Below are 144179 nucleotides of genomic sequence, written 5' to 3' on the forward strand. Positions count from 1 at the left end.
AGATGTGTTCATGAAGAAGTCACTCATGTTTATGCCTAAGAGATTTTTGCCTATGTTTTTATCTGAGAGTTTTATGGTTTCATGACTTACATTCAGGTCTTTGATCCATTTCAAATTTACTTTTGTGTATGGGGTTAGACAGTGATCCAGTTTCATTCTCTTACATGTAGCTGTCCAGTTTTGCCAGCACCATCTGTTGAAGAGACTGTCATTTCCCCATTGTATGTTCATGGCCCCTTTTATCGAATATTAGTTGACCATATATATTTGGGTTAATGTTTGGAGTCTCTACTCTTTTCCATTGGTCTGTGGCTCTGTTCTTGTGCCAGTACCAAATTGTCTTGATTACTGTGGCTTTGTAGTAGAGCTTGAAGTTGGAAAGCAAGATCTCCCCCACTTTATTCTTCTTTCTCAGGATTGCTTTGGCTATTCGGGGTCTTTGGTGTTTCCATATGAATTTTTGAACTATTTGTTCCAGTTCATTGAAGAATGCTGTTGGTAATTTGATAGGGATTGCATCAAATCTGTATATGGCTTTGGTTAGGATGGCCATTTTGATAATATTAATTTTTCCTAGCCAGGAGCATGGGATGAGTTTCCATTTGTTAGTGTCCTCTTTAATTTCTCTTGAGTGTCTTATAGTTTTCAGGGTATACCATGTTGTTTTGTTACTTGCTCTTTTTCAGCTACCACTATATCATGAAAGTTTTTTATGTCAATAAGTACATTTCAATGACATTGTCCAATTTTCATTGAAGAGTTGTATTATTTAATAAATCTTCTACTATTAGATATTAATATTGTTTACAATTGTTTTTTGCTATACTATAGTGACTATTCTTAATTATTTCCCTAAGATATGTTCCAAAGAATGTAATTGCTAGGTCAAAGCTTAATGGACATTTTTAAGGATTTTGATTCTACATCAATTAGGACAGGCTAAATGTTGTAACAAGCACCCCCAAATCTCAGGTCCTAACACAATAAAGATTTATTTTTCTCTAATGTTAATAGTTCAATGTAGATTACCTGGTTGGGGGTGGAAGGAACTCTGCACAGTCATCTGGAACCAGGATTTGTTCATATGATTACTTCCCATTGGCCAGAACACTGGAGTTTTCCACTGAATCCTCTGATTTCAGATGATAAGCAAAGGGAGAAAGAGAAAGAGAAAAGAGAAAGAGGGAATGGAGAATTGCACCACTGGCTTTAGGGCCAGGCTTGGAAGTGACCCACATCACCTCTGCCTACCTTCCAATTGTCCAGAGCTCAGTCACATGACCACTTCTAACTGCAAGGGAGTCTGAGAAATGTAGTCATCTTGTGTGTCCAGAAAGAAAACAGTTTGGTGAACACAGAGCATTGTCTGTGCCTCAAACATACATTACTAAGTTGTCAACCGACAAAGTTTTTCCAGTTTATTTCCTATCAACAGGGTATGAGAATTCCTTTTTCCCAACACACTCAATAATTAAGAAGATGACATTTTTTGTGTTTTCTGTTGATCTGCATGTGGTGTTGTTGCTTCTCTGCATGACTAGACTCAGAATACCTGTTTCTCTCTTGGAGTTAATCTCCCTGAGATAGGGACCATACCTCTGTGGAGCCAGGATTCTGCATTCCTGGCTGTTTCAGAACAGCAGTCCTCGCTGCTGTCTCCTAGGCTGGCCTGAGTTTCTGGGCTTTCCTCTGCCTGTTCTTCCTGCTCTCCTTCCCTTCCCTGCTGCAGAAGAAGATGTGATATGCAGGAGTCCGCGACACAGGTGACCCTTGCAGGGACTCTGCCCCAAGCCCCCAGCCCCGGCACACCTCTGAATGCATGGCTCCTTCAGAGACAAAGGAAAAGATTGAAGCTCTGCATTTTCTGTGCTGTCTCAGGTGTGTTCCAGCTTACATTTTCACAGAAGAAAGGGCAGAAAATGAAATTGGGAGTCAAAAATAGCAACTCAATGCTGACTTGATCTCGATCAAATCATCTGGTGCCTTGTCCTTAGTGCTCAGCGTTCCACCAGCATAATCTTCCCCCAATGCAATCAGGATAAATAAACTGCTTAGAAATCATAAACGGGAGGTGATAGGATTGTGCAAAGCCTATTCTTGTCTGTCTTTGTGTGAACCCAGGTTGCTGAACACAGCTCATGCCTGAGCTGTGGTTTCCTGCTTGTTTTGAAATTTAGTTTCTATAAGATAATGCTTTTGAATGGCTTCTTGTTCATATCTTCCTCAAGGGAGGCCAACTGTTGCTTGACGATTGTCTGGCAAGCCTGGCCCCTGGAAAAGTAAGGTTTCCAGTGAGGTATTTGCAGAAAGTCTTCAAAAAGTGTCCTTGTTCATTCCCTCTGGGGAACTGAGGGCCTGGGCATCAGCACAGCAGAGGAATGCAAACTGAGCAAGTCACAGACTTTCCAGGCCAAACTTCTGGTCCTAGGCATGCAGCCTTCCCAAAGCTAGGATGGTTCTTGCGTTTTCTGAAGAATGAATCGATGCCTTATCCTTTCAGGTTGCACCCTCTCATCCGTCCTGAGAGGCAGCCATGGTCTCTGAGGGGAGATTAATAGCTGGGCCTCTTGGTGAGTGAATCACACCAACTGTAATCCTGGTTTAGGATCTAGAAATAGAAAGAGGAAGTGGCTTAGAAATAAATACAAAGAGCACAGCCAAGAAAGGGCTGTAGTAGAATTCTCCTCAAACGACACAGGATACAATGGGCAGAGGTGAAGCTTGACATCTTTTTTTCTCTCTGTTACCACGATGCCCTCTGGGAGGGCTGGCCATCTGAATAGGGAGTGGGATGTCTTCCTGGGTATGGCATCTGGGGGTGCTGGAGGGGGGACCACTGTGCATCAGTAGGTTCTCTCCAGAGTGAACCCACCTGCGGGATGCCAAAGCCCCTTTCCACTTCATCTTTGTAAGTCAGTTTGGGTTCTTGGAAATGAGTTTTGCCAGTTGTTATAAATGTAAACTCTCAAGAGGTGCTTTCCACAAGGAAAACAGATTTCTGGTGGCTTTTGGTGGTTTCTAGAAGGTTCCCTGAGCCCGTGGGGGAAGGACTTCCTCGCACCAATTCTAAGATACAGAAGTTCACTGCCATCCTGAGATTCTCAGCGTGGGGTGCTGGATGGGGTGGCTTCCCTGCAGTGGGCATGGCCAGGGGGTTCTGGCTACAGGGGGCAGCTGCTGTGGGTGGACAGGAGCTTGGAGGGCTGGCCCCTGATGCATGAAGGCCACCTCCCAGGGCTTCCCCAGGCTCCTCTTGGCTCTCCTAGAGCCGCGGGGCTGCCAGTGCAGGGCCAGATGGAGGCTCAGACCTGGGCCATTCCCACTTCTCTTGGAGGTGGCCGGGTCCTCAACAGCATCTCAGCCGCTCCTCGAGAGCCTTGGGACTACCTCCCCAGGCTCCGCCCCAGCCCTCACCCACAGAAATGGGATGCTCTTTAGTGTTTCATGGGCCCATAACTCCCAGGACAATGCTGGGCCCACAGATCTCAGTGGGTGACTCTTGACAACCTAGCAGGGCCGGGCCTGGTCTCTGAGGAGGGTCCTACTTGGGGGTCAGTCCACCTTCTAAAAAATGCCTCCTGAGGACCCTCTGCAGCCCAGTTTCTCAAGGTGTAGTCCCAGGCTGCCAGCAGCAGAATGATGGGGTGAGAATAGGGCTGTCATAGAGGCTGGTTCTTGGCCTCCTCTGTCTAGCTCCAGAATCTAAATTTCTCTGAGAAGGTCCTAGAAATTTGGGTTTCTGCAAGTACCCCCTTCCCCAGTTGGCCAGTACAGTCAATTTTACAGCCTTCCTCTATACCAATCCTGGTCAAGTTTATTATCCCTTTCATGAAAATAATTTGTTTCCTTTTCAACCTTTTGAAAATGAAATCGGAAGCACAGGGATCCACTTACATAAGAAATGTCACTGGGGCTTTAATCAACAAGTTTGGGCTGCTGATTCTATCAGGGGATTTGAAGGAAGCCAATCTTTGGTTATCAGGTGACCACTATCTGCTTTACTGTTGACTTGTCGCCATTAAAGGAGCCTCCCCAGCTTTCCCTTCTCTCCTCTTTCTGCAAGGATATGGGCCCCCTGCTCCTGGAAGTGGTGCTCTCTGAGTGCTTTAGCAGAGTAGTACGTGAAAATAAACTTCTTCACATACCCCGGTGAGGCAGGAGTGAGATCCACAGGTGTTTCCACAGAGACAACACTGACCCCAAGGAAAGGTACAAGGCACAGTGACAGATGACATGACAGAGATGTGCAGGAAAGCCCCAAGCACCCTTAGCTCTGCTCAGCCTGTGGTTCTCACTCTCCTCATTGCAGAGAGCAATGCAGTTTGTGCTGGTAAATCAGCTCTCCGTGGAAAAAAAAGAAAAAGAAAAAAACCCTCATTTGTAGTATTTGCCAGTTTCCACAGTATAAATACTCCCACCAGTGCAGATTTCAAATTACCAGTGGTTTAACAACTGATTCACAAAATTCTTGAATATTTAATGATTGGTTGTTGCAAATCAGAAGGCGACAGCTCTAGCACCTGATCTTCTCTTGGCCGTGCCTCCAAAAGTCCCCGAAGCCTACCAAGGGGAACATCATTTTCAGCTTCTCAGTCAGAAGAAGTGGTTGAAATTTTCCCAGATGGTTATGACTAAATATCATAATGGTGAATGTGGAAGGACAGGGGGCAGGGGGGAGATTTTTTTTTTTTTTGTCTGCTAAATTGGAGAAGAGTCTTCCTTTCTCTTGGGCTCCTCTCTCCTGGGGCTGGGGGGCACTTCCCATCAGAGTCTGGCACCGCTTCACCTCCAAGGCCTCTTAGCACCCTCCCGGGGCTCCAGCAGCTCACTCTCTCCTTTAAAACCCTGTGATCCCATCCATGCCAGAGAACAGAATGCTCCTCCTTTAATCGGACAAGTTTAAAATGGAGGGTTTGGGAGCTACTCTGAATGGATTCTGGGTCCTGCCCTGTGGCTGGGGTGGTGCTAAAATAGATTCTTTCTTAAAAAGCTGGCCTCAAGAAGATTCTCTATCCAAGACCTAAAGGCTGAACAGCCCAGACTGACCTTTTCTAGATTTTTAGGGAGTCTTGAAAATGACAGGGGTGGGCAGGTAGTTGTCATAAAGCTGAGCATGACTGAATTTACCCACAAGCCTGTGACGCCAGCAATCACACAGCTTTTCCTTCCCCTTTAGGGATGACGTTGCACAGGGGAAAACGGTGACCTACTTTTCTTCCCCAAACATTGGGCAGCCGGTTGCATTTTCAGATTTAAAACTCACCCACACAGCTGTGGTTTCTGTTCTCCAGCACTCCTGGGTGTGCTTCTGGCTAGAGCTGGTCTTGTAAAGTGGAGTTTGTCTGGGAGTCCTCCTGAGAGACGCCGGCCTGACAGCCCCAGCCCACGTGCCTCCCGTACATCAGCATGGGTGCGGGGCTGCCCAGATCCCTGCAGGTGTGGGCACAGGAGAATCCAATTTTGTCCCAGGCTCGGCCAGGGAAGCACCTTAAAGAAAAGTCTCACTGGAAAGAGCCTTGAATCTGGGGCCTCTCTAGTACTCTAATCACTCCAAGTCAGTTAACAAATTTTTACTGAGGATCTACAGAGGGGTTCAGAACATACCATCCAAAAATATCCCACTTTTATTATTTTGAGCTGACGTCACATGAGAAACAGCAGATGCAGGAAAGTCTCTGACTTGCCCCTTTCTACCTAAAAGCAGGTCATAAAATTGCCCCTGAGAAAGGTGCCCTTCTACACGCCAGGAAGAACAGGGCATTCTCCTCACCAGAGACGGAGAGAAGATGCCCAAACGGGCCAAACCTACTAAAATAACACTTGGCTCCCATCAGTTTCCCCCATGTATTTCCTAGTCATGGGCCCACATTTACTTACCCTAGGCTGAGCCCCTGTGTCTTGTCACATCCCCCACAGTGTATTGTCCTTTGTTTAAAAGTCATATGAACTTTTGGGCCTAATGATTTCATTTTTGAAGACTCTTGTGTACACTTAAAAATATGAAATAAAACTTGTATGCTTTTCTCCTGAATCTGTCTTGTGTCAGTTTAATTCTTAGGTTCAGCTAGAGAGCCTAAAAGGGTAAGAGGAAGGTTTTCCTCCCCTGTATCAACTACGGAGATAATGGTGAGCAAGGCAGAGTCCCTCCTTCATGAAGCACACAGTCTCCTTTACAGGGCAGGCAGGCCTTGTACAAATAATTGAATAATGACTAGGGTACAAAGTGTTTGACAGAGAAGCATAAGACACCAGGGGAGCATAAGATAGGGAGGCTAATTCAGGCTGAGGGACCCAGAACGGTTCCTGGAGGAACTGAGATAGAAGCTGAGACCTGAGGGATGGTTCAAATCCAGTGGAGTATGAGATCCTCCAGACACAAAAAATTTATGCTTCAGAAACATTGTCTTCGCAAGATTGAGCTTGCAAATTTAGATAGTAACTGTCTTTCGTTCACATGCAATGTGGTGGTGGAGACCACTGCTTGCCTTCCAACATTCATTCTTCTGTTCTTAATAACAAATCCCCTGTTTTTGCTAGGTACACAGCTACCCAGAGAAAAGATTACTTGGCCATCTTACTAAGTGCTGGCCACTGAAATGTAGGCAGAAGTAATGTGTTGGGGGGGTCTCAGAGAAGCCTCTTTTCTGCTACCTGGTACCTGGATATGATGGCTGGAGGCTAAGCAGTTATTAGGGGCCATGAGGAGACATGCTAAGCTTAGGGGAGCAGTATATGAAGTTCCCTGGAAATCACACAACTGCCCTACCAGCCCTAGATTGCCTATCCTCAGATTTCTTTTATGTGAGAGAAAAATAAAGATCAGCCTTTACAAAGCCTCTATTATTTTGGGATTTTCTATTATGCAAAGCCAAATATAATCCCAGCCATTACACAGAACTTCCTTTCAGCCTAATGACAAGATCATTTATCTCTACTACCCACAAATTCCCTATTTTGTATTCCCTATTCTGTAATAATAATAATAATAATAGTATCTCTTCTCCCAGCCCTTTCATTCCTTCCCTGGCCTCCTTGCCCTCCCCTTCCCCCTGCACCTCCCCTCTTTCCTTACTCCCACATCCAGGCTAGGCCTGACCCGTGTTTCTGCCTCTATGGATGACAGGCCCCAGCCCAAAGGTTCTTGAGCTCCCACTACCTTCCCTGCAGAGCTGCCTGGTCAGAGCCCTGATGCAGAGAATGACACAAAGTCTGGGGGGACAGCCAGCCTTTCACACTCCTCCTTGCCCTTCCCAAGGAGGTATGAAAAGTTTGAATAATCAGACAAAGTTGAGAATCTGCTCTAATTTAGATAGACCACAAAAATGATGGGAGCTGTTTAATGGAACCTCCCCAAATTGGGCTTTTTAAGCTGTATAGGCATGAGTTTGTCTGTTTCCCCAGCCCCTGACTGAGTTCAGGAGGTCAAGACTGAAAACAAGAAGGTCAGTGTGTTTGGTTATGAAACTCAGACCTCAGCACACTGGGCCAGATGAGATGAGGCCTGGTGTGAACTGAATTGTGCACCATCCCCCACAACAACAAAAATACAGTGAAGCCCTAGTCCTCAGTGCTCAGAAGGTGACCTCATGGGAAGACAGGGCTTCTATAGAGGTAATCGAGTTAAAACAAGGTCCTTAGGGTGGGCCCTTATCCAATGTATCTGTGACCTTATAAAAAGGGGAAATTTGGATACATGAAGGTAGAGAGGGGCTGATGTTCCTACAAAGTGAGGTATGCTGAAGATTGTCCGTAAAGTCCCAGAAGCTGGGGAGAGGCTTGGGGAAGGTTCTCCCTCACAGCCACCGAGGAACCCAGTCCTGGGGATGCCTTTATCTCACACTTCTAGCTTCCAGAATTGCAAGACAAGAAATTTCTGTTGCTTAAGCCACAGTTTGTGGACCTTCATTAGGGCAGCCCTAGCAAACTAATATGAGGTCGCGGTAGTGCCAGCTGGCAGGAGTTTGCAGACAGCCGCTGCTCTCGCATGGTTTCCCTGCTGCTTCACTTCGGGATATGAAGACGCTGAGAACAGCTGGAGTCTCTCTTGGACATTCCACTTAACCGAGGGCCCCAGGGAGTCCTCTCTCCACCTGGAGGCAAACAACCAGTGGCATACCGAGTGGGGTCAAGTCCTGCAGAAGGGGTCCTGTCTGTGCACCTCCTGGGACTCATGTTAAACAAGGACACTTCCCAAGAGCAAAGGGCTGATGCTAACTGGCAAGGTCTGCCTGTGAATCTGTCTATATCTATTTATCTATCTATCTATCTATCTATCTATCTATCTATCTATCTATCTATCTATCATCTATCTAACTCATTATCTTTCAATCTATTTTTTCTCCTTTTCTTGGCAGAAAATCAGTGTCTAGATGGGTGCTAAAAGTGGTGCACAGTCTTTCCAGACCGCAACTAAGCCTTTATTGAACAATTATAGTGTATGCACGAACACACACACGAAAAAACCATATGCAGTCTCTTCTGCCCCTGTCCCCACCACTTGTTTCCACCTGGGGGCTTGGAAAGCAGAAGGGATGGGGGAAGAGGGACAAAGGACATCCAAAGGCTCATCTGCTCATTCTCCTGTCTCATCATACAGTCTAGGCTGAGGCTGCTTTGAGCTCCTGGGGCATTTGTGAGGCAGAGTGAGGACTTGCTGCTACTAAGCATCTATGTCCCTTCTTGTTCTGCTGGTAGTTCTTCACTTGTACTATTTATCCCTCTTCATAACTAGACATTAACCCTATTTTAAAAAGCCAAATCTGAGACCCGGAAATGTATCCTGGGGTCTAGTGATTTCTGGTAGGCACTTGGGATTGCTGTCTGGGCTGGAGATAGAGATTGGAGAGGCATGAGCAGAGGGGGCAGAGCGGGTCAGTAATTTTTGGAAACTCTTCTGTGAACAAGGTTGTGAGGAATGGAATACAGCACATTTAAAGAGAGAAAGCAATACTGGATGGACAGAAAGAAGAAAAGGGAAGAAAACGAAGACCTTCCAGCTGCATCACTCTGCTGCCTTGGGTTGGAGGAAATCCCTAAAGCACAGATCTGCATTTTCTCTCTCCCTTGGAGAAGTCACCCAAGAACTGGCCGTGCCCTGCTTTTTCTATGGAATCTCTCTTTGCCTGGAATGGTCTTCCCAGATCTTTAATATTCCAAAAGAGTAAATGCGGAAGTTCCCAGGGTGAGGCTCTTGTGAAGGTAGCAGCGTGGGCACAGTTTCATTTAATCCCCCTTGAGAGCGGTCGTTGTCTCGGGAGGAGCACAGCTGCACCCGTTGTTCCTAGGGGCAGAAACGACTGCTGGCTCCGACTTCTTCATTTTCTTCCTGGACGTCCTAGTCTCCTTTCAGGGGCCAAAGAACAGTGGGAGAGACGAGGCCAGGGGCTCGGATACAGTAGGTCGAGGAAGCACCTCCGGCCCTCCCCCTGCTCTCCCAAAGGCCTCGTTTTGCACAGGAGGGCAGCGCGGTGCTGTGGAGCGAGCACCAGGCCGCGCTCACCCTCTGTCACTGACCTGAGACTGCCAGGGGGACCCCCACCCCTCCGGTTCACCTCTCTCTAGGCTAGTCAACGGAAATCGCTTCTGAAAGGAAGGCAACAGCTACATTCTTGATGGATCTGTAAAATAAGTTAAGAAGTTTCCCAGAGGCTCTCAATCTACACTTCAAGGGCAAAAAAAAAAGCATTAACCTAGTTTCGTTATATTTTAGGAAACAAATGCTGGGCACCACAAAGCACCTATTATGCTATAAGTTTTCTGGAGAGAAAACAAGACAGAGCTCATTTTCAGCATGTAGGATAGAGCCTGTTGTCTGAGGACCCAGTAGTTTTGACCCTCCAATGAGTAAGTCTGTCAGAAAAAGCAGTTGTGACCATAATCTATCAAGTGTGTGCATTAGTAGGAAGCTTTTTGCTTGGGCCCCTTTCAGAGAGCTTGTTCTCTGGAGGTGTGTATATGGCAGCCAGGGCTGGGCTGGTCCACTGCGGGAGTGACTAGGGGTGCGGAGGACATACTGAGTGTGGCTCTGCCTTTGTGGAGGCTTCTGAAAACATCACATGGAAACTCCATCCCAACTGGGGTGTCAGAATCGCAGGAAATTACCTTTAGCTTGAGAGCACACCCTTAAATTACAGAATAGCCATCAATGAGGAACTCTCTTTCTAAACCTTTGTAAGGGCTACACATTATGCATCTATGTGGTTGGCTGGTACCTTCTAGCAGCCCACCAACTGGAATTCTTTCGTTTAGACAAGGAAAGACCCTTAGTCCTGTGCTAATGAGGCTGTTGCCCCAGGCCTCCAGGGAAGCTTCCTTTTTTTCTAATCTGCCACAGTCTCCTCTCCTAAAGTGGCATAGGACAAGGCCTCATTGACTGGAGCCCTGGAATTTGCCTTCATCTCTCTACCTCTTTTTTTTCCCTCCAAGTAAAACCCGTGTTTTTAATCTACTCCTGTGTAACAAATTACTCTTAAACTTAATAGCTTAAAACAAAAAACATTTTTCATCTCACAGGTTCTGTGAGTCAGTAACCTGGGTGTGGCTCAGATGGCAATTCTGACTCACAGTCCCTCCCGAGGTTGCAGTTAAGCTCTTTGCCAGGGCTGCAGTCATCTGAAGGCTCAGCGGGGCGGGCTCTGCTTGCAAGCTCAGTCATGTGGTTTCAGCAGGCTTTACTGTTGGCCGAGTCCCTTACAGCATGACCCTCTCACAGCCTGTATGAGTGCCTCAGGATGTGGTAGCTGGTTTTCTCCAGAGCAACTAATCCAAGAGAACAAGAGAGCAAGTAAGATCCAGAGGCAGAAGCCACGGTCTTTTATAACCTGATCTCAGGAGTGTCGTACCACCACACCTCCTGTGTTCTGTCAGTCACATAGACCAACTTGATACAATGGGAGAGAGGACTATGCAAGGGTATGGATGCCAGGAGACAGGCATCTTAGGAGCCACCTGGGAGGCTGGTTACCACTGGGAGAGGGAAGTGGGGAAGAGGGTCATGCACTGAAAAGGTTAGTGGTTTGAACTGGCTAATGAGCAACTCTTTGATTAAGTGGTTGAGTGTCCTTCAAAAGTCAGCATCTCTGCTTCTTATCTCTGGGCCTTTCCTGTAAAGTCAGGTGTTCAAATTAGCATGAACTTTAGATCCCCTAAAGTCTGTAATTCTAGGAAATTGAGGTTGGTGAGGAGAGGAGTGAAGAAGGAAAGGAGTAGGGAGAGAAAGGAACTTGGGTCTCCTGAGGTAGCCCCAGCACCGGAGCCCTGAGCCGGCCCCAAGCCCAGGCCCCAGGCCCGGGGTGTCCTGCAGTTCCAGGATCAGCAGACACCCAAGTCTTAGCATTTGCCAAGTGAGGAAATAAGAAGAGGAGCTCTCATTTAACAGCTTATGCCCTGTTTCCCTGAGGTCTTTAGACCTATTTCTGTGCAAGAGCAAAACAGAGATAACCAAGGTTACACCAAGCCTAGGGAAAGGGGTCCCCTGGTTTCCAGAGCTGGTGCGGGTTTGTGTGTAAATCAGCAAGAGTTCCTCACTAACTTTTTCTGAGTGGAGTACAGCCACCCCAGCACCTGCCTCCAGAGGAGTGCCTGCTGGGACCATCATCGCTTCCCATTTGACGTCCTGCCCAGCGATTCCAGGCCGCTCCTCTCACGGGTGATGGATCCGCTAGACTTCGGGGAGCACGCTGCTCAGGGGGCACCTGGGAGCCTTGGTGTGCGAGCATCCTGGGATGTCTTTCTGGGGCTGGTCTGCTCGGGGGAGCTGCCGCCTGAGAGCGCAGGACCCAGCTCCCCTCGGTCTACTTGCCTGAGGGAGCAGCTCTCAGAACCACGGAGACATGGACTTCTGTAACTTTCGAGTGGAGAGACTTATTCTCAGAGATGAGTTATCTGCTTCGGCACCTGTCTTGCGCCGCTCCCCGGAAGCTCCCAGGCTTTATGACTCCCCGCGTCATCCTTTGGCACAGTGGGCGACGCCTGAGTCATCCCAGGAAACATCCTGGCCAGTTTATTCCCAAACGCTGAGATTTACTGCTCAGGTTTTGAGCTGTTCCTTTGGGAAAGCTTCCAGTTTTGCGGTTCTCATAATAAAACCAGAAACTTAAAGTGCCTCAGGAAGCCCCGAGGGCTGAGGGGGATGTGCCCAAGACTGCCAGCCCCTCAAGCAGGTCTGTACTCTTGCAGGGCTGGTGCAGCACAACCAGGGGAGGAGCAGTTGGGCTCTGGTTGACCCAAAGAGACTAAATGCTAAATTCACAGCAAGGTTTCCTTCTGAGAAAAATTAAAGTAGACCAATTGGAAAGAAAGAGCCTTATCTAAACAACCAGGTGATATCAGTTACACTACACTGAGCACTTCCTAACATTTCAGACATAAGGTCTGAGGCTGTCTGCTGACATTTGAATTGACTTTAGATAAAATGTAAGTCGTGCTTCCATATCATGAGTCATAGGGCTCTGTCACTTGGACCAGAGCTACTGCTGTGAAGAACCATTTCCCGGACCTGAGTATATTCTGGAGACTTAGCTCTCCCAGACTGGACTGGGACTTCTGGCCAAGCTCCAGCCAGGATTTAATACTCACCTTTTCTTTCTCTTTATTCTCTCCTCTTCTCTTCCCTTCTCTTGCCTTCTTTGGTCTCAAAAGGACATCAAGTGATTCTAGGTTTGGGAATTCAAAACATCCTTACAACCAGAATCTAAGAGATAGATAGGGTCTTAGAGGTTATGTAGTTCAATCTTTCCCCTAATTCAGAAATATTCAAGGTCTGGCCTCTGAAAGATACTTTATGATAGGGACAACACTATGGTACAAAGTAATTCATCCTCTGAGGATGACTGTATTATTGCAGAATCCATTCTCATACTGACTTTCTTACACTGAAATCTGCCTCTCTGAAACTTACCCGCATTGACTCTTATGTTGTCTTCTGGGGCACCCTAGACGGCAGCTGTTCTCCACAGAAGCCCTTCAGATGTCTGAAGAAAATTGCTGTGGGGCAGGGTGGTGTCATAACCAAAGCATACAATTTGCATCTGGGTTGAGTCCCAGATCTTCCACTGTTGGCTGTGCGTGATCATGAGGAAGTCCCGTATCTCTTCAGTATCTGACTGGAGATTATCCCCACCGCATACGGTGGTGTGCTGGGGCCAGCTATGGACTGCATCTCCTCTCACCTTGGCATGCAGTGATCTCATGTTGGTCACTTCAGATGAGCCACAGTAGGAGTAGTCACACCATGGAAAGTGGCAAATGTTATAAATTCAGGCTTTTTGTTTGTTAATTTTTGTTATATCCTTGACCATATCTCAACTTAGTTGTAAGGATTGAATAAGACAGTGCAAGCAAATGTCCTCTGTGAACTGGACTATAGAAAAATAGATATTAGTGATCTTGAAAGACTGCTGCAAAATAGTTCCTAATGAATCACACTCCTAAATTCACTTCTGTGTGGTCCCTTTCCACATTATGTCTGGGCTGGTCTTATGACTTGCTTGGCCCAGTAGAATGTGACAAAAATTCTAGTCCTGGGCATGAAGAGCCTTGCAGCATCCACTTTCACTGTCCTGCTGTCCTGGGAGGCCATGATGCCAGCGCTAGCCTCCTGGAGGATGAGGGGCCATGTGGAGAAGGAGATGGAAGCACTAGCAGAGAGGTGCATACAGTCTACAGCCATTCCCAGCCTCCCAGCTGAGGTGATGGACACGCAGGCAAAGCCCTGTGTCACGGACGTTGTGGGCATCCAGCTCCTCCAGCCCCAGGCGGACTGCCAGCTGGCAGCGCACGTACCAGTGAGCCCAGCCCACAGCACTCCACCACACAGGGCAGAGAAAATCTCCCCAGCCCAGATTGCAGAATGGTGAGCCAATGAATGATTATTGTTGGTTTGAGACAGTTTTAGGTGTGGTTTGTACACAGTGATAGATGAATTACTATGGTTGTTATTGTATCAGGCCTCTCCATGTCTTCTCTTGTCCAAGTTAAACTTTCCCAGATTCCAGGACAGCAGCCTGGTGTTCCCCTGGCTGGGCTCCATTCACCAGCCCTGGGATGGACTCGGTGGTCACTCCTAGTGCTCTGACCATGCAGAGGCTGAGGGACGTTTACTCTGTGTGTTCTGGATCCTAGATAATCATCACAGTCAAAGGATGAGCCAGAGATTTTGGAACTCCTGGCTCCCTCTGTGAGCTCATTCTAAGCCTTTGCAGTCAACGCAAAACCCTAGGCTGTGAAACTAAGCTCCCCCATCCTGACACCTTTTAAAAAAATCTAACTACAAGGGTTTATAGTCATCATTATTGAACTTCTCTTTCTACTTTCAACTTATTATTTCAGCCTTTCAAAATCTGGACTCCAATTTGATTTTAAGTTTTGCTACAACTATAGCATTTCCTTACATGCAAACATTGCCCCTATACCCAAACGCACATTTATCTAGATTTGTGTACATCCAAATAAACATAAACGCACAGGCATATAACAAAGACAGAAACTCATTTCAGTGTTCTCAGCAACTACGGCGTCTTCCCAGTGGTCATGGCCCTGCACAGTCAGCCCTCTGCCCTCCTTTGGCTCATCTCGTCCTTGCTTCCTGTTTTTGTAGCAGAAACCACAGCTCTAACTGTAACTTAACCAAGTAGGGTTTATCTTCTCAGGCAACAAGAAGTTCAGAGGTAGGGCGCTCAGACCAGAGCAGAGTCCCATGATGCCATTGGAGATCAGGCTTCTTCGGTGCTTCTGTTCTGCCATCCTTATCAACATCCTCATGGATTCAAGATGGCTGCTCCACCCCTGAGTGGGATATGGGACCCTGGCAGGAATGAGACTGAGAGGGAGAATGGAAAAAGGCAAAAAGCCAGTGCCACACATCCTGCTTCTTCTTATCAGGAAAGCAACAGCTCTCTGGGAGGCCCCACCTGGGAGACTTTCCGTTTCCTTCATTGGCCAGAATTGGGTCACGTTGTCACCTCAACTATTAGGGAATCTGAGAAGGCGATATTTCTAACTGGGCATACTGCCACTCTCAAAAAAAGAACTGAAGTTCTGTAAATAAGACAGACATGGAGAATGAATAATGAGCAGGGAATCAGCTGGGTTTGCCACATTCCCCCACACGTACTATAAGTTGTCATCTTTGTATACCAGACACATGCCAAGTTTTTTGAAAGAAGGTTATAGAAAATGAGGAGCTGTGATAGATGGCAGAAAGTGCCAAAAATTCCTCCCATTCCTGTATAAATAACTCTTTTCGATGTGACTCTGACATTTCTCCCATCATAAGTCTACTTCTCCACCCCTTGAATTTGAATCTGAGCTGGTCCTGTGACTTGCTTTGAACCAGTAGAGTGTAACAAGAGTGCTGTTATGTGGCTCCCAAGCTCACTTCTCAAGAACTATTAAGCATCTCTTCATGCCCTCTGAGAACTCAGCACAACATGCGAGGAGGCTCAGCATAGCTCTCCCAGATGAGAGGCCACAGAGAAGGCCCGCCGGCAGCCAGCACTGACTACCACACGTGTGTGTGCTTGCATCTGGGGCCATCCAGCCCCACTCAAGCCTCTAGACAACGGCAGCTGCATAGGTACCCCAGGAAGGTCCCACAGAGCTCAGCCCGAGTGGCTGACCCACAGGATCAAGAGCAAATAAAATGGTTTCTGTTTTGAGACACTATGTATAAAACACACATAATTCATTTGTGGAATGCAAGCAGAGTGGGTATCTGTGGTGTCGCTGGACTCCTGTATTGACTCAGATCTGGTTTTCAAACTTTGCTCCTAGGAGCCCTGTGTGGAGGGCAACAGAGAGGCCAAGCTCACTGCTCCCCAAGCTCCTACCCTCACTTTAGCCAGTGCAGCTTGCCTTTATTTATTTTGCAGATTTTATTCTACATGAGATTTCATTTTGTAGAAAAAGTTATATAACCACTCACCTGGTTGATCTCTAAGTTACCTTTAACTCTAAATGTGATGATGGTAACCAGTCATAGAATTTTACCTAGTTTGAAGTTGCATCCCCCACCCCCTTCCTGTTCCTTCTCATATCATCTCATGTCCTGCCCTTAAGTTTCATTGTGAGAACACTTGATTTCCCTTCAGTCACTTGCACCAAGTCCCCCCAGTCTGCCTCCCCCCTACTCAGCATACAACCCTCTCTCTGCCTTTGCAAGCCTCCTTGACAGGGAGTGGGGCTTGTGGTTTATCCTGACAAACCAAGGCTAAATTAAAAGAGGTGGCTGTGTAATCCTCAGAGCAACACATTAGAGATGGTCGAAAGTGAGAGCAGGCGGTTCTGAATGACATTTGCCAGACAGGCAGAGTGAAAATCAGCACTTTAGTGGCTACAGTCTTTCATGTGCCATGAGCCATGTCAGAGGTTACTTATCTCACCAAATGCTAACAGCCCTGGAAGATAGGCTTTATCCCCTGACTTTCACAGCTGAAGAAACATATTCAGAAAGGTTAGGTAACTTTAGGGGTCTCTGAACTACAAAGTAGAGTTAAAAAGGGTCAGAGTGTACAAACAGTGATTCTGAGATTTTTCTTTTAAGCCTTTTTTTTGTGTTATTGACATTGAGCTATTTGTTTTTCTTATATTATTTAGTTAACTATATATGTAATTTTTTCCCTTAAGAGACCCTGAGCCACATTACCTTTCCCAGAGACGACTTCAGATCTCAGACACCTTTAGGGAATAGGAAGACAGATGGATGCTATAGCCATGGTGACCCAAGATGCTCATGAGGTGGTCACATGTTGCCAATGTGTGCCTGGGTTTCTTTCTCTGGCAACCACTCTTCCCCAGCAGATGTGGGACAGGTGGAGCTATCAGTCATGTACCCACCTCCCACACCTACCAGGCGTGAGCCACCAGCAGTCTGCCATCCACCCTGACAAGAGGGACTGGCCCAGTGGGTGGCACCTGCTGGCCCTCCATGCTGCCTCTGCAGGTCATGCTCTGTGTAAGTCCAGGGCTTGCTCCCCTCGAGTTACGTGGTGCAAACCTGCACAACCATGGCAGGAGGGCACAGCCATAGCCTGGGGTATAGAAATGGATTCTGGGGCCAGACCACCTGGGTTCAAATTCCAGATCCACCGGTTAATAGTTATGTGGCCTTGGGAAGGTCACTCAACTTATCTGTGCCTCAGTTTCTTCATTTGCAATAGCAGTAATAATGGGACCAAACTCATAGGTTTTTTTTAGAAATAAGGATTAAATAAGTTAATATTTGTGACCTGCTTAGCCCAGTGACCAGCTACTTAAGCGTTGGATTTAAAAAGAAACCATCCAGCAGCTCTAAGTCACATGACCCAAGTGAGGCCAGTGTCCTTCCCTGGGATTGATTTTCAGAAGTGGAGAAAGGAAGCTTTTTTTTTCTGCCACAATTTCTAAACTGGGACTTCTAGTGGCCATGCTCCTCACCATGTGGCAAAGGCATTGCTGATGAAAGAGAAGGAGCACAATGTGCAAAGATGCGCAGAGACAAGCAGAACAGAGAGCTGCAGGGTCCTGGCAAGGCTGCATGGCCACTGTGATTCCTGAAATCCTTCCTGGGCTTCTGTAGCTACCCAGGTGTTCTCTCCCTCTTATTTTTGTTTCAATTAGGTGAGTTTATTTTCTGTCCCTGACAACTGAAACTATCTTTGCTAATCTGGGTACCTAGGATCCGGGGCTGCAAGTTCAAATGGCAATGGGAGCCAGGAGGTTGAGTGTGGGGGAATCGCTTTTGGTGGCAAAGGGCATATTGAGAAATGTCTCCCCAAGGAAGCAGCAGTTCAAGGGCAAGATCAATAGCCCTCGGCTGCCTGCCTTTACTCGGTCTGAACGGCAGTCCATTTTGCCTTGAAAGTGCAGTTCAGCAGTATCTTCTGATTTTTTTTTTCTCCTAAAGAAGCCATAAATATGTGACTCTCTCATTCTATAAATACTGGATCAAAGTTGTTTACATTATGCAACACATCTGCAGACAAATGTGTCTCCAGGGCCAGTTATCACAGCAGCCCATTCAGTTCCAGGGTTTCCCTGTGGGTGGACTAACGTGGGAGTCGACATAGAACCAGAGTCCTGGGATTCCAAGTCTGGAGTTCAACCTCTGACAAGAGGCGTCTGGATTCCCCTGCTTTACCCCCACATCAAAGCTGGCCTCATGTGAAGGGACTCCCCATTGTCTAGTGGACCAGTCCCCTCCTCGCCAGTGTCCTAAGCCTCTCTTTGGCTCTTCCCAGGCTGATATTTCTCTGCATTCAAGTGGGGGAGGAGGGGAGTGCTGACAGAGGAGGCCCACCAGCCACAAGTGACCCCACAGCAGTCGGATACTCCAGTTTTCTTTGTGTTTTTTATAGTTTGGGTAGCAGGAACCCGAGTGCCCAGGGTCTGCAGCTGGAACATAAATGGTCAGCCAGGCAAGTAACAGAGAGAGAAGCTCTTCTGCAAGTCTCTGAGGACAGACCCATGGCGGCAGCCAGCCAACCCCCATGCTTCTGTCTAGCTGAGTCTTCAGCCCTGCTATACCGAAGCATCACTGCTGAGATGATGCTGATGTCTCCCCTTAGGAGCATCAGGGGGAAACAGCCATTTTAATGTGGGAGCAGCAAGTAGAGATTTAGGGCTCTCCTTGGAAGGCTCTTTTCTGGCACTCTTCATCTGGAAATTAGGGGGAGAAGCCCCTTGTGATGCTCTAGCTCTTGTTGGTGCATACAGAACCAGCCCAGAGGTAGTTCTCTGAGAAATATGCCAAGGGCTTTGGAGGCAGGTGTGGTTTCTCTGTTAGAATGAAAAGAGATCCTCAGACTCCTTTCAGAATAAAATGAAATGAGATGAAGTAAAGGGGATCGGCAGTAAATGTCCCCCTCCCAGTTGGGAGAACATGTAGAGGGAATCCAGAGGGGGTCTCTTGGAGGCAGCCTCCAGAGTGTTCCCGTGAGGACCCAGGGGAGCCCTGTCCAAGGCATGCACATTTGGACTTCATTCACCTGGTGACTCTGGGGGGAGTGGCCCAGTCCCTGAGACAGGCCAAATATTTTTGCATGGCCTCACCCTGACTATCTTCCTGTTGCTCATTGAACTAAAGAGTTTCTGGAGTCTAGAGGAGATTTGCAAATGCTGAGCCCAGGAAAGAGAGCTTAAGACTGCATCTGGAAACCCCTAAGGTTCTGCCCTAATTTTGAATCAGCAAGGATATTAGCACCTGGGCAGCAGGCTGTTTCTTTGCTCCCATCCCTCATCTCGATCTGTCTCAATCCCTCACACCGAGCCTGACACCAGTAAGTGTTCCAAGAATACTGCTGAACTGTATTGGATTAAGACACGCAGGAAATGAATCCACTCATTCATCTGCTTGTTCAGCAGTGCTTATGGCACTTGGCACCGTGCTGTTGGAGTCGTTTCAGGGCTCCCAGTGGATTTGCTGTGTGAAAGGCTCCCCTGGAGTTATGCCCCTCAGGATTTGTGGCCCTGCTTAACCAGAGCAAGAATGCTGAGCTCTGGGCAAACTAGAAAATTGAAGATGGGCCCAAGGGATACAAAATCTTGTTGCTGCTGAGGACGCAGCTTCATGTGAGATGCAGGCATGAATCAGGGAAGTTAAAGCCATCTTTTGCCATGATTTTGGGGCATTTCAGAGTCTAGGTGGTTGAGCCTGCCAGCAATCTAGACTCTTAATTCCTTGGCACCAATAATTGTGGCAATATTCCCTTGCTCTGTGTCATGGTCAGCCCTTCCCAGGTCTCAGCCTGCTTCCTCCTGGAGCTTTACCATTGCACTGCCTTCCACCCTGGCGGCTTTCTCTGCTTTTTTAGACTAAACCAATCACCATTCCTGGCCCTTCTGTTTCTGCCCCATAATTCTTCCCCACATGCTATCATTGCTCCCAATTTGAGTGTAGGACAATTGGATCCTTGGAACTGTGCTCTCCAGCACACTCAACTTTGCACACATATTGTACCCCCACAGAGACTGAGGAAAGCTCACAAGCGGACTCCTCGTTTCCAAGTTCAGCTGAGCCCTCAGATCCTTTAACATGACTGCTGACACTTGGCAGGTGGCACCTAAGATGAGGATTGGCAGGAGGAGAGGTGAAATGGTGGGAGTGAATGAGGGTGAAAGGGGTACATGGTAAGCAATATCAGATGCTACAGAAGGGCCAGGCATGAGAACTGAGGGAGGGCTGCGGGGATTAACAGTTGGGCCACTGGTGCCTTTGGGGGAGCTACTTCTCCAGAGGGTGAGTGAAGAAAGAAAACGCAGTGGGCTGAGGGGTGAGTGAGGGATGAGGAAGAAGACACCTGAGAAGAGACTTCCTGAAGGGAATTTGGCTGCGAAAGGGAGCAGAGGGCTTAACAGCCTGAATGCAAGTGAAGTTCAAAGCATTAGAGGCACATGGGCCTGGAGTGAGTCCTAGGTTCACCACTTAGCAACTGCGTGGGCTGAGAACATCACTGAATGCCTCAAAGCCTCAGTCTTCTCATCCATACACAGAGAGGACATGACCTGCTTCACTGGGTTACTGTGGGATTGACCACGGCAAGGCAGGTAAATCGCTGTGCACCTGGCACACAGTAAGTACCCAAGACACCATCTTCCTCATCTAGGCAGGCTCTTGGGAGGGAGCCAGTGGGAAGGAAAAATGAAGGATTCTGGAGGGGTGGTAATTGGTGGGTTACAACCTAAAGCAGATGGGGGAGCATGAGGTCAGTCTCCAGAAGGGGGAGGCACTAGGGCCTCTTGAGATGGGAGGCAGTGAAAGGGTAGCGGAAGATGCCGGGCTGGAAGGGGCTGGAAGCTAGAAGTCACTCGGAAGGTCTGCACAAGGCTCCAGGAATGAGGAAGTCCTTCTTGGCCTTCACCCACCAGGCTCCCTTTTCCATCCAACCAACCAAATATTTGAAGAAAATTGTCAGGTTCATAAACTGTTTTTATAGACTGGACGTCAGTGATTTCTCCTGTGGTGTGGTTTCTAAACTAATACCATCCTCCTAAGGTATCCTTCCAGTATGTTAAAGTGCCTCTTCAATGTGGACCCAGAATGCAGCCTAAACATTTTGGATCTGGCCTACCCTGTGACAAGCTCAGGGGGCTCCCCTACCCCTCTCTGGACACTCATGACTGCCAACACAGTCACACGTCGTTCAGGGTTGCAGCTGCCAGATTGGCCCTTGGTTCATACTGAGCTTGCAGTCTTCTAAAATCCGTAAGTCAGTTTCACATACATCACCGTCTAGACGGGGGTTTCTTCTTCTTTCATCGTTTTTCTTTCTTTTAAGCACTAGATATGAAACTCTACTTTTATTCCTTTAAATTTTATCTCCATTTGACCCATCCTTCTACTCTTTCAGATTCAGTTTCCCGGGGCCCAGAAGAGGAAGTTACATTTCAAACCTGTCAGGTGACTCAGCCCCATCAACATAGAGAGCCTTTGTTAGTTACAGCCAGAGCCTCTGATTTCCCTGGGACAACTCAGGACTGTGAAAAATTCTTCTGGTTTTAAATACCCACGAGGATGCACCAGGAGATGGGTGATCACTGGAGCCAAGCCCGTGTGGGCGAGAAGCAGGCTCTGCCCTGACAACAAGAGGCATAGCTTTCAGAAAAGATCTGGAGTAACATCTACTTTCAAGTTCAACACCACTCTTGGGAAATGAAACTAATTGTGCAGAAAGGTTGATGCAAATACTTACCCTTCCTTGTAGCAAATGGAAGCAAGATTTCCAGATGGCAGCTACTAGTGCTCAATCAATGTTGAATGACTATAGAATGAATAAAGCAGTCTCCTCATCGAGTGGAAGAAACATAAATGTGGGTGACTGTGAAGCCCCGTTGATCTAGGCCATAGCAAACATGCTGTGTGGCAGGGAGGAGAGCGACCCTGGAGTGGGGACAGTGGCTGCCCACAGCGCAGACCTGCAGGATGCAGGTGCTCTGAGATCAAAGAGCTGCTCTCTGTCTTGTGGCAGAGGAGGGCCCTGGAAATCTTTGATCTTCCCCCAGGTAATCTGGTATCTCATTTAACTCTCCCTTGGGCATTTTATCCTGCGTTCTGTCCCCTCTTCCATCCTTCTCCCTGGGAGGAGCTCGTTTGAAGACTAATTCAAAACAAAACAGCCATTTTGGAAAGCCAGCTATTTCACTCCTGCATTGCCAAGAAAGATCTGACTTAAAACCAGTTTTCAGGAAGCTCCATATGTTTCATAGACATCATTGCTTCCATCAACACAGTGTACAACATAGAAGGGAGCTGGGAAGAAACAAATACAGTCGCTCTCACCTTGGAGAGGGGTAAACTAAGGCAAAGGCTCAGCTGGAGAGTGAGACGGGGCAGGATCAAGGTGCCACCAGTCCTGTTTCCAAGGACAGTGCTCCCGGAGCCCTGGCCCATGTGACCTGCACCAGCTCTTCCAGGATCCAGACATGGGGATTTAGAAACCAGCCTCTTCAAAGGCACCTACCATTATAAATGCCAGAAGCAGCCCCCAGCTTCTCCCCTCATTTTTTGTTTTGTTTTGGTAATTGATATGAAATAAACAGTTTTTTGAAACTATTCCTCTTAGAATTGTAAACTCCTTGAGGGTAAGGATGGTGTTTTTTCCATCTCTGTGACCCTTTACTGTGCTTAGAGTGCAAACATACATAGGTCCTTCATACATAATGGATGTGTAATAAATATTTCATAAAATAATGATAATGACAGAAGGTGCTTTTCTCTCCCAGAACACTAAGACCCATGTTCCACTAATATTAACTAAGGCCCTACCAAGTGACAACCAATATTTTAAGCACTTCGCAAATGTTAAGGAGTGAGTGGGGAAGTCCTTTCCCAAGGATAGTTTGTGAATGGCCTACTGATGGGACTCCAATTCTCCTGAGCTGCAGAAGGAGTTCTGGAATCAAACAACTTTGTGTAGAATTCCACAGTTCACTTCTTCACAAACAGATCCTCAATATCAAATGGTAACGAAATATATTGAGAAACACACCCTACTTTATTTTTCCACTGAGAAAGCTGCTACTGTCTAATCTCAGCTGAGACAGGGTCAGGTCGGGACATGGCCCATTTGCCTGCTCTCTGGATGCCTGGAAGTTTCCAAAGACTTCCTGCAGCTCTAAAGCCATTGTAAATCCAGCTATCCTTGAGGAACTGAGATGGAGTTTGAGGCCTTACTCCCTAAGGGCACTGATCCCTGAAAGAAAAGGACAGATAAAGATGGGGAAGGTTTTCCCAGGTGGCCCCAGTCATTCTCTTAATGTTTGTAATAGGAGGGGGTCTGCATTTGATGTGTCTGGAGTTGAATACGGTTCTCCCCAGTGGCCCTCCCTGGCATCCCCAGCAGCAGAGCTGGTCCCAAGAGGAGTTTTGCTGTGGCTGCTTCTGGGGTAGCCTACATGGCTCATAGGGTCTCCCCAAATCCATTTTTTCTTCCTTGGTAATGGACCCCCCAATATTTAGCTGGCACACAGAGTAAATGGTGTCTTTCCAGCCTCCCATACCAGTAGTGTCTCTGCCCAATGATGGAAGTGAGAGCAGCAGGTTGGGTGAGAGGTGCTAGTGGGATGTAGATGCCAACGGCTGAGTGAGGATGGTGAGAAGACAACATGAAGAGATACTGGCTTCTCGACAACTTCAAGAAGCCCAAGTCTAGACTTCATTTACAGAAGAAGTAAATAGATTTCTATCTTGTTTAAACCATTTGGGGGTGGAGGGTGGGGCCGTTAAAAACCTAATTTAATCCTCCCTGGCACATGAATAGGGCATGAGGCTGCTTGTCCCACTGAAGGTTTGAAGATGTCTGGAACTGGAGTACTTATATCAAGAGCTATTTTCCAAGTGTGGGTGGGGAATCCAGATCACCATTCCCCAGGGCCAGTGCCACTCAGCTCAGGGATTCTGAACAGTCTCTGGAGGGATTCTCAGGGAAAGGATCCTCAGCGGGGGAAACCTCACTGTGGTCTAAAGATTCTGCATGACTAGGACACCTTTTCAGGGGCATGTGGCTGAAAGCGCAGTAGAGGCAGATTACATGGTAATGAGGGAGGAAGGGGAATAGTGTTAACAAACAACAAGAAAATAGAGAGCAGCATTTTATAGGCTCAAGCCTCTTCCTCAGGTTTCTCTGTGGTTGCTCCCCCTGCCTTTTTTTTCTCTTCTTTCCCTGAAGAAATACTTGGTCTTGATTGCTAGAAATCAGTTTACACCTTGGACAGCTAGCAGTCAGGTCTCTTTAAATTGGAAGTGATATAAATTCCAGTTTAAATGGACTTAAGCAAAAAAATATGTTAACAGCTCAAATAACTGGGAAGTCCAGGGGCCTCATACCCTGCTGGATTTAGGAGCTTAAACAGTGTCCTCAGGACTGTCTCTCAGCTTCACTTTCCTCTGTCTGGCTCACCTTCCTAAGTGGTAGCAAGATGGCCACCAGGAACCTTAGGGTCACATTGCTCCGGCTTAGCAAGTCCTGTGCAAAACCAGGGCCACTTTTCCAAATGGTCCAGCAAAAACCCTGGGATTGACCCTTCCTTGCCTGACTTTTACCTGGGCCTCTCTCTGAATGCACTGCTGACTAGTCAGGTATGGCCTGTCTATGTTGACTGGCCAGGTCTGTGTCTTGTCAGTCCTGAGCCCAGGTGGGGTGGGGGTCCCCTCACCAGAACCACATGCACAGTGGGAAGGGGAGGGGCAATGCTCCAATTAAAATCAGGGCAACGCTGAGCAGCCAAAACAAAGTTTTTAAATCTGTTGCATCCAGGGGAACCTGGACTTCCTAAATCCTGCCCAAGAAGCAAACCTGGTTTATTAATTTCAGTGGTCATCACTAGAGACACACACATGGGAGAGACATAGGAAAAGAGACTAGAAGGGAGAGAAGGAGATGGAGCCTATAAGGTTAGGAATTCATTTTTTTCCAAGCTGAAAGCTAGACGGGTCCAAGTTAGGTAGGGGAGATGCTAAGGATGTGGCCACTTGCTGTACAATGGGGCAGGGCCTTGGAACTAACCATACAGGCGCTATCTCCTGGAGCCAATTATTTGGGATCATGTCCAGATCTCCCCAGACACAGGAGCTGGATGTACACAGCAGTTAGGCTGTGGATGAGGGGCCCATGCTGGGTTTGCCCATGGGGAACCCCAGGTCCTGCAGATCCAGCCCAACAAGGCGTGCAGGCAGGTCTCACTGCAGTCCACTGGGCGGGGAGCATAGCAGTCTGCACCTGCCTCTCCCCTGCCCCCAGGGACTGGGGGCCTCAGGCAAAACCTGGAGGTGCCCTCTTTAGGAAAATCTGGGCCTCACAGCCAGGAGTGCCCTGTTTCTGTCTGGAAGTTGCCCCTGCCCAAATGCATAGATTTGAGGATCTGAAAGTAATCTCTGCCCGCTACCCCAAATCATCCTCAAACCATCCCCAAAGTTACCACTAGTGTGCACAGTGGCCCCCTCCCCCCACCATGTCCCCTGTGGTGTACTGTAGAAGAGGAAGTTGAGACTTAGGCCTGCAGCTTAGGGGACTTGTAAAAGGTGCTGGGACCTTCTGCTACGGTGACAACCTTGCCCCAAATAAAAGTGACCTAACCTGCCAATATCGCAGCAGTGCTGGTGTGGGTCCCTGCCGGTGAGTGTCAGGATGGCCCGGGCGGAGGCACCATGTAGGGCCTCTGCACCGCCCTGCCTCCCCGGCCCACAGGCACCTTCCCTGTGCACATGCTCGCTGGGCGAGGGATGCTGGCCTCACCCGCCCACATAGGGCGGGGTCAAGCCTGAGGTGCCGCCCTAGGTAAGGCGCCACCTTTTCCCTCCTCTCTTGTCATCTTGGGTGCTTAGACCCCTGAGGTTGGAAACCAGATTCGAAATTTAATTTTTTCTACAGTTTGGTGCTAAGAACTGAGGATCAGAACTTTGGGGTTACAGCACAGCCTTTTCTTCCACCATTTACTAAACTCAGTTAAGATTACAGCCATCTCCCAGAAAAATCAGAACTGTGGACCCTCTCAGGTCCAACTGGGAAGAGAAAAGATGTGTTCTCATGGAGTAAACCAAAATATACTCCTTACTTTTAAAATTCAAAACCAGAAGTCTCTCACCATTTAAGCTTTACAGACTAATAGAATTTGAGCCTCAGGGTTAGACATATTGCACAGTAACAAATGCTAAAGATATTATAAAGGAATAGTATCAGAAGCAGCCCCAGAAATTTGCTGAGGCCACCATTTAATTAATCCAAGTTGCACATATGGCTTTGCTTACATGTGGTTCCAGGCCAGAGGCATGAAAGCCAGCATTCCTGGGAAAGCAGGAAGAAAGCTGCTGGAGCAGGCCACGTGGTGGGGGTGTGCCCTTCCCCACCCCACTTTGACACCCTATTTGCAGAGCCCTGACCCTGGGTGCATGCAGCACCCATCCTCCCTCTTCACTCCTGCACTGACCCCACTCTTAAGACTGTGATTTTCTTCAAAGCATGAATGTTGCCTTACTCATTTCAGAATTCATGGTGTGCTTGAGGAGAGAATGAGTGAATGACCAGACATACATGAATGGAGGAAAGGAGGAGAGAAGGGAAGTTCTTGCCATTGAAGCTTGCTTTTTCCTAGAAAATCATTGATGATCCTGGACAGAAACTGGCTGAACAAAAGGCAATAAAGACCCTTGTATTATTATGTAACATATTATTGGAAAAGGTGAGAAGGTGAGTCAAACTGTTTTGATTGGAAGGAGCAGAGACCCACTAAGTTGCCTCCAGCACTGTGGTTTGATTTTAAGGCCACACACAGATAATAAAGTAAGGGCCCCAATAAATGATGGGTTTAATGGCAACCCAGGAGAAGCCACATGGCTCAACCTGTTGGGAGGAATTAAAAGCAGTGGAACCAAGAGTACTTCAAGATCAATCACAGCTCTGAAAAAGAGACATTCCATCTCCTGGTCAGCTCAACAGCAGGCTTCATCCATCCTTGCCTTAATGCTCTGCCACTGGGACAACTTGGGTATTCCATTTCTGCCTCTGCTCTTCCTGCTGCTTGTTTAAGTGCCTGCTGCTTCAGGACCTGAAATGCCTGCCTTGTCTCTGTCTCCTTTTCTACCAGCTGTCCCTTCTACATCTCCTTGTCAAGGCGACCAACCAGTGAGTGGGCTGCTACTTGGACCAGGTGCATGGCCTAGGGGTGGGGTTGTAGGTATGACTGTGTGTGGACAAAGGTTCTGAGGAGGGCCTGAGGGTACAGCTGGTGGCCTGAAGGCCCAGGCCCCCAGCCCCTGCTCATAGACATGGCATGATTGAAAGATAAGAGGGGAGGGGAATAGGTTACACTTTTGACAGTTCTAGTCTGTGTCTAACCATCTTAGAGACTGCTTTTATTCTGCACAGTTAGGGAGCACATATCCCTAGGTCCTCCTGATGGCATGTATGTGCTCCACTTGGGTCAGAGAATCAGCAGTTGGAGGCTAGTGTGCATTTCAGCTGGTAGTGGATTGGTGGGGACGATAGAGGAAGACAAGAGATGGTGAGTATGTGCCAATGATTTATTAATTCATTAATGAGAGAAGCTGTAGGGTGACAAAGTGGTTTAAAAGAAGATAAAAGAACAAAGGTTTTGTGCACTGGGAATAAAAAGTAACACTGAGGAAAGACCACAAAGTCAGACACAAAACTGGTTAATGTCCTACAGGGCAACAAGACTATGACCTTTGAGGTTATTCTTTCCAACAGATAGAAATCATTTGCATCACTACTGAACAGAAAAGTCATTTACATTTTAAGTCTCTATATAGTATCATCTAATTTTAAAGAGTTATGCGTGTCTGGACTCTAACAGTAACTAATAAGTCAAAGTTACCTTCCCATAGGGAACCAGTTAATCCCCAGACAGGCTTGTTAGACATAGCTTTAATTGAATATTGAAAGGCCTTTTTGCTTTTCTTCCCCCAAGTTTTAATATTCTTCTTAACACAGAAAAAAATCAACAACGTTTTGCATCAGTGGGTATTATAGAAGGGAAAACAACAGTGAATGTGAGCAGCATAGTACCCAAGGAGTTGGGGTACTGGGATTCTTGCCTGGCTTGGCAGCTCACCAATAGTGTGACTTTAAATATGATCTCACTGGACCTCGGTTGCCTCCTCTGTCAGTTAGGGCCTTGGACTGCATGCTTGACAAGACTTTGCCCTAAAGGTCATTTTCAAAATTAAAAAATGCACCACTCCCTTTATCCACACTAATCCTGAGAGAAAAAGAGTAAGGGGTTAACACAAACTGCGCGGAAGAAATTTATGTGTAACTTTCTGGGCTGGGAGAGGATCATTTTGACTGCTCCAGAAAACACCCTCCAGTCTTGCATGTTAACAGGCCAGCCAGGACAACAGAAATGGGGCTGGGCCTGCAAGGAGCAAGTTTACAGGCTCTGACTCTTCAGCTGTGTGGGATAGGAGGCTGATGGTGATCACATTTCTCTATCGAAAGTCAAACTACTCACTTCTTCCACCCGCGCTGCAGCGGCGGCGCTGCAGCGGCGGCTGGTGGCGGATAGCGGGCGGCTGGGCGGCCCCTCCCGCGGCGGGAATCGCCCGCGCTCCTCCCTGTGGGGGTGGCGGCCCGGAACCCCAGCCGGCCCTGCAGAAGTCTCCGCCGCCCCACGGACGACCTGCTGCCACGGGGCCCAGGCCAGAGTCGCTTGGGGTGACTGTATCAACGAGCCACCTTGTTTTGTTAAACACACACTCTGCAGTTTCAGGCAACACCTGCCGGTTGCCGTGGCGTTTCTGTGTTGACAGAAACAGAGACACACCGAACCCTTTGATTTGAGTTGCAGATTGTGGATGTGGGTGCCTCACTGCTTTATCCCGGAAGGAAGGGTGGAGGGCTGCCCCCGCCATACTCACTTTCCTTCTCAGGTCGCCTGACTTTGGCTAAACAACAGTGTCTGTGTAAGCCTGAGCCACGCGGCGTCCTTTCCCCCTGCCAGGTGACGTGCAAGCATTTTCAGGAGGGTGAGCAGCTTCTTTATGCCCCAGGGACCACTTGGGCACACCCTTCTCTCTCTCCAGAGCAGCTGGAACCATGGAGCGCTGCCCTCTGGTTGCTCGTGTCAGCTCCAAATCGTGCCAGACGCACGGACGACCGAGAGTGAACTCTCCCCAGGAGCGCCATGCAGGCGTCCCAGCAAGAGGAAGAAAGGAACCAGGGGACCGAGAAGACAGCAACCAGGTGTTTGAACCTGACAAGAGGGTTTTAGAACGATGCTGAGCATTTGTGCAACCACTGCTTCTCCATGGGACATTTGGGGTAGGACGATTCTTAGGGCTCACTGAGGACCTGTTACGTTGCCGGGAGTTTAGCATCCCCAGCCGCCGCCGCCCCCCCCCACCTTTGGTACCAGGAGCACTTCCCCGTCTTTGTGACAACCAGAAATGCTCCCACCTATATCCAAATGCTCTTTGAGGATTGAGGTGCTTCCTTAGGTTGAAAACCACTGTTAGATCATTTCCTAAAATATATTTCAAAAGCATAAATAAATTCCTTGTTATGTAAGTCGTTATGATATGAAAAGGATTCCATGGTCAGTATCATCCTGGGTTTGGGAAACTGTAGGTTTAAAAAAGGAAACAGTGTCTTTCTGACAGGACTTTTCAGAATGTTTAACATATAAATATGTGTTTTGAATCATCAGGATTCCCCGATCTAATTGACAATGGTATTCTTTCTCTTCAGGACTCCAGTTGGGTGGGCCCACCCTGAATAACTCTCATCCATACTGCATCCCCAGAGCAGCCCCTGGGGATTTGGAATCCTCCAGCACCTGAAGCACAAGGGAGAGAGCTCAGAAGGCCCTTCTATTTTTCCTGAACTGAAGAACTTTCAGAACTCTGCAAACCGGATTGTGTGAAGCTACCAGGAAGGAGGTCCGAGTACCCAGAAACCACCACGGAGATGACCTCACAAAGAAACCAGTGTGGTGGGGCTCCTGGAGTGCTCACGGGGGCGTTCTCCCTAGAGGGGCAGGTCAACAGGCGCCTTGGCTTGCTTGGTTGAGGTGAACTAAAATAGCCTGGGTGGTTAGAAAAGAAGTGTGTGTGGATGAAAGTATTCAAATGCTGACAGATGGACTGGCGGGCTCCCCTCCTGCTGGCCTGGCAGCTTCTTTATTGAAAGCCTTGCCTGGGCGATGGATCTCAGCAGCTCTGTATGATTCTGGGAATATAAACCCAGGCAGATGTAATGGCAGCGAGTCACAGTAAACTGACAGCCGTCAGGAGCTCTGGAGGGAAATTGGAAGCCAGACTGTCCACTGCACTGAGTAAGCAGCAGGGCCATCCTGTTGTACAAAACACAAAGAGCGGAGTGTTCATGGCAAATCACCAGGTTTCTCAAAATGGAAGCATGAGCTGTGCCCACTGAGCCTCAGGCTTTGCTACAAGGTCAGGGGACAAAAACCTGACTCTTCGCCTCCAAGGGGGTGCGGCAGCAACACACCCATTCCTCCCAGGGCCTGAGCAGGGGGCCAGGGTTCTGGAGATCTGCCGCTTCCCAGTGGGGTGAGCAGCCCAGTGCTGTCCAGGTCCCACACCCTCCCTGGCTTGTAAATTGGGCTCTGCTTTGCTCTGTGAAAATTTTCTCTGAGCAGTTAGAAACAGTTGGCTCCTAAATTTTTCCAGTTTAACTGGCTGGGCCAGTGCCTAAGGCCATGTTCCAGATCACAGCTTCAAAGAAAGAAAAGAAAAGGTCAGCAGTCCCCACCTCTCCAGGGCTAGTGGCTCTGAGGATCCAGCCTCACCATGCTGGACAGCCCAGAGTGGTGTTTCTGTTTTTGCTCTTGCTCACAGGTCATAGTCAAGCTTATTAAACTGGGATGACAGTAAACCAAAGACTAACTGATAATTAAAGCCACAAGTCAGGAGGCGTGGGCAAGTCCCTCCTCTGGAATCTCTAGTGGCCTGATCAGTAGGCGAATGCCCCTTGTTCTCCCCACAGCACAAAAGCTTTTGTGAATATAAAACCCTCTGCATGACTCAACCGCCTCGTGAGGTCACTTCTCCACTTGTCCATTTCTTCATCTCCCCACCCCACTGTCCTCATCCATTACAAGGACGGAGAAAATCTAACCACATTCCCCTGACTGCTGCCTCAACAGGAACATGACAGAAGGTTTCCAACTAAAACCAAAGTTACTCAGCAGAGCTTCCTGCCAGGCTGACAGGCTGGAGTGCATAGCATGCTACCCTTGGCTCTTTCTGGTCTATGAAATTTCTCTGTTTCAGTCACTTGAGAGCCTCCCCACTTCCTGAGGAGAGCGGACAAGAACTTCAGAGCAGACAAGGCTGAGCTGAGAGGAATTCTGTTACTTCAAAGACTGGTTCTCCTGCCAGTCTGAGGTTCTTGGTGAATGTCTGTCTCCCATTTCCGACACAGGGTGAAGAGCTACTGAAGTTGACAGTGTCCCCAAAGGTATTTCTGTATTTCTGCCTCTAACCTAGGGCCTGTGGCCTCCACAGCAATACACCTAACCTCTCTTCAGCAGGATGCTTTCTGTGGTTTTCACCTCTTGGTGCCTCTGCCGGCTCTCCAGCCCACGCTCTGGCCCCTGCTTGCTCCCTCCTGTCCATCACCACGTCCTCCGTCCTCTCTCCATCCTCCATCCCTGGGTCCTCTCTCCATCCTCCATCCCTGGTCTTAAGCAGCAGCCCCCTTTGCACTGAAGAGACTACGGTGAGGAGGGGCTGCAATTGGGGGTGGGGTAGATTATATGATTTTTGCACACTATTCCAGAATAGGTTTGTGGTTATTTTAATTAAAAAAAGAAAAACTGTTCCCTCCAAATCTTTGAGGGCCTCTGATTCCAAAAAGGTGTGGACGATATTTAGCCCATGGCTCCATGCTGCTTACCCACCTTGACAGGCTGTTACTTACCCCTGAACATAAGGACCTTAACACGAGAAGCAACAGTATTTTGGGTTTCTACTTTTAGCAAGAATCTCTTTCCACTATACTGTAGAACTCTAGAGGGCGGGGACTTTTTGACACTGACTTCCATGGTCTTTGCCAGAATGCCTGGAACATAGTAAATGTTCTCAGGCGATATGTGTTTGTTGGATTACTGTTACTCTTTCAAAATAAAAACTAAAAAGTCACTCTCTGTTCTCAGGATGCTGTATACGCAAGTATTTAGGCTTGTTAAAAAGAAACAGGTCCATAATGGTGTCACTTATGTTAAGCCCCACTAAGATTTAAATACCTAAACCAACTGTAATTTCAGTCTCTCACAGAAGTGAAATTTTAAACCAATCACTCTGACATTTTCTGATCAGCACTAGTGAGTAACTGGCCTAAGACCCCCTTCCCTTCCCCCTAAGGTGACTTTGTATGACACCATCTTTTCTTCCACTAATAACTTCCTTGTCCCACCCATTTTCTGCTTATAAAAGCTCAGATGTTGCCTAATTCATGAATCATTGAATAAATGATTAGATCTTTAAATATACCTGGTGAAATTTTTGTTCTTTCACAGGTTAAATACATCTTGAGAAATTGCACACATCTCATATAATCAGGAATGAATGTTACCAAACCTCTTGTCTCATCTACCACCTTATCATCTGTGATTAGCAGACTAAGACATAGCAAACCAGGAGATCTGGAGACCAATGAAGACGTTTGAGACAAAGAAATCCAATGGAGTTCTAAACAAAGATGAGAAGTAGAAAGATGGTCATCCTGTGAAGTGGCCCCCAACCTCAGACCTGCCCTAGGTGTTACCACCCGCCTCTGGCCTTGTGGCAGGGTGTTGAAGATGCTCGGGCATATCCGCTCTGGACGTCCTGGCCAGGGAGGAAGAGGAAGCAGTCACTGGGGGTGAGCTCAGCGAGGCAGGCAGAAGCAGTGGTGACAGTGAGCACAGTGCACACCAGGGGCGACTGCAGGGAGGTGGCTTAGGACAGAGGAAGCCGCAGAGTGGACTACCTCTGCTGTGGCAGTGGCTTTCTTCTCCCTGCTGTCCCCCAAACACATTCCAATTAGAAAATAGTAATAATTGTGCATAGCTCTGAAGGCAAGTCTAGCATTCCTGTGTGTATGTCCATAACTGTATGTAAGTCCCACCAGATTTTTGTTCCTGGGGAGAAATATAAGCCACAAACATAATGTTGCCTTTCAGTGTTGAATCACTACTACTTAAGAAGTTAAAGAAAAAAGTGTCATCAAACCCTCTATTACCAGCTACATTTAAGTGAGACCAGTGCAAGGTCCTGCCAGCAGCTGATGACCATTTTCCAGAAGGGAATGCTGGGCGAGAGAGGCCAGTATTGGGATGAGGATGAGAACCACCACTTTGGTGAAGGGTCTTGTTTGTTTACTTGGTTTGTTTGTCTATTCATTTATTTTAAAATATTTGAAAGCCTCTGGTTTATACACAGATCACCTACTTGAAATACTACCAAATGGTAGCATTATGGTGAGAGAGAATTCAGCCACTTCCTGGCCAGTAATGAGGGTTTCATTTTATTCTACTTTTCCAGAGTTTAGAAGTCACTTTGAAGTGAACTCTAAAGAAATCTTCCCTGGTATCCCTTGGGTTTGCTGATCCTAAGACGGGGACCATGGGCAGATCCCCTAACACACACTCTGGGGGTTAAGTCCCTGTCCCCCAGGGCACGTGCTGCCAAGGAACCAGGGCCCTCAGCCAGGAGGACTATGTGTTGGTCATGATGAGCCATCTGGCTGCCTGGGGAAAAGAGCCCTTCGGAACTGGTGTCTGAGACATTGCTGCCATCATCCCTGACCTTTGCCAAGGAGCAGGTTTGATTTTATCCAGAATGGCCAGTCTGGCGGTAAGAAAGGTAAATGTTCCTTAGAACATTTTCAGGGATTAGGCTTAAAACCCTCAGTCTCCAAACTGAACATTTTCTTGAGCTGTAGGACCTACACTTCACCTGGATTGTTCTGGGACCTCATCCTGCTCACCTGCCTCCCCATCCAGAAGGAGGGGGTCTCTACCCATCTCACTGTCCTTGCTTGTGTCTTGACCAATCATAAAGGCTTGGCTTTTGGTCTTAAATAAATGTACAATTTAAGTAAAAAGATAATTTAATATACCTTGTAGGAGAAGTCCTTCAGCAAGTCCTTGCTTCGAAATAAAATGTCACCCACAAGGTTTTTCTACATAGAAATTCTGGAGCCACTGTTCATCTACTATGACATGTGTTATGAATAAATTATTCCTGATAGAGTACCAAAGTATATAAGTGATTTACCTTTAAAAAATAAATGATAGCACAGGGTTGTTCATGTCATAACGTGCCCCTCTGCAACTTGGGTTGAGTGTTTTCTGGCATGGAAGAGGAGGTGGTGGCATGGTGTGTGTCCTGGGGTGTCACACCTCAGGGCTGCTGTCTGTCTGGGGGGCAGATGGAGGGAGAGGGAATGGAGGGAACTGCAGGGCCATGGCGCTGCAGCGGGGGTTACACAGCAGCAAAGAAAGGGGATTTCTAGGGCTCAAGAAAGCCAGAGCCTTCCTTTCCCTCCAACAAAGGAAAACACCATGTAGAGGTGCATTTAGCCCTGGAGACTTAAGAACCTCCCTTGCAGATTCTGCTTATTTGGGAGCAGACTCTGAGAGCACTCCCAGGCCAGGCCCTGAGGCCAGGCTCTCTGTGACCCCAAGGTGTGATTTGCTTGGTCTGATGAATTTTCTAATTAAATGTGTCAGCATTTTACTATTGGGCAAATTCGGGTAAATTCAGATTTCTGACTTCTTTCAAGAATCAGAAGTGTTGGCAACACTCAGTGGTGTGTGGCGACAATGGGCAAGGGCAAGTAGTGGCCGGCCCCATAAGCCAGCACACAGGCACGCAGCCGCCCCCCAGTTGGGGCCCTGTAGGCGGGAGGGGCCACGAGGAAGCTCCCCCATGGAGCCCCGCTCCCCTGTTCTCTCTGCCACTCCGAGGGAGTCTAGACACACACTTCCTGGATCAAAGTCAACCCTAGGAGCCATGATTTATTCCTAGTTTGACTCCCACCTAAACACAAAAGTCTCCTGCCCATGTACTAAGGCCAAAGAATGTCAGGATTAACCCCTAATGGAAACTGTTGAAAAAGCTAAAGGCAGCTTTAGCCTCAGCACTCCGTAGTTCCTCATTCAAACAGGGACTTCTTTAAGACTGAAGGAAGGGAGACACATGACTGAATTCAAAAGCTCACATGAAGGATGCCAGCCTCAAGGGTGCAAAGGCAGGCTTGTGGGACTCCTGTGCTTTCCAGACTCAGGGCAGGTGTATTGGGTGTCCTGACTGCAGCACAGTGGAGAGGAGGCCCAGGTGGCAGAGCGCACAGTGGATGGCCACAGGCAGCGCCAGGGCCCCACTGGCCCCACACAAGTTCAGTTCGCTGGCTCCAGAGCCAAGCTGGCCAGAGCAGGCAGGACCCAGAGCTGGAGCTCACGTGCATGGCACCAACCAATGTGTGGCTGTGCTGGCTGCTCCCTGGATTACACACCAACTTCTGCATGGGTGTTCAGTGTGAGGGCTGCCCTCTCCTTGGGGCTGGACTGTGTGGAATTGTGTGGGATGTGCTGAAAGGTGCCTTGGAGCTCCAAGGAACTGGGATTCCACAGACAGCATCTGTCCAGGGTTCCCAACAGTCACTACTCTTCAGAATCACTTAGAACACTTTCAAAATACTGATTCCCAGGCTCCAGCTCTCCTCCCCAACAACCCCCCTTCCCTCAGCTCCCAACAGACACATGCAGTGATTCTCACAAGGAATCAGATTTGGGAAACACTGATGTCATCCAAAGCCTTCACTCCCACTCGGAGGTATAGTCCCAGGTTAAGTAACTTTTCCAAGGCTGCACAGCTGGTTTGGCAAGACTTGGGTAACAGTACATGTCTTTTGAGTATAATTCTGAGTTTTTTCTGCAACATGTGTCCCAGAGGTACCCACAAATGGCCCACCAGACTACCCCAGGGATTTTGGATGTGGAAGAGGCTACGAAGCATGGTCTTTGCGCACGTAAAGTAACCCAGATAATTTCCCCAGTATTGGCTTCTATGGTGGTTTATGACCCAGATGCCTCAGTCTCAGGTCATCTAGGCAGGAGCTTCTGCTTCCAGCTTTATAATTATCACAGTTTCATTTGTCCTTTGAGAGGTGAGGAAAGAACTGCGTGTGCGTCTATAGGTTTCTCTGTGCCTCTGTTTACCTCTATTTAAAAGGGGAGAAGAGCTGGCACCCTTATGCCTGCTTCTTTGGAGCTCTGTCGGCTGTTTGGATGGCCACGCAAAGGCACCCAGTGGTAATTCCTCCCCAGGCAGAGAAAAAGGCTCTCCGGACTCACACAGAGCTATTCTTAAAGTCAAGGCTGCTCTTGCCACATTTGGAATAATTCTGGTGTCACAGTGCTGTGGTGGTGGTTCCTCTGGCTACACTGCATGCCCCCCAGGAAAGGCTGCCTGGCTCTCCTGGTTTCAGGAGGGCTGGTGAAATATTTCCTGTGGGGGATCTTGGGAAGATCCTCAGTTTTGAAGGACTGAACAAGATTTAAAAATTAATAAATAGTTAGCTTTGAATTCTTATTAAGTGCCAGGCATCCTGCCGAACACTTTACATGCATTATTGAATTTAATCCTTGCTACTGCCCTGTAACTGTAGTGTTATGACTATTCCCATTTTACATATGTAGGAAATGAGGCTCGGAAAAGTTAAAGAATGTCCCCAAGATCACATGCTGCTAAATGACAGAGCCAGGATTCAAATCCACGTATTTCAGTCTCTAGGGGCAAAGTGGGTGGATGACAGGCCACTGTCGTCATGAGCTGGACCTTTCATGTAGCAGCCGTGCATTTTTTAGTGGGTGCTATACTGTGATGCAGCTTCTGCCAAGGACAGCTAGGGTCACACAGCTGTGACTGCCTGCTGAGAGGTAACAGCCGCATCAGTTCAGGGACTGCCTGACCCAGCCTAACCAAATTGGAGCAAGTAATGGGTGTGACATAATTTGACATGTACATTGTTAATTGAACCCCGTGGGAGATGACTTTAAATAGACAAATACCATGCTGTGAATGATTTGGGTTATAAAACTCTTATTCTCTGACTGTTGCAGGAAAAAGAATTGCATCATGAGACATTGAACCCCATCCCCACCCCAGCCACCCCCAAAGAAGCTGTTGCAGGTTGAGGAGAGCAGCCAGCTAGCTGGACTGCAAAAGATTCTTCCTGAGACTTTCAGGCATTTCACTCTTACTTCCTAGAATTTTATCCCCCAAACACTCCTAAAGCCCAAATAAAAAACCACTAACTCTACCCATCCTCTCCCCAGAGACTTTCTAACCAGAGAGTCAGAACCCCAAAGCCAGCCCTGGTCAGCCTGCAGAACAGGCATCACATGAAGCCCCCATATGCACTCCCTACCCCACTCTGCCTTCCTCAGGTTCATGGAACTGAAAACCTGCCAGGGCCTCACACAGATGCAGTTTCCCGGGCCCATCTGCTGGTCCCATTCCCTTATCACTAGCAAGACTTACCTGCCCTATTTCCCATGTCCTTGTGCTTGGTTCCTGACCTTCCTAAAGAGGATGTGTGCCCCCAAGTGCTAGTACCACTGAGCCTAGTATGTGTTTCATATGTGCCCATCCTCTCAGGCAAGACCTGCTGATCTTACAACACACAACCAGCACCCAAGAAATGTTTAGTGTTGAATTAAGAAATGAAAATAAGACTAACAAAAGTTCTCTGGAAACCTCATGCCTTAACCCAAACTAATATTGGCTTTCAGGCAAAAAAAAATTCATTTAAGAGCAAGAGACCTTTGCCTTTTACAAAACTGAAGTGCTTTAAATAATGCAGGCTGATGAAGATGGCCAGGAGAGATAGAACATAGGGTGGCCTCCCCACAGGCCTTCTCTTTTTCCCCATTCCTAGCAGGATCCCAGCCATGCAGTTGAGAGGGATTGACCCCATTGCAACTCTCTGGGTGGACCTTGGTGGGCTTAAGCCAGTGGGCTCCATTGTCCTAGCACCCTAACCAGCGATTGACTTGGGGATGGCCAGCTGATTCAAACGCAAGAAGACTTTGCCAAGGGCTTCCGGGATCTTGTGATCATCAGATGAGACCATCTAAGAATAAAGCCAGTACCATGGGAGACTAAGAAGAGACCAAAAGATCTGTCGTTGTCATCGTTGATTTGTCCCGCTAATTTATTGGACCTTATCTGAAGCCCACCTGACCTCTGGACTTTTTAATCACATGAGAGAACAAAGCCTTTTTTTATTTAAGCCAAATAAATACAAAACACAATAATATGTAACTCCTTGATTCCTTTTTATTACTGAGCTCAGAGACTATATTTTGTCATTTTAAGTCACCTTTATCTTACAGCTTATTTAACTTAAATAAACATACCAAAAAACAAATAAAATCCCTAATTTTTCACTCTTCAAAGCCTTCCCAAGATCCCTACTCTTGTGACGTCCCATATGAATGAGGAAATAACAATGGCTCCAGCAAGACAGACGCTTGTTTCTTTCTCATGTGAGTAGAGTCTGGTCAGTATAGGAGCTACATATCACCAAGGTTCCAGGTTTGCTCTGTTTTTGTTCAGCCCTTCTTAGCATATGACTTCCATCCCCAAACCCACTTCCTGGTCCGAGGTGGCAGCCATCACATTGATTTTCTTGCTCCAGGAGGCACAGAAGGAAGGGAGAAGGGGAAAACATCAACACATCCGTAGTCTAACCCCTCTTAAGGAGTCTTCACAGAAGACCCACCCAACAACCCTGCTTATACCTCAGTGGTCATGCCAGCTGCTAATGTGGCTGATAAATGTAGTCTTCCAGCTGGGCACATTGCAACCCAGATTAAAATGTAGGTTGTGTTACTAAAGAAAAAGGGGAGAATAGATCCTGAGTAGGCAGCTTGCAGTTTCTGCCCCACCCTGCTTATCCAACAAGCCTGGCTTCTGTGTTCAGTTCTGCTGCTTGGTGCCTGCTCCTCCAAGGAGACCTCCTGGTTCAAGCTACAGTTTCTCTCTCCACAGACCCTTAACATCCCAAGCTGGTTCCCCACCTATCCCCACCTGGGATCCTCTAATCAGCATTTTCTGACTTACCCAGTTAAGAAGCATTCATTGAGTATCTACTGTCTTTTTTTTTATTATTAAGGTATCATTGATATACACTCTTATGAAGGTTTCCCATGAAAAACAATGTGGTTATTACATTCACCCTTATTATCAAGTCACACACCCCCCATATCGCATTGCAGTCACTGTCCATCAGTGTTGTAAGATGAGCATCTACTCTCTTTTATTAGACTGCATTAGTCTTTCATTAGAATCTTGGCTTCAGTTTAACTCAGAGTATCCTTGAGCTCCTTCTCTGTCATGCTCCAGTCAGACCCATTCATACCTACCCTTCTTCATTCACCAGTCTTTCTCTAGAACTATGTTCTTTCCAGCACAGGTCTGCTGTGCGACAGTTTCTAACCTCTTTGTGGCATTAGCATTCTCAGTCCCATGGAAAAGGCCCTTGTGGGCTTAGGGTCGCAATGACTGTGGTCAGCAACCACAGGTAAATCCGAGTTGGTTTTCTCCAAATCCTCATGGATGACAGAATATGAGTTTACCTGGGGACAGGTGACTGAGTGAGGCTCGGGCAATGTTTTTCAGTTCTCCCAAGATCTCTGGCCCGTTATTGCACATTTCTGACCCCCAAGACAGCATAGCAAGCCTCCGTTAGCAATGAACAGCACAAATAAGGCCAAGTCAAACAACAGTAATGAAGTGAATTATTGTGTCACTAGAGACAAAACAGTGGCTCTTCCCTACCTCACCTGTGCAAAAGCAGAAAAGAGAAAAAAAATTAATGTCTGATAATGCTAACAAAATGAATAACCTTGAGTCTTCATAGAAAGAATATCTTTCAGAAATATCTAGTTCTTTCACTTAAATTTTCTCTCACTTTGATTTTATAGACTAAAAGCTAATGTAACTCAAAATTTTACGTTCTATTGTCTCTTCAAATAAAAACATCATTAGGCAGATGTGAACAATTATTCCCAGCTGGGTTTTTTTTTTTAAGTTCAAGTCTTCAAAGAAGCAGCTAACTTGTACTTTAAATCATTGGTTTGGAATTAAACCTCTGAACTGATCCCAGCTGACAGCAGGAGGGGAGGGAGGTGGCTCCCAGCAAAGAGGAGGGACCAGGATGGAGATAAGGGTGCATTTGCTGGTGCCCAGAGCCCTGGTTCCCCAATGCCATCTGCCCGTGGCAGGGCCACTCCAGGGTATCCCCGGAAATGAGACTGACTTGAGGTTGGAGTATATTGAAAAGCTCCTGACCACTTTCTTTCATTACCAAAACCCCAGCCCATGAGCCCACCTCAGTGAACCATCACATCTCTCTCAGCTGTAAAAGACCCTTTCAAGTTAATTTTGACCACATATTTGCCTGCGCTTTATGGAGGATGAAAATGAAACCATCAAACTGAATCAACATTGCTGCTGATACAGGAGTCTTAGAGGGAGAAAATTCAAAATTTGAACATTTGTGAGTGTGTGAACAACAACTCACAACTAATAGAACAACAAAGGTTTTGTTTGTCTGTTGAAGATGTTCAGAACCCTGTGGAAATTCTGTGCAGTCTTCAGACTCAAAGCCTTTGTTTCACTCCTGGGGAAAGCCCAGTGACCGTTACATGGTGGTTGATTTCCTTACCAACCTGGTTCTGAGTGCCCAGGTGTCCCTGGCAGAGAAGGGCCAGGAGAGTTAGGCCTGCAGCTGGACTGAGGCTGTGGGCTTGGAGCGTGGTACGGGCTGCAGTCTGCGGATGAATGATGGAACTCAAAGCTGCCCACATCTCTTACTGTGGCCCTGGCAAGGGCTCCAGGGGGCACTCCCCAGGTGTTAGGCAGAGGGAAGCCAGGAAGTGCCAGACCTGTAAAACTGGCTCATGCTTGGAGTGCCAGAAGAGGACTCACTCTGGGGAGAACAGAAAATACGCCTGTTACTATATACCATGTCACTAAGGTCCAGGAGTTAATGGAGGAGGAAGAGATAGATGAGGAGACCAAGAGGAAGGTGACTGAGAAGGTTGTGAGCTGCCTCCTCGTAGATGACAATGAAGTTCAGGTAATGAATGAAGAGGATTTTTAGGAAATTGGACTGCAGACATGATCAGTGGAGGTGATTCCCTTTTCAGAAAATACTGGTGATGGAAAGTCTCAGACTCTCAACCACACTTTTTTTTATGGGTGTGAAATCTTCAAAACCTCCCTTGTCCAGAGTCCTGCACAGTGTATACATGCCCACAAAGCAGTGGTGAGAGACATGGGGGGCTTTGGGGGCTATGGCGCATGTAAGCCAGGGAACACTCCTGCTTAAGGTCCTGACCATCTCAGACCTCGTCATCTATCAAACTCATGCAGAACGGCTGCACAGTGACCCCTTCAAGTTCCTTGGGAATGCCTCAGAACTTACCTGAAGCACTTTACCAACCAGCTCAAGGCCACCACTGCCTGATGCAGCCTGGATGTTCCCTTGTCCACCCTGGGTCCTACTGTTATCATTTTCCATGAGACTGGGCACCCTTTACTGCTGGGCTCTGATCACCCCTCAGAGGTACCAAAGCAACTCCCCCAGGACCATTCTAGAAGCTGGGCTGCTCCCCTGAAGCCTTCAGTTCTATTCTCTACAAGGGAACAAGGACTTACAACCCTCCCAGACTTCTCTGGGCATGTGACCAATACCCTGACTGCAGCATGGCCCACTGTAGCCAGCAGGGCCGGTTTGAGAACAAGATGCTGTGGATATAGTGGTGTATAGTGGTGTGAACAGAGAGTGTGCGTGTGTGGCTTGGAAATGTTGGATTTGTGAAGGAGAAATGTTGCCCAGCACCTCTTGGGTGGGATGAACTTCACGGCTCAGTTGTGTCTGAGCTTAGCCTGGGGTGCATCAGGCCTGTGGGGTCCTGGGCAACAGCCCAGACCATCCCTGACTACTGGGGTCCCCGCTCCCAGATCCCGACCTGCAGCATAGGTACCATGCCCAAGTGGGGCTGGGGCCCTGTGCCTGTGCGGGAAGCCACGAATGTCTGGGTGGATGTTTCGAGGTACAGGCAGACAATGAAGGCAGGATGCTGATTGCTCGGAAAGTGCGCTAGGCCGGCAGAACTTTAGGAGCTCTGGCAACAGCTGTGGACATCCCCTGCGCCTGGGAAAGACTGGAGCTGGAGGTGTCCTGGGAGCCCACCCACAAGACCCTGCACTGGCACAGCTGCCCAGAGTTCAGCATCGGCCCTCGCAAGCACCACTGCTGGGCCTGCGGACAGGGCTTCTGGGATGAGGCTTCCCTGATCGTGGGGCTGTCCCAGTGACCTTTAACTCCAGCTCCTGCCCCCAGACCTTTACAATTCCTTAGGTTCTCAGGGTTAGAAACAGAAGTCTCTGAGGTAGGCCTCTGCCAGGTCCCCTATGATGCTGTGTCCTCTCTGCACTTCTGGGGTCACTTTCCCATGCCAGTGAGTGGGGCAGGTGGGATGGGGTGAGCCTGGCTGCAGGCCCAAAGGCGTGAACCCATCAGGGCAGCTGACAGCAAAGGGAGTGAAACTGAGTTTGTTACAATGAGTTCAGGTAGAAATAACAAATATCTGTATGTACATATGAAAGGAACATGGAATCTGTTCAGGCTGCTACTGGCTGCTAAGACCCATCACCGTCTGTCCCCAGCCCAGGGATTAGGGGGCTGAGGAAGCTGGCTTCCCCACAAGGCCAAGCCAGTTCCAAAGCCACTGTGCTTCACCTTCCGCCTTCAAAGCTGGTCCTTTCCTTGCCTTTTCCCTCCATGCCTCTCAGCTCCTGCGCTTCCCAGGTACTTCTTGTTAGGAATAGGCTGAGGGGATCTACCTGGGTCCTCTGGAGTTGGGTCCCAATTCTTGGCCTGAACCCGTTTCAGTTAGACCACCCAACATAGCAAGCAGGTCACCTGAAAGGGTGACCGGGTGACTGGTAGGGTCCTCAGCCCTGAGGGGTCAAAGTGCAGGAGATGTGACATTCCTTGCTCCGGGAGAGAGCGCAGGAGACAGTCGAGTGTCTCCTGCTAGCGGATGCTTCCATCTGTGGGCCACTTGGGTTTCCCAAAGGCTGCACCCCTTCCCTGAATAGAGCCCCTGCTCCCCTTCCCCTCCAGCCCCTGGAGCCCACCATCTGCTTCCGAGTGTTGCACTAGATTTTTATTGCTCACTTTGAAGTGCATTACTTCTCTGTTCCCTGACACATGACTCCTGTAGCTATGGGAAGGGTGATCGTGAGAAATCTTCCAGAGAAACAAAGCATACAGAATGGACTATTGCTGTTTGTTTGTTTGTTTTAAGTAAACATAAATATTTCAACAGATCAATTAGAGAAAGTTCTCTCTCTCTGGTCCTTGTAAGAGAAGTCAGACAAATGTTTCTCATCAGAGTTGGGACATCCATATCTATCGTGACTGAAAAGGGACTGTTGCACTGCCCTGTCTTATGGTGCATTTTATCATTAATGACTGAAAATGGGTGTGGATAAATGAAAGTTCCTGGGGCCAGGATTCTCGCCTGGCCCTGGTTGGCCAGCTCACTACACACCTATGGGCAATACATTGCTATTGACTCTACATAAGGAGCTCCGCCCAGTGCTCTGGGCCACACAGTGGCAGGGCTGCAAGGCTGCAGGAGAGCAGAGCAGAGGCTGAAGTGGTGGCAGTGCCGAGGACAGAGGCCCAGAGGATGGCTGTGTGAACAGAAAGGCCCAGAGGACAGCTGTATGGGCAGAGGGGCCCAGAAGCAGAGACTGGCTTGCTGCATGCAGACTCACTCTGAACGAACGGGATTTTAGTGATTGACCTGCCACCATGGAAATAAAGTTGGGTACAAACTGGGTGCAACCCTTTCACCCCAAGAACGTTTTACTGTCATTTTCTTTGGTCACATTGAATCCATAGTGAACTTGCCCAGGTCTGAAACCCACTGGCAAGACAATTGGCAAAGTTGGCAGGGTTCATTGTTGACCAAGGAAAAAGACAGGCTGCCTTTATGGGTGGGGTGCTTCAGCAGGCTGCCCCTATGAATGGGAAGACAGTGGTTTGTCCCCAGATGGGTACGTGGTCTGAGGTTGCTTGCCTCCTAGAGGACTGGGCCCCACCCAGGAATGGAGGCAAGTGGAGGTGATACCTGAGGCAGTAGGGGTGGCCCTTGGTATAATAAGTAGGTCTTTTGAGAGACAGAGTGCCCGTGAGGCAGTGGGGACTGTGGGTTGGCTGCTTCTCACAGTATTAAAAAAGTCTACAGAAGAGAAGGACATGCTTCTGAAAAATACTCAAGAAATGGTGGCACAAGAAAGTGAGCTGCAAACTTCTGTGTATTCCCTGAAGAAGGAAATGGCACTGATGCAAGAGGAGGCAGCATGAGAACACCGGCAGCAAGGTGAAGAAGTAAAAGATTCCTTACAGAATGAGACAGCAGTGCTGCCAGGTGCTCTGAAGGAGGAAAAGGCCATCAAGGAAAAAAACAAACTCCTGAGGGAAGCACAGATGGAGGTGGCATGAGAACATCAGCTGCAAAGCATTGAGGTGAAGGTAAAAGAGCTGAAGACTGAGCGAGCATTGCTGCGAGGCACAGTAGAAAAGGTAAAGGTTGTAGCAGAGGAAGCACTTGGGGAAGGGGAGAGAAAGGTGCCATCAGCCCCGGAAATGGAGGAGCTGGGGAAGGATGAAGGGATGATGCCCGAGGCACTGACCCCTCCTGTGTTGAAAGCACACCCAGTGGTTGTAAAGAAAATAAAGACCCAGCAGCTCTGAAAGTTCCCCAAGGAGAGGTGCAGCCCCCTCCACAGGTCATGGAGCACTCTATGGTCCACCCCTATACTCAGGCTGAGCTGGTGGATTTGCACTCCCGGTTTAGGCAGAAGCCCCCGGAGTCAATATCAGCTTGGCTCCTGCGTCTGTGGGACTTAGGGGTGGATGGAATTGTTCTGTTTGGATCAGAGATGGGAAAGATGGCTTCCCTGATGGTTCAGCCTGCCTTGAGGCAGCAGTTACAAAATGCACATCAGACCCCAGGGAATCACTCCCTCCTCAATTGGCTTATGGCTGCACTTCATGCTGTGTGGCCCAATCTGGGTGAGTGGCCATCCTCTCCTGTTAGATGGCAGACATATGCTGAGGTCCAACAGGTGTTATGAGAGCTAGGCATAAAAAATGCCATCTATAGTCCAGAGAATTATGGCCCAGATGAAGAGATTTTCACTAATGGGATGAGAAATATTGTGCTTCAAATGGCTCCCACATCCCTCTTTGGGTCTCTGGTGGCTATTCTTTCCCCTCACTTAGGGCATCCCATAAGTGAGGTGACACGTACAGTAGCAGACTTAGGAGAGGCTGAAGCAATGAGAACACAGAAAGAAATAAGGTCTGCTACTCACAAGAGGAATTTAAAGGGCTCCATGAAGGTTATGAGGACCCAGATATGGGTTGATTTAATATGGGCAGGAGAAGATGGAAGGAAATTAGATGGGAAGTCAAATAGGATCTTACTAGAGCTGTGGCAACAACTGAAACCAGAGCAGCAGCTCCAGCCATTAAGACCAAAGAGGCAGAGATCAAAGACAGAGTCACAACTCTGGCCTGTGTGCCTGCAAGACTTTTTGCTGGAGAGACTGGAGAAAGAAGGTATTGTAAGGCCCACCCATGGTTCTTTTGGTTAATTCATTTGAATAGAACTGGTTTGAATACAGCCGGGATGACCGCTTAGTGGCAATGGATCTGCTCAGGCTTGAGGGTTATTATAATTTATAGTTTCTGCTGTTTGTATATTGTATTATGTTGTTGTGGAGTTTGATTACAATGTTCCAGCTTTCTTGCCCAGGGACCACTGCAGAGGACTGAGGGCACACAGATTGAGAGGAGAGAATCCTGGAGGGGTGGAGTGTGGATAAAACGAAAGTTCCTGTGACCAGGATTCTCACCTGGCCCTGGTTGGCTAGCTCACTATGCACGTGTGGGCAATGCATTGCTATTGACTCTATGTAAGGAGCTCCGCCCAGTGCTCTGGGTGACACGGTGGCAGAGCTGCAAGGCTGCAGGAGAGGAGAGGTTGGAGTGGTGGCAGCACCTAGGACAGAGGCCCAGAGGATGGCTGTGTGGGATGACTGTGCAGGCAGAGAGGCCCCAGAGGACAGCTGTGTGGGCAGAGAGGCCCAGAGGCAGAGACTGGCTTGCCCCATACAGACTCGGTCTGAGTGAACAGGATTTTAGTGATTGACCTGCCACTGTGGAAATAAAATTGGGTATAACCCTTTCACTCCAAGAACGTTTTGCTGTCATTTTCTTTGGTCACATTGAATCCACAGAGAACTTGCCCAGGGCTGAAACCCATTGGGAAGACAATGGGATAGTTCTTGGCTGAACTGGTGGGTGGGCCAAGCCTCAGGAAGATATGTGGTGGTCAGTACTGGTGTGAGTGTAGGTGTGACATGAGGCTGGGTGTATGCTGCTCCTTTTCAGATGGCTTCATGTGGCTCAGTGGCTGAGATTCCACTCCAGGACTGTGTATTATCAAATTCACCATTCTAAAGGATGCCTCATGCTGAAAAATGGACACACTAATCCACTAAATTAACCTCTGAGACCTGATATTTTAGGTTTAAACAAGAGGGCTTGATTTTGGATTTAGAAAGCTTGTTAACTGATCTAGTCATCTCTTTTATTAGAGCTACCTGTGTATTCTCAAAGCAGATGATTGTAATAATGTGTATTTTAGGCTAGAGATGACCATCATCTTAACAACCAAATGATAAATGTTGAAAGGTTTTGAGAGCTAAGAGGCTCTCTTACCATACTGACAGGGCAGGTGAAGAAATTCCAAAGAAAGGTGTTGGCATATGTCCTCTGTGTTTTTTAATTTCCAACAAGAGACAGTGACATCACAATTCTAAACATTTCCCATTTTTGTCTGGATTATACAGAGCTTTATTCTCTGGGGAAAACAGGCATCATATACTAAGAAGAGGTGCATTTTTCTGACAAGCTGAGTGTGCTCAGGCGCCGTGTCTCCGCACTGCTGGCATGCGAGCCTCCTGTGGGAAAGGAGTAGTGCACGTGACTCCACTCCCCATGGAACACAGCTCCCAGTATCCAAGGACATCAGGGGAACTGGCTGGATATCAGAGGAGCCAGAGAGGATAAACTGAGGAGGGCAGACTCTGAAACTGACAGGGCTTATCTCAGGAAGGTCATTTGAAGGAGAATTTACCGAGGAATGACATTCTCCTCTGTCTTTGAGTAGAAGACCAGCCAGGTGCTGGCAGCCTTACAGCCTGGGCTTCCTTCCAGGTCTGCAGCACCCTACGGGCAGTTGAGCAACGTGACCCTGAAAGCAAGAAACCCTGGACAGGCCTCTGAGGCTGGGGAACTTGACCAACACCTCACCAATGAGAGATTGCGCTATCCTTGGAGATACTGCCTTTGCCTTGACCTTCAGAGCCTCCCTTTTTTTGTCCCCTCCAGCACACTGCAGCTCTATCTCCTCTGCCCTTCCTACCATAGCATTTTACTCAGAGTACCCAGAGCCACTAAGCAAGTGGGGACATGTCTATTATTTTACTCAAGAGGCATAGGTCCTAGCTCTGTGGTATTGGGTGAGTCACTCAACTTCTCCGTGTCTAATTTCCCACAAGTGTAAAATGGGGATTATAATCACATTCACCTGATAGGCCAGTTAACGAGCATTCAATGAAATCCTCCTGTAAAGCACTGAAGAACAGTGTCTTGCTCATACTCAGGCTCCATAAAGGCAGCAATAGCTGCAAGTAATGGGTGAGCAATTTCTTCTGTTACACTTTCTCCCTAAATTTCCACCTCACCACAACACATGGTGGCCTCTCCAAACACAGGACAAAGATAGAAGAAAGTGAAATGTCGCACCTGCTCTTGGGATTCTTTAGTTCTGTCTGTAGTTCTCAACATATTAAAAGACGTGTGTGTGTACAAGTGTAGATTCTTTTAATTATACAATGTCTATTCTGACTTGGTTAAGTTTTAATGCAATGGTGAAAGGGTAGAGCATATTTGTTCAACAGTTAGTGGTCAGGCTTCAGGAACACGTGGATAAAAGGTAACTCATGTTATCTTGGTTCAAATTCCTCTTTTGGGACCGACTGTTGTCTCAATGGACTTTTGCAAGGGTTTTTGTTTGTTTTCTTCTTAGTTACAGCAAAGAGTAAAATAAGTGCATCCAGATCGTCCCACATGGAGAGAGAGTGATGGCAGATTACATCTGTGGAGGCCTCATTTTGGCTTCTCTGGTCACCAGGCAGAACATATTTTCATGCATGTTGAAGACAGTCCATTAGTTCTTGGCAAGGAGAATTCAGTTTTCAAAGCTGCTTTCCCCAACAAGCTTCCCCTTGCTCATACACAAAACCCCACTGAAGGGGAAAGGCTCTCCAGGTTTATGGAGAAGAGGAGTGGACTCCATCTGTGATTCACCTTGCTCCAGCCCTGATAATCATTATCTTCACCATCCCCCAGGACTCTGGTTTGGATCAATCATTAAGTTCCCAGTGCACTGCCCAGATTAAAATCTCTCCTTCTCTTTTGGGAGAGAAGCATTTTTATTTCAAAATCATAGAGTAAGGGCTTTGAAAAGTAGTTTGCAAATTTCTTTGCCTCTGGGCAAGGCATGCCCATTCACATCCAGAATTTTCCCTCCATGCCCCATGTATCACCTTGACTGAGCTTCTGAACTCTCCCAGTGCAGCTGAAATGGGAACAAACAAAGGTTTACCCCTCTCTTTTTCAGTGGAAATGTAAGCCAGGGTTGGGCCAGGATTTTCAGTGGGATCCTTAGATTGGTTCCTGGGAAAGTTCAGTAGATGTCCTTTGTAGTACCTAACCACCACTGGGTGTGGACTCCTTGACCTAAATGTGCTCTGAGCAAAGCCTCCTTCATGTTAGGCAGGTAAGTACACTGGTGAAAGCTGCCAAGATGCTTACAGATCAATATTCACTGGCAATCAGCATTTTGGAGCAGGGTTTCCATGGTAACATTTCCAGTCTCAAATGACTGTCATGAGGTGAAAAAATCCTCTTAAAATAAATGAAAGCAGCAAAGGTATATTTATAAACCTCTTACCAAACACCTATCTGTTCACAAAGTAGAACATGTTCTTTATGCTATAGACACTGAGATTGGGGGAAATTTCATGCCATAAATGTTTTCTCAGAAGACTTTTTAATTCTCATGCCCCAAAAATGGTCTGTAAAAATAACGAATACAGATTTTATAAATGGGGAGAGTTCTGAGGAATTACTGGCTTTTTACACTGAGATATTATGCAGTTGTGACATTAAAATTCTATACTAAACTACCAATAGCTCATCTGAAATTTGTAAAATGGTACTTGACTGGGAGTTTTCTTATGTCTAAGTTGTACAAATTATTTCTTGCAGGATCAGTAAGTTAAGTGTCATAACATTTGTTATGCAATGGAGAAAAGGCTTTGGTCATATAGATAAAAACACTTCGGCACAGTTTTGCCTTGTTCTTGCAAAGCCTCATCCCTTGCTTGCCTTTCCTTACTAACAGAACCACAGTTTTATTTACAGCAGCAATGTACCCCGCTAAAAATACTCAATTTCATAGCCTCCCTTGGAGTTAGAGGTGGCCGTATGATGTAGTTCTGGCCAGTAATATATAAGCAGAAGGCCCTGAGGAGGATATTGTTAGAAGACAATTCTCCATGGTCCCTTTCATTTCTGTATATCTTACAAGCAGAGACATTGACTATCTTTTGTTTCCAAGTATCTTCCCAAGGATGTGTGAATGGCATACAACCTTGGAAGATTGAGGTACTGTCTCTCCAGAGCAATGGGGAGGCTTGCCTAGAGCCTTGGAAGACAGAAAAACAATGTTTCACTCTAGAGCAAAGGGCAGGCCTTCCTACTGCCCATTATAGAAGATTTCGGGCACCTAAGCTCAGGTTCCTCTCCTGTAAGACAACCCACCAAGTGGGCAAGCATTCCTGGGGGCCAATCTGTATTGCCTCAGTGGGACTGAAAGGCAATGAGAACTACCACAAATTTGCTGATGCTTATACTGCTTGCTATGTTGTAACAAGTCTGTTGTCTCTGATCCAGGAGCCTTGTGTGTTCTGCCAGCATCCATGAAGCCATGGCAGGCTAATTTGTTAGCTTGTAAGTAAGTTGAAATCTCAGACCCTTTCTAGTTCTTGACAGGATATTCCTTTTGGAGGAAAAAAAGGAAGGTAGGAGAAAGCTCTTGCCCCTTTGCCCTTCTTTCTTCCTGCCCTGAGGTGAAGCAATCATTTTGGGACCATGAGGTAAGAGCATGAGATGCTCATGAGATACATTTAAGGATGGCACAGCAGAAAGACAAAGAACCCGGGTCCCTGATAGTTACTGCTCTAGCCATGCATTACATATTTTCAGGCTTCTTGTTATGTGAGTTAAATGAACCTCTTCTTAATTAAGTCAGTGTTACTTGTTTTTCTCTAAGCAAACACATCCCTAAAGTTTGTGCCAAAAAGAGTAACATAGTAATTACACGACAGTAATTGTATCAAACATATGCAAGTCAGGGCTCTAGCACGTTGCTAGCTCCCTTCCTGATTTGGACTCTACCTTTTTGCATGTTAACATTACGGTGTGTACCTCTCATAAGCTAATCCTTTTGGGAAAGAATTTTGGGAAAGGCGTGTAAAAATCAATTCAGTAAGTACAATTTGGTCCTAGGTCAAATTTAACCCTGAACTTTTATAAGTTATCCCGTAAGATGTGATCTGTTCAGTCACCAATGTGTACTCCGCATCCAGCACAAAGGCAGGCTAATAGCGGCCCTCAAGTATTTATTGACCAAGTGTTAATGTAAGGTTTCTCTTTATCAATGTGTTGGTTACAGCCAAAGAAAAAATTAAGATTTAATCTGAATACATTAGATCTGTCATTTGGCTACAGTAATTATTTTAAGAAATGACCGCAGCTCAACCTCAAAGAAACAACTTTATGTTTGTTCCTAATGATTACAAAATGCTGCATAGCTTAACAATGGAATCAAAACCATCTACTGGACCTCAAAGGCTGGTTCAGTGGGTACCAGAATAACAACTGTCATCAAATATTAAACCACTTTTAAATGTCATGGACAAAAATTGTTTTTAGAACATTGGATAAAATTTGAACCTTGTATCAAGAAGAAAACTTAATTGATACACAAGATGAGAATACAGGAAATAAATTTAGAAATTTACACCAAAAATATGAATAACAAAAAAATACTGTGCACAATGAATTACAAACATTCTTAGTATTATTTTCAGCACGTTATGATTCCTAGTCTCTGTTTAAAGCCTACATTTTGTGAAATTACCTATACATCCTCAGTACGATTTTCATTTAAAAATCTATCAAAACCACAATGAAATACCAATTCACACCTTTAGGATGGCTATTAATTAAAAAAACATAGCAAGTGTGGTGAGGATGTAGAGGAACTGGAACTCTCACCCGTGGCTGATGGGACAGTGAAACAGTGCAGTCAGTATGGAAAACAGTTCTTGTTTCCTCAGAAATTAAACATAGAATTATCATAGGATTCAGCAATTTCACTCCAGGGTATCTACTCAAAGAATTGAAAATAGGGACTGAACCAGATACTTACATACCAATGTTCACAGCAGCGTTACTTACACTGGCCAAAGGTGGAAACAACCCACTGTCTGTCAGTAAATGTAGTCATACATGTGATGGAATTATTATGCAGCCATACAGAGGAATGTAGCTCTGATACATGCCACAACTTGAATGCACCTTGAAAATGTTATGCTAAGTGAACTAGGACAAATACCGTATTATTCCATTTATATAAAGCACCTAGAATAGGAAATTCATAGAGACATAAAGTAGAATGATGGTTACCAGAGACTGGGGACATGGGAAATTATTGCTTATTAGGTATAGAGTTTCTGTTTGGGATGATGAAAAAGTTCTGGAAATAGATAGTGGTGACAGTTGCACAACATTGTGAAGGCACTTAATGCCAATCATGGTTAAAATGGTAATTTTAATATTGTGTATAGTTTACCAAATGAAAAAAATCTGTGAAACAAATTAAACCAAAAAAGTGCATTTTGTTTCTTTGTTTTAGGAAGAGCAAATAAAACAGATTTTAAAGTTTTGTTTGTGGGTTTTGTTTACCTTTGCTTTCCTGAAGCCCTGCCTGTGCTATAAAGCAGAGTGACTCAGATGCCCCCACGGCATTGTGGCAGCTTTCAGCCTGTCAGGCTGAGTGGTCCTGTGTCCTTTGGAAAGATTTCTGGTTTGGCAGTTTTATTCCAATTCTTCACCTCTCAGGAGTGTGTTATCATTGGAGCACCCCAAACCCCAAGGGGTATGTTGGGCCAGAATTTGTGAAAATATTATTTTAGGACTCCTTCCACTGCTATCATCTGTGTATTTTCCTTCCTGCATATTTCAAAATGCAGCACAGAGATTTCTGATTCAGCAGTTAAAATAGTCTGCGCATTAGTTATCACTTCCTTGTGACCCACTTTATACACAATTACTCATTCTGGAATTGAAAGATTAGGTTTCAAAAAAAATTCCTGGGACTAAAGTACACATCTGTGGGGGAAAAAAGAAAAAAGGAAAGACATCACCTTAATATCTATTGGTAGCACTCAAAGGACCTCAAGAGTGGGCATCTCAAGTCAGCCTGAGATTTCCCACTTCCTGCAAAAGCCCTCAAGCCACCCTGTCTTCCACACCCATTATCTTTCTTTTCCTACCTTCCCCGCTCTCACTTCCTTCCTAAGAAATACATTTCTGCATTGAACTCACCAAACACCTATGTCTGCTGTACATCACTGTGCCAGGTGTCCCGGGGCTAACAGAGGGCGATTCCACAGGATCCCTGCTCTGAAGAGGTATACATGTCAGTGCAGTTTCTCTCTCACTTGGCTGTGTGGTTACCAGCACCAGTAATGCTTGTGAGACACAGATTCCTAGGCCCCACCACTGGAAACTCTGATTCAGTTGGTCTGTACCTTCTAACAGCTCCCTAGACATTTCTGATTGGGATGCTGAGAACACATTTTGAGAAGCACTGGCAGGCAGTGGAGTATTTCTGGGCTCTCCTGAGGTAGCTCCAGCACCTTGAGAGAACAGAGGATGGGGAGTCAGAACAGGTCTGAGAGGATGAGGGAAGACTTCAGGTCAAAAGAGCTTTCAAAGAAGAGCTGAACTAGGTAGGTAGGAGTCACAGCCGGCACTGGACCTTGCTGCCCGCCACCCACCCCAGACCCCTGAGTGAGGATAACCACTCCTTCCTCCCAGGGCCTTTGGAGCATTTGGGGGGACAGGAGACTGGGACAAGGGGGAACACTCCTTTCTCTGTTAACTACTCTGCAGGCTTGGTCTAAGAATTAAATGAACCAATGTCTGTGAAACTCTTGATACACAATTAAAATTCGATAATTGATAGCTAATGTTAGTCTTACTAATTCTAGATTTTTCTTTAGGATAAATTCCTAGAAGTAGGAATACTGGAACAATGTGTATAAGTATTACTAAATGGTACACATAGAAACTGTAGGCAACTTTTAAGTTTTATAAAAGTGTCTCGGGGGCGGAGCCAAGATGGCGGCGTGAGTAGAGCAGTGGAAATCTCCTCCCCAAAACATAAAGAGCTATGAAAATATAACAAAGAAAAATCTTCCTAAAATAGAGACCACAGGACACAGGACAACATCCAGACCACATCCACACCTGCAAGAACCCAGCACCTTGCGAAGGGGGTAAGATACAAGCCCCGGCCCGGCGGGACCTGAGCGCCCCACCCCCGGGCTCCCGGTGGGTGGAAAGAAACCGGAGCGTTTTTTTTTTTTTTTTTTGGCGAGTACTTTTTGGAAGCCTTAAAGGGACAGGGACCCCATTGCTAGGGAGGCAGGGTGGCGGGACCGGTGAACGGGTGCCTGGGACCGGCACTTGAGGACAGAGGAAATTGTGCATTTTTCCCCTTTTTTTTTTCTCTTTTTGGCAAGTGCTTTTTGGAAGCCTTAAAGGGACAGGAACCCTGGTGCTAGGGAGGCAAGGCGGCGGGACTGGTGAGCAGGTGCCTGGGACCGGCGCCTGAGGAGAAAGAATATCCCGCGTTTTTCCCTGTGGGACCGGTGGGCGGGTGCCTGAGATTGGCACCTGAGGACGGAGGAAATCGCGCGTTTCCCCCCCTTTTTTTTTCTCTTTTTGGCGAGTGCTTTTTGGAAGCCTTAAAGGGACAGGGACCCTGGTGCTAGGGAGGCAGGGCGGTGGGACTGGTGAGCGGGTACCTGGGACCGGCACCTGAGGACAAAGAATATCGCGCGTTTTTCTGTGCAGGACCAGTGGGTGGGTGCTTTTTGGAAGCCTTGAAGGGACAGGGACCCTGGTGCTAGGGAGGCAGGGCGGCGGGACTGGTGAGCGGGTGCCTGGGACCAGCACCTGAGGACAAAGAATATCGCGCGTTTTTCTGTGCGGGACCAGTGGGTGGGTGCTTTTTGGAAGCCTTGAAGGGACAGGGACCCTGGTGCTAGGGAGGCAGGGCAGCAGGACCAGTGAGCAGGTGCCTGGGACCGGCGCCTGAGGACAAAAAAAAAATCAAGTGTTTTTTCCTTTTTTTTTTTTTTTTTTTCTGTTCCCTCTCTCATTGCTGCTGTTGTTGTTTTGGTTTGGAGAGTGCTTTTTGGAAGTCTTAAAGGGGCAGGACAGGTCACTTAGACCAGAGGCAGGGAATCTGGGGATCTCTGGGCACTCTAACCCCCTGGGCAGCAGGGAGCACAGAGGCCCCATACGGAGATAAATAGCCTCCCGGCAGCTCCCCCTCCAACGGGGCTCCACCATTTTGGAGGAGCAGCCCCAGCCAGGCCACGCCCACAGCAACAGCGGAGATAAACCCCATAGCAACCGGGCAGGAAGCAGAAGCCCTGTCTGCACACAGCTGCCCAGCACAAGCCACTAGAGGTCGCTATTCTCCCAGGAGAGGAAGACCACAAACCAACAAGAAGGGAAGCTCTTCCAGCGGTCACTTGTACCAGCTCTGCACACTATCTCTATCACCATGAAACGACAAAACTACAGGCAGACAAAGATCACAGAGACAACACCTGAGAAGGAGACAGACCTAACCAGTCCTCCTTAAAAAGAATTCAAAATAAAAATCATGAACATGCTGACAGAGATGCAGAGAAAAATGCAAGAGCAATGGGATGAGATGCAGAGAAAAATGCAAGAGCAGTGGAATGAAGTCCGGAGGGAGATCACAGATGTCAGGAAGGAGATCACAGAAGTGAAACAATCCCTGGAAGGATTTATAAGCAGAATGGATAAGATGCAAGAGGCCATTGAAGGAATAGAAGCCAGAGAACAGGAACGTGTAGAAGCTGACATAGAGAGAGATAAAAGGATCTCCAGGAATGAAACAACACTAAGAGAACTATGTGACCAAGCCAAAAGGAATAATATTCGTATTATAGGGATACCAGAAGAAGAAGAAACAGGAAAAGGGATAGAAAGTCTCTTTGAAGAAATAATTGCTGAAAACTTCACCAAACTGGCGGAGGAAATAATCGAACAGACCATGGAATTACACAGAACCCCCAACAGAAAGGATCCAAGGAGAACAACACCAAGACACATAGTAATTAAAATGGCAAAGATCAAGGACAAGGAAAGAGTTTTAAAGGCAGCTAGAGAGAAAAAGGTCACCTATAAAGGAAAACCCATCAGGCTAACATCAGACTTCTCGACAGAAACCCTACAGGCCAGAAGAGAATGGCATGATATACTTAATGCAATGAAACAGAAGGGCCTTGAACCAAGGATACTGTATCCAGCACAACTATCATTTAAATATGATGGCTGGATTAAACAATTCCCAGACAAGCAAAAGCTGAGGGAAATTGCTTCCCACAAACCATCTCTACAGGGCATCCCACAGGGACTGCTCTAAATGGGAGCACCCCTAAAAAGAGCACAGAACAAAACACACAACATATGAAGAATGGAGGAGGAGGAATAAGAAGGGAGAGAAGAAAAGAATCTCCAGACAGTGTATATAACAGCTCAATAAGTGAGCTAAGTTAGGCAGTAAGATACTAAAGAACCTAACCTTGAACCTTTGGTAACCACAAATCTAAAGCCTGCAATGGCAATAAGTACATATCTCTCAATAGTCACCCTAAATGTAAATGGACTTAATGCACCAATCAAAAGACACAGAGAAATAGAATGGATAAAAAAGCAAGACCCATCTATATGCTGCTTACAAGAAACTCACCTCAAACCCAAAGATAAGCATAAACTAAAAGTCAAGGGATGGAAAAACATATTTCAGGCAAACAACAGTGAGAAGAAAGCAGGGGTTGCAGTACTAATATCAGACAAAATAGACTTCAAAACAAAGAAAGTAACAAGAGATAAAGAAGGACACTACATAATGATAAAGGGCTCAGTCCAACAAGAGGATATAACCATTCTAAATATATATGCACCCAATACAGGAGCACCAGCATATGTGAAGCAAATACTAACAGAACTAAAGAGGGAAATAGACTGCAATGCATTCATTTTAGGAGACTTCAACACACCACTCACCCCGAAGGATAGATCCACCAGGCAGAAAATAAGTAAGGACACAGAGGCACTGAACAACACCCTAGAACAGATGGACCTAATAGACATCTATAGAACTCTACATCCAAAAGCAACAGGATATACATTCTTCTCAAGTGCACATGGAACATTCTCCAGAATAGACCACATACTAGCTCACAAAAAGAGCCTCAGTAAACTCCAAAATATTGAAACTCTACCAACCAATTTTTCAGACCACAAAGGTATAAAAGTAGAAATAAATTCTACAAAGAAAACAAGAAGGCTCACAAACACATGGAGGCTTAACAACATGCTACTAAATAATCAATGGATCAATGAACAAATCAAAATAGAGATCAAGGAATATATAGAAACAAATGACAACAACAACACTAAGCCCCAACTTCTGTGGGATGCAGCGAAAGCAGTCTTAAGAGGAAAGTATATAGCAATCCAGGCACACTTGAAGAAGGCAGAACAATCCCAAATGAATAGTCTAACATCACAATTATCAAAACTGGAAAAAGAAGAACAAATGAGGCCTAAAGTCAGCAGAAGGAGGGACATAATAAAGATCAGAGAAGAAATAAACAAAATTGAGAAGAATAAAACAATAGCAAAAATCAATGAAACCAAACGCTGGTTCTTTGAGAAAATAAACAAAATAGATAAGCCTCTAGCCCAACTTATTAAGAGAAAAAGAGAATCAACACAAATCAACATAATCAGAAATAAGAATGGAAAAATCACAACAGACTCCACAGAAATACAAAGAATTATTAAAGACTACTATGAAAACCTATATGCCAACAAGCTGGAAAACCTAGAAGAAATAGACAACTTCCTAGAAAAATACAACCTCCCAAGACTGACCAAGGAAGACACACAAAAGTTAAACAAACCAATTACGAGCAAAGAAATTGAAACGGTAATCAAAAACCTACCCAAGAACAAAACCCCGGGGCCAGACGGATTTACCTCTGAATTTTATCAGACACACAGAGAAGACATAATACCCATTCTCCTTAAAGTGTTCCACAAAATAGAAGAAGAGGGAATACTCCCAAACTCATTCTATAAAGCCAACATCACCCTAATACCAAAACCAGGCAAAGACCCCACCAAAAAAGAAAATTACAGACCAATATCCCCAATGAATGTAGATGCAAAAATACTCAATAAAATATTAGCAAACAGAATTCAACAGTATATCAAAAGGATCATACACCATGACCAAGTGGGGTTCATCCCAGGGATGCAAGGATGGTACAACATTCGAAAATCCATCAACATCATCCACCACATCAACAAAAAGAAAGACAAAAACCACATGATCATCTCCATAGATGCTGAAAAAGCATTTGACAAAATTCAACATCCATTCATGATAAAAACTCTCAGCAAAATGGGAATACAGGGCAAGTACCTCAACATAATAAAGGCCATATATGATAAACCCACAGCCAGCATTATACTGAACAGCGAGAAGCTGAAAGCATTTCCTCTGAGATCGGGAACCAGACAGGGATGCCCACTCTCCCCACTGTTATTTAACATAGTACTGGAGGTCCTAGCCACGGCAATCAGACAAAACAAAGAAATACAAGGAATCCAGATTGGTAAAGAAGAAGTTAAACTGTCACTATTTGCAGATGATATGATACTGTACATAAAAAACCCTAAAGACTCCACTCCAAAACTACTAGAACTGATATCGGAATACAGCAAAGCTGCAGGATACAAAATTAACACACAGAAATCTGTAGCTTTCCTATACACTAACAATGAATCAATAGAAAGAGAAATCAGGAAAACAATTCCCTTCACCATTGCATCAAAAAGAATAAAATACCTAGGAATAAACCTAACCAAAGAAGTGAAAGACTTATACTCTGAAAACTACAAGTCACTCTTAAGAGAAATTAAAGGGGACACTAATAAATGGAAACTCATCCCATGCTCATGGCTAGGAAGAATTAATATCGTCAAAATGGCCATCCTGCCCAAAGCAATATACATATTTGATGCAATCCCTATCAAAATACCAGCAACATTCTTCAATGAATTGGAACAAATAATTCAAAAATTCATATGGAAACACTAAAGACCCCGAATAGCCAAAGCAATCCTGAAAAATAAGAATAAAGTAGGGGGGATCTCACTCCCCAACTTCAAGCTCTACTACAAAGCCATAGTAATCAAGACAATTTGGTACTGGCACAAGAACAGAGCCACAGACCAGTGGAACAGATTAGAGACTCCAGAAATTAACCCAAACATATATGGTCAATTAATATTTGATAAAGGAGCCATGGACAAACAATGGCAAAAAGACAGTCTCTTCAACAGATGGTGCTGGCAAAACTGGACAGCTACATGTAGGAGAATGAAACTGGACCATTGTCTAACCCCATATACAAAGGTAAACTCAAAATGGATCAAAGACCTGAATGTAAGTCATGAAACCATTAAACTCTTGGAAAAAAACATAGGCAAAAACCTCTTAGACATAAACATGAGTGACCTCTTCTTGAACATATCTCCCCGGGCAAGGAAAACAACAGCAAAAATGAGCAAGTGGGACTACATTAAGCTGAAAAGCTTCTGTACAGCGAAAGACACCATCAATAGAACAAAAAGGAACCCTATAGTATGGGAGAATATATTTGAAAATGACACATTCGATAAAGGCTTGACATCCAGAATATATAAAGAGCTCACACGCCTCAACAAACAAAAAACAAATAACCCAATTAAAAAATGGGCAGAGGAACTGAACAGACAGTTCTCTAAAAAAGAAATACAGATGGCCAACAGACACATGAAAAGATGCTCCACATCGCTAATTATCAGAGAAATGCAAATTAAAACTACAATGAGGTATCACCTCACACCAGTAAGGATAGCTGCCATCCAAAAGACAAACAACAACAAATGTTGGCGAGGCTGTGGAGAAAGGGGAACCCTCCTACACTGCTGGTGGGAATGTAAATTAGTTCAACCATTGTGGAAAGCAGTATGGAGGTTCATCAAAATGCTCAAAACAGACCTACCATTTGACCCAGGAATTCCACTCCTAGGAATTTACCCTAAGAACGCAGCAATGAAGTTTGAGAAAGACAGATGCACCCCTATGTTTATCGCAGCACTATTTACAATAGCCAAAAATTGGAAGCAACCTAAATGTCCATCGGCAGATGAATGGATAAAGAAGATGTGGTACATATACACAATGGAATACTACTCAGCCATAAGAAGTGGAAAAATCCAACCATTTGCAGCAACATGGATGGAGCTGGAGAGTATTATGCTCAGTGAAATAAGTCAAGCGGAGAAAGAGAAATACCAAATGATTTCACTCATCTGAGGAGTATAGGAACAAAGGAAAAACTGAAGGAACAAAACAGCAGCGGAATTACAGAACCCAAAAATGGACTAACAGGTACCAAAGGGAAAGGAACTGGGGAGGATGGGTGGGCAGGGAGGGATAAGGGGGGAGAAGAAGAAGGGGGTATTAAGATTAGCATGCATGGGGGGGAGGGAGAAAGGGGAGGGTGGGCTGCACAACATAGAGAGGACAAGTAGTGACTCTACAACATTTTGCTAAGCTGATGGACAGTAACCGTAATGTGGTTGTTAGGGGGGACCTGATATAGGGGAGAGCATAGTAAACATAGTATTCTTCATGTAAGTGTAGATTAAAAATTAAAAAAAAAAAAGAACGAAAGAAAGAAAGAAAAGGGGGATTACTCCTTGATAGGATAAAACTGTTGGTAAATCAAAGATCAACGCATGCTTTAAATATCCTTAATGTTGATCACTTAAAGGGTGTCAGATGATCAGCTATGGAGGTACTCTTTTCTGATAATATTCCTTTCTCTTAATAAAAAAAAAAAAAAAAAAAGCAGTTACTGTGTGCCGACCTCCAGTGAGTTCTGCACAGTGGCATAGAGGGCATGTCAAAGTGTGGGCAAAGGGTCTGTTTATTTCTATGCAGAAGATCAAGGCCTAGCTTGGATACCCAGGAAATGAACTAAGATACGATATGAGGAGGAGCTTCCGGCATCAGCACTCTCTGGAGGACTTGTGCCAGGGGATGATCATCAAAAAGCCTCCACAGGGATCCGGGCGATGCTGCGGTTGTGGCTGCGTCCACCCCACCGTCTCCTGGACTTGCCATAGGAATGAGGAGGGAGATGTCTAGGCTGGCATGTGCATACAGTGAGACAATGAATTTGACCGGATCTGTACTGTTGGAACTCAACCAGGAGTTGGGAGGGGTGCAAGGTGTAGCACTCCAAAATCTTATGACTATAGACTATCTACGGTTAAAAGAACATATGGGATGTGAACAGATCCCAGAAATGGGCTGCTTTAATTTGTCTGATTTCTCTCAGACTGTTCAAGTACAGTTGGACAATATCCATCATATCATAGACAAATTTTCACAAATGCCTAGAGTGCCTAAATGGTTTTCTTGGCTTCACTGGAGATGGATGGTAATTATAGATTTGCTTTGTTTATGTCACCGTATTCCTATTATGTTAATATGTGTGTGCAAATTAGTTAGTAGTTTAAAACCTATACATACTTAAGGTACTCTACAAGAAGATATGTCAAAGAAATAATCAATCCTCCCATGTTTCCTTCCATATGCTACATCTATAGCTTTTCTTCTTCCTTCCTAATTACAACCCTTAAATAGAATTCGTGCCTCATATCGAATTTACCGAGTATCATAATTCCTCCAGGTGGTAAAGATACCTCGAGACAAGTGCTGGGCATAGAAGCCACAGGGCATAAATCTGCAAAGAAGTAAAAAGCTAACCTTTTCAAACAATATGGCTTCTCTCTCACTTACCAACTTTACATTTCCCTGTATGGCCCCGGAAGATGACTGGTTAGCCAGAGACGGGTAAGATTCCTCAAGGGAGGAACAACCTAAGACAGGCACAGTCGCAGGGGGGTCATCAGGTGAGAATTTAGGGATCAACAGAGGTGAGGCTCAGAACCTCACCCCCCCTGCTTTGAGAGAAATCTTCTGCATCCGTGGATGTTTTGCTACCCTTGTCTAGCCTGGATTAATACTTAGTCCATAGGCACACACCTGATCATCTGATCATCTACATTTGCCCTCTTACAGCACTAAACTATGTTTTCTACCTTTATCTTGCATCTACCTACCACTTCAGCATTTTATTAAAAATAAAAATAATAATAATAATAGAGGGAGAAATGTGGGATCAACATATAAATCAAGTACAAAAATCAAACGAATATTCATATTTGACCTCATTGTTTATAGGTCATAATGTGTGATCAAAACCGAAAGTTTCTGTGATGAATGCCCTTGTACTGTTCACCATGTAAGAATTCGTTCACCATGTAAGAACTTGTTCGTTATGCTTCAGAAGATTGGAGACTGATGAGAATTAGGCTTGAGATGGATTAATGATTGTACATTGAGCACTGACCCCCATATACTGAATTTTATTGTTAACAACCATTTGATTAATAAATGAGAGATGCCCTCTCAAAGAAAAAAAAAAGTGTCTCTATTTGATTACTAGAGATAAAGGTGGTCGTTCATATCCATGACACTAGGTGCTTGGAGGACACATACCAAGATATTACCAGTGTTATTTCTGGAAGGGAGGGACAAAGGGTGTTTTCTATGTTCCTCTTGAAAATGGCTGCCACTATCCTCCTCTTCCTCCTTGTCCTCCTCTTCTTTTTCTCTCTCTCACTCCAGTAACTTACATAGACACCAGTTTGTTCAAATGACTGGAAATCCTTTTAAATTAACACCAGACCCACAATCCCATGTAATCTAAGTGAAAAGTATCACATTCAACTCCTGGACCTCACTAGCGCACCCCCCTTTTAGGTTATTGATCCAATCAGCTCGCTGTTAACAGCTGGGGCAGGGCTGCAGTCCCAGAAGGGCAAGCCCAAAATGAGAGTGGAAGCAGCAGGGCTCTCAAGAGCTAGAAGGCACAGGAAAACTATCAGATGCTCACAATAAGAACACCAAATCCAAAGCAGTGGTCTGGTTTCCAGAGGGGTCCTTGAAAGGGAATGGTTGTCCTGCTTGTATCCAAAGTCTGGAGGCAGAGGAACAAACTGATGGGCCTTTTGATATTTCCTTCACAGTTCCAGGGAAGTTTGCTGGTTGGGTGAAAAGGAAGATTACGAGAATGGAAATTGCTTATTTGCAAATATGCATTCTTCCTGGCATATGTTATATACCAGAAGGTTACAGTTTATACAAATTGAATTCCCAAGTGCTGGTAAGTAAATGACTCTGAAAGCAATTCTAAGATCTCAGAGTAGATGCCACAACAGTTTGGTATGATTCATTAGCATGTTTTCAATATGAAAACTTCCCTTTCTTGAATATCTAATTATGTAGCTATATTACCTTTGACTATAGGGCTGGTTTAAAGGAAACCAAAACCCTCTAATGCATTGTCTTACCATGTCTGAAAGCTCCTTTTTGGAGAAGCGCAATTCTGAATTGCAACTTTGTTGTTTTGGCTTTTCCCAAATCCTCTCAATTCCAATTTGGGACAGAAACACATTTTCTCTAGAACTTAGAGCAGTTCCCTATCCAACTCAGAATCTAAACTTTACAACAGAATACAGGTTTTAAGAAATAAAGAGATTTCCAGGGTCTGGATAGGAGAGGATACCCAGGTTGTCAACAGGGACAAACAAAAGCTGACGCCATTTGCATTTATTGTAACAAAAATTGAAGGGAGGTAGGAGGCTGAAGGGAAGGGCTGGCCAGGCTATAATTCCCACTATATATACTTCCTCTAACCTCCATCAACCAAAACTGCTCTGACCAGCTTCTGTGTGTCTTGTTATTGCCAATGAACTCATCTTAAAGGAAATAATCTTATATTCCTTCATCAGAAGAGGAAAGGTTCAGGGGAAAATAATACCCAGCAGATGTCAACTACCCAGGCCTGTGAGGTTTCCACAGAACCCAGTGTTTACAAATACAAATCAAAGGTGCCATGGCAGTGCAGTATGAACACCTAAAGGTTTGTCTGGGGAAGACATGGCACCTGCATAATCCACTCAGTCTCTTTAATTTTTTCTTTTTTGGTATCATTAATCTACCATTACATGAGGAACATTATGTTTACTAGATGCCCCCCATCACCAAGTCCCCCCTCCACATACCCCACCACAGTCACTGTCCATCAGCATTGCAAGATGTGTAGAATCACTACTTGTCTTTTCTGTGTTGTACAGCCCTCCCCATATCCCCCCGCCACCTTATACATGCTAATCATAATGCCCCCTTTCCTTTTTGCCCCTCCTTATTCCTCCCTTCTCACCCATCCTTCCCAGTCCTCTTCCCTTTGGTAACTGTCAGTCCATTCTTGGGTTCTGTGATTCTGCTGCTGTTTTGTTCCTTCAGTTTTTTTCTTTGTTCTTACACTCCACAGATGAGTGAAGTCATTTGATACTTGTCTTTTTCCACCTGGCTTATTTCACTGAGCATAATACCCTCTAGCTCCATCCATGTTGTTGCAAATGGTAGGATTTGTTTTCCTCTTATGGCTGAATAATATTCCATTGTGTATATGTACCACATCTTCTTTATCCATTCATCTGCTGATGGATACTTAGGTTGCTTCCATTTCTTGGCTATAGTAAATAGTGCTGCAATAAACATACGTGTGCATATGTCTTTTTCAAACTGGGCTGCTGCATTCTTAGGGTAAATTCCTAGAAGTGGAATTCCTGGGTCAAATGGTATCTCTATTTTGAGTTTTTTGAGGAACTTAAATACTGCTTTCTATAATGGTTGAACTTATTTACATTCCCACCAGCAGTGCAGGAGGGTTCCCCTTTCTCCACAACCTTGTCAACATTTGTTGTTGTTTGTCTTTTGCATGGTGGCGATCCTTACTGGTGTGAGGTGATATCTCGTGGTTTTAATTTGCATTTCTCTGATTACTAATGATGTGGAGCATCTTTTCATGTGTCTGTTGGCCATCTGAATTTCTTCTTTGGAGAGCTGTCTGTTCAGCTCCTCTGCCCATTTTTTAATTGGATTGTTTGCTTTTTGTTTGTTGAGGTGCATGAGCTCTTTATATATTTTGGATGTCAACTCTTTATTGGATCTGTCATTTATGAATATATTCTCCCATACTGTATGCCTTTTTGTTCTATTGGTGGTGTCCTTTGCTGTACAAAAGCTTTTCAGATTGATATAGTCCCACTTGTTCATTTATGCTTTTGTTTCCCTTGCCCGGGGAAATATGTTCATGAAGAAGTCACTCATGTTTATGTCCATGAGATTTTTGCCTATGTTTTTTTCTAAGAGTTTTATGGTTTCATGACTTACATTCAGACCTTTGATCCATTTTGAATTTACTTTTGTGTATGGGGTTAGACAATGATCCAGTTTCATTCTCTTACATGTAGCTGTCCAGTTTTGCCAACACCAGCTGTTGAAGAGGCTGTCAATTCCCCTTTGTATGTCCATGGCTCCTTTATCATATATTAATTGACCATACATGTTTGGGTTAATATCTGGACTCTCTATTCTGTTCCACTGGTCTCTGGGTCTGTTCTTGTGCCAGTACCAAATTGTCTTAATTACTGTAGCTTTGTAGTAGAGGGGAAGTAAGATCCCCCCCAACTTTATTCTTCCTTCTTAGGATTGCTTTGGCTATTCGAGGTCTTTTGTAGTTCCATATGAATTTTAAAACTATTTTTTTCCAGTTTGTTGAAGAATGCTGTTGGTATTTTGATAGGGATTGCATTGAATCTGTAGATTGCTTTGCGCAGGATGACCATTTTGACAATATTAACTCTTCCTAGCCAAGAGCATGGGATGAATTTCCATTTGTTAGTATCTCTTTAATTTCTCTTAAGAGTGTCTTGTAGTTTTCAGGGTATAGGTCTTTCACTTCCTTGGTTAGGTTTATTCCTAGGTATTTTATTCTTTCTGATGCAATTGTGAATGGAATTGTTTTCCTGATTTCTCTTTCTGCTAGTTCATCATTAGTGTATAGAAAATCAACAGATTTCTGTGTATTAATTTTGTATCCTTGAACTTTGCTGAATTCAGATATTGTTCTAGTAGTTTTGGAGTGGAGTTTTTAGGGTTTTTTATGTACAATATCATGTCATCTGCAAATAGTGACAGTTTGACTTCTTCTTTACCAATCTGGATGCCTTGTATGTCTTTGTTTTGTCTGATTGCCATGGCTAGGACCTCCAGTACTATGTTGAATAACAGTGGGGAGAGGGGGCATCCCTGTCTTGTTCCCGATCTTAGGTGAAAAGCTTTCAGCTTCTCACTGTTAAGTATGATATTGGCTGTGGGTTTGTCATATACAGCCTTTATTATGTTGAGGTACTTGCCCTCTATACCCATTTTTTTTAGAGTTTTTATCATGGATGGATGTTGAATTTTGTTGGATGTTGAATTTTGTTGAATACTTTTTCAGCGTCTATGGAGATGATCATGTGGTTTTTGTCCTTTTTGTTGATGTGGTGGATGATGTTGATGGATTTTTTAATGTTGTACCATCCTTGCATCCCTGAGATGAATCCCACTTGATCATGGTGTGTGATCCTCTTGACGTATTTTTGGATTCAGTTTGCTAATATTTTGTTGAGTATTTTTGCATCTATGTTCATCAGGGATATTGGTGTGTAATTTTCTTTTTTGGTGGGGTCTTTGCCTGGCTTTGGTATTAGAGTGATGCTGGCTTCATAGAATGAGTTTGGAAGTATTCCTTTCTCTTCTATTTTTTTGGAAAACTTTAAGGAGAATGGGTATTATGTCTTCTCTATATGTCTGATAAAATTCAGCAGTGAATCCATCTGGCCTGGGGGTTTTGTTCTTGGGTAGTTTTTTGATTACCGATTCAATTTCCTTGCTTGGTCTGTTTAGATTTTCTGTTTCTTCCTTGGTCAGTCTTAGAAGGTTGTATTTTTCTAGGAAGTTGTTCATTTCTTCTGTTTTACAGCTTGTTGACATATAGATTCTCATAGTATTCTCTAATAATTATTTGTATTTCTGTGAGTCTCTTTAATTTTTATTCTTTTGGGTTCCCAACCTTATTCCAATGTGTGTGTGTGTGTGTGTGTGTGTGTGGTTGTGGGGGGAGCGTGGTTCCCACACATGACACCAAGCAGTGCTCAAACACAGCAGAGTGTCCAAGAATTCAACTGAATTCTGATACTGTCTGCCCAGAGACAGCACTAGATTCCCCAGGTGACAGGCTCCATCCTTCAAGACCACCTCCACCCCCACACTCCATGCCTGTGCAAGCACCAGGCTGTTACCTGTGCTTCTGGCCTCCAACCTTCCCCTTAGGTTTGATTAATTTGCTAGAGCAGCTCACGGAACTCTAAATTTACTTTTACCAGTCTAATAAAGGATACTGTAAAGGATACAAGTTAACAGCCAGATGAAGAGACACATAGGGCAAAGTCTCCAATAAAGGAGCTTCTACCCTCTCAGAGCTTGGGGCCTAGCTGGGTGGCTTGTGTAGGCATCTGGGTCCTCACATGTGGAAGCTCCATCGTGAGAAACAGAATGCATAAGTGGGAGAGCTGGATCCTCCTTTCTTGGGTTTTTGTGAGGGCTTCATTACAGTCATGATTGACTAAATCATTGGCCATTGGCTGATTCAACCTTCCTCAGCCAACTTCCCACCCAAGGGTTGGGGGCTGGAGGCTGAGAGTTCCCACCCTCTGATCACACTGTTGGTTCCCATGGCAACCAGCTCCTACTCTTGGGTGGGGTCCAAAAGACTCTCAACGTAACAAGACACCCATTTGATCTTTACAGCTCTGGAGCTTTCTTAGGAACTGTAGATGAAGACCAAAAATATCTGGGAGATATACTTTCATCTTCTGATTGACCAAATATATATTTCTTATAACTCATTATGTCACAGAGGGGTGTTATCTTTGTGACTTGATGGGTAAGAGTTGACTGGGTAGAAGACAAAGTGCTCAAAACCATAACATATTCTTCAGATGTTTGCTGATTTGTGCTATGGGATGGCTGGGAACTCCTCCTCTGGTCTCTTGGCTTTGCCAGGACTTACCATCCTCCCAGGTAGACTCAGCCTGCTCAGCTTCCCCTGCCACTCTGACACTACAGGTTCTCTGCCAGGCTCCCCCCAGCCCGTGACCTGAGAGGCCTATCTGGCCTTTGCAGTAGGCTCCCCCATGACCTTCACCACTGTGGATTCCAGAGTAGCCACTCTGACTCGCCACTCACCCATCTCCCATGACATAAGGGGGCCTCTGAGTCCAGTCACATGGAAACTGAAGGGGATTCAAAGCCAAACTCCAGCCCTTCCTCTGCCTAATCACACTACTCTGTCTGTTTTACTCTGATGGGTTAGGGAAGTCTGAGTAGCATTCTCCTTTCAGATCCCAACTATGTAGCATAGCACACCCCCAGGTCTGGCGTTTACACTGACCTACCTAACAAGCAGACCAGGTTGTCTTTCATCTGCAACCTTTACCTCTGTGGTCGGTACTCTCCAAAGATGACCCTGTTAATTCATCTCTCCCTTTATGTGCATAATGCTCCTCCCATCAAGAAGTAGAAGCTACTTCCTCTCCCTGATGCAGGGCAGGCCTGTCACTTGCTTTAATCAACAGAGTTCAGTGGAAGTGATGGTCTGGTACTTCTGAGCCCAGGCCTTAAATGCGCGGGCAGCTTCGTCTTCCACCCTACTGGAAGCCATATACCTTGTAAGAAGTCAACTGCCCTATGAGGAAGTCCTAGCTATGCACACAGAGAGGAGAGACCGAGAGAATGAGAGAGAGAGGGAGAGACACACAGAGAGAGAAAGAAATGCCCAGCCAGCCTCTGTGATTCCATTTATCCCAGCTGAGGCACTAAACATTTATCATTTTGCAAGAGTTAAGTTCTCTTGAAAGTTCCAACCCCAACAGATATTTTATGAACAGAAAAACTGCCTAGTTGAATTCAGCTCAGACTGAAGAATTATGAAAAAAGATATAGCTTTAAGCCACTAAGCTTTGAGGGTGGCTTCTTATGTAGCAAGGGCTAAATGAAAAACCTCTCCTGCTGCAATTCTATGCTTCAACAACTCACACCAGCTTGTGGCTCTCCACATATGGTGCACAGTGTCTCACTCTGATACCTTTTTCAAGCTATAACCTCTTTTTGCACCTCTCTTCTCTGCATGGCTAACTACTGTTCCATTTTTGTCTCATTTTCTTTATTTTCCTAGGAATCCTTGATGCCCTAGGCAAATTACTATCATTGCACTAATGACATTATATTGCAATTGTTTCTTTATGTATCCACCTCCAAAACTAGGCTAGAACTCTTTAAGGGTGGGTACTACCTCTTATTCAGCTTTGAAGCATTACTTTAGATGAAAATGCAAGAAGCCCCTCATGCTCCATTAGCTGTTTCCCTGTGTCTGTTGGGGAGTGCATTCTGTTGCCAGTAACAGAAACCCAGCCTCACTGTGTTAATAGTTTCCTTTTTAATTTTTTACATAACTAGTCTGAAAGTAAGCTGTCCAGGGCAGGAACAGTGGCTTTGCAATGTCAGAATATCGCAGTTTCCTTCTATCTTCCTGCTCCACTCAAAACCTCGAATTGTCCTATATGGATTCAGAATATGGTTCTTCTTGGGGTTGCACCAAGGTCAAAACTTGGCTATGCCACCACCAACCTCCTATCCAGATTCCAGGCAGGGAGAAGGAAGGACAAGAAGGAAGGGACAACATCCACATCAGGAAAGCAACACTTTCCCAGAAATCCCAAGAAGACTTCTAGCTGCAGGCAAGAAATGATGAAATGCTTGCAAAATGATAAATGTCTGCAGCAATCACTCAGAGGGCCTAAACTTTGAACTAGAAGTAGTAATTGCTTGGGGCTCTCTTCACGGAACAAGGAGAGAATGGATGTAGGATAGCAACTGGTAGTGTCTGCCTCATTCCCCATGCCTGTAAAACAGGATTGGGACTTACCTTGTAAAGCTGATGACATTAAGAGAGAATATAGGCGAAATATTGTTCTTAATATCAAGGACATAGTAAGCACTCAGTAAGAGCAATTATCTTCTGCATTTCCAGATATGGCACTTCATTCAAACACCCAAAAGTTTTCCCTGAAGGGACAGAAAATTAGTTGGCTCAAGGCAATTGTCCCACAGTCTACAATTCTTCTGCAGAGAATTTGATTCTGATGATGAACAGGTCTTTTCTCATTAGTCTCTCTCTTCAACTACTAATAAATCCCAACAGCATTGTTGTTACGACTCCTCACTTACAATGTGTAACCCAGAAAAAACAAACTCGGAGAGACACAGAAGGCAAATGAGCCTTTTTCATTGCTTTGTGACAACATGACTGCATATTGCATTTCTGATTCATGGAAAAGTATCCTGCACTCAGGAGTCAACTAGATTGGTGAGAAGCCTCAGACCAGCGAGTTAAAGCATACAGTCCCAGTGTCTTAGTCACCAGGGCCTAAGAAGCTGATCTGGAAAATGTTAGCCACAGGGAGATTTCCTTTTGCTAGGAACCTCCTCTATGAATCTGCAACCTTCTTACCCCCACAGTTTGTTTGCTTGTTTGTTTAAGCAGGTTATTTAAAAGTTCTGTACTGGTTAGGACTTTTTTTGTTTGCAAGGGAAAAGCAAATAATGGATTATTCAAAAGTGGGAGTAAGGGGCTAAAAAATCCAACAGTAGAGTTCCTGGCACAACTGGATCCAGGTGCTCAGGAATCTTGCCATCTCTCAGGTTCTCCCTGTGTGGTAACAGAGCAGGCCCTTCCTGCTCCTCAACAACAACCCACCAGCTTAACAACCCAGCAGAAAGTGGATGCTTTTTCCCCAGTGGTTCCAAATAAAGCCCCAGGACTGGGCCAGCTGGGTCACATGGTTCCCCCAGAACCAATCACCGTGCTACAGGGACTTGGTGCTCTTATTAGTTAGTCTGGGTCACAGCCTCGGCCTACAGCCAGGGGCAGGGCCAGCCCCATTTGAGCCACTTAGGCTGAGTGGCAGGAAGGTGTCCTCAAAAGAATAGTGTGGGCGCTGCCCCTGCCAGCCGCACACCAGGCTGAGGCGGGACCTCTCAGAAACCCCAGGTATATTGTATGGATTCAGATTCATTTAGATATTACTGAACATTAATACCATAGTAATTTGGTTAAAAAGATAACATTCTTTTCCGTCTGTCAAAATCCTACTCATTTTTCAGGCTCATTTCAAATGTCACCACAAACAAATCTCCCTAACGAGAATAAGTTTCCATCAGCACTTTGTTATTTTTCTCTCATGGTTTGTATCATACCTTGCCATGGATTATGGTGAGTTACACATCCATTAGTCGCTGCTCTGGTTTGGAAAAAACTTAAGCAGGGCATGCCTCCCATTCATCAACAAGGGCCTGAGGATGAGGGCTTCTGTCCTGATGTGACCAGCCCTTGGAATGAAAAGAATGCAGGATGGTGAGGACGGGAGAAATCACATGGCTCCCTCCGGAAGGAAAATGCATCTATGGTCCAAAATTGAATTTCAGGCTGGCTTCTCTGTTTTAAGTCATCCTAGAACTGTCTTTCTTTAATATGTGTGATGACACCTGTAGTGAAGCTGAAAACACAAACTCTAAGATGGCAACAGTCTTGGAAATCCCGTGTCCTGAATGAATGAGAGAGAGAGTTGTGAGACGCCTCCAACAAACAAAAATGCAAATACCCCAGATGCCTCTTACACTCTCCCCAGGGCTCACAGCGTATAAATACGTTCAGAATGTTTCCACCCTGCTCCTGTTTTTTACAAGTCGTCTGTTTCCTCTCTGGCTGTGTGTGGCTTCACTCCAGGGACGCTCCTCCTGGGGGAGAGGGAGCCAACATACCAAGACCCTCCTGGTGCCACCCTTGCTTGCAGGCACCTGCACATTTCCCTTGAATGTTTCCTGTCCAACTCGAATGGTTTTAATTATCTGAACTAATATTTGCTCACTATTAAACCATGTTTACCCTCATAAAAGGAAAACTCCAAAGGACTGAGATTAGGTGAGCCCAGAAAAATCTCAACATTTAGGCAAACATGCACGTGTTTCCCGCCACCTAGCATTTCCTTACTGCTCTACCATTCTGGGTATTTTGCTTTGTGGACATCTACCTCCTGGTTTTCTTATTTAAAGCAAAAGTCCACAAGTTCTCTCTTTTCAATTTCCACCTACCCCTGGTGGAAGCAGGACCAAGTCCCTCACCTACAGACACCTCATCTTTCTGTGCTGAAATACCCGGTGCTGGCTCCTCAGTTAAGACTGCCTGTTCATGTCCCGAATGGAGCTGCAACAGTAATTCCCTTTCTGTAGCCTCTGGGTCATATTTCTAACCAAAAATTGAGACATTCTCAGAAAATCTGAGATGTATTGTTTCTCAATTCTTGTCAAGCATATTGCATAGTTCGTTTCCCTGCCAAGTTTCTCCCTCATAATTCTGACATGTTTGTCCCCAAACACACTCATTTCCCACAACCAAAAGAGCCTGGGGCTGTGAGTGTTGGTGGGGGTGGGGAGTAGCTTTACAACTCAAGAGAGAAAAATGGAAGCTAGTTACATGAGGCTTCATTTATTATAATAGCAAACACAAGAGTTCCTAATGTTCTGTTTTTGTTGGTTGTTAGAGTCCAGTGTCTTTATTTTGAGCTTAGAGACAATGAAAATTCTCTCCCTCCCCTCAAACACACACACCAGGATGCTCACACAGGGGGCATCTTGGGAAAGGAAGCAAGAATCATTTCACACATCTATCAACCATTCGGAAGTGAGCCATTTTCTCCACAGAGTAGGCTGAGGAAGAGCAAGTAAGCACCCTTTTGTTGGCAGTAGAGCCAGGGTACAGATTACCAGAAATCTGAACCACACCAGAAGCTCTTAGTGTGGTAGATGATTAACAAGGCAAAATGCACACCCATCCTCTTCTCTAAACTACTTCCGTGACTGTGGTGGAATGAAAGTCACAGGCTTTCAATACACATCACAGTGATATAAATAACTGCTGCTCGTGGCCTCAGGCTTAACTTCCTCAAAGCTCAGGTCTTCACTTCCCCCAAAATGTGGTCATTACACCTGTTCCTCAAAAAAAAAATGGCATGTTGAATTCTCCTAAGTAAATTATCCTCAGATATTTTGAGGCAAGGTCTTTTAGCTAGTGAATCAATTGCACTTACACGTAAGATTCTCCATCACATTTCTCCCAAGACAGGAACTTACAAATCCACACATGCTATTCTTGAAATCAAAGAAAATCTGCCATATACTATGTTCTTTAATTACTGCCTCCCCATAGGTATAAAGAGTTCAGCTGTAAAATATGCCTGTGCAGACAAGCCCGTGTGCACTGCACACACACACACACATGCACACACACACACTCAATGGCATGTGTGCACAAACAGTAGAAAATCCCATGCTTTCAGGACAGGCACCAGCCAAATCCTTAAATTGTGAAACTAAGAATGCAAGCAGCAAAACTTGTGATTTCAGGCCACTGTGGATTACATTTCTGGAGCTTGGCCAGCACAGCAATTTCCAAGCAAATCAGCCCAGACAGTTCACAGTTGCACGTGCAGCTCACCAGTCTAAAACCATGCTCTTTGTCATTCTAAAAGGGTTGTGTCTTCCCTCCACCCTAGCTCAGGCTCCAGTCCCATAACACATTAACTAAATCGCAAGTAATCTGGCCTTCCCAAAAATGTGTAAAGCAAAAGGAAAGAGGAGGGGTGAGCAGAACAAAACTGCTTCATGCTGTGAGCGACTGGAGAGTCTGCATACAAGTATTCCTCAGTGAGCACTGATGCTTAACAGGCACAAAAAGCCGGCTCCATTTCAGACAAAGGGGAAGAACAGACTGAGTTCAGACATACTTCTGCCATATGTGACCCTACGTTGATCACCAGCCTGCCAAGAAAATAGTTTTCCTTAAGTGGGCAGTTTTGCCTGAGGAAATCATGTCTATAACCAAAAACTGGCCCTGGGGATTTGCTATGAAGTTCGAACTGGACTTTTGTCTAATTGAGGATAGACTTAGTATATAATCCATTTGGGGACATCAACTCAGATTGGGAGGAGCTGGGGCCTTAAGAGCAAGCAGCTGTGATTTTCCTGACTGGAGAGCTCAGATGCATGGTGCAGTCAAGCTCCCTCAAGGATTCCAGAATAGGCTCTTTTTCCTCATTAGACACATGAGTCCATGAGAACTGCACATTAAGTTCCATAAATACATAGTAAATGACTAAATAACCATTGACCATTTATATGCATGGCCTTTTGGGTGGCAAGCACTGATATAGAAAACTTACCCCATTTAGAATCTAACTCAGGTTTAACTTAGAGGAGACCATTCTGAAGTTTAAATAAAAATAATAAAATTTTGACAGTTTCTTAGCTCATTGATGTTATCACCTGTATTGAGATTTTAAAAAATAAGCGTTAAAAAAATCAAGGCAGCAAATGCTATAATTTTATTCATCCCCTAAGTGCTAATGAATTAGCCTCTGTCTCTCACCCTCACACAATAAATTCCAGACTGATTAAAAAGCCTAAAGTGAAAATAAAAATAAAATGAATATTAAAGGAAACACAAGAGAATATTTACAAAATTGAGATAGGGAAGGACTTTCTAAGCAAGACATCAAACCCAGAAATGGAATAAACCAAATAAAGAAAAAGATTTACAGATTTTACTGCCCCCAAATTTTAAACTTTGTGAAATAAAAGGTAATATAAATAAAGACTAGTCAAAATATTTCCAAAAGATATAATACAGAATTAACATCAAGAATAAATAGAACACACACTAATCAATAATAAAACACAAACCACCCAATAATTAATGTGCAAGGAATTTTCATAGGAAATTCACAAATATAGTGGGCCTGGATGAAGAACATTGCTCATGACTTCAAAATTTCATTCCTAGACATATGCCCAACAGAAATGTATGCACATGTACTCTAAAAGACATGCACAAGAATGTTCATAGCATCATTATTTGCTAATGGCTAAATGTTGGAAATAATCCAAATGTCCATTATTAAATAAAGTGTGGTATATTCACAAAATGAAACATAATCAGCAATGTAAATGAATATGTTACAACTACAGACAAGTACATGAATGACTCATAAACTTAATGTTGAATGAAAGAAACCAGATGCAAAAGAGCTCATGTTGTATGATTTCATTTGTATGAAGTTCAAAAACAGGCATGACTAATTCATAGGAACTAGATGTCAGGATAGTGATAACTTTTGGGGAGGTGGGGAAAGGTCGGACAGCATTCTATTTCTTGACCTGGGTGGTGGTTACGAGAAGTGTTCGCCTTGTATTCATTCAGCAGTACTCTTAAGGTTTGTGTACCTTTTCTGTATTTTTATACTTCAAGGAAAAAGTTCAGAAAAATCCAAAGGGCCAATAGGCATATGAAAAGATATACATCTCAACTGGTAAATCAGAGAAATGCAATTGTAAATGATACAGCTTTTTCTGCACATGATGCTAGCAATTTTTTAAAAAATCGATAATGTCCAGTGTTGATGGGTATGATGGGGGATAGATAAATTATATTTTTTAAGAGATCTGTGGTATTTACCAAAAACTTAAATGTGCATGCCATTTGGTCCAGAAATCCCACTTCCAGGAGTACATCCTTCAGAAATATTTATATTATAAGCACACAAATTTGTGTACAGGAATATTTGCTGTAGTATTGTTTGTAATGGTGAAAAATGGCAAACCACCAATGAGTCCTTCGTTAGAACAGTAGATAAAAACCTATTAATACAGTCATACAGTCTGGAAGGAATGTAACTGTTAAAGAAAATGGATGGAACCGTCAAAGACCCCGAATAGCCAAAGCAGTTCTGAGAAGGAAGAATACAGTTGGAGGGATCTCGCTCTCCAACTTCAAGCTCTACTACAAAGCAACAGTAATCAAGACAATTTGGTACTGGCACAAGAACAGAGCCACAGACCAGTGGAACAAAATAGAGACTCCAGACATTAACCCAAACATATATGGCCGATTAATATACGATAAAGGAGTCATGGACATACAATGGGGAAATGACAGTCTCTTCAACAGATGGTGCTGGCCAAACTGGACAGCTACATGTAAGAGAATGAAACTGGATCACTGTCTAACCCCATACACAAAAGTAAATTTGAAATGGATCAAAGACCTGAATGTAAGTCATGAAACCATAAAACTCTTAGAAAAAAACATAGGCAAAAATCTCATGGACATAAACATGAGTGACTTCTTCATGAACATATCTCCCCAGGCAAGGGAAACAAAGGCAAAAATGAACAAGTGGGACTATATCAAGCTAAAGCTTCTGTACAGCAAAGAACACCATCAATAGAACAAAAAGGTATCCTACGGTATGGGAGAATATATTCATAAATGACAGATCCGATAAAGGATTGACATCCAAAATATATAAAGAGCTCACACGCCTCAACAAACAAAAAGCAAATAACCCAATTAAAAAATGGGCAGAGGAGCTGAATAGACAGTTCTCTAAAGAAGAAATCCAGATGGCCAACAGGCACATGAAAAGATGCTCCACATCGCTAATCATCAGAGAAATGCAAATTAACCACAATGAGATATCACCTCACACCAGTAAGGATCGCCACCATCCAAAAGACAAACAACAACAAATGTTGGCGAGGTTGTGGAGAAAGGGGAACCCTCCTACACTGCTGGTGGGAACGTAAATTAGTTCAACCATTGTGGAAAGCAGTATGGAGGTTCCTCAGAATGCTCAAAATAGAAATACCATTTGACCCAGGAATTCCACTTCTAGGAATTTACCCTAAAAATGCAGCACTCCAGTTTGAAAAAGACAGATGCACCCCTATCTTTATCGCTGCACTATTTACAATAGCCAAGATATGGAAGCGCCTAAATGTCCATCAGTAGATGAATGGATAAAGAAGATGTGGTACATATACACAATGGAATGTTACTCAGCCATAAGAAAAAAACAGATCCTACCATTTGCAACAACATGGATGGAGCTAGAGGGTATTATGCTCAGTGAAATAAGCCAGGCAGAGAAAGACAAGTACCAAATTATTTCACTCATATGTGGAGTATAAGAACAAAAGAAAACTGAAGGAACAAAACAGCAGCAGAATCACAGAACTCAAGAATGGACTAATAGTTACCAAAGGGAAAGGGACTGGGGAGGATGGGAGGGAAGGGAGGGATAAGGGTGGGGAAAAAGAAAGAGGGCATTACGATTAGCATGTATAGTGCATGGGGGGTACGGGGAGGGCTGTGCAACACAGAGAAGACAAGTAGTGATTTTCAGCATCTTACTACACAGATGGACAGTGACTGTGGGGGGGACTTGGTGAAGGGGAGAGCCTAATAAACATGATGTTCTTCATGTAATTGTAGATTAATGATACCAAAATTTAAAAAATAAAAAAAAGATAATGGGGGAAGCCTCCGTGTACTAACACAGAAGGAGCTCCAAGGATCATTGTTAAATTAAAAAAATGTAAGTCACAGAAGAGAACATGTGATATGATCTTGTTTATGTATAATGAACTGAATGTAAAGCTTAAAAATCACCAAAAAAATTAAGGGAAGAAAACAAAATTAAAATCTGGTTGGTTCATTTATCTAAATGTCTTACAAATCCTATCACAAAATACACTTAACTTCTGTCTTGAGATAGAATGCCGTGTGTAAGAACTCTCTGGAGCTGTCTCTCTGCATCCTAGACGCACCCTGAAGGACCTCACCACAGCAGGAGAGAACCGTCCTGGGTCCGCAGGCTCGGAGACTGGCCTCCGCGAGCTCGGCAGCAGGCCTGCGCAGCAGCGCGTGGAGGCTCTCCAGACCTTTGTGCTTCCCAAGCACTTTTCGATAATGAACTAATCCGCCTAACAGGGCGGGGCAGGCGGGGCTCCCACAGACTGGGCACTCCCTTCTGCCAGCTGCCCTCCTCTGGAATGCAGTGGCATCCCCTAGAAATGGCTGTTGCTCAGCCCTTAGCCTACCGGAGCCCTGAACTCAGGCAGGTGAGAAAGGCCTTTGAGGCACCACCCAGGACAAGACAACTTCTTCACGCTCCTATGGTTCCTTCCTCAAGGATCCTATGAACAACAGAAAAAATGTATAGATCCTTTCAGTGTCTTACTCTATAAATAAAATAAATAGCAGGAGCAATTTCTGTTAATATATTTTCAAATAGTTGGCATCTGGAGCAAAGGTTCCCAGACTTGGGAATTTAATGAGCCATTAAAATTTCACAAAAATTTTGGGAGACCAACATAGGATTGCTCGTTTTTATTTTGCCAAGGATGGACATTTAAAAAACAACCTGATGGTGAAGTGATTGTCACCATGACTTCATAGATGGTGGGCACCTTAACCAAAACAATGTGGTCAGGACATTCTCAGATTTGAAAAAAAGCACCTTAAATTTAATACACTTACATCTACAAAAAATATGCATGTATTTCACTGATGAACATTTCCTCACAGACTGGCACCAGTCCCCTTGGAAAGAACTGGCAGACATTAAATCGTAAGTTTCCAAACCTGGTTATGCCTGAGAAATACAGGAAGACTTTTTCAAAAAATACAGATTTGAGATTTCCAGCCCGTATTTACTGCATCAACCTCTTAACTTAAGAGTAGGGAACTCATATGTCTATTTAAAAAAATATTCTTTTTTTTACTGTGGTAAAATAGACATAATATGAATTTACCATTTTAACCATTTTTAAGTGTACAACTCAGTAGCATTAAATACATTCACAATATTGCACCATCATCGCCACTATCCATTTCCAGAACTTTTCATCATCCCGAACAGAAATTCTGCACCTGTTTAACAATAACTCCCCAGATCCTCTCTCCCCATCTCTTGTAACCTCTATACTGCTAAGTACTTCATAAAAATGGAATTACACAATATTTGTCCTTTTGTGTTTGACTTATTTCACAATGTTTTCAAGATTCGTCCATGTCATAACACATACTAGAGTTTCATTCCTTTTTATAGCTAAGTAATACTCCACTGTATGTATACATTTTATTCATTCATCTGTTGGTGAACAGTTGGGTTGTTCCTACCTTTTGGCTATTGTGAATAATGCTGCTATGAACACTGGTGTACAGTGTTCACTTTCTGCTTTCAATTCTTTTGGGTAGAATTGCTGGATTGTATGGTAATTTTAAATAGCAAACTGTTTTCCTCAACAGTTGCGCCATTTTACATTCCCACCAGCAAGGCACAAGACTTCCAATTTCTCTGCATCTTCACCAACATTTGTTTTCTGGTTTTGTTTTGATTTGTTTTGTTGTTTTTGTTGTAATAGCCATTCTAAGGAGTATGAACCAGTGATTTCATTCCGGTTTTGATTTGCTTTTCCCAAGTGACTAATGATGTTTCATGTGCTTATAGGCCATATGTACATCTTCTTTAGAGAAATGTTTATTTTTATCTTTTATCATTTTTTAATTGGGCTGTTTTTTTAAATTATTGAGTTATAGGTGTTTTTAATATATTCTGGCTATTAATCCCTTACTAGATATATGATTTGCAAGTATTTTCTCCCATTATGTGGCTTGTCTTTTTACTCTCTTGATAGTGTCTTTCAATGCACTAAAGCTTTTAATTTTGCAGAAGTCTGATTAGTCTGTTCTTTTTCTTTTCTTGTTTGTGCTTTTGGTGTCATATCCAAAAATTATTGCCAAATCCAATATGCTGAAGATTTTGTCCTGCTTTCTTCTAAGAGTTTTATAATGTCACTCTTAAATTTAGGTCTTTGATCCATTTTGAGTTAATTTTTACATATGGTAAAAGGGAAGAGTCCGATTTCATTCTTTTGCATGTGGACATCCAGTTTTCCCAGCATCACTTGTTGAAGAGATTGTCCTTTTCCCCTTGAATGGTCTTGTCAACCTTGTCAAAAATCTTTTCATCATATATGTGAGGGCTTCTTTCTGGGCTCTCCATTCTATTTTATTGGTCTATATTCCTGTCCTTATGCCAGTACCATGCTGCTTTGATTACTATACTAAGTTTTGAAATTGGAAGGTATGAGACCTCCAATTTTGTTCTTTTGCCAAGATTATTTTGGCTATTCAGGGTTCTTTGAAATTTCATATGAATTTTATAATATTTTTCTATTCTAAAAAAATACTGTTGGGATTTTGATAGAAATATGTAGAGCAATTTGGGTATTATTTTCATCTTAATAATATTAAGTCTCCCAATACATGAACACAGGATATCTTCCCATTTATTTATGTCTTCTTTAGTTTATTTCAGCAATGTTTTGTAATTTTCAATGTATAAGTCTTTAGCCTCCTTGGTTAAAAATCTATTTTTAAGCATTTTATTCTTTTTGATACCACAGTAAATGAAATTATTTTCTTGAATTTCCATTTCAGATTTTTCATTGCTTGTGCATAGGAATGCAACTGATTTTGTGTATTATTTTGTATCCTGCAACCACTGGCTTTGTTTAACAGCTCTAGTTGTTTGTGTGTCTTTGTGTGTGTGTGTGTAGTCCTTAGTATTTCCTACATATAAGATAATGTTATTTGTGAACAGAGATATTTTTATTTCTTCCTCTCCAATTAGGATGTGTTTGATTTCTTCCTATGGCCTAATCACGCTGGCTAGAATTCCCAATATTACGATGAATAGAAATGGGCATCCTTGTTTTGTTACTGACCTTAGGTGAAAAGCTTTCACTCTTTTACCACTGAATGCAATGTTAGCTATAGTTTTTTTATATGTGGTCATTATGTTGAGGAAGTTTCCTTCTTTTCCTTGTTTCTTGAGTGTTAAATTTTGTCAAATGTTTTTTCTGCATCAATTAAGATGATCATGTATTTCTCATTTTATTAATGTGGTATATATTACATTGTTTGATTTTCATATGTTGAGCTATCCTTGCATTCTGGGACTAAATCCCATTTGCTTATAGTATATAATCCTTATAATTTGTTGCTAAATCTGATTTACTAATATTCTGTTGAGGATTTTAAAACTATATTCATAATGGCCTTTGTTCTATAATTTTCATATAGTATCTCTTTATGGCTTTGGTATCAGAGTCATGCTGACCTAAAGAATGAATTAGGAAGTGTTCCCTCATCTTCAGTTGTTGGGGAGAATTTTAGAAGGATTGGTGTTAATTATTCTTTAAATTTTTGGTAGAATGCACCAGTAAAGCCATCAGTGTTGGAATGAATATTTCTAAGTATTTCTAAGTATTTCTAACTTCTCTGCCTCCCTCCCATGATTCTGATATAGACTTGGGTTTAGGACTAACTGCCCAAAATATCTGATTTGAACACCCTTGAGTATAACTCTTGATAAACAAATGACATTAAGTTTTTTAAAAGAGAGAGAAAGCTTTCAGTAAAAAAATATATCCAAGCCACCCGGCCCCAGAAGTGCCTTCAAGAAGGAAACTGAAGGACATGGGGGTGAGCCAGCAGCCTCTGAGGTTGTGAACATTGATAGCCTCAGGAGGAACCAGGGTGCCCTGGTGTGCAAGCCTTCACCTGACTACAGCTGTTTCCATTCAGCTAGCTTTTCCCTACAGTCAAATGAGGTCTGTAGACACTATAGTTCTAGGCAGGCTCTGAAAGAGGGTGAAGGGAGGAGGTGTTATGTGCAAAATGTGACTTGTGAGTCTGATGGTCAGGGATCAGGTCCCTCTCTGAGGTCTAAAGGGCCATGTAGATGGTGCTGCAACAGGAAGGAGGAAAATTCTGAGCACAAATTGATTAATATGAGGCTATTCTCACTAAAATATGTTCTTAATCTATTTATGCACAAAGATCACGGACTATGGAAAAGTGTTATAAAACTTACAATTAAAGAGAAAAGCAATTTTCCTTTGCCTTTTAAACTTAGTCTCTCTTCTCCCCACCCCCATTTTCCTGCAGGCTCTAGTCTATGTTTCCAGTAAAAACTTGCTTGGCCACTTGTGCAAAGAGGAATTAATTTAATATTTGAATACTCAACTGACTGGTTCTCCTTGGGAGCAAGTGGCCAAGTAAATATCCAAAAGAGAACAAGGGAAGGAGAAAATGGCACCAAGCCCAAATGAGAAGTTCCTCAATCATCCTGCAACACCCTGGACACACATTTAGAATGATATCCTCTCTTCTGGTGAGTCACAGCCTCCCACACCTGGCAGAGTGTAGAAACATTTGACTGAAACCCAAATAAAATAGTAAGAGCAAGTCAAGCAGGTAAAACATTCCCCTGCTGTCAATTGATAAAATGCCCAACCCTACTTCAAGATGGAAGGAAGACAGACAGTAAGAGGGTTTTCAGCAACATAAGGTTTTATATAATCCCACAGAAACTAGGGATTTGCAGTAAGGCTTGAAGCTTCTTAGTCCCACAGGTAATTCCATCTATTAACTCAAAAATGCATAGAAGCTCTGTACATGAGGTTTGTTTGTTTTGCATTAAGGGGCAAAACATTTCAGTAGAGCTCTAGACCTTGAATAGATGGTAAAAGACATTTTGGAAGTTCTGAGTTTCTTCTTCAAAATCCAAGATATAAGTGAATAAACACTTACACTGTTTCTATTTCTACTTTACCTCCACTTCCATATTACACCTCTGAAATGGAACAGAGAAATGATAATAGTATCCTGGCAAACCAGACACTAAGACTGTAACATTAGCAAGAATGGACATGATTAAAAATCCAAAACTTAAGACACAAAGCTCAAATAGTCTAAGCGATTGTTTCATCAAAAATATTATTTCTCAAGAGAAAGACAAGTGAAACACCTTATGGGCCTGCAGAGGTGTAAACTTACCTACAGGACTGTTGTAGCTCCAGCTCGGAACTTGATGAACATAGAGGTTCTTCTGCCTCTTTATATAAATAGAAAATGTCCCAGATAAACTTGCACTAGGTCATTTCATCATTATCATGATGTTTATTATCAATAAATACTCATTAGGCATCTGCTTGCCCAGCACCAACCTAACTAGACCTATTCTAACTTCTCTGAACCATCACTTGGATTGGCGAACATACCTGAGAATATTGCTTCATCACTGTTCTGGAATTATACTCTTTGAAATTTCTATACAGGTATGTACTGCTTTTGACAAAAGCTTTCTTTGTAAGTAAGCACTAAAACAGAGGCTCATAATTAGCTCTCAGAGGAGGCAAGTATGTGGTAGAGCAGAGCCCAGCAGGAGAAAAGGTGAGGCAGATATTGGAGAAACACTGCATAGAAGATGTGTAACTCAAAGTATTTGGAAGTGTGGGCAATACCACTGAAGTAGGGGAGGGAAGGGAAGTCCTTTCACTTCAGACTTTCCTAGTTAATAATTTCCATACATACTAGCATGTGGTTCTGAAAGTATCCTTGAAATTTATCTAACACCATTCAGTCTTGGAAACCTGTAATGGGCTGGAATGGAAGACACATGATCCTGGACAGATCATAATTTGCCCTCCGTGAAGGCAGCATTATCTCTAATCATGTCTGTGTCTCCAGCCACAGGGCCAGCACCTGGCACCATAATAGGCTCTCAGTTCGTGTTTCTTGAGTCACATCCTTCCAGACCTCCCCATTTGTTACTTTATTAACCATCTGGCATCTAACTCTAAGGCTAGACATCAACTTTAAGCCCTTGTCTCCAAATTTCAAGCTCTCTGTCATTGTACATGGAGCTAGCCTGGATGCGAAAGGGCTGGAAAGGGTGCCCGTTAACTTCTGCTGTGCCCTCGCCTGCATCTAGCTTGCGTCAGATGAAGTCCTGGCAGCCTTATTGTCAAAATGCTCCTGTCTTCCCTGAGAACTCAGGGAGGTAATACACAGCACCAGGACTTCAGAAATGGGACCTGCCACCCACTGCAATGTTTTTTCTCACTTTGTACCGACTCTTCTTGCTGCTCTCCTTTACATTTCTGGAGACTGTTCCTGCCAGTTTATTCTAACTCAGATGACCTACTAAACTATTTTCTCTGCTTGGATTATTAAAATAGAAGTTACAATGGATTTGAGTCTTGGTTAGTTTTAAGGTTTTTGCCACCCCATTACTACCTACAGTGGTCCAGGTGATGAATATGGATGTGGCACCAGAGTAGCTAACAGCGGCACTGAGAAAATAACATACTCTCCAGGAGTATTTCTTCCTCCACAATATATGAGGTCGTGTTTACCTCAGGGATAGAGCAGGATTTTCAGGGCACAGATCTGATGGGAAGGGTGATGTTCAGCAAAACTGTCTTTAGAGCAAACTAACAATTCTGTCCAATGTTCCTCATACCTCAGTTCTTCATAGACAAACCACAGGAAATTTTTAGTAGCTGCAGAGTCTTGATGGTTACACAATGCTTCATACTGCGTCATAAGACTTCCAAGCTAGGCTTAGTTGCAGCACTTTATTCCCTGCAGATCCCAGGAGCATAGGGAGTATCCATAAGATGCCCAAATTTCAGTCAGGTGACAGGGTGCCTGGCCATGTTCTTCAAGGCTCTTTTTAAAAATTAGTAAATAAACTAATAAAAATAGAATGCTCAAAAATAAAATTCAAGAGACATTAAAACCTGCATAGCGGATTTTAACATACAGACCAAAAAATCAAAGTGGCTTGTGTATTTTTCAGTCTAGCCCAAGAGTGGACTGGCAGGAGAGATGTAGGCCAAAGAAACTGCTGCATTCATCATTGACCCCACTTCCATAAAAAGCCACATGTCTAGTAGTTCAGTGGCAGGAGAGAAAATACTCACCCCCTCCTGTCATTCCCAGAAGTAGTGCTGGAGAAAACATAACCAACTAGACGCGGCATCTGCACCGAGCTGGGTACTCCCACAACCCAGCGAAGAGGATCTCACAGCAGGGCGTAGGAGGTGATGCGCAGAGCTCAGGACTTGTAGGGAAGCACACATTACAGAACTGCTGTACTTCAGAAACCTACCATACTGTAACCAAAGAGCTGATAATTATGTCAATGAACACTCTACCTTCTCTTTACTACGTTGAGCTGTTCACTTACAAAACTGCTAGGATTTCTTCCCAAAGGCCATATATTTCCCCTCCCCCAAAAAAAGCATTAAGAAGAAAACACAAGGTTGAATTACACATTAGAACAATATTATTTTATTAATATGTCTCCATTCATCATTTATATGATTTAGATTATTCAGTTAATTATTTTTATAAAATTAAAATGCAGCATGTAAAAGAAAAATTTCAATAAAGAAAGCAAAACTACTAGTTGTGGTAAAAGAAGGTGATGATGGCAAGTTTTAACACCATAGAAAAGCCTTTTCTGGTTCCCTTTCAGTCAACCTTTATCAAGCACCCTTATGTACAAGATACCATGCTAGATGCTTTGGGAATACAAGAATACAGTGTAATAAATGGTCTACATCTAATGCATTTTTAGTTTAATTGGAAAGAGCAGTGATAAGTAGATATAGATATAAAAATCAACAATCCTGGTACATGAGTAGTATAATGGTCAAGAGGACAGACCTGAAGGCATTTTGCCTCAGTTTGAATCCCAACCCTACCACTCAAAACCAGGGTTAGAGTAAGGCACTCACCTTGAGCACAAAATTTAAGAGGATACCAAAAAAACCTAGTAATCAAGGTAAATTTTTAAATACAATACCTTTTAAAAAAATCAAAATGAATGCAAAAATTCGTCATGCACAAAATAGCAAAAGTTTAAATACATACAGGTTTCAAAAACACTGTGCCAAAACATACTGGAGCCCAAGGCAAAAGAAAAAAAATGTGCCCCTATATACATGTTTCAGTGTTTTTTTTTTTTTTTAATATTTCTTAAGTCTTTATTATATGGCCAGTACTCTTCCAGGAGGCAGGGGTACAGCAGTAAACAAAACAGACTCAATCCATGCCCTTTACAGAGCTTAATTCTGGTTTAGAATTTAAGCACCCCTCTCCCCAAGGCAGGAGTCATCACACGAGCCCTGAGGTCACATGTCTCTGGGGCAGCAGTTATCACAGGGCCTTAGAGGGGGCCAGAGTCTGGGCCTTCCAGTCTCCCCAGTGGTGAACCTCATGCCAAGCACCAGAGGCAGCCCCTGATTTCTTTATAAAAGAAATCGGTGGCCGTAAATCAGGAGGAAGGGCCTGGGCTAGGGGTCATTTATTAACTGCACTTGCATAACACGTATGCCGTTCTTACTCAGTTTTTTTGTTTTTTTGAGAGGGCATCTCTCATATTTATTGATCAAATGGTTGTTAACAACAATAAAATTCAGTATAGGGGGGTCAATGCTCAATGTACAATCATTAATCCATCTCAAGCCTAATTCTCATCAGTCTCCAATCTTCTGAAGCATAACGAACAAGTTCTTACATGGTGAACGAATTCTTACATAGTGAATAAGTTCTTACATGGTGAACAGTACAAGGGCATTCATCACAGAAACTTTCGGTTTTGATCATGCATTATGACCTATAAACAATCAGGTCAAATATGAATATTTGTTTGATTTTTGTACTTGATTTGTATGTTGATCCCACATTTCTCCCTCTATTATTATTATTATTTTTATTTTTAATAAAATGCTGAAGTGGTAGGTAGATGCAAGATAAAGGTAGAAAACATAGTTTAGTGCTGTAAGAGGGCAAATGTAGATGATCAGATGATCAGGTGTGTGCCTATGGACTAAGTATTAATCCAGGCTAGACAAGGGTAGCAAAACATTCACGGATGCAGAAGATTTCTCTCAAAGCAGAGGGGGTGAGGTTCTGAGCCTCACCTCTGTTGATCCCCAAATTCTCACCTGATGGCCCCCCTGTGACTGTGCCTGTCTTAGGTTGTTCCTCCCTTGAGGAATCTTACCCGTCTCTGGCTAACCAGTCATCTTCCGGGGCCATACAGGGAGATGTAAAGTTGGTAAGTGAGAGAGAAGCCATATTGTTTGCAAAGGTTAGCTTTTTACTTCTTTGCAGATTTATGCCCTGTGGCTTCTATGCCCAGCACTTGTCTCGAGGTATCTTTACCACCTGGAGGAATTATGATACTCGGTAAATTCGATATGAGGCACGAATTCTATTTAAGGGTTGTAATTAGGAAGGAAGAAGAAAAGCTATAGATGTAGCATATGGAAGGAAACATGGGAGGATTGATTATTTCTTTGACATATCTTCTTGTAGAGTACCTTAAGTATGTATAGGTTTTAAACTACTAACTAATTTGCACACACATATTAACATAATAGGAATACGGTGACATAAACAAAGCAAATCTATAATTACCATCCATCTCCAGTGAAGCCAAGAAAACCATTTAGGCACCCTAGGCATTTGTGAAAATTTGTCTATGATATGATGGATATTGTCCAACTGTACTTGAACAGTCTGAGAGAAATCAGACAAATTAAAGCAGCCCATTTCTGGGATCTGTTCACATCCCATATGTTCTTTTAACCATAGATAGTCTATAGTCATGAGATTTTGGAGTGCTACAACTTGCACCCCTCCCAACTCCTGGTTGAGTTCCTACAGTACAGATCCGGTCAAATTCGTTGTCTCACTGTATGCACATGCCAGCCTAGACATCTCCCTCCTCATTCCTATGGCAAGTCCAGGAGATGGTGGGGTGGATGCAGCCACAACCGCAGCATCGTCCGGATCCCTGTGGAGGCTTGTTGATGATCATACCCCGGCACAAGTCCTCCAGAGAGTGCTGATGCCGGAAGCTCCTCCTCATATCGTATCTTAGTTTATTTTCTGGGTATCCAAGCTAGGCCTTGATCTTCTGCATAGAAACGAACAGACCCTTTGCCCACACTTTGACATGCCCTCTATACCACTGTGCAGAACTCATTGGAGGTCAGCACACAGTAACTGCTTTTTTTTTTTTATTAAGAGAAAGGAATATTATCAGAAAAGAGTACCTCCATAGCTGATCATCTGACACCCTTTAAGTGATCAACATTAAGGATATTTAAAGCATGCGTTGATCTTTGATTTACCAACAGTTTTATCCTATCAAGGAGTAATCCCCCTTTTCTTTCTTTCTTTCTTTCTTTCTTTTTTTTTTTTTAATTTTTAATCTACACTTACATGAAGAATACTATGTTTACTATGCTCTCCCCTATATCAGGTCCCCCCTAACAACCACATTACGGTTACTGTCCATCAGCTTAGCAAAATGTTGTAGAGTCACTACTTGTCCTCTCTGTGTTGTGCAGCCCACCCTCCCCTTTCTCCCTCCCCCCCATGCATGCTAATCTTAATACCCCCCTTCTCCTTCCCCCCCCCTTATCCCTCCCTGCCCACCCATCCTCCCCAGTTCCTTTCCCTTTGGTACCTGTTAGTCCATTTTTGGGTTCTGTAATTCTGCTGCTGTTTTGTTCCTTCAGTTTTTCCTTTGTTCCTATACTCCTCAGATGAGTGAAATCATTTGGTATTTCTCTTTCTCCACTTGGCTTATTTCACTGAGCATAATACTCTCCAGCTCCATCCATGTTGCTGCAAATGGTTGGATTTTTCCACTTCTTATGGCTGAGTAGTATTCCATTGTGTATATGTACCACATCTTCTTTATCCATTCATCTGCCGATGGACATTTAGGTTGCTTCCAATTTTTGGCTATTGTAAATAGTGCTGCGATAAACATAGGGGTGCATCTGTCTTTCTCAAACTTCATTGCTGCGTTCTTAGGGTAAATTCCTAGGAGTGGAATTCCTGGGTCAAATGGTAGGTCTGTTTTGAGCATTTTGATGAACCTCCATACTGCTTTCCACAATGGTTGAACTAATTTACATTCCCACCAGCAGTGTAGGAGGGTTCCCCTTTCTCCACAGCCTCGCCAACATTTGTTGTTGTTTGTCTTTTGGATGGCAGCTATCCTTACTGGTGTGAGGTGATACCTCATTGTAGTTTTAATTTGCATTTCTCTGATAATTAGCGATGTGGAGCATCTTTTCATGTGTCTGTTGGCCATCTGTATTTCTTTTTTAGAGAACTGTCTGTTCAGTTCCTCTGCCCATTTTTTAATTGGGTTATTTGTTTTTTGTTTGTTGAGGCGTGTGAGCTCTTTATTTATTCTGGATGTCAAGCCTTTATCGGATGTGTCATTTTCAAATATATTCTCCCATACTATAGGGTTCCTTTTTGTTCTATTGATGGTGTCTTTCGCTGTACAGAAGCTTTTCAGCTTAATGTAGTCCCACTTGCTCATTTTTGCTGTTGTTTTCCTTGCCCGGGGAGATATGTTCAAGAAGAGGTCACTCATGTTTATGTCTAAGAGGTTTTTGCCTATGTTTTTTTCCAAGAGTTTAATGGTTTCATGACTTACATTCAGGTCTTTGATCCATTTTGAGTTTACCTTTGTATATGGGGTTAGACAATGGTCCAGTTTCATTCTCCTACATGTAGCTGTCCAGTTTTGCCAGCACCATCTGTTGAAGAGACTGTCTTTTTGCCATTGTTTGTCCATGGCTCCTTTATCAAATATTAATTGACCATATATGTTTGGGTTAATGTCTGGAGTCTCTAATCTGTTCCACTGGTCTGTGGCTCTGTTCTTGTGCCAGTACCAAATTGTCTTGATTACTATGGCTTTGTAGTAGAGCTTGAAGTTGGGGAGTGAGATCCCCCCTACTTTATTCTTCTTTTTCAGGATTGCTTTGGCTATTCGGGGTCTTTGGTGTTTCCATATGAATTTTTGAATTATTTGTTCCAATTCATTGAAGAATGTTGCTGGTAATTTGAGAGGGACTGCATCAAATCTGTATATTGCTTTGGGCAGGATGGCCATTTTGACGATATTAATTCTTCCTAGCCATGAGTATGGGATGAGTTTCCATTTATTAGTGTCCCCTTTAATTTCTCTTAAGAGTGACTTGTAGTTTTCAGAGTATAGGTCTTTCACTTCTTTGGTTAGGTTTATTCCTAGGTATTTTATTCTTTTTGATGCAATGGTGAAGGGAATTGTTTTCCTGATTTCTCTTTCTATTGATTCATTGTTAGTGTATAGGAAAGCTACAGATTTCTGTGTGTTAATTTTGTATCCTGCAACTTTGCTGTATTCCGATATCAGTTCTAGTAGTTTTGGAGTGGAGTCTTTAGGGTTTTTTATGTACAGTATCATATCATCTGCAAATAGTGACAGTTTAACTTCTTCTTTACCAATCTGGATTCCTTGTATTTCTTTGTTTTGTCTGATTGCCATGGCTAGGACCTCCAGTACTATGTTAAATAACAGTGGGGAGAGTGGGCATCCCTGTCTGGTTCCCGATCTCAGAGGAAATGCTTTCAGCTTCTCGCTGTTCAGTATAATGCTGGCTGTGGGTTTATCATATATGGCCTTTATTATGTTGAGGTACTTGCCCTCTATTCCCATTTTGCTGAGAGTTTTTATCATGAATGGATGTTGAATTTTGTCAAATGCTTTTTCAGCATCTATGGAGATGATCATGTGGTTTTTGTCTTTCTTTTTGTTGATGTGGTGGATGATGTTGATGGATTTTCGAATGTTGTACCATCCTTGCATCCCTGGGATGAACCCCACTTGGTCATGGTGTATGATCCTTTTGATATACTGTTGAATTCTGTTTGCTAATATTTTATTGAGTATTTTTGCATCTACATTCATCAGGGATATTGGTCTGTAATTTTCTTTTTTGGTGGGGTCTTTGCCTGGTTTTGGTATTAGGGTGATGTTGGCTTCATAGAATGAGTTTGGGAGTATTCCCTCTTCTTCTATTTTGTGGAACACTTTAAGGAGAATGGGTATTATGTCTTCTCTGTGTGTCTGATAAAATTCCAAGGTAAATCCATCCGGCCCCGGGGTTTTGTTCTTGGGTAGTTTTTTGATTACTGTTTCAATTTCTTTGCTCGTAATTGGTTTGTTTAACTTTTGTGTTTCTTCCTTGGTCAGTCTTGGGAGGTTGTATTTTTCTAGGAAGTTGTCCATTTCTTCTAGGTTTTCCAGCTTGTTGGCATATAGGTTTTCATAGTAGTCTTTAATAATTCTTTGTATTTCTGTGGAGTCTGTTGTGATTTTTCCATTCTCATTTCTGATTATGTTGATTTGTGTTGATTCTCTTTTTCTCTTAATAAGTTGGGCTAGAGGCTTATCTATTTTGTTTATTTTCTCAAAGAATCAGCTCTTGGTTTCGTTGATTTTTGCTATTGTTTTATTCTTCTCAATTTTGTTTATTTCTTCTCTGATCTTTATTATGTCCCTCCTTCTGCTGACTTTAGGCCTCATTTGTTCTTCTTTTTCCAGTTTTGATAATTGTGATGTTAGACTATTCATTTGGGATTGTTCTTCCTTCTTCAAGTGTGCCTGGATTGCTATATACTTTCCTCTTAAGACTGCTTTCGCTGCATCCCACAGAAGTTGGGGCTTAGTGTTGTTGCTGTCATTTGTTTCTATATATTCCTTGATCTCTATTTTGATTTGTTCATTGATCCATTGATTATTTAGTAGCATGTTGTTAAGCCTCCATGTGTTTGTGAGCCTTTTTGTTTTCTTTGTAGAATTTATTTCTAGTTTTATGTCTTTGTGGTCTGAAAAATTGGTTGGTAGAATTTCAATATTTTGGAATTTACTGAGGCTCTTTTTGTGAGCTAGTATGTGGTCTATTCTGGAGAATGTTCCCTGTGCACTTGAGAAGAATGTATATCCTGTTGCTTTTGGATGTAGAGTTCTATAGATGTCTATTAGGTCCATCTGTTCTAGTGTGTTGTTCAGTGCCTGTGTGTCCTTACTTATTTTCTGCCCGGTGGATCTATCCTTTGGGGTGAGTGGTGTGTTGAAGTCTCCTAGAATGAATACATTGCAGTCTATTTCCCTCTTTAGTTCTGTTAGTATTTGCTTCACATATGCTGGTGCTCCTGTATTGGGTGCATATATATTTAGAATTGTTATATCCTCTTGTTGGACTGAGCCCTTTATCATTATGTAGTGTCCTTCTTTATCTCTTGTTACTTTCTTTGTTTTGAAGTCTATTTTGTCTGATATTAGTACTGCAACCCCTGCTTTCTTCTCACTGTTATTTGCCTGAAATATGTTTTTCCATCCCTTGACTTTTAGTCTATGCTTATCTTTGGGTTTAAGGTGAGTTTCTTGTAAGCAGCATATAGATGGGTCTTGCTTTTTTATCCATTCTATTACTCTATGTCTTTTGATTGGTGCATTAAGTCCATTTACATTTAGGGTGACTATTGAGAGATATGTACTTATTGCCATTGCAGGCTTTAGATTCGTGGTTACCAAAGGTTCAAGGTTAGCTTCTTTAGTATCTTACTGCCTAACTTAGCTCGCTTATTGAGCTGTTATATACACTGTCTGGAGATTCTTTTCTTCTCTCCCTTCTTATTCCTCCTCCATTCTTCATATGTTGTATGTTTTGTTCTGTGCTCTTTTTAGGGGTGCTGCCATCTAGAGCAGTCCCTGTAGGATGCCCTGTAGAGGTGGTTTGTGGGAAGCAAATTCCCTCAGCTTTTGCTTGTCTGGGAATTGTTTAATCCCGCCATCATATTTAAATGATAGTCGTGCTGGATACAGTATCCTTGGTTCAAGGCCCTTCTGTTTCATTGCATTAAGTATATCATGCCATTCTCTTCTGACCTGTAGGGTTTCTGTCGAGAAGTCTGATGTTAGCCTGATGGGTTTTCCTTTATAGGTGACTCAGTGTATTTTTTAACAGTAAATTTTTTACAGGATATTAATGCTGTTGAGAAAATATTGAAAATTGAAAAGTAGTTATATTAAAATTTATGTTATTTTAAGTTTAAATATTTTATTTTTACTCCAAACATAATTTGTTATAATTTTACTTTCCTGGCTTTAAGGAAACAACCCATCAGTTACTAGCTTTATAAGTTTGGGTGAGTTCCTTAACCTCTCTGTGTCTTAGTTCCCTCTTCTGTAAAAAGGGTAGAGGAAAGAGTGCTAACTCACAGGGTTGTGAAGATTAACTGAGTTAGTAAGTGCTATTCATTTAGACCAGTGCCCCACTCACCTGTAGCAAACTATTTTCAAGGTAAGTCTGTGTTACTGCTGTATCTTTATTATATAGGCATGGGAGTTTTCAAAGATCAGAGACACAAGATCAGCTTCAGCTGAGATGGTTGGTCACTCATTAGCTGATATATCACCCCACAGGAACATACTTTCCGTGGCAGCTAGAACTCGACTGCTTGCTCACCACAGCATCCTCTGGTCAAGTCCCACGGCAGGCATTTGATGCATATTGTTTTATTGGATGAACAATAATCAGAAAGTGCTTCCAGGGAAGATGGAATTTGAATTGGTTGGCCTGGATTAAATAATACTAATAAAATTGGAGATGATGAGGGAAGGTATGATGGCTTCAGGTGTGCTGAGTTGGAGTTACTAGAGTTATATCCAATTGGAATATCCAACAATCATATGGAAATGTGAGATTAGCACCTGGAAGACAGCCAGAACCAAAGTGTAATTCACATGGTTGTGATAGGAACATAACCCAAGCAGAGGCCCTGTCCAGGGACAATGTGGGTACAGAGAGAAGCAAAGAGCAAAGGACCAAGATATGGAGCCCGTGACTGTTGGATGAGTCTGAAGAGGGGCTAAGGAAGACATTTGCAAATTCAGGACAATTCTCAAGAAGTCCTAGCCTCTAAATCATTTAACATCTCCGTGATACCTAAGATACATATCTCTGAAATAAGTGAAAAATGGTATTAAGACTTACATCAGTAAGGAGCTCATTCTAAAATATTTTGTTTCTTCCAAAACCTGATGAAAGTTCAAATGAAACATTAGCAGTTAACAGAATATATTTAACATCATATATTTCCCTCTAATTAAACTCCAGAAAACACATCTTCAAGCCACTTATTAGCTCATGTGGATCAGTTGGCATGATATACACTGCTGGTTCCCTGTCCAAATCTATCCCTTCCTTCCTTGGGAAAGCCCAGATTTGGTCCCAATGACCATGTGCCATGGAAAGGGCACCCTGGGTTAAGCCCTGAGGCAGTGTTCTTGATTCACTTCTAGCCAATGAGACATGAGATGAAATCTGCTGGGGTAGGGGCATAGTTCTGGGGAAAAAAACCTCTTGCTATTAAGAAGTGATGGGCAAGAATAAACCATTCCTTTCCTCTGACTCTGGAAATCTTGCTATGATCTGATGCTTGGAAGTGTCCTGGCTGTTTTGGGACCATAACGGGAGGAGCCAGTACACATAGGGTGACATAGAGAAGAGACTGATAGAATCTGGGTCTTGCATGATGTCACCAAGCCCCTGGATTAACCAGTCCTAGAACAAACCTGCCTTTGGGTTTGTTCGGGGCAACAATAAATCCCATTGTTCAAGTTCATTTGAATCAGTTTCTGTGACTTGAAGTCAACAGTGATTATGGGTTTATGAAGACATGACCTTCCCTCTACTGGTGGTTCATCAATTTTTCCAGGATCCAGCTTTTACATGTGTGAAATGAACCAGATCTGTAAATTCCCAAAAATGTGGATTATCGGCTTCTCGGAATGAGCATCTACAATGAATAAAAACATTTTGCATATGTTTATTTCAAATGTATCAGTGAATTACAAGACTCATGCCAGCAGAGATACTTCACCTAAGCCACCTTGCTACCCAAGATTGGAAAATCTATAGTAAGTGGATTTCATTCAAAGAAGCACCTGGAACATGGGACTCAATAAGAAGCTTGACTGTGAGTTATATGCTATTTCATTTGAAGCACAAATATTTGGCTCCAGCTGGAGTAGAAGTCCCACATTAATTAGTAGAATTGCTGACGTGGTTCTCAGAATGTAAACAAGAAACACTCCCCATTCCTGACTCTAAAAAGTTAGGGTGGGAAGTAAGGGGGTGATATTATTCACCCAGAATAGCTTAGAGATGAAATTGCATCTTTTAGGAAACTTTGAGGAATCACAGAAGATAGTGACACCAAATACAAATCCAATTAACCCTTCTCTTCGGCAGCTGATCATGTCTCAGCACTTCTATTTTATTTTTCCCCTGATTAATTTTAAATGTTATTGACAAGACTTTTAAAAAAATTAAACAACTGAGTAAGTAAGACTTAGATTAGTAAGGGGTTCATTCTAAAATATTTTGTTTTAAATGGGATGACCCCTCCCACCCTATTATTCTCTACATTAAGTTAGTTGTGTCCACTTTGGGAACATGCCCAAACCCTTGACTCTAGATCTGTCTTAAAATCTCTAAGTCCAGCTGCTCTAATGTGAAGCGGCATACCATGCTTGCTTCCAGACCATTCTAAATAGAGACCAGTGAGCAGCACTGGAAACACCTTTTTTGATTTGAGGACAGAAAACACCAGGTGGCCCAGTCAGGCAACAGGAGTAGCCCTGGCTACCTTCACCTGAGCTAGGACGCACGGGAAGGGTGTTGGCTAGTTCACAGGAATGATGAGATGGCTAGAGAAGCAGGCTCAGGAAATGTGCTGTCAATCAAGAAAGAACTGCAACAAGAACCACAGCGGGGGGCATGTCACAGGACAGTCTGCTCCTGCTGGTCGTACCCCCTTGCTGACCACAGGAGGACTCTGTCATCACCAGTGGCTTCTGAAGTGTTCTTGAATCTTTGCTTCACTCTCTTGATATTCAAAGTCCCAGAGGAGAGGATCTGACTGGCTGAGCCTGGGTCCTGCCCCCTACCTGGATGTCTGGGGCAGGAAGAAGATGTCACGCTTAATGCAATGTGAACAGTGCTGGGCCTCCCCAGCCCTACACACCAGGGGGGGTTCCCTCCAGGTGGGAAAGAGGGAGGCTGAGCAGAAAATAAACAAACTAGACTATGTCCCAACCACTTAGGGAGAACAAAAGGATTTTAAATGAAAGCTCCAGCCTTAAATCAGCTACCTTGGAACTGTATTTGCCTTGTTTCCTGGAATCAAGCCCTGTAAAAGCTTTATGCAGGCTCATAATTTCACTCCCAAATCCATTTGTAACCCATGACCCTGGTTCCTGCCATATAATTGGCCCTGGATTGCTTCTTCTGTTGATTTTAGATTAGCGTAGCAATTCCCTGGACTCAGAGACTGAAACACTTGCCAAGCATACAACGTCTCCACTTCACCTTTCACCTCTTACTTCTGCCCTGATGCACATCGGTCCTGTTGGCTTCCAGGTAATGTTAAGAGGGAAGAAAAATGCAAGGACCATAGATTTAGAAGGTGATTTTCATATCCCTACTTATAGGAAGAACTAAATTCTCAGAAAAATAGGAATATGATCTATTTTCTAAGATCTTCAGAAGCAGGAAAACACCATCCTTGATATATTCAACAATAAATAAGACACAAGCTGTGCTTGAAGATTCAGTAGAAAACAGAGAATTCTTGACAAAAACAGGAAAAAAGATGCTCATAGACTGTCTCCAAATCTGTTCACATGCGCGGGAGGAAGAAGAGGTCCAAAGGGCCGTGATAATGGCCGGGCAGATTTCACTCCCACGTCTGTGCGGGCTCTTGTGGCTTCTGCTTTGGGTGATGGACGTAGTGAGCAGTCAGTGCCTGTGTTTTAGGTCAAGGCAGAAGAGCATCCTCTTTTCTATCCAACAGTACTGAAGGGGAAAAGCGTCAAGATTTGCATCTAACAAAAGAATCTCCTTTTTTCTAGAGGTTTCTCAGGATCCAGGAAATAACAGAGGAGACAAACACTCCAGCAAAGAGAAAACTAAATGAGGTCTGAGGGCACGTTCAAACCTACAGCTGGGCCACAGTGAGTGCTACAAAATCTCAGAAAGTATTTACAAGCCACAAATGACCAATGCTCAATACTGCTTATTAGTTAATTTTCCTTGACAAAGAAAAAGTTGGGAAATGTTAAAGGCAAAATCTTTCCAATGCTTCTTGTTCTAATTTTCCCTTAACTTCTTCACTTAGTTCACTCTTTATTTAAAGGTCTCATGTTGTTGGTTTGGCCAAAGGAAGGGTTAAGTCTTCCCTAGGCTGTGCCCTGCTCCCCTGTCCCCAACCCACGTGTAACTAAACATGCCCATCAGCAGGACCTTGAGAGCCAAGGGCAGCGGTGGCTGCGGTGCTGGCCCCTGGCCAGCGATAAACAGGTTCTGGCCGGGGCCATACCTGAGGTTTTGAAAGCTACTTTGTACCCAACCCTGAGGTGGGGTGTGAAGCCTGGGCAAGAAGCAGCAAGCTTCTGCTGAGTTTTGTGCATGTGTGGGGTGAGCCTGATCTGGGCTCGCTCCAAGTTAGGCTCCAAAAGGGGAAACCTGGGGCAAAGGAAGGAAGTCCCAAAGGAAAAGAGCAAATTTTAAAATTCTGAGGGCTTTGCTGAGATGTAGAATTCTTTATCTCCTCCTTGTCCCTTCCTGCCTGCCTGAGCACTTGGAGTTTCTACCTCCTGTAGCAGCAAGAATGTTAAAACACTAGAGGAAGAAAGTGAAGCTACATATTTGTCTCATGGTTCATCAGAGATGAAGTGTAAGTATATGGCATCTGTAAGTATTATGTAAAATATAAGATACCGAATTCCTCACAACATTTTCCTAAATATGACAATGGCTGAAGGCCATGGAATGAGGCTTCTGTATGACTCACATTTATTTCTTTCCGTTTCTTAGCTGTCACACTCATCCCATAATAGACGGCTTTCTAGCCTCATTACTTCAGGAACACTAACATTTCTCAGGCGACCTCCCTACCCTGAGGAGTTTTTACTCTATCTCCAAAGAAGATATAACATTCTCAAAGAGTGAGTCAATTTATCAGGTTAGTTCAGGCACAAATTACTCAGCCATCAGTCTTTCCATCCTATCAGACCTGCATAGATCTGCATAGATTTGCCATTCAATACCAAGTGGCACCTGAAGGCAAGTCTTCAGTGGGTCGGAGATTCCCAGGAGGAGTTTTACAAGTGGTGATGGAGACCCTCACACTTCCATGGCTTTTGGTATAATTATTGGCACTCAGTCATAATGTTTCAAGGCTCAGAAGTAAATGAAATATGGCTTAGATTCCAAAATGGCAATGTAATACATGTGTTTCCCAAAATCTAGGTGCACCTCATGTTTGAATGTATAAAGATGCTCCCACACTCCACCAACACTCATTTCATGCTCAGCAGACAACCCCACCTTCTGCCTTGGTGAGAAGGGAAAAGGCAGCAGGACTGATAAGTCCCCAGTCTCTCTCCTGTCTACGTCCTAACTTACGTCTGCACTCACCTCCTTCCTTCCTGCTGAATGAGCGTGCACCCATGTCCAGGCTCACCAGCGCGCTCTTGATACCACCACATAACCCTGCACCAACTCGGACCCTCAACATGCCCCACTCTCTTCTCTCTCCAGTTCTCCTTTGCCCCGAAATCCCCCATTTTCCTCTTCTCCCTTTGAAAAACCTCTCAGTTCTATATGTCTTGCCTCCTCACTGCCGGTCCCTTTGGGAGCTCTGTCCTCTCTCTGGCCAACATTCACACTCCTCCTGACTGCCCTTTACAATAGCCTTTTTTCAACTTAAGCCTTCTCCTTTGAGTGTTTACATCTATTCTCATGGTTTCACATATTATTTATAAACTTATCATTCCGAGCATCTATCTTTTAGTCCTGAACTGTCTTCTGAGCCCTAAACCATTTCTAAGTGCATTCTGGTCATATCTACCTGTGTGTACCAGAGGCACCTAAGCAAGTCTAAATCCGAACCCATCAACTCAAATTTGAACACCCATTCCCCAGGACATGCCCACATTATCAACCTTAGAGTTATTTTCCAATATCAGAAATTCTATGAACAAGAAAAAAACTACAGTCACCCTAAATAATCCCAAAGATATAGAGTAATACAGGAGAAATCTGTAACACCATTTTAAAAAGGGGCAAAAACCACTTGTTTTTTTGCTTACTGTGGGGTCTGCTCCTAAAAAAAAAAACCCTAAAAGATTATTGAACAGAGAAACCCCAAAGGAGTAGAAAAATATATTAAAACAGTGAGTTAAAGTGGTGTCTTAGAGACAACCGGTGAAGATCACACGTCTAACAATCAAGAAGCTGTTAACTGACAGCACCTGCTTGGATGTCACTTGCCTCAGCCCACCATTGTCCAGCGAAAAGATCAGAGGATAGAGGACATCATACCTGGGCTGCGTTAGGACTGTTGGGAAAGTGGTTTGCCTGTTGGATCTGCCCAACACATCAGGAAAGTTTGCTTCTGGAAGAAGAGTAAATGTGATTTGCGGCTTTCTATGCTTACTTATGGTAAGAGCGGAAGGCACAAGTAAGCAAACCCAGGAAGTACAGGGGAAAAAGCCAGGAGAAGATGGATGTCAAAATCTTCACTAATTCCACATTTGGAACAAAGTTACACACACAGCACAAATTATAATTACTTTCTCCAAATGACTCTGAGATACAAGAAAGCCAGATTCTAATCAATGTTTGTCAGTTGCCAGCTTTAATGTGTATGTTATTCAGTGACCTTTGGCAAATTATTTAAATTTTCTGAGATGATTTCCACCTCTAAAAAAGGACCGTCTCACAGTTAAAAGTCACTCAACAAAATCAAACTCAGGCTCAAGAGAGACTGTTAAGTGTTCGAAATTCCCAGTGCTGCCAACTGACTTGTAGCATGTTCAAATATAACTTCCCAGTTGCCAAAAAATGGAATAATGTTAGCTTACATTTCTAGGAAATGTCAGATGAGGTAATTTGGAAAATGCACCTGCTGTGCCTAAGCCTGAATCTAAAACAATAAATGATCCATTTTTCTCTGGAAGTTGAATTGTACTGAATTAATCTTGTTACAAGAAGAAAGCCTGCAAGTAAATATGATGAATCATGCCTCCTACCAGGCCTGCTTGTGGTGGTGCTCACAACGGTTCCCTGCTTTCTTTCCAACACAGCTCCAGTAAGGAACCAAGCATCTGAAGCAAAGCATGATCAACAGATGCTCGTTCCCATAATTGGCACTTTTCCAATAGCTAACCCCAAATTTAATTAGCCACTTATCTGAAGCAGAAAGGATTTCTAAAGCATTCTAGTAATCTGTACTGTTCTCACCACTGGTCCATGCCCCAGGCCCATGTGCCTCCTCCCCCAGAAGTCTCTGAAGCATGCACACCAAGCTCAGGATGGGTGTTCATTTTACTGTAAATAAACAGTTCTCTAAAAATGTTCATGAGATTTTTTCATGAGGGATAAAGAATAATCTTGCATTGAATTGAAGACCGCATGTGGTAAATGGGAAGACACCCGGACATGAAGTTGCACAAGTAATGCGATACTAGGTCAGCATTTTACCTGGGTCAACTCACAGCTCTTCTATGACCTACCCAGATCAGACTCCTCCAACCTGCCGCTGGATCCCCAAACGTCCCAAAAGCTGCACTGATTTAATAGTGCCTGAGAAATACCCTCACGCCATTTGTCCTGACCTTGTATTCAATGAATTATGTCATTGCTCCAAATCTCTTAGAACAAAAGAACTAGCTACTCTTAGTCCTCTTGATAACTATCTGTGGTAAGATGGAGTTTCCAGGAACCCATGTGATCACATGACCCCCAATCACCTCTGGGCTCCTGTTGTCTCCAGGGTCTGGCATGGAGCTGGAATAGAAGCCCCTGGGCAGCAGCAGATGGTATGGGGAGGTTAAGCAGGGCACTGCCCGCGGTGGCTTTGTTCCTCTTACCTGCCCAGCATCCTTTGCCCTTTGTGCTGGGAGTGAATCTCCTCTGGGTGGTGTTGAGCCTATCCATGTGGTTCAGCCAGCTGACCCTCCCCCAGCATACCGCTCCTCCTCCAAGGCCCAGTGACTGGGAGAAAGTTGCACCTCTAACCCAGGTTAGGCCAGAGACCTTGGAAATCTGACTTCTCAGAAAAGGCTTTCTCCCTGGTCACCGAGCTAAACAAATGCAAGTCTTGCTCACCATTTGGAAAGAAACCGTTGACCAGGTGCAGTCAGGGGCCTTCTCCTACCACACTATTTGAGTCCCGGATCCAGCCCTGCCTGGAGCCAAGATCAGGCTGTATTTCACTTCCACAAACTCATTGAGACCCATTTTTGCTTAAGCTGCATAGGATGCAGTTCTTTCCCCAAAAGCTCTCCTACTAATAAACACCTAACCTCATCCCCTCCCCAGCTTCTGCCTAACTTATTTAGATGATTATCTTCCTTCCTTTTGTGGTCTTTGCCTAAAACTCTCCATTTCACCCCCTCCAGCCCTATAAACTCAGGTCAAAACCTAACTTTTAAAGAGACACTTCCTACATTAACCCATTCCTTCCAAACTCTTAGAGTCTTCAGTGTATGCATACATGGGTACATTCCCACCCATAATCGTCCTAAATGCTAGTCCATAAGACCCATTCTTGCTGTTACTCTATTCTTTAACCAAGAGGCTTTAATTGCTAGGAAAAAAAATAAAAGAGGATTGTCATTTTAAAGTGTCCTACATATTAAAAATGGGCTCCAATGGTGAAATACAGTGAGGATCCAACGTGTGTGTATGTGTTTTTAAATAAATGCTAGTATTTGAAAGCTTAATATATGCTAGGCAGTGTGCTGAACACCTTACACACATTTTTCATTAATCCTTAAAACAACCTTATATGCTAGGTGCGTTTATCTCCCACTTGAAAGAAGATGCATTGCGGCTTTGAGAGGTTAAATGATCTGCTCAAGGTCACACAGCTGGTAAAATGAAGTAACTGAACTGACTGAATCCAAAGACCCTTCTTAACATCCCTTACCCCCCACCAGCACACTAGGGACCAGGCATTTGTCTTCTTGGAATGCCCCAAAGAGGATGCTCCAAACTTCTTTTGGAGTTACTCGGTACTAGCAGGTCAGTGCTTTAACTGGATTAAAACTTCTACTGTAACCTACCCAACACTGGACTCCCTCCAACCTGCAGCCAGATCCCAGGTAGGCTCAGTAGCTGCATTCATTTAATACTGCCTGAGCTGCATCAAATCACTCATTTTAATTAATTGTATTAATATCCATTTGTAGACTTAAATGAAATATGCTTGGTTTCTTTGCTTCCTGGTTCACAGCAATTTTAAAGGAATAAGAACAGAAATGATGTGAGATGGAGGCTGATCCCAGAAAACAGTGGTAGGTGACACATAGAATTAGAAGGAGCCTGAAGAACTGTGAAGGGAAGACACAGGACCTGTAAATGTGCCCAGAGTCTACCCTTCCCCCGGCTCTTCACTGCCTCATTCACAGACACTCAGAGCAAGGAGCCCATCCCTTCTGTGGACTCAGGACACCATCACATGAAGTGGGTCCTCCAGGGCACTGGGGGCAGCATGTAGCCCTGTAGAGTTGGCAAATGTGACTCCACTAAACAGCATGCATGTAACTAACTAGGTATTCTTATGAATGTGCAGTCGTCAAACTGTCTTTACAAATATGTAAATTAATCTTGGCTCTTCTTTGCATAGTGGTTTTGAGGCCAGGAATCACATCTAATAAATCTAACTTTATAATGTGTCGCATTAGCACTTGATGCCTCAATGTCTTTATTATATACATAATGAATTCTCTTTATTTCTGCTCTGAACCAATTGTACATCCTTATTTTAAACACTGTCCAATTTGTAAACACTTTGTTTTAAATATCATTCCAGAGAAATCATTCCCTGAAAATTAAATGGTTTACTTAGAGATGGGCCCATCAGTCCTTTATCAGCACCCCATACTTTGCCAGTCCAAGCAGACTAGAATGGGAATAAAAAAAGTAGGGAGAGCATTTTAGAAACAGGCACATTGGCTGAGGCAAGCAATGAGAAAAAGTGAAGGAAAGAGAAAATCTGTATCAAAAGTGAGCATACCAAAAGAATCAACCAAAAATTGAAAATGGTTATCTCAGGAGAGAAAGAAATCTCCCCACCCTGTACATGCACCCCACCCCCATCTCCTTTCCACAGGTGTGAAAGAGTGATTATTTTATGTATCAAACTTTGTAAAATTCTGGTAGCCAGCCTCCTGATGATTCTTGTCTCATGGTATTCACACACTTGTGTAATCCTCCCCCAAATAAATAGCCCTGACTTATCTAGCCAGTAGGATATGGTAGAAATGATAGAATGTGGCTGCTGAGGCTGTCATAAAAAACACTGCAGCTTCCACACTGCTCTCTCATGCATTAGCTGACCTGAGGGAAGCCTGTTGCCATGACGTGAAGATACACAAGCCCTGTGGAGAAGCCCAAGAGGTGAGGAACTGAGGCCTTCTGCCCACATCCAGCACCAACTTGCCAACCGCAAGAATGAGTCACTTTGGAAGTGGATCCTCCAGCCTCAGACAAGCCTTGAGATGTTTGCAGCCTCAGCCAACATCTTGATTGCAACCTCATGAAAGACCCTGAAGGACCCCAGAAGCATCCAACAAAGCTTGTCCAAAATTCCTGGGCCACAGACTATGAAATAATAAATACTTACCATTGTTTTAAGCCATTGAGTTTTAGGGCAATTTGTTATGCAACAATAGACAACCAATACAAAAACTATTTATACTATATATATGCTCAAGTAATTTTGATTTTAAAATGTCAAATCTGTTCTAGGGTCATATTTTCACATATTTTCTGGAATCCTCAACCAATATCAAATTTTAAGGCTACAGACAAAACAGTGGGTTATAAGGTTTGCCTTTTGTACAAGAACCAAACCTCTTTAGATCTTGTTCTGACATATCAGTACTTAAATCCCAAGGAAACAAGGAAAGAGAACCCTTCCATTCCATTCTTCAGTCCTGTTTCTAATGTTTTAGTTTAGCTTTAGCCTAACTAATCTATAAAAGGGTGCAGGGGCAGTGGGTGGTGAGGGTTAAGAGGGGAACACATATATGCTTGAATGTCCATGACTGAAGGGAGAAAGATCAGGATTTTGAACTATGAAAGTAGTATGTTCACTAAAGAAATTAAAACATAGGTGGGAAAAAATCGCTTGAAGTCTAGGTACTAATAGAATCACCATTCATGTTGTTGTTTATTTCCTTTGCATCTTTTGGCCTACCCAGACTTACTCATTTTGTACAGCACTAGGCATTCTTGACAATGATGGAGAATGAATCGATATTTAAGCCTAGCTTTGACAATCCCAGCAAAAGCTTCATCAGCTACATTTTTCATTTAAGATTCATTCTTAAAGGTACAGAAATGAGTTTTTAAATTGTATGTGTAGATAAATATGTATAAAGTTCACATTAGTAAAATACTTAACAAGCATTTTTCAGCACTTCCTGTGTATGCCACACCAGAGCAGCTGTTTCCGGGAATCTTAAAGAAGATAGTTTCCACCCTTAAAGCCTAAATCTTACTTTACAGTACTGCTCAGCTAACATCAAAACTCTATTGTTTCACTGTAAGCAAGTAGCTGTATTGTTCTGATCATTTGATATAATAGATGACTGTCTAAAAATTTAGATCCTCCATTATTCTGTAATGCATAGAGACCTCGAATAGAATCTCTATGTATGCTTTTAAAATTTATTTCTAGCTTTCACTTCGCTGCTGGAGACAGGAAATACCAAGCTGGCTTAAATAGAATCAGGTCAGATGCTTCTGTCTTCAGTTAATAAGACTGCATCAGTTAATAAGTTAATGAGAAAAGCTGCTATTAGTTGAGGGCCTACTCTGTATCTAGCATTTTACATAGATTATCTTTAATCCTCACAACAGCTTCAGAAGGTAATATTAATACCATTTTACAGATAGGGAAAATGTGGTTCAAAGAGGTTAAGTAACTCTCCTAAGATCACCCAGCTTCTCAATCAAGCAGACTGGATAGAAAGCTCAGTCTGTAACTCCAAAGCCTTTGTTCTTTTCATAGCACCATCAACCTATTAAACAACGCTCTTATTTTCCATCTGGTTCCCAGTCCTCCTTTTACCTGCACCAAAATAGCTTTACAGGTCTTTGTCCTCTGGCAAGAAGACTGAAATTATCTCATGAGGAGCAGGGAGTTGAGGTCTGGGGGAGGAACTGGGGACGTAGAGGGGATGGACAATCATGGCTGCATTCCTCAGCCTTTTCCACACAGACAGAAATGGAAGCCAAACACCTTGACCAGAACTTTTAATTGTTAAAAATTCGTAAGTTCTTCCTGAAAAAGAAAGGGAAAGTTTTACTCACAAGAGTTAAAAAAAAAAAAAACGATCACAGAACAGACCAGATACAATAACTTAACCTTATTGCTTAATCTCTCATTTTATTCGGATGCTTATTTCTTGGGCCAGTGATTTTTATAGGCTTACAGAGTCTTAAGTTGATTTCTTGCTGTTAGAAATTATTCACTTCCTAGCATTCAGTTCCTTACCCTTCCTTCTCTGTGGTTTAAATGAATGAGGAGTTTAAAATATTCCCACTCTGAAGTAGTGTCATTAAGTTCTCAGATTCCACTGACAGCTACAGAGCACCCATGCACCAGATACCATTTCTGAGGATCTGAGGTGCTTTATGCTTTATCTTTAATGCAGCTTTCTGCCTGGCAGATATTGAGGTGAAGGTTAAAGGGGGCCAGCACAGTTCAAAGTGCTTTTCATACATTAATTCACTTAATGCAGCACCAACCCTTATATTACAGATGAAGAAACTGAGGCACAAAGAGTTTAAGAAACTTGTTCAAGCTCACAAGCTTGTAGAGCCAAGATCTGAACCCAGGCAGTTGGGCTCCAAGTCACATTCGTAAACACTGAGCTACATTGGCTTTCACGTGATGAGGCTAATGGCAGCACAAAATGTTCTTCAAAAAGCTGACAGATGTTTTCTCCAGATGCCAACCCTGACATAATCATTTATGTAACTGCACTTTACCTCTAATAGGACTGCACAAAGAAATGGTTAAAATGAGCTGCTCCATGTGTTCTGTTATTCTGAGCACTTCTGTATGTTGAATGCATCCATTACTTAGTAGAATATAATTGCTGACTCTGCCATTCAGAAGAATCATATTAAAGCTGAAATGGTAATAGTTCAAAACTGACAATCTTGGAGACATTTGAAAAGTCAGAACTGTTATTAGCATTTAATGGAATCAAGTATTTAGTAGACTATAGTAGAAAGTATTAAAGAATAAATCTCAATAAATCAGCATATTCCAGGAACATTTTGGGGCTAAGGATTTGTTAAGTAGTCTTTATATGAGAGTGATGGCTATTCCTGGAAATGAATCCCTTAAATGGACAGAACAGTTTTAGGTTTCTTAAAATGGTTGTTTTTAGAAAGGTTCAAGTAGAGCAAAAATGATTTAAACTTTAAAAATATTTTTCAACACTTCATAGTTCTAAAGATACAATACAGACTTTTCATACATTGATGAAAATAAATGTTAACTTTCTAACCATCTCATGATTCAAGTGTGCACCATTTTTCAGATAAAAGTAAAAAATAATTACAATTGCAATATGATCCTTATGAACAATTTTTAAGTCTCGATATAAGCAAATTTATTAATTCCTACCTATGCGATGGTGTTGGTAGATCTGGCATGCCAGGCTGAGACCAAGATACCAGAAACTTTTACTGAATAAGTAGTAAAAAACAGTGTACATTCCTTTCATGTTCAATGTAGTATGTCAGGGACCCTTAAAGAATGAGGGAGACCCAAGGCATTTCCAATTTGAAGATGTCACATAAAATTGGCATTTCCATCATCTTTCTAAAACCACCCAACAAAAGACACAGGAAACAAGAGACAGCAATAAAAATTCGATTTTCAATAAAAAATTTTCAATAGGTGAGGTTCTAACCATCAAATAGATGGAAAGAGTATCAAAAGCAGTGGGATTTGAGCAAAGGGGCTACATGTCTCAGAAAAAGCTCAATAGTTCAACCAATGAGATGCACATACCAAGATGAGACATCAATAGTTTCATTTCTACAATGGGAATAAGGTGCTGTTATAGATAGAATTGTGTGCTCCCCCAACCCAAAAGATATATTAAAGTTCTAACCCCTGTACCTGTGAATGAGGTCTTATTTGGAAACAGTTTGCAGATGTAATCAAGATAAAATAAGGTTATAGTGGATTAGAGTGGTCCTATCCAATGACTGATGTCCTTATAAGACAGAAATATGGACACGGAAGCACATAGGCACAGAGAGGAGAATGCTAGGAGAAGATAGAAACAGAGATTGGAGTTACCAGCCAAAAACATCAGGGTTGCCAGCAGCCTCAAGGAGCTAGGATGGAGGCATGGAATGGATTCTCCCTCAGATCCTCTAGATCTTTCAACTTCCAATCCTGCCAATACTTGATTTCAAAGTTCTAGCCTCCGAAACTGTGGGAGAATAGATCCCCACTGTTTTAAGCCATCTATTCTGTGGTCCTTTGTTATGGCAGCCCTCACTGTCTAAGATAGACAGGTAGGCTGGTAGCATGCATTTCCCTGGACCTGATTTGGTTTTAAGTAACAGAGCGGGTGGGACTAAACTATAATCCCACAAACAAGCCATATTCACAGGAAGTCAAATGTTCATGAGGAGAGAAAAGAGGCTACACTGTGAATATCTCTGTAGCTGCCTGTCTTCACTGGCGGGGGAGAAGAGAAGGCTAAAATATCTCATATGCAAAACCCTGGATCAAAAGAAAAATTCTCACTGGCATAGAAGGTGTCCTTGGCCCCTTCATAACATATACTTTCTTAAATAAGTAGTTAATCTAGGAAAATCTCTCCTCACTCAAAGATAAGGAATAAAAAAGGAACCAACAAATATATAAGAAAAAAAATGAAAAATGAACAGAAAAACAAATGTAGATGAATAGTCACCATGAAAATGTACCTCAGAGTAGATGAAAATTTTGAATATATATTTTTCCTTAAATTAAAAAAAAATGTAATGAAGCAATTGTTTCCAGGGAAAAAAGGATGAAACACAGAAACAACAACTCAGAAAAAGGAGGGTGAGTTGAATAAAGGAGACAAAACACAAGTTGACAAAGCTCAGGAAAGAAGTGAATGAGAAAGAAAAAAGAATGCCATAGTAGATATGAAAAATTGGAACCAGGGCAAGGGTAAAAATGCAGTATGGAACACAGGGAAATGAGGAAAAGATACAAAATGAATTGTAAATACAGACAAAAAATGTTCAGAGAGAAATTTATAAATAGGAAAGCAAGAGTAGGCAATTTGGTGTTCACAGAATAAGAGGACCTGAATAACATAGCAAAAATAATGGAAGAGAACATTTGGAGATATATTTCAAGAAAACTTTCCAGAAATAAAAGACTTGAATTCACAAATTGAAATGGCATACCATTATCTAACTAAAATCCTGACTCAGAACGGTCATAGTAAGTTTACTAGACTTTGAAGATAAAAGATTATTTAAAAATAAAAATTCTTTGAACAGTCAAGGTAAAAGGAGGGAGGGGAAAACTCAAGACATTTATAAGGGAGAAAAAAAAAGATTAGCCTCAGATTTCTCCATGATAACCTTCAATATTAGAGAGTGTAGCACTATCTAGAAAATTCTCCCAGAAAGAAAGTATATATCCTAAACTGTCATTCATTTCTAAAGGCAATAAGAAATTTCAAATATGCAAAAACTCAGGAAAAATCATTCCCATGAGCTGTTTCAGGGACACATTTTTGAGACAAAAATATCAAATTTCAGCCAACCAAGACATAAATAGAAAATCTGCAGCAAAGGACTAGGACTAGAACTAAAACAAAGTGGGAAATACAGTTACCAAACTGAACATAAATGTTATAAACTCTGACAAAGTGGAAACAATTTGAATAAGAAAGTTGAGAGAGGAATGGGGAAAAGATAGGAGGTAGTTAAAAAATACTGATTCCTCTATTTTTTTATAGCTGGGGACCAAACATTTTCTTTAAACTGAGAAATCAATTAATGAGTGTGTAGGCACAATTAACAGTTACCAAAAAAAGACAAATAATCTTTTTTTTTGGTATCATTAATCTAAAATTACATGAAGAACATTATGTTTACTAGACTCTCCCTATCACCAAGTCCCCCCCACAAACCCCATTGACAAATAATCTTTTTTAATAATATAATATATATAATAGGTAATATAACTAAAATTAGGTGGCAAAAGAAAGAGATGAGAGATAAAGAGGAACTATAGTAATCTCATTACTGTTTATGGTAGAGAATTAATGGATACTGACTAAAGAAATAGAAAATTAAGGACAGTATCAGCTATTTCTAATAGACAACTCTTGGATCAAAGAGGAAATAAAAGATGACATTTCAGAATATCTGAAATATAGCAGTAATAAAAAAATTACTAATAAGACTACTAACATAGTAGTCCCAGGAAATCTCATAGCTTAGATTACAGTTATGTGTAAGTGAAAAAAGGAAAGAAAAAATGAAAGCTTTAAGCTTGGACAACTCAGTATGTTAGTTTTATTTATTCTTGTTTGTTTCTTTTCTAAGGAAAAGTATAATAAAGTAGTAAAGATAAAACTAGAGATTAATTTAAAAAGCAGAGAAAAAGTCAAAATAAATCCCAAGACCTGGTGCTTTAAAATCAAAAAAGGCAAATAAAATATTATCTAACAAATCAAGGGGAAAAGGAAAGAAATCTTGAACATGCAAAGTAAGTGAAACATAAGGAAAAACAGTCACAGATATAGAAGAAATTAAAACAAACACTCATAAAAGTTGACTTTGCTTAAGCTTTCAAATAAATTTGAAAATCTTAGTGATTACATATATTTATCCAAGAAAGTGTAATTTAACTAAACTTTCCAAGAACAGACAGAAACTCCAACTAGATCAACTATAGAGAAGAAACATAAAAAGTGGCCAAAACAGCTCTCCCACTCAAAAAGCAAACAACCCAGATGGTTTCTTGGGGGAAATTTCTATTAAACCAATGTCTCTCAAATTTGGCTACATATTACAGTCACCTGGGAAACTTTTGAAAAATATAGAAGCCCAGGCTGTACCCCAGACCAATTAAATCAGCATCTCAGAGAGGTATCAGTTTTTAAGCTCCCTAGGTGATTCCAATATGCAGCTGTATTAATTATTTAGGTTAAGTGTAATTAATAATTACTTTATAATAATGTTATTATCAATAATGTTACTTTGTAATAATAACAATGAATGTAACACTGACACCAAAATATGAAAAAGTAACACCAAAAAAGCAAACCACTGACCAGTATCAGTAATGATTACCAATGCCAAAAAACCTAAATTGAATGTCAGCAAACAGCCTAAACTGAGTGTCAGAATCAGGCAAAACACTAAAATAATAATACACGATGTGGGTTTCCTTCTAGGAATGCAGGTTTGGCTTAATATTAGAAATCTATTAATGTTACCCACCATATTAATAGACTCAGGGAGAAAAATCATATGTATGATCATTTCTATAGATGCTAAAAAAGGATTTGATAAAAATGTTGTATCACCTCTTGATTAAAAGCTCTCACTAAAGTAGGAATAGATGAATACTTCCTTAATGTGACAAAAATGATCTCTCTCCGAATCCCAAACCTAGAATTCTGAATAATGCGGGTACAGTGGCTTTTTCCCTACTCAGGATCTTCACATTCACTGGGTGCTCATTAAATACTTTGCTCCCAGATCTTCCCAAGGCTGATTCTCCTCCATTTTTAGGTCTCAGTTCAAAGGGTACCTCCTCTGAAAGGCCTCCCATGACCATTCAGTAAGAGCATTTCACTCTTTCAAAGTACCCATTTGTTCATTTTCTTATTCACTGTCTTCTTTATTAGATTACAAACCCCAGACAAGCAGGATTTGGCCTGTTTTGGCATCACCACATTCTCCATGCCTGGGTCGGTGCCTGGCTTGTAATAGGCATTCAATAGAGGATGTGGTGCAATGGGGGGAAAATATATTCTGCAATACTAAACCCAAAGCATAGGCTAGTGGTGTGCAACACAAAGGCCTATTTGTGAAAAATGAAATACTTGTGGTTTGTGAGTTTTTTTTTTAATTTTGAAAATCAGACAATGCAATATTCTGCTTTTTAAAGCATTTCTTTATTATTAATTATGGCTCCATTACTCAAGCATTTCTTTCTTTTAGCTAAGTCTACCAGTTTTGAAGCATATGATGTTCATCAGCTACTTTTATTCTTCTTGGAAGTAGCCATAACAGGAGTTTACACTTGATTTAGAAAAATGCCTGCCTTACTCACACCATCATCAGTTAGTTGCTCTTCTCCACCCTCCATTTCCTCCCAGATCCAGTCAATTGGCACCTCAGCCATCCCACCTGACCAACTTTCTGTTTGCCGATCTTGGTGGTCCTTATGTGCTAATCAACACAAAACCTCAGAGACCTAACAAACTAGAATGGCCCTGGCTTAAGTTGGCCTTTTCTGGGATAAAAATGTCCTGTAATCCCACTCTTGGTCTATTAGGCTATTGAATTCCAAACCACTTAAGTGAAAAGAGGGCAAACTAGATAGTGAAATGTGTCTTGACAACAGATTATTGATATACCCTGTCTTCTGCTAACATAACAGGAACTTAATCTTTTTAAAAGTCACTAAGGCTAACTTTATTTAGGAGACCATAAGAGACGTGAAAAAACACACCATGGGACTATCCCACCATGAACACAGTGCATCAAAGCAAAATGTATCAAAACATACCACCATTCACCTAATCTTTAAAGTGAGTTATATCTAGATTGAGGACCATTGACTGATTACCAATGAAATAGTTTAGACATTATATAAATTCTGAAAAGTGTGACCCAAGTTCCCCCAAGAGGAAATGATTCAACATTCATGTGAGATATTAATAGGAAAGAATACAGCTACAGCAAATTAAAGAAAGTCTTAGGACATTTCTCCCCAGTACCTTACTATGAAAAATTTTTTAAAACAGCAAAGTTGAAAGAATTTTGTGAACACCTCTGTACCTACAGCCTTCATAAACCATTTTCACTGAATTATTCTTAATCACTCTATCCTTTCCACCACCATCATTAATCCATTTTTTTTGGTGCATTTCAAAGAAAGCTATAGACATCTGTATACATTCCCCAAAGTACTTCCTGACCGAAAATTTAATATTTGTTTATAATTTTATGTAAAGTGTATATGCAATGAATACGCTTTAATGTTTGCTGAATTTTGACCAATACATATATTTACTAGTTTTAACACATGTGTACATCTGGGTAATTCAAACCCCTATCAAAATATAAAACATTACCATTACCCCAAAAAGTTCCCTCATGCATCTTCCCAATTAATCCATATTTTGATACCCTTCGAAACTATCACTCTTCTGATTTTGTCTACTATAGATAAGTTATGTTTGTTTTGGAAGTTTATATAAATGAAATCATAAAATACGTATCCTTTTGTATGAGGTTTCTTTTGTTCAGCATAATGTTTTTGAGATTCATCCATGGTGTTTTATGTGTCAGTAATTTATTTTTTATTGTTGAGTTGTATTCTGCTACACCCCAGTATATTTATTCATTCTCCTACTGTACTCAAGGCAATATCTAATACAAAATGAGGTTAATTTCAGTACCAGTTTAAAGAACAGAATGGGAAAAATGAACCACATCTCATGAAACCTGTACTTGACCACCAACTCTATCATTATCTGCCTATGACACTGGGTAAATCATAGGAAATCCTTTTTTTTATTTGGAGATATTTTTCTTCATTTGCTAGAGATCCTTTCAGATGTATGAGCAAAAGGATGTAGGGGGCAAGGGGCAAGAGAAATCAAAGACAAGTTCAAAGTTGTTAGTATAGTCATCCCGACTAGTTTGATGTCACTATCACTGAATGGGACAGAGAATATGAAGCAAGCATAAGAGAAATGAGGCAAAGTGATGGAAGAAAAGTGGTATCTATTTAGACATGGTGATCTGGAAGAGTCCACTGGGATATCTCAGGGCAGATGTCCTGTGAACAGTTGAACACAAGAGTGTAGAGATTAGAAATAAATGTGTGGTTAAAGCCATCAGCAGTGAAGCTTCAGGTTGAAAGGAAATGAAATCATTCAGGAAATACAGCACGGAAAGTATCTACTTTTATCTAGATACTTAAAATTTTCTCTAATTCTCTATGTTCAAGAAGCCTGTGTCCTCTGTATTCACTTACTTACCAGACTTTTCCATTTGAACATCCTACCATTTCCTCAAACATAAATGAGTGTACTACTATTGTAGGTCAAAATGATTGGATATTGGAATTACATATGTTTCAGTCTTAATAACTAGCCTTTCACAACTGCATTATTACAGCTGTTTCCTGGCTCCCTTACTTCCCCCACTCAGCTCCTCATAATTCATATTGCCAAATATTTCTCATCCCTTTCTTCGTATATTATTCCCCTGCTCAAAACCCTGTAGGGGTTCCCTTTTAATTACTACAGGTAAGCTAAGCCCCACACTCAATTTCCATCTCTTCTCAACATTATTCTCCACCTAATATGGTTGGGCTCCACGAAGTCCTGTGAACCAACCCACAGTGCTCATTCCATCCTGTTCATGTTGTACCCTGATTAGTAATTCCCTCCTCTCAGTTTATCCAACTTCTGTTAAACATTTAGAGCAGTATTTTTTAAACTTTCTGACCATAATTCCCTTTGCTAAAGTTGACTCAAAACCCATTAATCCTTATCCTCTTGCACAAGAGAGGTGGGGAAAGTTCAGTGCTGTGTTGGTTTCCTGTGTCCCTTCTGGAACGGGGAGAGGCCGTGTGGTGCCCAGGCCAGCGGTGTGCCATTCCTTCCTCCCTGCCTTCAATATGGGTACGGGTGCCTGGAGCGGCAATGCCATCGTGGGATCATAGATCAACTAGTCAGCACACTAAGGATTACAGGTCCTTGATATATCCCTAGGCCACACCAGGCCAGGACTGCTTGCCTCTGGACTTAAACTATGTGAGAAAAAAGTCCCTACTTGTTTAGGCTACAGTTGCCTGTCTTGTTTGTTGTTATTTGCTGCAGGAAAAATTCCAAGTTGATATACAAGGCATGCTCAAGTTATATATTTTCAAACGGTAACATATCATATAGCCAGCAAATTCAGGTGAATCTTTATGCACCAAAATAAACATTCACTTGAAAGCTCAAACATGTATCTAATAAAAAAACCAGCTAGGTATGTTGACACAAATGTATTCCACCAATGATGGCTTTTTGCAGCAGCTATTCTCTCTCTGAAGGTCAGAGTCTAGGAAAGCCAACAGTGAAAATATTTAACTTGTATTAGTTAAAGGGATAGTTTCAGTTCTTCAATAGCAATATGTTTAAGTTATTCTGTAAGATTTAGTTCTCCTTTACTGCAACTAAAAAGAGAGTTTGAAGTTGTCAAATTTTTATGTTAACTTTTTGCTTTCCCTCTAAAAAGAGATGGGCAACCCATCAAGAGTGGAGTAATGAAGAATCCTCCATCCTGATTCAGCCAGATGACCATTCCATGCAAGGGTAGACATCTAAGATGGCCTTGGTGTTCTCCACCTCCTGGTGTTGCTGCCTCTGTTTAATCTGCTGCCCTAGGGTGTGGGCTGGATTTAGTTGCCAGATCATTTGATAACTCTCTGTTTACCATTTTGAGGAACTGTCAAACTGCTTTTCTAAAGTGACTACAGCATTTTACAATCCAGATAAACTACTTTTAATCTGTAAAACAAAATGCAAATTATTGAACCTGAGTTTTCCATCATTTATAAAATGGGATAATTCTGAAAGTAAAGACTAACATTTATTGAACACTTAACATGCACCAGTGCTGTTCTGGGTAATTTCTAAGATTTTACTAATTGAATCCCCTATGGTAGGGTTGTCAGATAAAATAAAGGACACTCAGTTAAATTAAAATTTCAGATTAAAAGCACAAATACTTTTTTTATAGATACTATTTTTTTATTTTGGTATCATTAATATACAATCACATGAGCAACATTGTGGTTACTGTATTCCCCCCATTATCAAGTCCCCACCACATACCCCATTACAGTCACTGCCCATCAGCATAGTAAGTTGCTATAGAGTCACTACTTGTCTTCTCTGTGTTATACTGCTTTCCCCGTGCACAAATAATTTTTAGTAAGATTATGTTCTATGCAGTCTTTGCTGGAGGTCTCATAGTAGCATATGCTATTCTATGCCAGGATGGGAATCTAGGCAGCTTGACTGGAACAACTGCCATTAATTTCAACTAACTTCAGGCAGTTCTTGCAAGACAAATAACAGAGATAAAAGGATCTGGCACTCTCAGTAGCAAATGACCAATAAATGTTAGTAGTTCCCTTCTGGGTCTCCTCCTTACCTCACTACCCTCCAACCCCATTAGAGTTAAATCAACACTTTAGGTGCCCATAGCACTTGGTTTATACCTCTTTCATAGTAATATTCTCCAGGTGGGTGCCACTGTAGAATGATCAGAATTCCTCAATTGGACTTTTAAGAAAAGTTATTTAAATATCAATTTAATATACCAGGTCATGGTGGGTACCAACATCCTCAGGGAAAGCTTTAAGAAATACACAATTACTTTGTAAATGCAGCACAGGAAAGTGAAAGGCCCTGCCCTCTCTAAATTGACACTTGACTTCTAATTTTGTCCTTTAAAAATAAGTCTTTAATTAATGATCAACAACATCAAGCTTGATAGAAATACTCAGCACATAAATCTGGTTATAGTCCCATGCTTTGAATACCAATTGCTCAAATATATCATGGGAAATTCTTTCCAGGAACATTTCTCAAATATGTTAGTCTCTAGAATTCACCTCAGTAAGATTTGGAGGGATTTTTACAAAGCCATCTTTAGCTTTCTGTAGTAATTAATGTTTCTTTAATCAATCATTAAACACAAGAAATTCATTCATTTTTTTTCTTCTGCATCTCCATGCTGTAGAGAACAGCCATATCACTATGAGTAAATGGTCCACATTTGTTTACTTTCTGGAATACTTTCAATTATGTTTGTAACTCAATATACAATCATTCTTAGAAAATTAATATGGTTCAGAAAAGGAAACACTGGTACATCCTCATTATTATCCTGAGGAAAGACAGAAAAAGTCTGTATGCAAAGCTGGTTCCAGTGTCATAGTAGTTATTTTGATTACTGTGTTTCTTGGCCCAACTGCTCTCTTTTTCCAGCAGAAAATTATGTTGGCTGGGAGCCATGCCAGAGAACCTCCACCCTGAGGAATGACTCAGATAATTAAACAAAGGCATTAAAAACTGTTTAGGATTTTTTCAGGCTTCCCTCTTGACATTCTTTCCTCTTAGTCAAAGAATTGGTGACTACACATTTTCTGTAGTTGAAGAGTAACAACTATCACAGTTCATAAATCAGCAATGCCTGTACTCACTCATCATCTTCAAAAAGGTACAATACAGCAAATATTGGTTCCTGATCACCTTGAGAAAGTCTGTTCACTGAATTTTTTTTATGTACAGCATAACTTTTAAAACTTTTTATTATGGACAATTTCAAACATACAAATGATGAACATCCAGGCACCCATTCACTCAACTCCAATAATAATTATCAACTGCTGGTCAGTGTTGTTTCATCTGTAATCCCACTCCCCACTCCCAGATTATTTTAATACAAATCCTAATCATATAATTTCCCCTTTAAGTATTTCAATGATACTAACAAAAATCTTGGATTTTACTTGTTTTAATTTTTTTTAATTATTAAGTTAGAGGGAAGAAGGAAAATAGAACTAACTCTTATGAATGCTTACCATGCCAGATGTTATGTAGAGACTTTCTCCTAAATTACTCTTGTTAATGATGACACACTGTTGGATGAGCACTACCATTCCCCTTTTTAGAAAAGGAAAAGGACGAAGAGACCAACTTTCCAATATCATTTAGCTACTGAGTAGCATGACTGGGATTCAAACTTAGGTATGTCTGACTCAAAACCCTAGGTTCTTTCCCCAGATCAGCTTCATCAGGCATGGAAATAAAAATGCCTGAGAAAAAGTAGGAAGTGTCTTATATTTAAGGAAAGGGAGATCTCTTCCATCTTCAGTCCTCCCTCCATACTATCAATGGCACAACATCATACAAAGGATGTTTCCAGATCCTAATTCCCACTAGTATTCCTAATGCTGTAACCCAGAATCCGTATGTCACAGTTTCCTAGGTCACTATTTTGATACTCATTAAAGTAACATGGACTCTGAAGTATGCTAATAGGCAACACACTTTAGGTTTTATTAGGATGGCACATTCAGTGAGAAAACAAGAAACAAACAAACACAAAAATAGTCTAGAAATCACCATAAATGTGAAAAGAGAAAAATCATTATGTCTAAATATATGGAAGCAATAGCCCAAACCATACTGATAGGCAGATTAGTTACCTAGGATGTAATTTAAAAATTTGTGATGCCAGTTTAAAATCTGTACTCTATTCCACAAGATAGCCAACAAATAACAAAAAAAGAGTACTTATTAGCATTTATTTAAAATACTTTCTTCAAGATGCCACTACCATATTACACTAATTAAAAAAAAGAATAAAAATGTAATGTATTGTCCTATAATTCAAGTTTGTCTCGATGATAAAAATAGGACTTAAAAGTAAAAGACCTATACCCTGAAAACTACAAGACACTCTTAAGAGAAATTAAAGAGGACTCTAACAAATGGAAACTCATCCCATGCTCTTGGCTAGGAAGAATTAATACTGTCAAAATGGCCATCCTGCCCAAAACAATATACAGATTCAATGCAATCTCTATCAAAATACCAACAGAATTCTTCAACGAACTGGAACAAATAGTTCAAAAATTCATATGGAACCACAAAAGACCTCAAATAGCCAAAGCAATCCTGAGAAGGAAGAATAAAGTGGGGGGATCTCGCTTCCCAACTTCAAGCTCTACTACAAAGCCACAGTAATTAAGACAATTTGGTACTGGCACAAGAACAGACCCACAGACCAGTGGAACAGAATACAGAGTCCAGATATTAACCAAAACATATATGGTCAATTAATATACAATAAAGGAGCCATGGATATACAATGGGGAAATGACAGCCTCTTCAACAGCTGGTGTTGGCAAAACTGGACAGCTACATGTAAGAGAATGAAAATGGACTATTGTCTAACCCCATACACAAAAGTAAATTCAAAATGGATCAAAGACCTGAATGAAAGTCATGAAACCATAAAACTCTTAGAAAAACACATAGGCAAAAATCTCTTGGACATAAACATGAACAACTTCTTCATGAACATATCTCCCCGGGCAAGGGAAACAAAAGCAAAAATGAACAAGTGGGACTATATCAAGCTGAAAAGCTTCTGTACAGCAAAGGACACTGCCAATAGAACAAAAAGGCATCCTACAGTATGGGAGAATATATTCATAAATGACAGATCCAATAAAGGGTTGACATCCAAAATATATAAAGAGCTCACACACCTCAACAAACAAAGAGCAAATAATCCAATTAAAAAATGGGCAGAGGAGCTGAACAGATACTTCTCCAAAGAAGAAATTCGGATGGCCAACAGACACATGAAAAGATGCTCCACATAGCTAATCATAAGAGAAATGCAAATTAAAACCACAATGAGATATCACCTCACACCAGTAATGATCACCACCATCCAAAAGACAAACAACAACAAATGTTGGCGAGGTTGTGGAGAAAGGGGAACCCTCCTACACTGCTGGTGGGAATGTAAACTAGTTCAACCATTGTGGAAAACAGTATGGTGGTTCCTCAAAAAACTAAAAATAGAAATACCATTTGACCCAAGAATTCCACTCCTAGGAATTTACCCTAAGAATGCAGCAGCCCAGTTTGAAAAAGACATATGCACCCCTATGTTTATTGCAGCACTATTTACAATAGCCAAGACATGGAAGCAACCTAAGTGTCCATCAGTAGATAAATGGTTAAAGAAGATGTGGTACATATACACAATGGAATATTATTCAACCATAAGAAGTAAACAACTCCTACTATTTGCAACATGGATGGAGCTAGAGGGTATTATGCTCAGTGAAATAAGCCAGGTGGAAAAAGACAAGTATTAAATGATTTCACTCATCTGTGGAGTATAAGAACAAAGAAAAAAAACTGATGGAACAAAACAGCAGCAGACTGACAGAACCCAAGAAAGGACTAACAGTTACCAAAGGGAAGGGGACTGGGGAGGATGGGTGGGAAGGGATGGATAAGGGGGAAAAAAAGGGGGCATTACTATTAGCAGACATAAAGTAGGTGGGGGCATGGGGAGGGCTGTGCAACACAGAGAAGACAAGTAGTGATTCTGTAGCATCTTACCACGCTGATGGACAGTGACTTTAATGGGGTATGTGGCGGGGACTTGGTGATGGGGGGAGTCTAGTAAACATAATGTTCCTCATGTAATTGTAGATTAATGATACCAAAATTTAAAAAAAAATGGGGGAAAAAAATAGGAGTAAGTTTCCTCAAGTAGGTCTCTAAATGCCAGGACATACATTCACTATTTTTTGTGCAATGCATTCACTATCTTAAATCAAGTATCATTCATGAATTGGAGAGAATAAAAAAATGCAATCTAGTCTTATAAAAAAGTTCAAATCATAAAGGTAAGCAATTAACCATGAAAGGCTGAGAATTTTGCATAAAATAGTACTAGTGTTTACTTTGAGACACCTATCTTTACCCTCAAACTTGATAATTACAGTTCAGATCTTTAAAGTTTCAAAAATAGGCCATAACGCAATGTGGTCATATGGGCCCATAGTTCCTAAGAAACAGTTCATGGCTTAGGAAAAAACCTCAAGTATATCAAATAGAAATATGATGTGTCAATAGCTACCAGCATCCTGGGTTTGTCCTGTTAAGTCCATAAATGAGTCATCAGTTATTAACCTCAAAAATTTTGTTTCAAAAGCTGATTAAGAATCACTATTGGTTACCTAGAGTTAATGTATGTAGAATAATACTGACATAACACCCTATTACCAAATCACTAAATGTTTTCTTAGTTTGAAACATGCAATTACTACTTTCAATATCTCCATATTTCTACTAAATATTTATTGAAAGAATAGATGAACCCCAAATACTAATATTAAAAGATTTCTAAAAACAAAAACAAAAAAACACCTTTATTTTTAACTTACTGATAGCAAGCAAGATTTTTTAAATAATTCAACAAGAAGTTCTCAAAGTCAAAGCCTCAGAAAAAGGAAAGTTATGGTTCAGAGCCACTGACTCATTTCCTTAGATGATTCAACCTCCTGGCTTTAGTACTGCCTTGCCTCCCCCTCCCCCTTCCAATTTTAATTCAGTACAGGGGGAAATGAACCGTTGGTACTACAGAGCTAGCTTTCCTGTGCTACCGCATCACAGTCTTTTAAATAAACTAAATCTTTCTACAAGGTTTTATACACTTTTGAAGTCCTATTATACAGTTTGATTAACAGAGGATCAGACTCAAATACTCTATGTGGATTTTTCTAAAAGTTACTGAAAAAACCCAGGGATTTTTTTTCCACCTCTTGGAAATGAAGTCAGATTGTCACTAGCACAAAGATGATTTCATGAAAATGTGTATTTTTCTGCTACTCTGCACAAACCTTTGGAGATAAGTCTGTGCTTCATCTTGTTTTTCCATGTATTCTTTAAGTATTTATATGCCACAAATGCTGAGTTACTTATGAATAAGTTCATGAGACTACCTAATGCAAAGTCCAGACTCACAAAGACAAATGCAGAGAATTAAACACAAATACACTAAAGGCATGTCTACACATGCCCGGAACTCCCAGCCAAATGCACGACAGGAACAGAATACATGGGGCTCCTCCTTTCCAAGTAAGGAAAGACGAGATCTAGCCAGCTATAAAACGCTCCGAAGCCATGCATGCTCATGCTGTAGCTACTTGCAAACCATTGCCTAATTGAGACCATACAGAAGTGTAGTTCAAACTAAGTTGATGTCACCTTATTTAACACAGGATATAGGAGAGGAATGCCTCTTCCTTCTCACCATCTATGCCCCACCCCTTACCCCAAAGCCTTTCTTGTCAACCAGGCCCTCAGGTGCTAGTGGAGATATGTATATGACTCTCTCTACATATAGTGCATAGATGAAGAAAAATGTTTGGGAGTTATTTTAAATTGCCAACTCTTTCACTCATTGGAGCAAAGCACTTTCCTCATACACTTCCAATAAGTTTCTGCCCCTCTAAAATGTTGCTTTGTCTCCAGCACCACAGGCACCTGCTAAGTTGGATTGATGACAGATCTGTGGGATCACATGCACCATCCCTTGTTGGATTCAGTATTATAAAAACAAAAAATTACTGCAGTTTGTTAGAATCTTTCCTTTCTAAAGGCTATTGCACCAGAGTCAACAAGACTCATGATTGAATATAGGCTGTCTCATTCACTAGCTGTAGTTATGCACAAATTACTTATCTTTTTGTGCATTTAAGTTTCTTATTTGTAAAATGTGAGATAGTATCACCTCTTTTGCACATCTGTTGTGAGCATTGTATCTAAAGCCCACAGCTTTAATATAACATAACATAACAAAGCATAACATCGCATAATATAACACTGGGAGGCACAGAATAATTATTCAATAGTTTATACTATTATTTCATTCTATGCTCCATTTTGCCATTCTGTAGATTTTCCCTTCCTTACTCCTAAATCATTGTGGAAGAAAATATCCTAAAATTCAGAACTGATGCTGAAAGTATGAAACCTCAATTTTTCAAATCTTAAAAGAGAAGTTTCATAGTAAATTGGTAACTGTATTTTAAAATGCAGATTAGGTTAATCAGCAAGATGCCTATATATAAAAAATTTTTAATTTTCACTCCATGGTTATTTAAGTGATAAAAATAATTTTGAGTCTAATCTCACCTATACACTAACTGCTATGATTTACTGGACAAGGCATAGCCATCATGGCTTACTTTCTACATTTCTGAGATAGGAATGCCACCAGCTACATCTGTAATTATAGTGGGACTAGAATTACTTGGGCATGGTCATTGCAGCCATTTCCAACAGGAGGGCCCTAACTATGCAAAAAAAAAGGTACCTTAAAGGAATTAAGGTTAATATTTTCCAAATGGATTATTTTTTCAACATTCCTTTAGCCCTAGGAAACGGATGGTAGGGAGTACATGTTCTTCATTTCCCACTCCACCCTCAATAATCAATACCTACAATACTTACCTAAACAATGTTTTGGAAATTAAGCAGCCTTTTTATATTAAAGTGGTTTTTCAGGCATACCCTGGAGATGTGTCTTGTTCAGTTCCAGATCCCTGCAAGTAAAGCAAATAAAGGCAGTCAAATGAATTTTTTGGTTTCCCATTGCTTATAAAAGTTACGTTTACCCTGTACTGCAGTCTAGTAAGTGTGCAATAGCAGTTTCTAAAAAAAAAATGTACATACCATAATTTAAAAGTACTTTATTGCTGAAAAATGCTAACCATCATCTGAGTTTCAGTGAGTTCATCTTTTTGCTGGTGGAGGGTCATGCCTCAATGTTGATGGCTGCTGACTGGTCAGGGTGGTGGCTGCTGAAGGTTGGGATGGCTGCAGCAATTTCTTAAAATAAGACAGCAGTGAAGTTGAAGTTTGCTTCATCAACTGATTCTTCCTTTCACAAACAAGTGGCATGTGATGCTGTTTGATAGCATTTTGCCCATAGAAGAACTTCCTTCAAAAATTGGAATCAGTCCTCTCAAACCCTGAAGCTGCTTTATCAACAAAGCTTATGCAATATTCTAAATCTTTTGTTGTGATTTCAACAATCTTCACAAGAGTAGAGTCTATCTCAAAAAAAACACTTTCTTTGCTTATCTGTAAGAAGCAGTTCTTCATCCATTCATGAGATTGATCAGATTGCAGCAATTCAGTCACACCTTCAGGCTCCACTTCTAATTTTGGTTTTCTTGCTGTTTCCACCACATTGGCAGTTACTTCCTCTACTGAAGTCTTGATTTAATCCCTCAAAGTCATCCACAAGGGTTGAAGTCAACTTCTTCCAAACTCCTGTAAATGTTTGTATTTTGACTTATTCCCATGAATCACTAGTATTCTTAATGGTATCGAGAGTGGCGAATCCTTTCCAGAAGGTTTTCAATTTACTTTGTCCAGATTCATCAGAAGAATCACTTATCTATGGTAGCTATAGCTTTACCAAATATATTTCTTAAACAGTTAGACTTGAAAGTAGAAATGACTCCCTGATCTATGGGCTGCAGAATGGATGTTGTGTTAGTGGGCATGAAAACAACATTAATCTCCTTTTACGTGTTCATCAGAGCTCCTGAGTGACCAAATGAATTGTCAATGAGCAGTAATATTTTGAAAGGAATCTTTCTCCTGAGCAATAGGTCTCAACAGTGGGCTTAAACTATTCAGTAAATTATGTTGTAAATGGATGTGCTGTCATCCAGGCTTTGTTGTTTGATTTATAGAGTACTGGCAGAGTAATTTTAGAGTAATTCTTAAGGGTCCTAGGATTTTCAGAATGGTCATAAGCATTGACTTCAAATTAAAGTCACCAGATGCTTTAGCTCCCAAGAAGAGAGTCAGCCTGTCCTTTACAGCTTTGAAGCCAGACATTGACCTCTTCTTTCTAGCTATGAAAGTCCTAGATGGCATCTTCTTCTAACAGAAGCTGTGTCTACACCGACATCTGTTGCTTAGTGTAGCCACCTTCACTATCTGAGCTAGATCTTCTGGATAACTTGCTGAGCTTCTCCATCAGCACTTGCTGCTTCACCTTGCATTTTTATGTTATAAAGAGAGCTTATTTCCCTAAACCTCATGAACAACTTCAGCTAGCTCCCAGCTCTTCTTCTGCAGCTTCCTCACCTCTCAACCTTCTAGAACTGAAGAGAGTTAGGGCCTTGCTCTGGATTAGGCTTTAGTTAAAGGGAATGTGGTTGGTTTGCTCTTCTATCCAGACTAGTGAAAATTTCTCCATATCAACAATAGGGTGTTTCACTTTCTTATCATTTGTGCATTCACTGGAGCAGTGCTTTTAACTTCCTTCAAGGACATTACCTTTGCATTTACAACTTGGCTAACTGGTACAGGAGGCCTAACTTTTGGCCTGTCTTAGCTTTTGATATGTCTTCCTCACTAAGCTTAACCATTTCTAGCTTTTGATTTAAAGTGAGAGATGTGTGACTCTTTGCTTCAATACACAGAAGTCATTGTAAAGTTATTAACTGTCCTAATTTTCATATTGTTCTGTCTCAGGGCATAGGGAGGCCTGAGGAAAGGGTGAGAGAGAGGAGAATGGCCAGGTAGTAAAGTAGTCAGAACAAACACATTTATGAATTAAGTTCACAGTTTTACATGGGCATGGTTCATGGCACCTCAAGACAATTACAATAGTAATAACAAAGATCACTGGTCACAGATCATCATAATAAATAGAATAATAATGAAGAAGTTTGATTGGTTGTAAGAATTACCACAAAATGTGACAGGAAGACACAAAGTGAGCAAATGTTTCAGAAAAAACGGCACCTACAGACTTGCTCTATGAAGGGTTGCCACAAAACTTCAATTTGTAAAAAATGCAAGATCTGCAAAGCCCAATAAATTGAAATGCAATGAAAGAAGGTATGCCTGTGTAAATTCCACATGCATCTCCTTCTGACTACCACAACTTTAACATCTATGGTCATTTTTTCATCTCCAGCTTTTTCGAACACTGCTAATAGCAGCTTCTTTACTGTCTCACCTTTTTCATTGCAAACTAGTTTGTGACCAATTCACTCAACCTACCCAAGGCAGGTTCCAATGAACTTCTAATGTCAATTCTAAAGAATTTATTTTGAACTTCATCCTTCTTGATCTCCCTGTAAGATATCACATCATTGATATTCTCTCCCATTTCTTCTGAGGCTTCTCTGTTAGCACCCTCATCTTCTATCCACCGCTTAAACATTGGTGTACCCCAGGGAGATATTCCATCCTCTATCCTTTATTCTTCTCACTCCCAGGAAATTCATTAGCATCTAGTTTCAAAAGCTCTTTACAAGCTAAGTCCTAAATCTGTATCTGTAGACTAGATGCCTCCTGACCTATCTACTGGATATTTCCATGTGGATGTCTATGCCATACACACTAAAACTTGTGGTGAAAATTGGGCATGTAATCTCTTTCCTCCCCTTAAACTTGCTTATTTCCTTCTGATTTATAATCTTTATAAATGTAACCTTCATTAGCAGTCACTCACATTGACTTCACCCCTTGTTTCCTCTCATTCAGTTACCCAAACCTTGTTGGTTCTGTCTTTGAAATAGGGTTTCCCAAACTATAGTCCTTGGAACATTGTTCCAGAAATATGGATAGTGATGGGTACTTGTTCTGTGATCAAATGACTTGGGAAATGCTGGGTTAAAGCAGGACTTTAAGAACCTTCAATATATTGCTCAAGTGCCTTGTGAACCTCAAATGCAGATATAATATTAAGTGTTTTCCACATAGCTCAGAAGCCTTTTTTCTAAGAATTTTCTTCTGTGATCAGTTATATAGAACATACTTTGAAAAATGGTAATTCAAGTATTTCTCAAATGTCTTCTCTCCTCTTCACCACCACAGCCATTCAATTAGGGAATTCTCTCTCACCTAATCTGCAATAGGTTTTCTGCCTAAGATCTTTACTCATCCTTTACAGAGTAGTCAGTAAGCTCTCATAAAATGTAAATCTAATGAAATTTTGTACTTACAAATCCCACAAGATTTTCCCAGCACCCAAATTATAAAATCCAAAGTTCCTCAAAAAGGCACTTCATGATCCAGCCCCTGACTGTCTTTCCATCTCTATCTCACAGCAGTCTAGGTATAATATGCTATTTTCGATGGTGTCACATTACTACTTTCTGACTTTTGCACATAACTGTTCTGCTGCCTAAAATGTCACCCACCTCTTAGTTATCTGAATAACTCCTACTTATCCTTCAAAATTCAGATTCTTCCAAAGCCTTCCATTTTTCAGACTACCTCCCATTTCCTAGACAGGGGAAGGTGCCTCAGTGGTGTATACTCAGTGCACTATTACAGCATATCTTTGTAATTATCTGCACACACATCTCTATTTTGCTACTAGCTTTGAACTTCTTCAAGATTAAGAACATTAGTTTATTCATGCTTATGGTGCCTGGTACAGTGCCTGAAACCTAGTAAATGATTGGTGAACAAATGAATCAATATATACATTACCTGTTAATCATTTCAATATTAATCTTTCCAAAAACTCATTTAAATGTATAAAGTATGTGTTTTATACCTGAAACTTTAGTTTGGGGTCTAGAAAGGTATTGGCAAATTTCTTCTACAGAGGACCAAATAGTAAATGTTTTAGGCTGTGCTGTTGTGGCACAAAAGCAGCCATAGACAATGCACAGATAAATGTGCAAGGCTATGTTCCAATAAAATTTTGTTTACAAAAAACAGGCAGTGGACAACATTTAGCTCAAAGACCATAGTTTGCCAGTCCCTGGCCTAGAAAGGTCCTGATACCTCAATGATCGTAACTGGTACTTTTCCATTCAGGCACTGAAATTGTGGGCATGGTATTAGGAAGAAATGACCATCCTCTAAGAATGAACTGTGTGTACTTTGATAGCCACTAACCACATTTGGCTTTAAGCGCTGGAATATGGCTAGTCCAGAGTGTAATGTGCTTTAAGTATAAAATATACACTTGGATTTTGAAGATTTTGTGTGAAGTAAAGAATATATAATATCTCATTAAAATTATTTATACTGGTAACATAATGTATTTGATATATTGGGTTAAATAAAATATATTATTAAAATTGATTTCACCTGTTTTTTTTTTTTTACTTTTAAAGTGTGACTTACTAAAGTATTTTAAATTACACAGCCCATGTGGCTTGCATTATATTTATTTTGGACAGCACTGCTCTAAGAAAGAATAGTTAGCAAAGAGAGTGTGCCTAACAGATTCAAGTTTTGAAGATGGCAAATGAGATACTTTACCCACTTACAAAGTGTCTGTATTCATATCTACTGTATATCCTGGTTCCTTTCCATCAAAGATGCTATCATTATCTTTTACATACAAATTAAAGATCAAAATCTTTAATTCTTTCTTCCTCCACAAGTAATATATGTCTACCAACTTATTTTATCTTACTTGTTTTCATTTTGTCTGTTATACTTGATCCTCATTTTCTCACCTGAATTAAATCTCTTGAAGGGACTTCTTTCTTCCAGCCTCTATCCCTGATGCATGATTCTATACAAAGCTACTAAACTAATATCCCTAAACATGTGATTCTCTCCTACAATAGCAATACTTAAAAAATTTGGTGGCTCCCATTACACACAAAACAATATCCAAACTATTTGGTCTAGCTCTTGAGGCCTTCTAAGAATCTTTTTTTTTTTATTCTAAGAATCTTTTTTACTTCCTTTTTGAACCTTATCTACTTCTCTAACCTTCAAGTCAAACACAGGATTGCAGATATCATCCACACCATTAAATTTGAATTTCAGATAAACAACGATTTTTAGTATCTAATTCTACTATGTTACTTGTGTAATACTTGTACTAAAAACTACTGTTAATGTGAAATTGAAATTTAACTGGGCACCCTGTATTTTTATTTGTTGAATTTGGCAAACCTATCTTCTATCTCCCAAATACTATATGTAGATCACTACCCTTGCACCTGTTTACACAGTTTAAATGAGTTAATGCATCTAATGCACTTACAACAATACCTAGCACACAATGAACATGCAATAATATAATTCCTGACTGTGGGTCCAACTCAATTCCTCCTGGCCTTCTCTAGCTCATCCCAGCCCACAATATAATCTCTGTCTCCTCTGTTTAGCATTTGATAGAGTACTTGATTGCTTACTTTGAACATTTCATGTGTATGTCTTACCTAGCCTAAAGTTTCTACCTCATATAGAAATTACTGACAATAAAATAGGATTTTTAAATAAGGCATTTTTTCTTTCTAAAATTATCAATTTTTACTCTTAAGTACCAGCTTAAACTCCAAATTACATGATGAAAGCATTCTAGCTAACCCTAGACTCCAGGCTCTTGCTGAGAGGGGTGTATAGTGAGTGCTCTTTAAGTAGATCTCACTTGTAAAAAGTGAGCTGTAATGGGATCTAAAAAGCAAGCTATTCACTTGTTGGCAATACCTGAAATGTCTGTGGTTATAAATGGATTAGATACACAATGTAAATTGTGCCCTCTAAGTTTCCTAAAACTTTTTTCTTAACTCAAAAGGAGCCTGTATGTAAATAAGCATGCAAATAATCAACTCAGTGAAAACTATTACTTTTCCTATTTTTCACAGTGATCTGTAAAATTCACAGTTCATCAAGTAGTCACATGTGTGATTTTTACAGAAAAAAATTTCTCAGTCTAATCCCATGTTCTCCATTATACAGAAGACTCAAATTAGAGGAACTCAAAATCTGTTGATGATAAAATAAAAAATTGGGATATTACTCAAAATAAGTTTTTGTAAAATATTTTTACAAAATATATTTAGTACCTCATTAACACACACACGAAATATTAAGTACAGTATTAGACCAGTGATTCACCAGTTACACTCAATAGTATAGTACAGATTACCTGAGTCCAAAGTCTGGCTCTGCTACTTATTAACATATACCTCTTTGAGCCTCAGTTTTCTCAAGTATAAAATGGGAGCCATTTCTCCCAAGATAGTTGTGATTACTAAGAGAATTAATATGTATGAAATGCTTAGAACAATGCCTGGAAACATGGCAAACATTCAAAAAATGCTATTACTCTTAGAATGTTTTCCAACTATCTCTTCAGGCCTAGCTCCAACCTGGAGCTTACTCACAAGACTTTTAGAAATAGAAAGATATGGAGAGAAAGCACCTTGGCTTGCCATATTAGAATAAACCTCAAAAGATCCAAATCCCTGCTTCTGTAACTCCTTTAACAAATGTTTTTTTCTTCCCTCTCATATGCTATGCATTCTCAGGCCTGTCTATCAGCTGTAATGGGAAACAGCTTTTATGGCCATGAATCTATCAGCTTCACATAGATCTATGATCTATAAGTACATTTATTTTTTAAAACCCACTTATAAATGTCCTCCATAAAGCTTACTTCCATAACTCCTGCTAAATGATTGTTTCTCTTTTAAAATATAGATTCCCACATCTTACTATACTACCTCTGTAGGCAAAAAATAATTCATATGTGAAGTGAATTAGTTTTCCTAGTTTATACTGGCTAAAGGAATAACAGAAGAAACCAAATACCACACAGCATACTAGTCTCCAATAAAACACTACTTCCTCCTACAATGTTTCACAATATAAAATACTGGACTCAGGACTTGATTACAGTCATACCAACTAAATAAAATTTCAGTGATGTTATCTGAACCTACTCCAAGCTAATCTAGGTTATCTGGAGGAGAGGGGACTTTAACAAAGAAGCACACTTAACATATAAAGACCAGTAATACTACTATAAAAAGAAGGGAAATGTTTTTAATGAAATGATTCATAAAATTTTAAAGAAAACTAAAAATGAAACTGAAAAAAAAAATACTGATTTTACACTTTTTAGCTTATTTTGGGGAAAAAAATCCAGGTTAGTCTAATCAATAACAAATCTCTAAGATCACTAAATGTGATCTTAAAGTTCCCTAAAGTTTTGACTATTCTAATTCATTTAACAATCGTCTTTTAAATTGTTAGATTTCCTATATATTTGGGTAGTATTTTAAAAGTTGAGCTTTAGATCAGGGGCCACAAACATTTCTCATAAAGGGTTACATAGTAAAAATATTTTGGGTTTTCCAGGCTAAATAATGTCTCTGTCCTATTTGCATGCTTGTTTTTTCATAATCTTTAAAAATCTTTTAAAAATATAAAAACCATTCTTGGCTCAGTCCTCATAAAAATAGTCTGCCACTAGATTTGCACTTGATCAGTCTCCCCACTCCTGCTTTACACTTTACATATCTTTTTGTTACCATGTCAGTTTCAACAATATTAATTTTTCTTCAAGTATTTGCTCAAATGTCACCTTTGCAATGAGACCTCCTAAGACAGTTCCTACCTGTCCCCCCATAAACATATATAACATATTGTATAGTACATAGCATATCATTTTTGTCATGCCACTCCCACCCCACCCACCAATATAGGTACTTGAAGACAGATTTTTTTCACTGATGTATCTTCTATATCAAGAACATTGCCAGGCATATCAGTAGGCTCTCAGTAAATAAATTTACCTTCACATTTATAAAACAAATACTACAGAGGAAAAACATACTCAAAATAATTTAGTAAGTGAAAAGGTATTTAATGATAAGATAGACACTTTTGTTTTTAAATTGTTTCAAGTAGTCATAAAACATTTTAAATAAGGGAAAAAAGGGTCAAAAAGCAGCTGTTTCTTATAGACTAAATCCATGGAAGTTTACCATTACTTTAACTTATATAATAACAACTTCAATTGCCATTCCAAACCCCTCTATAGACCTGCTCTGCCTCTTTGATCTCACCTGTACTATGTATTTCCTATTCATTCAACTCACTAATCTAGTCTGGCAACTTTTTTTTACATTTGGCTTGTAATTAACAAAAAAATTTTATTGGAATAAAGTTGATATAGTATTATATTGGTTTCAGGTGTACAACATAGTGACTTGGTAATTATATGTTACTAGGTGCTTGCACGGTAAGTGTAGGTATACCATTATCTTACCAAGATTATTATATTAGTTATTATATTCTCTGTTGTAGAAAGTCTGGCAACTTTAAAGTTAAGCAAAGAAGGGAAAAGTTTCTTTACCTCTTCTATGGCTCCATCTCCCAACATTTTCTTTTTATACACTTCTAATATTGTAATCTTTTCTACTTTGTCTTTACCATTTAGTATAAGTAAAACAAAAGGCTAGATTTTACTGTTATACTCCAAATCCATTATGCTCAGCAATTAGTCACACTTTAAAGTTCTTTTTAATTGCTATGTGGTTTTACAATTTTACCTACATGGGAAGAGACAAGATTTGCCTTACCATAACCCTGATATACACTTGGGCAGGTCTTGAGGTGGTAACTTTGGAAATTCAGTATGCTTTACCATTCAGATTATGGCTACCATATTTCTAAACTTAGATTAAAACATAAAAACCCATTAATGAGCAAAATCTTTTCTATTGCTATCACTGACAAATTGGTATCTGATAGCCATTAATAAATCACGGTGCTAAATATATTAACATTGTAGGGGTTAAATCATTTAAGGGACACACTAAAGTACTCTAAAATCAAACTGCGAAAACTGCTGGAAAAAGAGGGAATGCTTACAAAACAGGAAATGTTTTAAAACCCTTTTATCCAACAATTTATTCTTCATCTACTGCTTAAACTTCTAAATGGCTACAATAGTCATTCTTACGAAACAAGCAACTTTGGCTTCTGAAAGATGAACTTTAAAATCCAAAAGTTAATTGTCCAGAGTTAAGACTACTCTATAGGCCAAATTCTACATAGAACAGTTCTGTGGCCCTGAAAACACTAAGGTTGTGAATTTGAAAAAACAGCATAATAAAAACTGCTATCTAACCTTAACTTAAAATATTTTTCAGCTTTTGTGTCCTAAATTATCATGGAATCTTACCAAGTTTGGTGGAACGAAATGAGGGCAAAACCTCCTTATACAGCCAGCATTACTAGAACCAGACTGACTCCTTTTTGTTCTTATAAAAGCTAGGTGACTCCCAAATTAACTCACTTTATACCATATGTCCCTGGAGAATAACATGGCCCAACACACCACATGTCCCACTTAATCTAGTTCAAACGAGTAACATAACGTGAGAAACTGCACTGGGTAATTCCTTTATTTTCTGCATATTAGTGCTTTACCAACACTACAACCATTAAGAACACAATTCCAAGTACTGTACTTTTTAGTTTGGGGAGATCACAGTCTACAGACTCATTTACTTATATTAGACAAGATTAATTTCATTCAAAACTTACTGTTTATAAATTCACATAAATACAGAAATTGATATAATTAAACAAAAACTTCAGGATCTTATTTTTAAATTCTTAATTATAACTTCTGCAGGCTGTAATTACCTGCCCCATGATCACCAATGGTTATGGTTCAATTTAACTACATCAGTTAACCTTTCGTGTCTTTAAAGAAAATGTAACTGAAAAGTACGATTTCTTACGAAAAGGTTTAGGGTTTTCCAAATTCAAGTATTTGCTTTCCCCTTCCCCCTTCAGTTAGACATTTCAAATAAACTAAAAATAACCACATCTCACCTGCAACATTCAATAGCAATCACTTGATGTATAAAATTTTAACTATGCCCCCAGTTATTTTAAGACACAAAAAAATGGCTGCCTACCAATCTGTCACAAGTTAGAAATACTACATTTAAGAATTTTAACATGAGGGTTTCAAGTTTCCTCCAGTTTAGGCATTTATACCTTTGTGCTTGTCTTGTTTCAGGATGTTACTATAGCATTGATATTTGCATAACCCATGTTTAGGTACCTTAAAATGTAATCACTTAAAACACTAAGCATTAGATTTATGGTGGAGCTTTAGGAATTTTAAAAGCAACTAAAATGTTCTTAGATGTATCCATCAGCTTCATTTCCAGAGATACTAATACTGAAGTGAAACTGAAAACATTGTGCCTTAGTTGCATTTTGAATTAAAAAATCCCTCTGCACCATGAGGAGCCTACAACATAGCACCTTTTCTCATCTGCCTTAAGTAAAATGTTTGTTCAAGAGTTTTACTGAATAGTTTTTTATAGCCTTATTTTTCTCAGACATCTTTGGTAAAAGCTCCATCATACAATATGGCCAAAGCATGAAGGACCAGTACTGTCCAACTATATACCATGATATCCCGCTCAGTTTCAGGTTTCAGACACCCTCATAAACAAAACCCTCTCCATCTTTTCTTGTATACTGCCTTTGCAGTCTACATTTCTTAAGTTCCCTAAGCTTAATTCCTTGAGGATCTCTAAAACTAATCCTTAAGGCTATATAAGAACCAGATGCTGCTTCACAATATTGTATCAAGCATTAACATCTGGTTACTGGTCCTAACCAGCTAAGCAAGTAATCTTGTTAGGATCTGGATATCACCAGTGAGCACACGGCTTACCCTTGAAGAAAAAAGTTTTACATTCATTGTCATCTGTAGGTTCTTTTCATCCTGCTTCTTCCCCTTTGTCATTCCTCAAACCTACACTTCATTCATTCATCACATTTCCTTCCTTAAAAGAGATAGTGTATTATTGAACCAACAGGATATCTATTTGCATGAGTTAATCCTACAATCAAACAGAATTACCTTTTTTATAAACATCTTTTCCAGTGTTCTAATTAATGGAGATGTGGATCACTCATCTATAAAAATAGACTTGCACTAATCAGTTGCTGTAATGTTACAACTGGAATGTGTGGTTTTCCACTAGGTAAAATGTGCATATTATTTGAACTGTTAAATGCTTAATGAACAAAGTAAACATTCTAGTAATTTTTAAATTATTGGTCTTAAACAGTTGAAATACGGTAAAGTATATATTCCAGTTTCACCCCATAATCACTTAAAATATCTACAAATATTTCATCTGTGTGTGGTACATACCATTATTGCTCCATTTTCTGGAAAGATGGAAAACATAGCAAAGTTAACTAACTTTGCAGTGAAAAAAGTCTGTCCTCGACAGGTTACACTTTCATATTTTTATGCAGTGTTGTTAGCTATGTAATGGGGAACTTGAGTTTTATCCCTACTCATGCATGATGTATGTTTCAGAACTTAATAGCTGACATTTCAAAGAACTTCTTACATTACCTGTTTAACACACTGATGTGCTACTGGAACATATTACAATGGTATTACTCACTTCTGCCACTATGGGCTAAGTTTGCTATAAAAGGTCACATTTTGAAAATCACTAAGTTAGAACTCATATGGGAGGGGAAAAGGCCTTAAATATAAAAGACAAACGGCAGTTTGATTAAGCAATAATTTTCAGTTTACTAGATGAAACAGACTCGCAACATAGTCTGCATGAATGCAAAATAAGCCATCTACAGCAAGTGATAAAGTGGGCAAAAAGAAAAAAAGCATACACTGGGAAAAAAAAGATTCTTTCAAAATAAAAAAAAAATCAAACCATTATTATAAAGGACTTTACCAGACTTATTTTACCCCCATCCCATTTGCTGTAAGTCGGCAAGAGCATCTAGCACTTTGTGTTCACGTGAAATGTCGTTTATCAGGGCGTCCTAAAGCAAAGCAAAAAAGGAAAAAAGAAAAAAGAAAATAAAAAGAAAACCCCTAACCCCCGCCCAAACCGTAAGAACAGTAACTCCAGAGTTCAAATTCAAAAGAGGAGAATGTGGCAATTGAAAGAGGTGATGGTGGTGATAATCCTATGAATGGGTTTTTGATTTCTCTCCTTCCGGGGGATGGGTGAAGAATGCTCATTAGGATTTGTAGTTAGAGGTTAACCATGTGAGGCCCTCGTAGAGTCCGTCCCCTGAGGTGGCACAGGAGGGCTGCACATACCAGTTCCTGTCCCGAATCCGGGTCAGGCCCAGTTTCTCCTGGATCTCGTGGGGTTTCATGGCATCAGGCAGGTCCTGTTTATTGGCGAAGATGAGGATTATGGCGTCCCTCATCTCCCGATCATTGATTATACGGTGCAGCTCCTGGCGGGCCTCGTCGATGCGGTCGCGGTCGGCGCAGTCCACTACGAAGATCAGACCCTGGGTCCCGGTGTAGTAATGCCGCCAGAGAGGCCGGATCTTGTCCTGACCGCCTACATCCCATACGTTGAACTTGACGTTTTTATAAGTCACCGTCTCCACGTTAAAACCCACGGTGGGGATGGTGGTCACCGACTGGCCCAGCTTCAACTTGTACAGGATTGTTGTCTTGCCGGCCGCGTCCAGGCCCAACATGAGGATCCGCATTTCCTTGTTCCCGAAGATCTTAGAGAGCACCTTCCCCATCGCGTCGGAGGAGCCGGGGCCGGGGGCATCCAGGTGTCCCGGGTCCCCTCAGCCAACAACACCGCTGCCGCCGCCAAACAGAAACGAAGCCTCCCGGCCGCGAGGGCACCCGTGCGGCCTGCGTGGGAGCTGCCTCCTCGGGGCAGGGGCCCGGACCCGCCGTTCACTCAGGCATCACCGACCGCACAACTTGGCTTCCCCACTCGCGGCCCCGCCGGGGCCCTGCGTCTGCGCCAGGAGAGCCGCCGCCCTGCTGAGGCGCGGCCGGCCCGGAACTGCCCTTCCCCCCGCAGGCGCCGCGCGAGCGCCTCCGCGGTGCCCGCTCCTCCGCCTTCTCTTCTCTCCTCCGCGGGACACTGCGGCCCTCTGGCTCGCTCGCCGGTCGAACAGCCGGGCTCACCACCGACCCAGGCCACCCGAGTCAGTTCGGCTCCGGCGCCTCGTTAGGTCATTGATCCTCGCGGGAACTCGGTGCTCTGCCTGCAGAGAAACATTAAGAAAAAGGGGAGTTACTGACCGAAAGCTAGAGGGAGACGGAAGCTGAGGTGGCCCACCTTTCCAGTTCGGCCCACAAGGTTACCTCCAGCCGCCGCCCCGAGCGAGGGCTACCTCCGGCCTCCACCACCGCCTCCCAGTTCTGCCGCCGCCGCCGCCGGAAAAGGCGCCGAAGAGACCGCTTCACTTCCCCTCCCCACCACGCAGGCGCAGCAGAGGCCGACCGTTCAGACAAGAGCGACCTCTGTAAAGAGAGCGGCCCGCGCGCCAAACGTCATGGGCGCCACGCGGGGAGGGGCGGGGCTACGGCGGCTCGGCGGGCTCACAGGGCCGGTTAGCCCCCAGACCCGCGATACTTGGACTCTGACCCTCGCCCGCCTGCCGCTGCTCTAGTCTCTTCCCTTCTCTCCTTACCTATTACGCGCCCTCTTATGCCTCCACCGCGACTCGAATCAGAAGTAAATACGCTGGGGAGCTCCGCTGGGTGGGGCCAACGGGCAGCTTGCTCGCCAGACGAACGCCTCCTCCCGCTGCTTCCAGGCCTGTGCTCAGACTTCAGTGCCCGCCCGATGCTCCACGAGTTCCCTCCCCGGCGCTCTAGGCTTCGCGCGCCCCCAGTGTTCCAGGGAAGCCCTACCCGCTGTTTTTACCTTTACCCCAACTCCTCCGTGGCTTCCTTTGTCTCTCGTTTTCTGTGCGTTTCTTGGAAGACACGTCGGGCCAGTTGTGTGAAATCTGCCAGTGTGGCGCTTTTACTAGGCTTGGGTTTGCTTGGAAACCTTTCTTTGGAGTATTTGAGCCATCTCGTCAGGACTAGTCCATGTTTCTTTAAAAGTATTATCAAGAGTTCCCGTGCCTTGCCGCGTTTTCAACTTTTTAGAAGGTGATATCTTTTCACGTTTAAATGTCACTTTTAATGTGATTAGCAGAACCTTCTCACCCACCCATCCCATACTTTAAAGAAGCCTAGATGAAACAGTCTTAGCATAGGATTTAGAATCAGAAAGACTACATCTTTGGCCAGGATCTAGGCATTTAACCTTGCTACATTTGTTATCTCGTGTGTAAACAGTGTAATACTGACCTTGCTCTCTGCACCCACTTGAGGTTGAAATAATAGAATGTTTGTGGAAGACTTTAGGAAACCTTGTATCAAATGGTTAGTGACAAGTTTGACTTAAAAGAAGGTGAAAGCCTAAAAAACTTGAAACCCAAGGGGAGCAAAAACAGGAAATTTTTTTTTTAAAGGAAAATGCTATAACAGCGTTTATGGTAACTTTATTTCACAATTTAAGAAAATTTGATGATGACAGGTTGAATAAATGATAACCTTATAAAATTCAGTGTGAAATATACTTACTGAAGTTGTTAATATTCTGACAGTGGTCTGTACTTCCATCTGCCTTATTTTACACTGTCATAAAGCTGAAAAAAGTTTTGGAGTCAGATAAGGGTTCAGAGTGTCTCCCCTCCATTTTAAAGTTGTGCATTCTTAAGTCACAGCCTTTGTAATCTTCATTTTCTTTATCTGTAAAATCGGAGAATGATAGCACTAATGACAATAGTCAACATTTATTGAGTGTTATGATAAACACTGTACTAAATACTTTATATGTCTTACTTTAATCCACACAGCAACCATATGAGGTAACTTTGACTATTAATATTTTATATATGAGGAAACCAAGGGTCAGAGAGGTTGTGATGTTTTGAAAGTCACAGAGCTGAGATTAAATTATGAATCAACAGTTTATCCTCTTAATCCAAAAATTATGTTGTCTTTCTCTGACTACTTCACAGAGTTGTTCGAAGCTCAATTACTGTATTTCTTCAAATGTTTTAAATTATAAAGTGTCATAGTAGTTACTGTTATATTTAAGGGAGGAATTTTTTTGTATGTCACAAATAAAGGTGAGTATTGTATTTTGTTTCATTGCAACATTATAGTTTTCTGAGGGCATATTACAGTGTTTCCAAGTAGATGGGAGAATTGACCTGCTGGGCTTGGATTTATTTTCCAATGGAAGGCGTGATATACTTTAAAACAGAAGGGACTTGAAGCACTAGCATCTACCTGCCACTAACACTGCGCTAGGGATAAAAAAATATTTTTGAAAGCCATGTTCCATTTACATTCCTCCAGAATGCAGACTTCATGAAGGTAGAGACTTGGCCCTGTCAATGTAATGTCCTCAGTGACAGCATATAGGTACTTCCTTAGTTCTGAACTCTTTAACCAGAAGTTCTGTCATCATTTGAATGATTGAATGCCTTTTATACCACATAAGAAAACAGAAAAGGAAAGGCACGTACTATTTTTATCTGGGGGTTTGAAATAATAGGTTAATCGACAAGATTTTCACACAGTGGTATATCTTTATTGGACATCTAGAGTGGCCCATATATTGTTATACAATAAATTATTTTAAGTGGTAGTCATAAAACAAAACAAATAATAGTGGCCATAAAATGCACACAATGAAGAATTTTAACTTCGTATAAATAATCTTGGCAGTTTTTTTTGTTAAAAAAAGGTAAATGAATTTCAATAAAACCAAAATATCTGTAAAAAGTAACAATTTGGGCAACTACTAATCATATCACTGATGAAATACTTTGTTTTCTTAATTCCTTCTTAAAACAGTTTAAAAATGTAAATTTCAATTTAAAAAATATATTTCCATTCAGTGGTATTTTATAGATAAACTGCATTTATAAAACAATATTTTCATATTTCAGTTTGCACTGTTCCACTGTTTGAATTTTAAAGACAAATGAAAACTCCAGAAACTATAGAAAAATTCATCTCTGCCTTTTTAACTCAAGGACTACAAATGAAGCCATTTCTCTAGCTTACTTAAAAACCAGGCTCCCCTTAGAAAACAACATTTCATAATTTCTAGTGATTCAACAACTGCTATGATGTTCCTGACTAAAATAACTTAAGAAAAATATTAACTAACAAAGAGTGGCTTATATTTCTGATTATAAAATGAACAAGTCATCTTCAGCAATAGCACCTCGTGCTGTTTACTCCTGTTTCTGAATTCCTATATTTCTTAAAATCTCTCACTCTCTGTGACTGTCATACATTTCTTTTTATCCCATGCAGTGCTAAGGCCATTCTGACCACATGGCAAGGGCGGTCTGACTACATACTTGTTTGATGAATATATCGTCACCTGTTTATGGCTTCATTTTGAGTCCTTAGTTCAGGCTTCCCTAGAACTGATCCATGTCTATTTTAAAGAAGACATAGAGCCCCAGGAAACCTACTAAGAGTAGAAATCAAGAGTAAGTGAGCTATAATGAAGGAGATCTTGAGAAAAATTTCTGATTCTGTCCAACAGAAACTAATTGAGGTAGGAGAATTAGCCCTCTCTTGGTGTTATGCTTCTATGTTTACAAGCTGTTGTATCTCATTCATTTTTGAATACTCAGTTCCTAGTGTAATGCCTGGTATGTAGTAACATTTTAAACATTTTTTGATGATTACAGTGAAGATTGAGACTCAAAAAATATAGTCCAAAGAATACAATTAAATAATTTTCATTTACAGGTATTCTTCTTTAATGCATGCAAGCATTTTAAAGTATTTAAAGGTACACTGGGAACCAAAATTATAGTTCACTCCCTCATCCTCTCAGCTGAGGAACCACTTCCTTCATTCTTCCTCTTTAACCATAAAAAGTTATATCCCAATCAAAGCCTTGATAATTAGGTATGCCTGAGTGTGAAGACCTCTCATTTTTAGCAATATTAAAAGTGGGACTGACAGAATTAAAAACAAAAGTTTGAATTATAGTTGATATTTTAGCAAATTGTTACAGCTTCAGACAAAATAAATACTGAGACAACATGGTCTGGTGGCACAAGGGGATAGAAAAGCTCAGTTGTGTCCTCAAATTACTTCCAAACTTCTTGATTTAGCATTAACTTGAGTAAGTTATTCATCCTCATTGGTTATAACTTATTTCTGCAATAGAAAAATCTCTCTTAATTGATTAGGGTAGTATATATTCCTCTTTACAGTAGAAGGAGCTGAGGCATTGAGTAGATAAGCAATGTTCTTCAGATCAATAAATGGCACAGAGAAGATTCAAATTAAGATTTGTTTTTATCAAAGTCTGGTGTTCTTTGTTGTACTAAATCATCGTGTGAACTCAGCTGGATTAGATCAATGTTTTGCAGACCTGGCTACACACATTAAAATCACCTGCAGCATTTTTAAACCACAAATTCTTGGGCCCCAGCCTGGATCAATTAAGTCAAAATACCTAGAGTAGGTGTTCTATCAACCAATAGGTATATTTTTAAAGCCCCATGAGTGCTTCTAATGTGTAGCTAGGACTCAGAGCCACTGAATTGATTGCTAATTTCCTTCACATTAAAAATTCTGTGAATTCTGAACTGTACTTATTTTTTTCTTCATTCCCAAGATATATATACCCACATAGTTTTTGCATAGTATAGTGCAATAATACTTCAATCACTGGTATAATTTATCAAGACAAAAGACCTAACGGAAAAAGCATAAATATTTCTGAGATTCTTGTAAAAAAAGTATTTTAAAAATATACTGTAATTACTTATAGTGAAATGTGTTGAAATGCTAATAGAACCACTATCAACTAGTTAGTGCCTCTAAGTGAAGAGAAAGTAAAATAATTGGCAACCATAGAATGATCAGACTTGTAAGCTCTAGACCTAAAACTTGTCCATGGATACTTGCCACTTGACTGCCCAGTATGCAAATACCCGTCCTATTTGACTTAATCCCAAATTAAGTAGAAGGAAAGATGAAGGCGGGCAAGTAGTTATATTCTTTTTCCTATCCTAGTAGCTAGGAGTAGGATAAGTGAACTTGGCTGAACCAACTAACTCATCAATGTCCTAGTTCAGGATTGTATTTTAAGAGATTAAGAATTTCAGAGTTGCTGGGACAAGTGTCCAGAGTGACTGAGTCCAACAGCATGGTGGCAAATATCCAGTGGTAGAAGTGCCAGTCAGACAAGAAGAATTCTAGAATCATTATCATTTCCAATCTGTTAAAATTATGTTCCTTGGAAGCATATGGATGTATTGTATGTATTATATTAACCATTTGAATCAGTAAAATTGTTGGAGTGAGAAACATTTCATATTCTAGAGATATCCATAACATCCTCTGTTAAGAAGCATATAATCTCAGAAATTTAATTTTCAATATCAAAAGATTATTTTTAAGCTGAAGCATGATTGTTACTTTGGCCTAAATTTACAAAGACTTTACAATATTGATGTTCGGAAAAAGAACTTGTTTTAGTTTTTTTGTTTTTTTAAGAACAGAGAAGCTAAGTCATTTAGACTGCTTAATTGACAATACTCCAAACCTTGTAATTAAGCAATAAAACAATAGTGTGTGTGATAATTGCAATAAGAGTTGTTGGGCTCTATGCTATCAGTTATTCAACTGTGTTATTATACAATAATACTGTATAGCTGTGTGTTGGTACAGATAGTGTGCTCTTCAGGAAGATGTTCAAAAGACACCAAAGATCTGAGGGCTAAAATCCTTGTCCTGTCTTTACAGTAGTTCCAACTTTAAATTTCCTAATTTATAGGTTTTTTTATTTTGCTTTGTCTTGATTTGTTTATGTTTGTTTGTTTTCCTCTACTTTTAGAGATAGGTAAAGGAAAGGGCATATAAACAAAATACTAAACTCTACCTGATGAATGAGTCACAATTGTACTAAGCAAATAGATGTATTCATTTAAGGTATCATGCAATATTAGCACTGTGTATTACTTTTATGCTCCTAGCATAGTATTCTGCATTTGATCTGCCTTGCTTCCTGACTCACTGGTTGGAGATTCAGCTTCTCAAGGAGATCCTTCAAATGGCTAAGTTGGTGGTAAAAGCAAGGTGGGGAAACTTCTCATGTTACAGAACCCAGAGAAAAGAATCTTCCAAATCTCAAGAAGTTGAAAGCCAGTACATTTAGAAATGTTATAGATTAGAAAACAAATAAAATGACTGTAAATGCCACACGGTGCCACTTCTAAGAGAGAATAAATGAATAAATTTTTTAAATGAGTGGGAAAGAAGAGGAAAAGAGGCAAGAAAGGAAGGAAAATAGAAGAAAAAGAAAGAAGGAAGGAAAAAAAAAGGGCTGTATTGAAAAACAGCTTGGGAATGTTGTAAACTGATACCCTAACCTAATCCAAAAGGCATTTTTGGGATGGAAAGGAAAGATTCCTTAGAAAAGCATAACTATGTAGATTCATAAGAGATTTCCTTGATCACACCCTTTTAAACTTTTGCTTTATGCATGCATAGTATGTGTACTAAGAACAAACAGTGGAGCAATTTTTGCTGTTGAGTACCTTTGGACCATCAGTATTTAATTGTCTATAGTAGCTCCTACCCTAAGATACAGGTTTGAGCAGTGTCCAAGATTTATGAGTGTGGAAATGGTCATAAAATCCTAGGTAAATGTTACACTATAACCCATTTAACAATGCTTAGCTGGGCAAAATTTATCGGTTTGTTTCCTTGTTCAGTAAGAAAGATTTCTATTCCAATAGACTTAGAAAGACACTTAACTGGATTACACACCCACAAATAATAGATAATATAAACCTGCTGAGCTAAAGACTGGAGTAACATTAAAATTTCATAAATGGTCCTATAATACTGTGACCCACTCTGGTGAAGTATGCGCTCTTTACTATGAGATCAGCTACACTGTGCTGATTTCCCATATTAACTAGATTAACACTAGAAAAAGAAAGTTCTAGAGCCTTTGAAGCAGTTTCTGATGTTAGACTTCATTTCCAATGTAAAAATGGGTTTTTATGCAGCTTATATCTTTTTAACATTACAGGTCATTGATTCAATGTGCTCACATATTTGTAACCTTGGTTATGTAAGAGGGCTGACCTGGGACTTTATAACAATTTTGATATGGATACATCCTGAACTGTATATCAAAAATTTTAGGAGTAAAATAAATACCCAGTATATTTGACACTTAGGATGTTTTTGTCTCTATGTATTTGCCTTTTCTAGGTATTTCATATAAGTGGAATCATGCAATATTTGTCCTATTGTGTCTAGCTTATTTCACTCAGCATAATGTTTCCAAGGTTCATCAAGATTGTAGCATGTTTGTCAATATTGTACCCAATGTCAGAACTTCACTCCTTTTTATGGCTGCATAATATTCCATCACATCACATTTTGTTCATTTATTCTTCTGTTGTTGGTGTAGGGGCCAAGGGCAGGCTGCCCCAAGATATGCCACTGTGGCATGCAGATTATGTCAGAGCTGAAAATAATCAAGGCTGGAAAGAGTCAGAAAGAATCTCTGACCTCCTCCCTTAACTGCATAAAAAGAATTTAGAGGGAGGAACTACTCTAGGAGGAGAGCTATCACCAAAGATAACTGTATTACAAAGTGAACTAGGTGTGGTAGAGAGGGAGGACTGTGGCTAAGTCTGGCTAAGGACTGCGTCCCATTGTTTCTGTGTGGCCAACAAATATTTGTTAACCATCTTTCATTTTCCTGTGAATTGCTTCCTTTTTCCTTTGAAGCCTCAGATACCGTTCTTTAGTTTAGGACGTATACCTCATTGACCCTGACTGACTTTAGAATCTATGTTTGTGGATTACACTTAAGCAATTAAATTTGTCTTTTTCTTGTGTTAATCTGTTTTCTGTCGATTTGATTCTTAGAATAGCTAGAACACCCTTGAAGGGTAGAGGAAGATTCTCTCTCATAGCAGGCTCTTTGGTTGTTTCCACCTTGTGGCCATTGTGAGTAATGCGGCAACAAACATAACATTGGTATAAAGTAAATGAGTCCTGAACTTCCATACTTTGGATGTACACCAAGGAGTGGAAATCACTGGACTATATGGAAATTGTATATTTAACTTTTTGAGGAACTACAGACTGTTTTTAGCAGCAGCTGCCCCACTTTACATTCTCACCAGCAACGTATGAGGATTCTCCATATTCTTGCTAAAGCTTGTTATGCTTTTGTTTTGTTTTGTTTTGTTATTAAATTAGAGCAATCCATAAGTGTGAAGTGCTATCTCTTATAGTTTTGATTGTTTCATTAATGACTATTGATGTAGAATTAACGGGTAGAGTTAGTGAGTGTACAAAGAGACTATCTTAATAAAAATTTTTACTGTAAGATAAATCACTCCTAGTTTATATTAATGTACAAGAGCATTTATATTTGTCTTGATAATGATAAATCATAACTTACTATACATATTTGTCTTGATTATACAAAAATCCTTTCTGCAATATGCAGTATGGTTTAGCCATGCCCCCCCCCGCTGAGGAAATGAGCTGTGTCACAAAATAAATTAAGCTCTGTCATTGTACAGTGAGGAAGTTCATTCAAACAGGCAGAGGCAGCATGTGCCTTTAATAGTCTGTGTATAAACCCCTAAGGAGACTATGAATCACTTTATTATAAATCATCATACACAGAAACCAATATATTTTTAATTATTAACAACGTGTATTATGATAACAATGTATTTTTAAAGTATCCCTAGCAAGCACCCATGGTGTTACAATTCAACCATCACATCATAAATTCTCAACAAGTGATGTTAAAAAGTTGTCCAAACCACACACACACAAAAGCAGAAAATTTCCCTCTTTAAACTAAACGTGAAAGTAGGTTGCCATTTGAACCTCAGAAGGCCTCATGTTCTTCCACCCTTTCAAGGTAAGGGGAGGCATTCTAGGAGAAGATATTACCCTCCTCATTACCTCCCCATAAAGAAAGCCCTAAAATTATTTTATTAGTCGTACTTTCTCTTAGAAAATTATGCCCTTTCCTCGGCATCCTTGGTGAATAGATAAACCTATATATTAGACTCTTTGTATCATTAAAACAAATTGTTTCCCTGTTCACACTTCTCAAAACTGTCCGTTAGCCCCAGTATATTAACAGTTAACACCTAAGGGGTACCTAGCGCATAGTGGGCACTTAATAATGATTTGTTGGATGAGTAAATGAATGATTT

At 41.9% G+C, this 144179-nt stretch overlaps 1 protein-coding gene, 4 long non-coding RNA genes and 1 pseudogene across 16 annotated transcripts in view; 3 read left to right on the forward strand and 3 right to left on the reverse strand.

Moving 5' to 3' along the window:
* LOC108396351 (uncharacterized) overlaps positions 1-13735 on the reverse strand; it is a 14917-nt gene extending 1182 nt beyond the window's left edge. The window contains exons 1-6 of one of the 4 annotated variants that reach the window (XR_012120527.1): positions 12899-13735; positions 12577-12653; positions 10564-10758; positions 9552-9617; positions 5264-5430; positions 1-2608 (exon numbers count right to left, since the gene is read on the reverse strand). The exon at positions 1-2608 is cut by the window's left edge and continues 1182 nt beyond it. This is a non-coding gene — a long non-coding RNA (uncharacterized lncRNA). The other 3 variants (XR_005060678.2, XR_012120528.1, XR_012120529.1) reach the window with 3 other exon arrangements.
* A 14156-nt stretch (positions 13736-27891) lies between these two features.
* On the forward strand, positions 27892-34240 carry LOC108396350 (uncharacterized). 3 transcript variants are annotated; one of them, XR_001852923.3, is made up of 3 exons: positions 27892-29249; positions 29676-31409; positions 32470-34240. It is a non-coding gene; the product is annotated as an uncharacterized lncRNA (long non-coding RNA). The 3 variants fall into 3 exon arrangements; XR_005060680.2 differs by having other exon boundaries at positions 27892-29171; XR_005060681.2 differs by having other exon boundaries at positions 27892-28954.
* A 6440-nt stretch (positions 34241-40680) lies between these two features.
* On the forward strand, positions 40681-41767 carry LOC108396352 (zinc finger FYVE domain-containing protein 1 pseudogene; annotated as a pseudogene).
* Positions 41768-50986: 9219 nt separating this feature from the next.
* On the reverse strand, positions 50987-77941 carry LOC108398655 (uncharacterized). Of its 5 annotated transcripts, none has more exons than XR_012120530.1 (5): positions 70960-77941; positions 69629-69768; positions 62248-62792; positions 52836-53149; positions 50987-52619 (listed from the first exon to the last, which is right to left on the reverse strand). It is a non-coding gene; the product is annotated as an uncharacterized lncRNA (long non-coding RNA). The 5 variants fall into 5 exon arrangements; XR_005060846.2 differs by having other exon boundaries at positions 50987-53149; positions 70960-71091; positions 77440-77929; XR_012120531.1 differs by having other exon boundaries at positions 50987-53149; positions 70960-71306; positions 77440-77929.
* On the forward strand, positions 53658-97198 carry LOC140843085 (uncharacterized). Of its 2 annotated transcripts, none has more exons than XR_012120532.1 (3): positions 53658-53791; positions 62778-62914; positions 96300-97198. It is a non-coding gene; the product is annotated as an uncharacterized lncRNA (long non-coding RNA). The 2 variants fall into 2 exon arrangements; XR_012120533.1 differs by lacking the exon at positions 96300-97198 and adding an exon at positions 81614-82294.
* A 34278-nt stretch (positions 97199-131476) lies between these two features.
* Positions 131477-135691, reverse strand: ARF6 (ARF GTPase 6). 2 transcript variants are annotated; one of them, XM_037016243.2, is made up of 2 exons: positions 135561-135691; positions 131477-135131 (listed from the first exon to the last, which is right to left on the reverse strand). In XM_037016243.2, exon 2 carries the CDS (start codon positions 134649-134651, stop codon positions 134124-134126), a length of 528 nt encoding a protein of 175 aa, XP_036872138.1. In that variant the 5' UTR covers positions 134652-135131; positions 135561-135691; the 3' UTR covers positions 131477-134123. The 2 variants fall into 2 exon arrangements, with proteins under 2 accessions (XP_036872138.1, XP_017501921.1); XM_017646432.3 differs by lacking the exon at positions 135561-135691 and adding an exon at positions 135232-135467.
* Positions 135692-144179: the final 8488 nt, after the last annotated feature.

This window comes from Manis javanica, chromosome 8 (assembly GCF_040802235.1).
Source record: "Manis javanica isolate MJ-LG chromosome 8, MJ_LKY, whole genome shotgun sequence".
Lineage (NCBI taxonomy): Eukaryota > Metazoa > Chordata > Mammalia > Pholidota > Manidae > Manis > Manis javanica.

What these genes read in the sequence shown, in the direction of transcription:
- ARF6 (XM_037016243.2), bottom strand. Translation starts at nt 134,651, where the DNA reads ATGGGGAAGGTGCTCTCTAAGATCTTCGGGAACAAGGAAATGCGGATC.